The sequence below is a fragment of the Balearica regulorum genome, chromosome 23 (genome assembly GCF_011004875.1).
Source record: "Balearica regulorum gibbericeps isolate bBalReg1 chromosome 23, bBalReg1.pri, whole genome shotgun sequence".
NCBI lineage: Eukaryota > Metazoa > Chordata > Aves > Gruiformes > Gruidae > Balearica > Balearica regulorum.
The window spans coordinates 1,431,634-1,549,975 of record NC_046206.1 but is presented as its reverse complement, the minus strand read 5'-3'; the positions used below and the strand labels follow the sequence as shown (position 1 = coordinate 1,549,975).

The following is a 118,342-nucleotide window of genomic DNA, read 5'->3' as shown; positions in this document are numbered from 1 at the left end:
TGCTCTTCAAGGCATGTGATTGTAAGTCTACTAATCTCACAAGTCTCAGCTAATTCATGCTTTTCTAAAACATTGGAGAGAACTAATAGAAAAGGTTTTCTGCAGGACCCATGGGAGGCTAACCTAAAGCACCCCAAGTGATTCATGCACTGTTATCCCTCATTTCAAAGCCATCTTCCCCTTCACAAGCACTGAACAAACTCAGTTTGCCAGCCCCAATTTATTTGGAACTGCTTGGTCCGCTAATCCAAGGCTTATCCAGTCAGGTAGGTCTGGTTTAGGTGTACAGATAAAGCTTCACTTTCCTAGAGAACATACTTTAGAATAACTGCCCTAAGTGATGAATGCAAACATCAGAGTTTCTATGAAAATATAATTTTACACATAGCGTGTATGTTACATAAGCAAGTTACAAGTATAGGTATAGGAAAGTAACTTTGAGTAAACTTGAACAGAAACAGATTCAAACCAGTGAAAAATACATGTCCTGGGTATGATACCAAGAGCGCATCCCCAGAAGAAATCCACTGAAGTCAGTGTTAGAGCAGAGCCAAACTGATTTAAAAGCAACATCCTTATCAGAGAGAAACATATGGCCAACGGCTTTTCCAACTGATACCTCTTATCCCCATGCCTAATATTCCTTAATTCCTCCAGACCCCTTTCTGTCAATCATGCAAAAGGTAAAAAGTCTGAAGAAGGCCACAGTGTCAATACAGAAATAAAGCTGAACCCAAAGTGGGTATGGGATACAGCTTATCAGAGCAGCAGTGACAGCAATTCTGCCTTCGCGATCACAGAGGGGAGCTGCATATAGGAACCCAAGAACAGAGCATTGCTATCAGTTGTCTCAGGAACCCAAGAACAGAGCATTACTATCAGTTGTCTCAGGAACCCAAGAACAGAGCATTGCTATCAGTGGTCTCAGGGGTTGTCGTCTTTTGTCCTACCTTACATGTGATGTTAGCATGGATGAAAGATACATGACTGCCAGCCCCAAAAAGCAAGCCTTTTGTCCAGTCTTGCTCCTTGTCAAACATAGCCCATTGTTGCTCTGGAGAGCATGTGTTTCCATCTAGGGCTTAGTCCTTGGCACTCTGGTGGCAGTAAGCATTAAATGTAACCATGGTTAGTTATCTGAACTGATCTAAGAACAAGAACAGGCTGTGCCCTGTATCAGCTAACAACTATTTTCTTCATGGGAAAACTGGATAGCCATGGGCAAGGCTGGATTGAAGACTTATCCATTAGAAGCTCTGATCATATTAACAGCCTCCTGCCATCTTCAGTGCTCCAAAACCAAACTGCTCATCCTTGAGTAGCAGAGAGGGATATGCAACCGGCAACTACAGACCTTGAACATTGTCATAATTTTCTCCATAAAATTCTAGCCTGGGTGTGTGGCTCTTGCTGAAATAAAATTGATGAGTAAAACCTGAAGAAAGAAACACTGGAGAAAAATTTGCAAGTCAAATACAATTGATTTCAGTATAACAACCCCATGCTTTCTTTACCAACTCACTAGAGATCATGCAACAGAGAAACTATTTCCAGGGAAGCAGAAAAATCTTTGTTTCTTTTCCAAAAGAGATGTATTCCCCCCTGCAGCCCACTGATGAACGTCTTCATTGACGAACTTTCCTACTGCTGTCTGTAACCAGAAAGTCACCATAAGAAATTGTCCAGAACAGGAGGCATGTTGTATTGTGCCAATGTGGCACAGAGATACATAAAAGCCTTGAGCTACTTCCTGGACAGTGAAGCTGCGAGAAAATAAATAGTATTGTTGCTGCCTATTAAAGCTGGCAAAAACTATAAAAGCCAGTAGGAACTAGTTGATTTCCATAGTTAAATAAAGTTATGAGCCCAGTGTTGTGTTAACAGGAGATGATACAAAACATCTCAGCATCCACTAGAAAATGAGTAGAACACAGTATAATGTGTGCAGAAATATACAGAAAGCACTTGCACTAGTATAAAAATATCCACAGTCCTCAGACAAATGTAAACTGGTACAAAATAATTCCAAGAACAGGAACATGTTTACAAAAGGACATGTTAATATAAAACAGTAAAACCAGGTTCACTGTCTCCCAGCCTCATGCATAGCACAGATACACAGGTAGTCCACGGAAGGGCCACATGTACTAAGAATGAGCAAAGCCTTGACTTGCTGTTTGACCTTCTAAGTCAACAGTGTCTGCTGCACATCACAGCCAGCACTCAAAGTACAGCTGACTAGCAGCAGAGAGGCAGAGACAGGCAATTTAGAAACAAACCAACCAACTCACAAAACCAAAACCAAAAACCCACCCTGTGGGATTTTAGGGCTTGTTCTTTCCCAAACAGTCATTTATTTCCTGATCCTTCATGCATCCTAGGAGCAGGCATACCAGGCAACTGGTGGTGTGATTTATGGAGTTTATCCTCCTGGTGTGGATAAGTGTTTGGTGGCCTTAGCAACGAGTGGACAGCAGCACACAGTGATGCCTGTGCACAGAAGTGACAAACTGTCTGCCTTGCTGAGAGAGGAGAGGGCAGGAGTGCAGGGAAAGAGGCTCAGCAAGAAGAGGGGTTATAAGTACCTCAGGGAAGCAGCTGATTTCAGCTCCCCCACAAATGAAATCCTTCAGCAAATAAGCCAGCACCAAGCTCCCACAGTCTCCATGGCAACAAAGCAAACCCAGGGTGCCTCAGAAGTGAGTACAGCTTTGGAGAGCAGATGGGAAAAGCAGGGCTAGGAAATGGAAGCCTGAGTTTGGGAGAAAGGGGGCTTTGCCAAGCTGGTGATCTTTGCTTTAGACCATGCGTAAAATCTCCAGAAGACTGTTCTCCCTCCTCAGGTTAGATTTCTACACTGTCAGTCTGGAATGTCCAGAAAGGTCACTCTGCTCCTGCAGCACATGCAAGTCCAGGACCAAAGTTGGTCAAACCTTCGGCTCACGTAACCTAGCGGCTGCTTCTGACTCATGAAGGCAAAGCTGCTATCAGTGCAAACTTAGGTAATACCACATACAAGAAACCAGACTTGAAATGCACAGATCACAGTCTGCAGCACATATTGCAGGAATGGAGAAGCAGAGGAAGGGAGCAATGCATCATTAAAGCCTTCAGGATTTAGTTGACACGACAAAGCAAGGTGTTTCTTTCCCATGGTCCTGTCATTTCAGTCTCAGAACACTGTCTGCATTTGGCTATAGAAAGTCAGATGCCAGGCATCCATGCACACAACATGTATTACTCCTTGGTTGCAGAGAAGCCCTCTTTTTTTTGGCAACTTGAATTGGACTCCTTCCAGCACACATGCTTTTTGGTCATTCTTTGAGCTCAGCAGCCAGTTACAGGTTTCCATAGTGACAAGACTTAAAAGCTTGATTAATTCTCCCCATGGTCTTCTTCCACCCAGGCCACAATTTTCCCCTCCCAACCAGGAATGATGTCATCATCATGGAAGACCTACCAAAAAAAAAAAAAAAAAAAAAAGAGTCCAGTCATATCTGGAGTCTGCACACCACTTTTCTACAGTGTGAATAGCATAAGAGGCAGGCATCAAGCCAGAGATCCTAGCTCAGATTTCACTACACAGCCCACAGAACACATACCTCATCCATTGTTCACACGTCTGAGTAATCTTGTCAGGTTTTCGGTATAAAACAAACAGATTTGGCCCCTTCTTTAACGAGTAACCATCAAGATTATTATTGGCATTTTTTTTGACAGGAAAGGTAAAATAAAAGACAGGAAACATGACTTTTCTGATCCAGACCACAACCTCTAGCTGTTTCTGCAGAATGGCTACCCAGTCAGCTGACTGTTCCCAGAGAGGGTAACCCTTGGAACTTGTCTTAATCGTGAAACAGGAACTATCCCAATAAACTTTAATGAAGCCAATCCACACCAACAGCAGCCTGAGCATAAACAGGGCTGTAATGCAGTACACACAGGAAAAGATGCCACACACACAGTTACCTCTGAAAAGCCTTTAAAAATAGGAAAATGCTTTTTGAATCAACCACGTTTGCCTGAAGCATCTCTCATTGCAACAGGTTTTATAAAGCCACTTGAAGGGCTAGCAGTGTAGTTTGGGGTTTTGCCCAGCCTGCCCTGAGCAATGCTGTGTCACTGACTGTCTTTGAAAACAGCCAGCTCTTTGCCCAAGGGGCTCGGCAAGCCCCAGGCCATTGCAAGCACATTCATCTAACTACTCTGGCTGAGGATAAAAACATCCCATTTTAGCATCTTAAAAGGAGCTTAATCTACAGTTGTGAAGTTCAGGGGGAAAGTTCAAAGATTTCATTAGTTTAGAAGTGAGGTGACCACGGTCTCCAGGGTTGTGTGGTAACACCAAATGCAAAGTGGCTGACAGCTAAATTCCACACTTACCTCCTCCTTGACTGTGCCAAACTCTGGATCCAGGGCTTTGAAGTGGTACCGGTGAGTTCCTTCACGATCAATAGCTACCTTAAAATCCTTCAGAGTCACTTCCCCTAACCTGCAAGGGAAGAGTTTGGCACTATCCCATGGTACACCGTTACTAGATTTAGCTCAAGTGTTACTACATGGCACGCAGAGCCACAGCCCAAGTCTAGCTAGGCATGTGGCACCCTGGCCACAGGATTGTGAAGAGCGTGCCCTTCCAGAAACACACCTGGCAACCTCAAGGTTTTCTTCAGAGGAAGAATTACCTTCTGATTTATTAAGAGCCACCTCAAAACAGCCTGTTTCTCTTTTGCATTGACAACCATAGTTGTTTTGACAGGAGCATCCTGCACTACATGCCACAATAGCACAGTCTGGCTGCTTTCTCTTGCTCTTGGAAGTTAATAAAACACCCAGAGATTAATCTCTTGGGCCCTAAACCAACTGCATCAGCTAGAGGACTGTGCTTTAGGCAATTTTCCCCAGACAATGATATGAAATCCAGTGCCCAAGTTAATGCACAGCAAACCTGCGCTAGTTGTGACCATACTCAGAAGAGATTAAACAAATGCTTTAAAAGAAACAAGCACCTCCCACATCAGTGTCAGCAAGGCAAAGGCAGACCTCACCTCTTTGGTATGTTGACCATGAAAGGTGTGAGGGAACGGTCAGTGAAGTACAACACTTTGGTGCAGGCACTGGTGCTCATCACAGGTGTGCTGTGAGAATGAGACATTTCTGCAAAGAAAAGAGCACAATCATTAGGGAACACTGTCTCCTGCCACAACAGGAGATAAAAGGGGTGATATCAGCAAATTTGCCATCACAGCAGAGAAGCTGGTGATGGGAAGAGATTCTTAGGAGGGTAGCTAATCACCCCTATTGGAAAGGGCCAGGTATTCCCCCGCTTGCTGGAAAAGTTTGCATTTTAAGGTAGGGTCATGATCCAACTGTGTTATTAGAGTGAAAGATTTGCCTAGCACTGTCCTACAGGATTACTGTCACATCCACAGAGGTGCTCGCTGCCACCATCTACTCCACAGACATTCTATTTACTACCTCAGCACTGGCAGGGAAACCTTTCTGGAAGAGAAAAATGACTGAACAGTACCCTGTCCAGTATAGCTACATTATCACTTGCCTTCACTTGCAGATGGGTAAGGCAGGATGAAGTGACTGATCATCAAGGCAAAAGGTTATCTGTCTTCTCCCCATGTTCCCATTCTAGTTGGCCAGGATGGGTGTTTGTGCATGGGTTTGAATTTGCTCATTTGTGTTTCTCTCTTTCTCTGGCTATTGCCTTGCTTCCTGCTTCCCTGCAATGTGCTATGCCAAAAGCTGAAGCAGAGGAAGGTTCACACTGAGAGACTCTGCAGTTTTAAAAATTCCTAGCATGCAGAAAACACTATGGACACCCATTCAAAGGTTTTCTAATTTAACAAGTCTTTGGAGACACCTCTTAGAGCTCTTTACACCCAAGGCATTCTACGTCTGTGGCTGCACAACTCGGTTTTTCTCCTCCACATTTTGTACCTCCAGGCTACCCTGCTACTGGATACAATGCAGGTGAAAGGTGGGGGCCTCTGCCTTTCCCTAGGACCTACAGTCCTCTACAAACTCATACACTTTCTAGGTGTCATTTACAACCAACACTGGAAAAAATAGCCTTCATGATGAAAATCAAACGTGGAGCTGCTCCAGCTGGAGCCAGGAAACATGGTGTCAGAAAGGGCTGTGCTGTTATGCATACATGAAAGGAGCTAGACACCGAGATGGGAACAGAGGAAGAGGCAACTGTACAGTTATCCGTTTCCACTAGATGGTGCAAACCAGCAGGAAAGCTGAAATAACATCACATTTCCCACTCATCCCAAGGGCAATTGTTTGTCATAGTTATTTATACTGCAGTACTACCAAAGTGGCCCAGGCAGACTCCCACTGTGATGGTGCTTTACAAACAGATTCCCACGGGGATGCTACACCCTGGACTCTGGACAGGAAACCTGAGCAATGAATTTAGCAGTGGGAGGGCAGGAGCTGAAAGGCACTTACTGGATTTAGGAGGCCAGGAGTCTCTACACTCATTTGTTGCTCTGCTTGCTGGTGATTTCCCCGGGATCTAGGGTACAAAGCCAAAAGAGTGAGAACAAAGTATCAATTCCCAGTTGGAGCTCTCATTGCTCTGGATTGTGCAAGGGGCAAAAGTTAAGAGCTAAGTGCCCTAAGAAGCCTTTACCCTTCTCTCTTGCCTCTTCTGTGTTTCCACACGGTACAGCCGTTCCATTAGGCTGGAGATGCCCTGCTCCAGGCTGTCAATAGTGTGGTGCTGTGGATCGTGGCCACTGAAACTATTCCTGAGGCTGCGAAGGGCATCACGAACCAGCTGCAAGTCATTTGTCTGCCCAAGAGACCACAAGTCAGTCAAACTCCAGGCTGCTTTCTTCCCTTCTAAAGCCATAGGTCTTAGGGGAAATGTCTCTTAAGAATATAATTGATTCCAGGATATCTGGAGCCCTCATCTGCAGATCCCTTACGTACACTTACCACTTGGTGGGCTGTAGGAACAGCTCCTTTCCCTGCTGTCTGGAGGAAGCCATTGCTCTGAGCACTATGACCACTGTAAGCCATCACCTGTTCAGGGGAAGATGGGTATGCCACTAGAAATGTAAGGGTTAGGACCTCCCCAAAGATCCCAATTTGTGAACTTCAAAGTGATGAGAGGGCATGAAAACTTTCCACATCAGCAATATAACTACCATCTTCTAACAGGTAAATACACTCAGTAAGGAGCGTGCAGGCAGTCCTATAGCAGAAACATGATTCCTGACATACAGGTAGAGAAAAAGAGGCAGAGACAGCTGCTACACCACAGGGCTCTGCAAGCTCTAGTGAACACAATCAATGTTCAAGTGGCACTGTTCAGGGACAGATATTGGGGCTGGCACTCTTTCCACTGAGACAGTTCCAAGTGCTCAATACCAGAGTAAACAGGACAAGGAGGAGATAAGAAACTAAACCCTGCTCTAACCATTAGTCAATGTCAGAGCTGAAGCTAGAAGCCAAGATTCTCTGGCTTCCACTCACCCCTGTGCTCCCCTCACTGTTTCATCCCTTAGGATTTTGACACAAGAGGCTAGGCCAGAGTGCTCACTGCTGAGAGCTTTGGTAAGTCAAATGCTTTGGGGAGTCTGGCTGCCTTGGTTAGGGTACTGACAATGAGATTGCAGAGCCAGGCCTCTCTGGGATGAAGTGGATGATTTCTGGAGATAGGTAACTAGAGGGTGCTGGACAGAAACATCACTCCAACAGTCTGATGTTTAGACCAAGGCTTCCCATACCTCTTCAGCTTCTCTCTTCATGCAGTGAGCTAGCAGGGCTTCTTTATGCTCCAGCTCCCACTCCAAATCCACCTGTGAGGGCAGTAGAGGAGTAAGCACAAACTGAGTCACCAAGTGCCAGTTCTCAGGGCATCAGTGCAGCCCACTTGCCCCATACCTGTTGGTAGCTGGCCTCAGAAAGCTGCCTAAGCATTTCATCCAGTTTGGTCTGATGGTGCTGTAAATGCCGATCCTTCTGGCACAGTTCTTTCTGCCACACAGTAATCAAGAGAATCAACAGGACAGTAAGGCTCACAATCATCTTCCCATGACAGGGAAGTTTATGTCGTCTGCCAGGATCAGGCTGACTTACACAATGTGTGTACTTCTAGCTAGATGTTACAACTGAGTGTCAAAGTTGTTTGTTTTTTAAAAGATTGCTCAGGTTGTTGTTGCCTGGAGTCCCCTTGCCCAGCAAAGATCCACTACTGAGGCCAGGCAACTGTCCCAGAGAAAACAGATTCCTGAGAGACCAGTGGATAATCAGGTGACCCAACCTAATCCAATAGGCTTCTGCACAAGTGTTAGATACTCAGCAAGCCATCACAGAAAAACCACGACAATAAAAGATCTGCTGTAAAAAGCTATGGGCAAAACACAACATCTGATCTCTCCATCTCATTACAAACATCCATGGCTATTGCAACTTATTCACTATCCACAGTGCCATTCCCAGAGGTGACTGAGTGCCAGGGAGACAGCAGTCACATTCATAAAACTAAAGAACCACTAGATGCTGCCCCAGCAAAGCCTCCAGTGAAGAGAGGTTCCATTACTTGGTATTCTGCCAGTAGCCGGTTTCTCTCTTCAATCTTCCTCTGAAGGTCAACCTGCACAAATAACACATAGGTGTGAGGCAGGTATTCTTAGAGAGTTAATAACAACCTCTTTGCCCCTTGTGCTAAAGGGTGACCTGAGACCAAATACCCGCAGAGTTCAAGGGAGTGTGACACATCTTAGCGTCTAAGACATCTTAGACACATCCTAGTATCTAAGGATATCAACCTTTTGGAGAGGACAGTTCCTTCCTTGCCCTTCTCTCTCCAGAGAGACACTGTACATGGCAGCCTCACCTGCCAAAGAGCAACTTGCTAACCCAGGGAGCACTGCAAGGAAGGAAAAATGCAACTGTACTGAAAACATCATGGAAAGCCCTTCCCTGTTGCAGCTGAAGGTCTTGGAGGACAGGAAGTAGGAGGGAAGAACAGGAAACTCCAGTGAGTCTCACAGCTGGCTAGTAAACTTTGCAGTTTTTAATATGCACAGACTTTTCACTGGTCGTTCACTATCCCATGACCTCAAGAACTATGCTGCAACCACCAACTCCACTGCTGAAGCCCTCAGGGCCACCAACCTCCTAACATAATCTAACCTTCAGCAGCAGAGTGACTCACGTTCTGGTTGTGCAATTCCTCCTTGTCCATGTTTGCTCTCAGAAGTTCCTGCTTTAGCTGAAGAACTGAAGCATCCTGTTGAATCAGCCTTTGCTGTAAAGCATCCTAGGAGAGATGTTGTCTGTAGAAAGGTGCAAGACAGAAGCAGAAGCCCTTCCCTGGGAAGTGACTGACCTAGACTAGTGGCCATAACACAGTGGGGCCACTCACAAGGCTGAAGTGTTGCCAAGGGCCCAAACAACCAGGAGGTAGACAGACATCTGCCCAATGGGCTCTCAGCTCTTTTGCCTTTCTCTTACCGAAAAGTGATTTCCCTACCACCATTCTAGCCATATGGGACAGAGGGATTTCTGTGCTTCTACCTGAAATTCCTGCTCCAGAAGTGGCCTGACAGTTTGCTCTTAGGGAAGAAAACAGCAATGCCTTTGGAGGGTCTTTTCAGTGGCCTACAGCTAGTGTCTCCAGCCACGCATCTGCGTCATCCAGAAGGCAGAGAGGCGCCAACATCAGCCAAGGACACAAAGAAACTTAAGCTCTCAGTGTGACCTAGTCATGCAATGAAGTCCCCTCTGAAGAGGCAAAAGTCAGAACGAATTTTGCACCTTTCACTCAGCATTATCCAGAAGCCAAGAGGTCTGCCTTGGACAGCTACTGCTGTTTGCTTCCTTCCCAGAAGCCTGTCAGGCAGCTCTAAAAATACCTCTGCTCAAGAGTAGATTATTAGTGTTCAGAACTCCAGAGGGAGAAACGGAGCAAACAGGAGCCAATTTGTGCAAATGTTGCAGCTGAAGAGGACAAGGATACCCCCATGCTCTTTTTCCCCCACTGACAAGAGTGAGTTCACTGGGCCAATCCTATTGTGCGTACCCCAAGACAGAGGCGAGGTGGGGGGGAAGCCATGTGAACCAAGCAGGCATCCTATGCCTCATATTTGGTTTAGGGGAAACAGACAAAAGAGGGGACATTTGACCACAATCTTACAGACAGAAATAGAACCCAGGAGATCTAACTCCTTGTGCCTGCCTTAACTGCAGTCTCTCCCTGAAATGAGAAACAGGCCATCTCCCAGTCCCCTAATACAACTCCCTCCACAATCTGAGATTCCTCAGAGGTGTATGGTTGCTGCTGGCCCTACTCATGGGCTGCAGCAGACTCTAAAGCTTTACTATTTATATTTGATGAAGTGTCCCTTTCCTCACCTTTATTCCCTGTAGGTTTCGAGCTTCTTGTTTGTATTTCAATAGCTCCTTCTGTAAATGCAACACAATTTGATTAAATGGCATCTTGTCACCCCTTCAGGATCAACCAAAGTAAGTGTTCTCTGTCCTCAGACACCTCCTTCAGAAGAAAACACACCCCACCTTTTCCCAAAGATCAAAGAGCATTTTAATGAGTTAGTTACAAACATGACAAAACAGTTGAGCAGCTCCCTAACCCCCTGCTATTAAAGACATGAGAGAAAAAGATTGCTTAGTTCCCCAAATCTGTCCTTCAGGGAAATGTCAAGTACTTCTCTCCTAGCATCAGAACTGGTCCCAGAGCTAGCATCAGCAGAAAGCTGAACTAAGGCAGGCTTGACAGGACAGGTTCTTAGCTGCATTTATTTCCTACTTGAAAGATCATTTTATTCAGACATGGCTAGAAACTTAACAGCTGTCCTGAATAAAGTTTTGAGAAGCTAGTAAAACCTGGATCTCTCCAGCTTTAAGAACATGCAGGAAAAATCTATTTCAGGGCTAATTTAAACTCCAGTAATACACAGATATTTGTTTTACCAGCATTGGCTTGAGGCAAAGTGGGGAGGCAGCATATATTTTTCTGGTGCTATTCCAAAAACTTTTATATTAACTGCTAATATGGACACAATAAACACTTCCCAGTCAAGTGTTGTGAGTGCTCTCCAGGTCCATGAATTATGGTCTCAGGGAAGCAGATATCTGTGCTCCTGGAGGGATGGAGATCCCACACAGCAGACTATGGGAACAGAGTTGGAACCCTAACACATTATAACCCCCACGTCCTCTGTTGGGTTGTCCACCCCTCCTGTCCCTGCCCCACTCCTACACACACACACACACAAAAAAAAAAAAAAAAATCAAGTAGGACAGAGTCAGCAAAGATCTCTTTCCCCTTCACCTGTCCCCCTCTAACCTTTAGGTCTTGATTTTCTTCCACACTCTGGTCCAGGCGACTTTGGATTATGATCTGAATATAAAATACCACGGTTATTATTGTGCAAGACACCTGCCTGTGGTAGAACAGTGCAAAGGGTAGGTTAATCAGAGAACTGTAGATATAGCAATGTGCTTACCAGCTGCTCTTCGGGGCAGGCTCCACGTTCACAAAGTTCAAAGGACCCTTCCTGCTCATCCTCAGGTAAAGACCCATTGAGCAACAAAGCCTGGTTAGATGAAGGAAAAGAAACCTCCTCTTCAGGGGTTTCACAGGAAAATAGGCTAGCTGCAGCTCTGGCTAACAGTCATTCATTTTAACAGTTTCTAAACAGTTTTATTTTCCATTTCTGCTGACTTATTCCCCTCAAAAATGAGCAGAATTTTTCAGGAATGAACAAGAAGATTTATCTCCTGAAAAAGCTCTCCCAGATATCTGTCAGCCAATACTCTTCCCCATAGAAAGACACCAAAGACAACAACTCAAATTTTCAGGGAGTGAAGTCTGTCTCACGCTTCAGCTTAAGGGTAGCCTTCACTAAAATAACAGATTTGAAGTCTAAAGTGGAGACTGAACCAGGTTTATGTTGTAAGGCTTCTCTTCTGGAATAAGACTGAAGTGTCCCCTGCTGAAAGAAGCCATTCTCCTAACCACATATCTACGAAAGACTACAGAAACACAATGTTCAGGGAAGCCTAATTCTGTTCTACACTGGACAAGACCGAGACACATTCAGAACTGTTATCCAAGTGAGGGAAGAGCCCTCACCCGCAGAGACAGTGAAAATCTTAAGCTATGTCCTGTGCTTGAGGAAGGCTGCTAGGAGCACAGCATCAACCCCCTCAGCAGCTCCAAGGTAGCCCAGATGTCTGCAGGAAGATGCCAGAATTCCCACAGTAGACTGAATCCAGCCTGAAGGAAGGAAAATAGTGCACTGTAAGAGCTGGGACTAGCAGGACCGGGCCAGATCTCCAGCAGGGTATACCATACTGGTTTTCTCTAGCTGATGGCTTTTACATTGACTTTTTTAACTTCCAGGACTCAGGGGACCTGGTACATGCCAGGATGCTGCATACAACTGGACACATTGGAAAGAGTCATGCCCCTCTCAGTTAGCTTTCTAGTTTATTTCTGTTTGAACTCCATGGCTAGAAAAAAAAAAATCCTGTTTGCAGTAATACTCCAGCTCAGCCCCAAAAGTCTTCAAGGCTGACAGGTCAGGTTCTGCCTGCTGACACAATCTTCCACCAAAGAGTTGCAACTGCTCCCGAATAGCAAATAACAATCTGTATTCAGTTAATGCAAAAGCTCTTTGGAAAACTGTTTCCTGAGTGCATCCCAAAGTCTTCCCAGCAGAACACTCAAGCAGGAATCACACAGGAACATAAAAAGCTGCCATGGTTTTAGCGCCTTATGGGGTATATGTACATCAAGTCCCTGATATTTCAGCCAAACTCTCATGAACTTGAGGCTTTTAAGTATTGAGCAAGAGGGGGAAAATCAATTAATCAAATCCAATTTCTTGGCTAGCAACATCAGCTGCCTCTTCCTACTCCCAGGGGATGATGGGGCAGCAATACCAGCTGCTTACCCTCACTTCTGAAACATGGAGCCACGGTTGGAGGAATAGGACTTGCCAGTCCCTCCAGTGCCCCCTCACCCTGCTCCCAGTGGGCACATAATGCAACTGGATTTTACCAGTAAGCCATGGAAATTTTTTTTTTTTTTTTTTTTTTTTTTGAGTCTTTTGTTTCCTACCCATTGTCCACAGGGAAAGTGCACACCCCCCACCCCCACCCCTCTGCCTCCGCTGCCTATGGTTCTCACACAATCTCTGCTTTGTTTACTGGCACATAAATATTTACAATTCGAAGACAGTATGGTTCCCAGCACAAACAGAAAGGAATATTCCTGAGAGAGTTCAGGGTCTTTACCATATGGATCAGGGGCTCTATTCCCCATGTAGAGTCAAACACATTGGGCTGAGGGTCATTTGGTCAGGGAGGGACTAGAACAGGGCAGCAAGGAAAAGGTCTCGCAAATAAATAGTTGCATAGAGAGCATCCCAAATATTATAGTTCAGCCTAGCTCACTGAAAGACTGATGCAAACCTGTGTGACCCCAGATCAGCTCTGTGAATCTTGATTGATTTCCTGACATTCCTTGTCTCTCTGCATTACTTCCAATCACAAATCACAGAAAGACTGCTGTATTCTCTCAGGCTGCTAACAAAACTTGCAGGCTGTTAAATGCCCTGGTGAATAAGGGGAGTGCCAGTCGCAGCATATGGGAGAATACTGCTGCATCCTTACCATTCTGCACAGTAACATACGTGCTTTGCACAGTGACAGCACATACAGTTAACGTAGCATCACAGGATCTGGACTCCAACCAAAAGGCAACACAGACATAATCACCTTCTAAACACAAGCTTTGTTTTAGACACTCTACAGTGGTTCCATTCTTACCCGCAGTGTGCCCTTTGCCCTCTCACAGTCCACCTAAATTACTATCAGTGAATATTACTGATCTTCAGTCTCCATAGCAATATAATTTTTCTCTCCACTCCCTTCTCTCTCCCTTCTTACTGAATAAGGGCCTCAAATCATGTCAACACCAAGTTTTGGACAAGCCTGAGCTAAGAAAAAGAAAAGGTTGTGCCCAAATTGCAGACTGATGTTAGTTAAAATCTCTTCTCTGAAAACTTAGGAAATATACTAGGGCTAGGGAAGTTGCAAACATCTTTCCTCCTTCCCTAGGCTCTCTTGGTTAAGTATGCCACACAATGATGGAGGACAGGCACACCCTGCCTCAAGCAAGACCGTGGCTGGATCCAGCTGTCTTCTAAATTGCATCTGGGACATTGGAAGGGAGGGTTTTGGCATTCTCCATTCTGGAAAAAGTGATCAGCACCAAATCACAATTGCAGGAGTCAAGAGAGACTAAACATTGCAAGAAAGGAAGATGTCAGAGTGCTTAGTCAGTAGCATTCTGTTGCTGGATAAGGCCTCTGCTGGCTGCAGCCAATATACACTATCCACAATATCAGAAATAATTCCTCATTCCTGAGGAACTCTTCTGTGAAGAGATTCATCCCACAGGGTGAGACACAGGGAAGAGCCACTGTCCCTATTTAATCAAGGTGACCCAAGAGACCTCACTGTACTAGTATTCTTATTCAATTCTCTCAAGTTCCAGGCCAGCGTCTCAGCTACAAGATAACCTGTCTTCCAGCTACAGCTGGTGGGAAGAGAAATGCATGTGGAAGGGAACCAAGCTGAGAAGAAAATCTATTACCTGCAAACCTGAAATCATCTTCTTTGCTTCCTCCATTTCCTTTTCCAAATGGTCCTGTTGTTCCAAAAGCTGCTCCTCCCATGAATTCGCCAAATATGACCCAGGGTTCCCTGCTTGCCACTCAGGCTGGAAACGAGATTCTGTCTCTTCTGGAAGAGAGAGCAGCTGAATGTGGTCATGACAGACAGAGGAGTCCAGAAAAGACTTGTACCACACAATAATTGCCTGTTGTCTACACTAGCTATCACTAACAAACCAGCATGTCTTCTAGTCAGTATCAAGGAAGTTGCTACAGGTATGACACCTTGCCTAATCTCAAGTATTCATGCCTCGTTCCTTATGCAAAGGAAACTTTCCTGCATACACATATATTAAAGATAAGCATCCTTCCCCTTCATTAACTTTGCTGCATCTGATTCCTCAGTACTGGAGATTTCAAAGCACATCACAGAGGACAATCTACTGCACCGTGTGTGCTAAAAAAACACCTAAAGGGAGAAAAGCCACTGTGGGATTTGAAGAGCATGTCTTAGTGTTAGGGGATGCACCAAGGACCCACTGAAGGCAACATTAAACAGTATTTCTACTTGTCAAGTAACATGGCTTTCCCAAGGTGGACAACACACCTAATTCTGAAAAAAACTTTTCTCTTAATAGCCTTGCATGTCTTTTCTGATCCCCATAGCGTAAGTTGGATCACTGGTTAACTATCATCCACTGTCTGGCCCAGGAATATAGATCTTTTTTTTTTTTTCTTCCTTAAGAAGGGATGAGGTTTGATGAAGAATAATCATAGCAGTGACCAGAAGTGAAACTGGACAATGCAAGCTACTGTGCATCTGTAGACATGCATCTGCAATATCCTACTGTACATGCAGCAAGCAGACATAGTACTGCTAAGAATTTAAGGAAGAGCCACAGCCTGCCAGCTACTTCAGCCACTGAGACAGTCTGTCAAATACTTTCGAAGGAGCACTGAAGCAGAACTACATTGGTTGAGGCAGCAAGGCATTTCTTAGGAGAGCTTCTCTGTTGTTTGCTCTTGGGATGGATGCTAACCAGAAAGAGTTATTAGGCCACATTCCTGAGAAGGAAAAGAAAGCAACAAAAAAATAAATCACCTCAGGAACTTCTTTGAAAACCTTTCCTTCAATCTGCATGAAAATTTTAAGTGTAAACTGAACTGTTCAACTCCTTGCCAAGAGCCACTCGACCTATGTACAGATGTGCTATAAACACAGACCCTTACACAAAGTCAAGTTATGCATCATGGGCTTGACAAGCTCACGTGGACTCTTTCTTTAAGGGAATTTTAAATGGTTTTTTTTTCCAACATGGTCTAATGCGGCTGTGATGAAAGCATTCACCCTACAGTGCAAATTACATATGACCTTTAATTCTTCTCCAGAGCTTTTGATTTCCCAAGCATTATATTGCAAGCCTCACAAACGTTACCATATTATGGCATTATTGTAGTGTTAAAAGTTTTGGGATTTAGTTCTATGTGAACAGATACTTAGCATCACATTCTCTACATTCGTTTCAGTCACTGAGGAACTTTTCAGCAAAGTTTATGATATAAACAAATCCCAAAGAAAGTGTGAGCTGTAAAGCATTATCTGCAATGTACTTGGTTTAGTTTCTATTTCTTCAGTGGGGATGATCACAAGTCTTTCCTTCTCCTCTGATGGGGCTACGGTGCATTCACTCTTCGCACTATGGATAGGACTAGGCGATGTAAGACTGCAGAGGAAAGAAAAAACAGCTACTTTAGTGCGGATTGACATCCTCCTCTTCTAAGATAAAAGTAAATATGCAGAATTTTGAAAATATTTCAGAATTGTTGAAACTAAGAATTATCTGCATACTAAAGAAGCCATTAAGGAACCAAACTGGGCATGTAACTTTTCCATTACTCTACATCAGTGTCATAGCCAGCCAACCGATAAGTAGCACAATGTCTCTCCAGTTTCCTTAACAGAATGCGAGTTTCAGACTGGCAACACAGAATTCACATATACTCACACAGGGGTAAGACCACAATCTACTGAAGGTCTGCTCAGAAACAGTTTACCACGAGCTTTGTGTTCATACTGCAAGCTGAACAAAAAGCCACCCAGGCTTGCTTCATCTCTTGCTCCGGCTTTCAACAGCATCACTTCACTAACTTGAAATCCCAAAGGCAAAATATTTTTCAAGTCAGATACCACTCACTCAAGTTCTTAGGTTAAAACTTCTTGAAAGTACCCACATATTTTCATCGGAGCCGTATCAGCTGATTGTGAGGTTCATGCATATTTTTTTTTCAGAAATTCTTCCTAAATGCTTCACCCATACAACCTCAAAAGGTGGCTGAAGCTCACTGACCCATTCAATGTACCTCTAAAGTCACAGGAACTAATCCGTGCAAGCATGAACAGGAGTTAATTTTTCCATTCTCCTCAACACAGAAACAGAGGACAGAACAAAAAGAAACAGTGTGGAAATAATATAATAGGTTTAGAAAAATAAGACACTTTGACAGCTCGCCTTCCACATCTTCCCAGCACTGCTGCTACATATTCCACAGCTGTCACAGAATCAGAAAAGCCTTGCAATAGAGATGGAAATGACTTGCTAGCAGCTCCCTTCTAGTCCACTCCCACAGGCAGTAGTGGCCTACTCATTTATATTACAGACCTTCAACCCATCTACTTTTAAAGGTCCAGACTAAATGGACTTTCACCCTCTTAAAAGGAAAGATGAATGCAACTTACTAAGTGAAAGAATAACCATCTTCTAATGGGGAACTCTATGAGCTACAGTACCTGGTTTTTCCTGCTCAAACAGGGTGTGCACGATTGTTAAAGAGGCCCAGGCCACCTGGCTTTGCTCAAGGATTTACCTTCAGGAAGGCTACCTCCATTACAGCAGTCACTGATTAGGCACATTTTGTATACAACAACTGTAACCAGCCCCCTGCTCCTGCTTGTCATTGAATGGGTGCACAGCATAAAATCAAAATAATTGTTTTGGAGCCCAGAAAGTTCTATTGGGTTTGCATTATATAATAAGGGTCAGAGGAAAGCAGGAAACTTTCAAACAGCACAGGTACAAACAGGAAGCCCAGCTGATCTAACATGTCCAGTAACTCTGACAGGAATTTTACTTCCTTCTAGGAACAGATCTTGATATTCCCCCCACATATTCTCAGCTGATTCTCTGAATGTGCTGTCATCCTGATAATGCCACTGAGAATTGCATTGCCGGTTCTCATCCATGCAAAAGATGAAAGAATGATAGCCGTCCCAGAAAATCAGTATTAGCAACTGTTGGGTGAGAAGGTGCTGAAACTGAGGGATTGGCAAGAGGAGGGAACTGGAAAGAAGAATGAGCAGGCCAAAAAAAACCCCCACCACCCAGGGGATACAAAGCTTAGAAACAACATTCCCCTCTTCCAAAGTATGCTCTTCTCAGCACTGGATCCACAACCCAAAGCAAATATAAAGGATCCCATCTGGGGCAGGGGGGTGGGGTTAAATGGTAACTACAGGTCTCCAGATAGACAGTTTTATAGATAATTGCCTAGGCATTCCTATGTCCACAGTCCCCTTTACAGGCAGTTTCTCTGTTTTAAAAGGCCAGTGGGTTCACGTGGCATCAGTGACAACCTCTCAAACCATACCAAACAGTGAAAGTGTCACTGAGATGCACTCAGATGAAGCAGTAGCACAGGCCAGGTGGCCTCATATATTCTGCCATCAAGTTAATACTGGAAACATTTCTATGGTTTTTCTATCAGTCACCAAACCCGTTAGAGTATGAAATGTCCACTGATGCAATTTGTTCTTTAAAGTACATAACAATTTGTGATTAATGCATGCCAAAATAAGTGCTGGGAAATTAAAGCTATTTAAGACAGATTCACGATGCAAACTGTTCCACTTTATTCCTTCTACCAGTTGGTTTCTTAACCCATATCCTTTCTCTACCGAGTCCCAGAGTTGCCAGTGCCTGCACAGTCAAGGCTTTAGGGCAACAGCCCCAGTGATAAGTCTGAATTCTCATAATTTTAATAAACACCCCATCCCTGCTGTTTCAAATGACAATGGCAACAATCGCTCACCATTTGACCTGCTTCCCTCCCATGATCCCACTTTAACCTTTCGCCTCACAGAATCCGTTTCCCGGGAAGCCTCAGGATTCTGGCTACAGACATGCCTTGTCCCTTCACATGCTCAGAATTCAGTGCAGAAGATGCCGGCTCCTGTCAAACTACTGGAGAAATATTTGCAAGCCAGACCGCTTCACATTAGCTGAAAAATTCACAGCAGACACAGAAAAGAAAAAAAAACCAAACCAACAAATAAAAAAACCACCACAACTCAGGGTCTCGGAAGAAACCATCAGATGGCAGATCAGCAGCCCACACACACGTATTTGATTCCAGAGTCAGGGAATTCTGTCTGCAGTCTGGGTTTTTCTTTTGCTGGTTTTCCTCTCGGGTTATTTGTCTCTTGCTGCTGCATTTTGGTCAGCTGCACACCCAGTTGTTTTCATCACAAGGACTGCGATCCTGGATTGCCAGTGGTGTTTCCCATCCCATTCTGCCCTCTTTAGACTCCAAGCACCTGATGCAGATGCCAACAAACAGCCAAGAGAAGGTGCTCCTGCAAGCAGTCAGTTCCCTGCTCCTCCAGGCTTGGATGTGGTCTCGGAAGATGGCATGCAGCACTTCCCAGCCCTATGCACGGCTTCCTCTTCCTTGCTATCTCCAGCTCCCTCTCCCTCCTGCTGTCACACAGGCTGTGCAAGGCAGAGCCTTTTCTCTGAGATGCCTGGCTCTCAGTGGGGGAGGGAAGGCTGGTGGAAGGGGAGGGGAAAGGGAGATGGATGGGTGAGGGGCTCAGTGGCCTCGGAATCCATCTGATTTTGGAAAATTCTCCATGAATCATTTCAATTGCCTTTGCTTATTAGAGCTTTTGTCTCTGGGAATTCTGTTATTCAGGCTGCGAGCTCTCTTACTGAAGAGTTAATGCAGAAATAAGCTGATGCTAGGCAGGGGATGCTGCTCTGGGACAGACACAATTAGATGGAGGGGGATGGCTGCAGTTAGTAACCACATCTCTCACTAATTAAAAAAAAAAAAAAAAGTGTGGCTTGTTTCTTTAAACCAGTTCTCATAGCTAAGCTAGTACATTTCTCTCAGGAAGGAAAGAGAAACAAGCATCTTGTTTTCATCATGAAGCCTTGTGTCAGCAGAGGACATCCCCAGGAGCTGGAAGGCAGATAGTTCCCAATTTCTTTGAGTATTTGAGTAAATCACTGATCACTTACATAAAGATTCTCACCATACTATTTCCTATCAGCAATAATATCACTATTACCATATGGTAAGAGAACTCATGACATTATGGGGAAAAAAACAAAAAAATACAACACACAGTGATTCAGGATGTGCAGAGAAATTTTCACTCACCACCAAAATATATACAGCCACATATGAGCAAACAGCAGTTGTCTGACCATCCATTATAGCGTCAAGAATACTCATAAAATACCACAGCTACCTTAAACTGAAGAATGAACGGAGGGAGTAGCATGTTTCACTCACTGTCCTACTGAGATCACAGTTCAAGAGTCAACACCAAAGTCCTGTGACATTAGCCATGAAATCCTGTTGCCAAGACCAGAATTTTTACATGTTCCCTGGCATGACAACTTCAAAAGTACACTCTCTACTGACATCACGTGGAGGCAGTGGTCCAATACTGGCTCACGTGGAGTTCCCACAATCTTCCAGATGTGTATGTCTGCATTTATAAACACAACCTCACAATGATACACAGCAAATTTCGGGGATAAGTACTATTGTATTTTTTTCTCCTCTGTTGGGCCAAGCAATCTGTCCTAGGAAAATGAACCTACTCACTCCTGCAAAAATTGGGGTGGGGTGTGTGTGTGCTGGTTGAGGCACTCTCAAGGACCAGCCCAGGCAGGACAAGAAGACAACAAAGCAGAGTTGGGGCTTACACTGGGGACAGGAAAATGAATCAAAGAGAGCTGCAGCTATGCCCATGCAGCTCTGCCCTCTTAGTCCATTCTAGAAGAGATCAAATGGAGCAAAGCATCATATCCAGAGGGAGATCTAATATGTTCAGTTACACAGTCCTTTGTCTTCAAGCTAGTTTCTTGTTCTCTGAGGAAAAAGGGAAAGGCTGTCCTTTACTATGAAGCTGGATCAGCTCCCCCACCATAGTACAGTTTTTCTTCAAAAGCCCCTTCAGCTACGCTGTCTCTCCTATGTCCATGAAAACAAATAACACAGCCATGTGTCTTCCCTCTCCCCTCCACTGCTCAAGCAAATTGGGGCAAGAAGTTTGACTTCTGCCTGAAAGCAAAGGGTAGTAAGAAGAGCTTGTAAGGCACCAGTGTAACATGCTGTAACTGGCACATGCTGCTCAGGTTCACAGCCACAAGTTGTGGCACCTCCTATTGGAAATGTATTATATGCTGCCATTCTAACCAATCCTGTCTTCTACAGGTTCCGTTTCCTTAGAAAGCCTCCACTAACACCAGCTTGACCTTTCTTAACTTGTGCAGTCAAGAACCTCAGTCAAGGCTACAGGCTGTTTATAGCACGAGCACATACTTCTCAGGATCCAAGTCCTACTTCAAAGGGGAGTCACCTCCAATGGAAACCATATCGAAGTCTGATTTTCAGGCTTCGCAGCAGTACTCAGAAGATTTTTCAGTAAAATAATTAAATTCTGCACTTTAGATTTACAGTTATCTAATTTACCCTTCCATCCCCTAGACTTTCAATCTAGAGACAGTTAAAGGTGATGGATGAGGGCATGATGGCAGTGAAGACAAAGCTGCAGTTCCCTCCTGGCACCATATATCTGGATTAAAGGCTGAAGCATTCCTGTAACTGCTGTTCAAATCCACATGCCCCCCCCCGCCTTCATCTCCATCTCTCTGCAGGGCATGAGGTTTGTTGGTTTAAGTTCCTTTCCTCCACATCTTTTCCACCAGCTCTGAAATATTCATCCCTTGCACCCTAGCTACTCTGCCCCTTCCTTTCTGTGAAGTAGGACACAAACTCCATTTCAGCATCCCTCATGTCAGCACTCCCTCAAAAGGCTCCACCTGTACATCCAGGTTCTCAGTAAAATCTTTACCTGTGTCTTTCCTAATCCTATTCCCCCCCAATGTCACTGAGGGATGCTGCAGAGCTTTAGACAATTGTAACTCAGAAGTTACCAGCTCTTATCTGTGTGATCACATCATGAATGAGATCAATTTTATCTGTGGGAGTAATGGCAGTAAACCACTGCTTCATGTTGGTTCCTGAGGCTTCATTCTCCAAATCAGGCAGGAAAGTGTATGCTGGGATTCCTCTTTTCTATCAGAGCTAACCAGATCGCAGTGATAAGAAAGGGCACTTTAGGGAATGTCAAAGGACCACGAAGGGACACATCTTGGCAATAAAGTTCCTTACCTGGAAGAGTGGGACTCCAATGGCATATTCTGCTGCCCTTCATACTGCTGCACCAGTGCTCGGACACTCCAGTAAGGGTTTTCAATCTCCTCATCCATGCTACTATTTCTGGAGATAATAATCATAGAATGAAGGAAGCCTCAAGTGATAGGAGCAGAAATTCTTCTTGTCACCAAAAAGGAGGGTAGGAAAGCTAATGAAAGGAAGGTTAAGAAGGACAGGACTAGACTAATTCTGCAACTAGAAAACTACAGAAGCTCTGGGAAGACAAGGAAAAGAACAGAATTTGCAAACAGCACAAGGACTGGCTTTTCTGAAGAACTCCTGGCCCACAGCCTTTGCAAGAGAAGCCTTTAATATTTAATTTTTCAACAAATATACCATGTCAACCTCATTTCCAAACTGCTTCACGAATACTCCCTTGAGCCAATATAATATGGGCAAATGACCTTCATCTGTGTAAATTAAACCCTCAATAGACCACCATCTGGCTTGCATTTAAATGTCATTACTGTTATTATTATAATCCACATAGCACCTTCTGCAAGTGTTAAATGTGCTTTTCAGAATTACATATTCCTTCTGTACATGGATCATCTCCCTTCTTTATCACCAGAACTCCTCTGCTTACATGGCAGGCTGCATCAGCTGATTAACAGCACACAACACTTTGCATCTGCCTATATAGCAGTAAGCATATAATGGGGTGAACAACAATGCAGAAGACAGAATGGACTTGTACAACAGGCTCGATGCCTCAATTCTGGAAGCAACTGCTCCCAGATCTGTAACCAATACCTGTAGTTAAGACCTTACTTTTGTTTCACTTGAAATGAGAATGTCTCCAAGTAGACAGCAGCAAGAAAGGGTACTATGCTCAGCATGAAATGGGGAAAATGAGGCAGCAGAATTCCCCCTGACTTGGCCATAAAGAACTTCCCCCCCCCCCCCCAGTGAGATAACAGAGATCCAGCAGTTATTTTGCTGCAAAACCTGAAAAGAATCCGGGATACCTGCAGTCTTCATCATGAAGCAGCCAGACTAGGTCAGTACTCCCCTTTGTTAGGCCACTGTCTATTTAGGTTTCAGCGAGACAGCAGCAGTTTGTCTCTGTTTGCACAATAGGAGAGCTACCTTATACCAGGTATCATTAGGACAAAGAATCTATTTTAAAATATACTGTGTCCATCTGCTAATGTGACGTGACCTCACATAACCAGGGAAAACTCATTACCTCTGTCTGTGCCGGAAAACATCCCGGCCGGATTGCAAGACATCTTGACGAACATCTGCCAGAGCAGCCACCGCCCCTTGGGCCACTGCAGCAGCTGAGCGAGGCCTGTGACTAGCAGATGATGCTGACAAGCTCTTCCCCACCATGCCAGCAGGGCTATGATTCATTGCTCTCCCAGAGCCTGGTTTGAAATGAGCAGCTAAGGCCAGGATCAGCCTCATGGTAGATTTCAAGTTCCCATCAACAATATCTGCAAAATGCAAATAAAGCCAAGGAAAACGCCATTAACATGAAGTCCCACCAGAGCTGTATCTGACCAACAAGCATGAATATAATTAAACCCAATGGGACCATGCCAGTAAACGAGGACTATGCAAAAAAGGATTGCATTACAGCACTGATGCTTACCTCCGCTTGTTTTGTACAGAGCAGCAAACTGACCACCACCTACAGATCACAAGTTTAAATGTTTTGAACAGACCTGAGCCTTCCCTCTGTGACCATTTCCAGCTAACAATCCAGTAGATTACATGACAGCACATGATAATTACTGAATGCTCACTGGAAAAGTACAGCAGTTACTAAAGACTACCACTGTGGTAGCAGCCACTTCAATTAGCACATGGAATTTGCCTTTTTTTTTTTTTAAATACTAAAGACCAGAGAACAGCAATGTATTCCTTTAGCAATAGCATACCATAAATTGTTTGTAGCACCTTGCAAATGTTAATGAGCCAGTTTTAATAATATCAGACTAGGCATTTCCCCCACCATATAAACTAGCTCAAACACGTTGATCTCAAGATCACTGCAAAGATCAGTCATTCTTTCAGACTAGGATTTCTCAAAGGAATTTAGTCAAACAAGATATTCATAGTCCATTAAAACAATAGGAATAGGGTTTCTAAATATCAGAGGTAGCCTAAAACCAAAAAATCCTAGGTGCTGGAGGCATGAAGACTGGTTATGACTTGCTTTAGTATCCAAAACATTAGAAATAGCCAAAACAAGTCACAGTGACTGTTACCTCCACATCATTCACGGAAAACATGAAGCCAAAAGTTTATATGAATCATCTGAAGTCCTAGAATGAGTCAATGTCAGAACTATGACTGGAACTCTGGAACGTGTGTCCCAGAGTCTCATGTCTATCCTAGCCTATGACCACATGACATGATTTCATTGCATATCCAGGTTGATACCTTTGCTTCTGTACCAATATTGCTATCATTTCTATAGTCATGAGCTCATAAGTCAACTTGCAATATTACTGAAAGAAACAGTACAGCCTCCAATCTGCCAGTAGCAGTACTATGGGAACACTACTCGTTGCTCCATATTTAAATGGTAAGCCTCCTACCAAGGCCTATAAACCAACAGCTTGTACTCTTCTGCTAAGAAGGGTCATGCACTCTATGTAGTCCATTTCAGCATTTTCCCCCCTCTTTCTCATCTGAAGGGCCACAGACAATCAGAATTGTATCCCCTCCCAGTACAGTCAGGAAACAGTAAGGATCAGGGCCTGTCTTCTACCCCACAGATCTACACACACACCGGCAATCCTTGTGATATCCAACTAAACCATGTCATAGGCATGTGATTTTGCATATTGTGTCTCCTCCCTATTTACAAGCCATGTGAAACAGTATCATAGGCTTCCAGTGGACCAGAAATATTTTTCCCATGTTTCCTTTCACAGTAGCTGGTTTACATGTCCATTTGGTGAAAGATTCTGAGTCTGTATTCCTCATTACACCATTACTTGATCTGACTGCATAGTAGCAAGAGAAAAGGCACTTATGTTTCTGTGCACTGTGCTACCACCAAAAGCAGTCAAGAATGCAGTATCATTCAACCCAAAACCTGTTACTAAACCACAGGAGGAAGAAGAAAAAAAAAAAACCAAACTCCCCCATGAACCAATACATTATCTGTTTGATAGGAAACAAAGACAGAAACAGGCCTTTAACAAATAGAATAATCTGTGATGACTGTCAGTGGCACATACCTTTTGCTGATGTCTGATGCATGCGGATCTTTTTTGATGCCACAAACTGTAAGACTTTATCCACATTTTCCCTCATCTCCTGCTGGCTGGTGGGGTTGACCTGAATGTCATTCAGCTTCTCACCAGCTAAAGGAGTGAAAAAACTTTATTAGAGAAGAACTGAACCGCTTGGTGCTGTCGCAGGAATTGCTATAGGTGTAGGCCCTGATCTTATCTCGTTTGGGTACTGCAAGAGGCACTCATGGCTTCTTGTCCTGCTTATAAGGTATCCAGTAGCAAGAATAACTAGGTTAGAGACTATATTTGGGTTACGTGGCAAGGTTGGGTGGTGGTGGGGGAGCTACAGGGGTGGCTTCTGTGAGAAGATGCTAGAAGCTTTACCTGTGTCCAACAAAGCCAGTTCCAGCTGGCTCCAAGACAGACCAACAACTGGCCAAGGCTGAGCCAATCAGTGATGGTGGTAGTGCTTCTGTGATAACATATTTAAGAAGGGATAACAACTGCAGCCAGGTGAGATGAGTGAGACTATGCAAGAGAAACAACTCTGCAGACACCAAGGTCAGTAAAGGAGGGGGAGAAGGTGCTCCAGGCACCAGAGCAGATATTCCCTTGCAGCCTGTGGTAAAAACCATGCTGAAGCAGGTTGTCCCCCTGCAGCCCACAGATGGCCATGGTGGAGCAGATATCCACCCTGCAGCCTGTGGAGGGCCCCACGCCACAGCAGGTGGACGTGCTCCAAAGGAGGCTGTGACCCTGTGGAGACTCCACACTGGAGCAGGCTCCTGGCAGGACCCGTGGCCCTGTGGAGAGAAGCCCACACTGGAGCAGGTCTGCTAAGTGGACCTGTGACCCCGCAGGGGACCCATGCTGGAGCAGCGTGTTCCTGAAGGACTGCACCCCATGGAAAGGGCCAATGCTGGATCAGTTCGTGATGAACTGCAGCCCATGGGAGGGGCTCACATTGGAGGAGTTTGTGGAGGACTCTATCCCATGCGTGGGACCCCACTGGAGCAGGGGAAGAGTGTGAGGAGCAAGGAGCAGCAGAGACAATGTATAACGAACTGACTGCAACTCCCATACCCCATCTGCCTGCACTGCTCAGGGAGGGGAGGTAGAGAATTCAGGAGTAAAGTTGAGCCCAGGAAGAAGGAACTATCTCAGCAAGCAGGTCACTCTTCCAAAAATGCCACACGAACACCATTCCTCTACAAGGGAAATCCTTTCATAACTCCATTGTAGCCTTGTGGAAGTTAATATGGTCCCTCACAGGTTTTAGCACATCTGTTGTAACTGTCTGCTAAAACATAAGAACTGTAATAGAATTGCATTTGTGATTTGCTTTATGATTGTTTTCTTTTAAAGTCACTCCTCTCTCCCCATCCTGCAAGCTCTGACAACATCATTAACATCTGCCAGTATGCCTGGCAGATGTCAGAGCCAAGGCCAACCTCTTCTACACAAGATCAAAAACTGCAAAATGAAAAATAATGCCATATGGCATTACTGACCTACAATCTCAATGAGCAAAGCAAGAATGACTCCATCTCGGAGATCTTGTCTCAGGTCTTGGACTGGCTTTATTGTTGGCTTCTTCTTCAGCTGGGAATTCACCCAGGCCACATATGCCTGTAGCTGTTGCTGAAAATAAAAACAAAATGTTTGCACGTCATTGCCTTTCAGGGGGAAGTTGCATAGGTCTCACTTTTCTCTTTCACTTTCACAGGTCTCATTGTCTTTTGCCCTTGAAAACAAACACCAATGGTCTCATCCCAAAGCCTGCTGAGCACTAACTGACATCACTGCACCCTGTGGTGTAGCTCACTCCACACCTGGACAGGAAGAGCAAGCAGGCAGCAGGACAGGACTCATGATCTAAGTACAGCTGAGCAGAGAGCTTTACATTACAATTAATCTAGGTTGGTGCCAAATCAATGCTGTCATCCCCTCAGTTTTGGTGCCAGAATTGGTTCACTCACAGCATTTAGTGTCCCATCCACACTATTTCTCCACATATCAAGAAAGTATACAACCCACAATACAGAAGCAAGAAACCCTGTGTTATTTCCCATTACACTATGTCATCTACAGAAAGAAACAACCAGAACAGATTTCCTGGAAAAGACAACAACCTCCCTCCTTAACACTCCCAGCACAGCTCATTTGTAATAGTTCAACAGGGAAGAGACACCCTGTTGTACAGCCCCCTTCCTGCATTTCCTTGGAGCTGCATCAGCATTTCTAATGGCCCAATTTCTATTTCTGTACATGTGGAAGTCGGCTTGCCACAGCACTTAACACCTGCAAGACCTGAGAGCAAGGAGCACTGCATTTCCAGCAGGTCATACTAGATGCTGCTTCATATAGTTGTGTGTGTGTTGCCACAAGGGGAAGACCAGGGAAACTGAAACTCAGGCTTCCGGTCAGCTTGAGGACCCATCTAGATTAAGCAACTGAAAGGCAAAGAGCATGTTCACATGACCTTTCCCTTTCCATCCCCCTCTCAGTAGTGCTTCCATGGCTAGTAGGAATGCTGGTAACACTGAAATCCCTTTCAGCAGGGCTAGTGTGCTACATGGAGGGTAAACAAACTGATCCATTTATGGGATTAGCCCCCTTTTCACTAAGCTTCCCATTATTCTGCGGATCCAGCAGGTTTTAAGTCTCCATTCCATATTATCTCAGCAAGGTTAGTCAGAGTTTATGCTTTTACAGCCCATCAAAATCACAATCTGATCACAGCTTCATTCTTAATTATCCTGACATAGGAAATCCAACTGCAATCGCACCATGGTTCGGTCTGCTGGTTCAGAAAAGTGACTGGACCTGTATTCAGTCAGTTCCACTCACTCAGCAGAGAGCTGGAGAGCAGAACAGGGGAGATGAGCTTGGAGGACTGCCTGATGGATTTTGAAAGGAAGGAAGCAGAAGTGGCAGATCTGATGCATGCTTGCTGGAGCAGACTTGGCTTGTCATGTGGATTGGATCTGCATGCTCTTCTTTGGCTGTAATGGCAACTATGCATGTCAATTTTGCCCACCCAGTTTCAGAGGTCTTTATTTTCTACTTAATGCGACCAGGCACTGTGGAAAAATCAACAAGCCTTGACTTTCTCTGTCTTGCTCAAGTTGATGATCCTGTGCTAATTTTCAGAACGGCAGTGATAACTCTTGCAAGCTGCAAAAAGCACCCCCACTTCTTGCATTTGTATTTTAACTCATATGTGGGCACTGAGGTTCAGTCTCACAAGAGTCTAATGCCAGAGCCACAGAGACCACGAGCTTTATATTACACAGATTCAATAAAGTTTTAATTTATTCAAACAAGTACCAGAGAAAAGAGGTAGGTTTGTTTATAGTAATACAGCATCATTATAGAAATATCTAGATTCATAACTAAAGATGTACTGGATAGAGTTGCAGCATGAAAACTGCATCTGAAGTCTATGTAATTTAAGGAAATAATCTTATCACAGTTGCATTTACTACCTTGTTGTTAAACGGCTTGAACAATGACAAAGTTCTAAACTGTTATATTGTAGTAATTTCACAAGGGCAGAGCCCCTTCTAGCCTACACAAAATTAGCAATTTTTATAGGAGTCGATATGGCTCTCTCCTTCAGACACTTCTGTTTTCACTCACTCAAAGGAAAAATAGACCCTTTCACTAAACAGTTTGTTTCTTATTTCTTTTCTCTGAACATTCTTCACGCAGTCATAAGAAAGAGACTAAAAGTTTGCCAGAAATGCTCTCTCTTACAAGCATGAGAAGGTTGGCATTGTTAGTATTAGGGGGAAAAAAAGTCACTCCTAAATCCCAGTGCATTTACATTTTAAACAATGATTATTAAAAGTAGGATTTTGAGGCAATGGAATATGAGTGTCGCCATTAAAGTAATTTCATGCCAATAGCTGCAGTAATACCACAGACTTACATTTCATTAGCAGGCAGACTTTGTTATTTGGTTGGTTGCTTTTGCTTCCCCCACAAAGCATAAGATTCTCCTGCAGAAGTTCAGACAGTTGGACTAATCCATATTTCCTGATTTTGTATCCAAAAAACTAGAAGATCTAATGACTTTAGCAAGAGACTTGGATTGCTACAAAGCTAAGAACCCAGGGAGTAAGCTGTCACTTCTGGCAGCTGTGGTGAGCAGTTGACTGAACTTACCAAGAAAGTAACAGATACAAAAGTTCAGTGACCTAAAAATGGCAAAGTGGTGTTAAATGTATGAAGGGACAAAGCCCCCAAGCTGCTCAGCAGAAATTCCAATAGCAATTTTTAAGCTAGTGAGTCAAAAATGTTTTGCTTCACAAGTCTCTGCGGCTTCCCCATCAGCTGACATGAACTGGGCAATAACAAGGACATTGTGGGCCATAGCTTAAAGCCCTGTATCTCCAATGCAAGCACAAGATCTTGATCCACAGCCATAGATGCAGTTTAATGAATCAGACCCATAAAAAAAAAAAAAAAAAAGTAAAACACTTGTTTCACTCCTTCTGAATTCAATTTCAAAACCCAAGACACCTATCTCAATTCACAATAGAAGAGCCCCAACTACTGCCACAGCAATATAATCTGCTACTTGGATGGACATCATTCATGGCACTCGCTAGCCTGTGCTTGTCACTTGTCCACAGAAATGCTCTCACCAAAAGCACATGCTCCATCACCATTTGTGGTTGCAGGCATCCCAGTTCAAACAATACATGTGTCCCAGCCAGGCTCACATAGGTCTCACCTCCTCTTGGTCAACAAGACTCCAAGGAGGAGAAAAAGGAGGTTGGGAACAAACAAGGAGGTAGACGACACACTCTAAAGTACTCCTCCTTTCCTTCTCCAAGGCGGTACTCCCTGTGCTTTCACACCACTTCCTGACAACAGAGCGGGACATTACATTTTGTGCCTTCTAAATAATTAGCAAAAAGAGGCACTAACCCCAGAGGGAGAGCAAACAGGAGAACCCATCCCAGACTGAATAAAGGACGCAGAGCGAACCTTTGTGCCTTGGAGGCTGGACCCAGTAGCCCCCGAACCTGCTCAGGTCCCCTGCTCTGACAGCTGCTCAAATTCTTAGCGCTCCTCTTATTTAACTTTTGTCTTTGTAGTTGAGGGAAAAGATCCTGTGGGACCTATTACACCAATTGCTGTGATACTGTAATTATGCTACCACAGCTTCCTACACAACCTCCAAACTTCACAGGATTGAACAAATCCCTAGAGTTTTCCCTTGCTGTTTTATAACCTGGTATGGCTAACAGAAGGAATAGCTGTTGTTCTACCTAGCTCATTCTCTTCCTTCTTAGTAATTGAATAATTCACTGAATAATTTTTCCTTCAACCATTGGCCACTCAGGAGTTTTCAGCTTCTCCCTGCATTTTGGTTTGAGCTTCTGTTCAGCCCAATCTTAGACTTGATGGGGCTCACACTGTTCTACTCCTACACAAATATATTTCTTTCAAAACCAGGATTTTCAGAAGAAAAACATATCAGCCTAGTCTAAGGTTTACTACGCAGAGCATATGTTATTAGGATCGTGGTGGAGTTAAGCTTAATCCTATTTATGTTAACACAGCTTTGTGTTCCAAAAAAAGGTCAGGTTTACCCGTATCTTGCAATGGGAAGACTAGCTCCCTTACCTGAAGGAAGTTGGAGCCCAGATTGCTTCAGCTCCTAGGCAGATCATTGTAGGGTGTTTATATCCAAGTCATTCTGGAAGCCTTAAAAGACTTTGCAGGGCACGAAGAGATTTTTACAGCAAGGTACTAGGGGCCAGCTGCAGTTGTAAGGAATTTCCCAACTTGCAGGCACTCCTGCTGGCAAATTACAGGTTAGCACTTCAGTAAGCACAACACATCTTAGAGCAGGATTTTACTTTGGATCACTTATTCAGCACGCACCCTGAAGAAGTGCCTCAGACCTGCTGGCTATAGAAAAACAGCCGTAGAGGTCAAAAACGTGTATCTTTGTGCTTTCAACTGACAGCCAATGCTACGCAGGAGGAAATGACCTTCCAGGGTCAGCACATTTTTCTCAGCAGCTGTAATCCCTTACTGATAATTACAATTAAGTATCATTATCTAGTATTTTCCACAGGTGGAAGAAAAGGAGCAGCTCTATTGCAAATCTCCTGCCAATTTTATGTGTCCTTGCTATTGTAGTTTAACCAGTGCAATGCGCCACCTGCTACATAGGGCTCATGTTTCTCCCTTCTCAACCATCAGTCAGTCCAGTTGGCCTGGCAGTAAATATAGGTAGATCACAATGCCTCAATATACTACTCTGTCCTTTGTTATCAATGCCATCTACATTACAGTCTATAAGGTTAATTTTCACCTCCTCTTTCATAAAACTCTTACTTTCAAGCAGGAGGTGTAATTTCATTCAAAATAACTTTTGGTCTGATGCATATTTTCCAAATCTTCTATAAGCAGCCTGTCTCAAGCACAGAAGATGCCTCAATACAGTGACACAGTTTGGAAAAGGAGGCATCCATGCACTCTGGTGCACATCAGAAGACAGAAATAGTGTGTGAGCTGCAAAAGACCAGATACTCCTTAACCTCTCACCCATACTCCAGTGAAAACATGGACATTTCCAACACCCTAACATGTCTGGACAAGGATTTTTCACTGATTTGCTGAGACCCAGAAAGAAGGATTACCCTGAAGTCTCGATGAAATTCTAGGCAGCATATGTTTTCTGTAACTTCTAAGGTCAATTTCAAAGACTCAAGCAGCATAAAGCTGTGGGAGGAGCAGCCCTACGATGTCATTAACCTGTGCCTGCGGGGTATACTCAGTTGGATTTTCCTCGTCTTAATATAAGCCGTTTCTTCAGTTCAGTGAATTCACCTTCAAGCAGTAGCCTCCTGTTTCTCTAGCCCCATTCAAGAATATAAAGGCCAGTCTTCTGCTTTCTGATATTTTAGTCCAGTCAACATTTTTGCAATCACTGAGTCAGACTACCATTCATCGACTGTTCAGGTTTATGCAGAGATTTTAGAAAACAAGTGCCTGCAACTTTAGAAGGCTTTGGCCAGATCTTTAGAAATACTGTAGAGACATTCCTGTCATCCTGGGTGTTCAGAACAAACATAAAGAACTAAATCCTCATCTCTGTATGCAGGTTCCTAACGTAGATCTCGCACAGGAACTGATTCTGCCCTTCATTCAGAATGTCAGGATGGGGAAAACACTGTCTTTGTCTCCAGAGGGAGAGCAGCAGTTTTGGTCAAATCCTGGCAGTACTGCTGGGTTGAAATGACAGCTGCCTGTGGTATCCTGGCTAAATGACCACTTGTTACTGGGAGGGGAACAAGTGTCTGATCTCCTAAGAGAGCAGCTCACTGGCAGACTTTCAGATGCCAGCTCACATGCTGGAAGGTCTGTGAAGGATGAAATTTAGAGCTGTATTTCACATGTTGCCTGAATGCAAACAATAGCAAGAATTTCCAGAGTGCCCAGCTATCCAGCAGGACACGTAATTTTTGACTGCAAAATTTTCCACATCTTTCACAGTCCTTTACCCATTAACAGGGAGAGCTTAAGTGTTAAACAGCAAGGCCCAATTCCATTCAAACTCCCTAAATGGTTTCTGCCATTCTGACTTTTACTTCTTGTTGCACAGCCAAGAGCTGTCATGCTCCATTCCAGAGACGTACAACTTTCAGTACAGGATGAAGTAATTCTTACCTGTGCCTATATATACTGGCATTCTATCCATTTAGCGTTGCATTTTAGAATCCATTTGGAAGAGCTAAGTAGATGGAAATGGAAGATCTCTTTAAACAGCTCATGAAGCCAGCAGCAACACTCACATCTGAAAGACAGTTATGCTCAGTAGTTTGTTGCAGCCTAATAATAACTAAACTCGAGTCTCCTCCCAAGAAACTGGGCCTAGGTGGGCAAATGGCAAGAAATGCATGTCTGACAGCTTTTTATATCTGTAGAACCAAAGAGTTATTTAATTTGTGCAGAACAAAAGCCTGATGATTCTATTTTCCCTTTTAATATAATAAACCTTTTCCTTCTATCGATTTTTTGCCAAGACATAGCCTTGCTGTCAGACAGTGGCTACTTGGGCCACGCATCTGCCAGATAGGGGTATTTTTGTGGGTGGCATCTAAGTGTGCTTTCTTCAAACAGTAATTTTGCCTGTCACTTTCACAACACCACACACAAGGATTCTCCCTGCAATTAGTCTGTTTTCTACCTATACCTCCTTTAATTCCAATCTCCTGCTTGTAAAAATCCCAGGATTACTCACTATACCTTCCACATCCACAGTGGCAGTTCCATGCACCCTTTTTATGTTCAGAAATCTGATGATGGTATCCATTCCTTAAACATATTCACTATCATTGCAGGCAGCAACTACTCCAGAAGTCTACCAGATAGAAAGTAATATAAAATGAGTCTTGCTAGGATGTATTCCTTTGAATCAACAGTCAGACATCCATGCCCCAAGATGGCACTGCCATTCGAAGCCAGGTTGCTGCTTTAGGGATAACTTCTGGCACTTTTGCAACATGTTTTAATGCCTCTGCATGTTCCCCAATCTGGTATTTTGAGGCCCTTTTCTCACACAGGCAGTGTTTCTACACAGGCATACAGGCAAAAAGCTGAGCCATAAGAGATCTGTTACTGTAAACTGCCAGTACTTTGGAGCACGATTCACCCTTAATTATCAAATGGTTCCACTCCACCCAAAGTCTAAGGTCTGTCAAAACAAGTTGCACTGAGACATTCCGTGATGCTTCAGGAAAGAAAAGGAGCATTGTTCCTTATTTAGCAGAATGCAGTCACTAGCCCTGTACAGACAGGAAAAAGAGGCTTTGTGAAGAGACTGAGCACACAGTACTGAACGGTGCTTTTTGCAGGCAAGAATCTTTCATATGAAGAAAAGGGGAAGGGACATCCAGTAAGGTTGCCTGGTCCAGGATGAAGGGCACTACAGGCACATTTAGGACACAGACTTTGTTCTTCACTCCACCAATGACTTGCTGTGAATTTGGCAGCACATTTTACCTCTGTGTGCCTCAGTTTCTAGCTATAAAGCAGCTGTACTAATTTTTGTTCCTAGTAAAATGCCTTAATAACAATAAATCTTTTGACTGTTACTGTGCAAATGCACTGTAATACACACTGCCAAAGGACAGCCACTGCTATGCAACCAAGTAATAGCCTGGCTTAGACATACAGTAAAATTCAGGCAGGGATCAAATCCTAACTGCTCAACCCCATATCCTATGTAACAGCAAATACATCCTTCCCTTGCTGATAGTCCAATTGCTGGCCAGGCACAAGGGCTTTGAGCAAAATTGATAAGAATTCCTACCAGAGCAAGCAACTGTCTGCCCAAGTAGATCCCCATGTAAATCCAGGTGTGGGAAGCCCCAGCTGTGTCTTCTGATGTCTGTACTTGAGGCTTAGCAGAATTACAATGCAGCAGCTGCCCAGTCTTTTGCAGACCAGACAGGCAACCTGGCAAGTTTCAGGTGGTTCTTCATATGCCAGCCTTTCTTACTCTGGCCAAGCCTTAAACAAGTGTGTCTGACCATCCCGTGGCTTTAACAGTGTAGAGCGGATGAAAGAAAAAGCTGATGTTAAATGAGACTTGGCCCTACTATGTGGAAAACAGCTGCATCTCTGAAGAGCTTCATGTATTTAGTGAAACCCAGGCTCTGCGGGATTCGGTACTACAGGGAGCATTTAGTTATGGGCTGGTCCTAATGGGCTGAACTAGACAAGGGAGACAGGAGGCAAAACAGCTCTCTTCATAGTGAATCCTATTTGCTATAAATAGCACTTGTTGCAAGGAGAGGGTAAGTGCAAGCTTCTTCTGCTAAGATTGCAGTAGCAGAGACATTTTTATCACTGATTATGTGTGTTACCCCAAGGGGAACAGAATGGCTGCCAGAATAAACAGTAGCAAGCCTTACTGCCAGAAAATTACTTCAACCAGAAAAGCAAACCAAAATCAAGCCCAGGTCATTTCCCACAGCAAGGATTCAGATCTCACAGATGGCATGCCATCTAGTCACCTCAAGTCCACCAACAGATACAGCAAACCTTGAAGAGTGAGGGAGAGAGACTATATGGGTGGGAAATCCCGGAAATACCCACCACAGGTGCCACTCAGCTAAGAACCCACTACTTGAGAGAAAATACTACACAAAGCACTTGGTGAGGGGGCAGGCAATGAGCAGCCTACTAGGGAGAGAACACAGAGCCCCACCTGCACTGCACCACTTCCTGTGTGCATACCTGTGGGGAGCAGCAATTCTCACATAGCAAAATGTGTAGGTATTTCCCCATATAGACAGAGCCTTATGTGGTAACCTTGCATTTCACTTTGCTGCTGTTGGGAGGCCCTGATTTCAAAACAACCTCACTTGGGCTCTTAAAAATTCACTGCCATTTCACTCTCTGGAGAGGAGATAATCCCAGGCCTGTTGTTCAACATAATCTCAGAGAGAAAAAATAGCTATTTCAAATGACTTACTGCACACAAACAACTACGTAATTAAGACTGCCAGAGGAAATGATCTTCTAACTTGAAAAAGAGAAGGTATATTATTGTTAAAATACAGACACATTAGTGTCTTGGAGCTGTCAGGCCCATTTCTGACTCACTTCTGTGTGCCCCACCTGTTTTAAAGGACAGAAGTGTGAGCCCATATCTCAGATAAACTGCATTTCCTCAAGGAGGGAGAACAAGCTGAGGCCACGTTGACAGAGTCACCGCAGAGGAGACCCTGCTCTCTATGGTTTCCTTGCATTATAAACTACTGCTTTTAGCAGCCGTACATTCCCATGCCACCATGCAGCTGTGGGATTGAATTATTTAACTGCCTCAGAGCAGGGTAAGTCTCAATAAACAGCAAGGACACACCTTCAAGGCAGGGTAGTCCATTAATGAGAGAGGGACAGGAGCTGTGTTGATGCCCACAGGGGAGTTTACTGCATTTCAACATTAAAAAAAAGCCGTCTTGCTTTAGATGTCTGCAAGTGATGCTGTTCACAACATATTTTGGCCGGACACTCTGAAAGGGAAAGGGAAAGGGAATACACTGGGCTGAACTTGCAACTTACAGGGGCCCCTTAGTAATCTGTGCTTCAGTTCATCATGGAGAAAACATCAGTCAAACACATGATCGGTGAAGCTGAACAGGCATTAGCTGCAGAAGGGACAACTAAGCTGCATTCTCCATCCCTGCTCATGAGATAATGAGGCTCATGTGGTGGCTCTCAGCCACAGAGGGAGAAGACAGAGAGGGAAAAGAATGCAAAGGAACAAAAGAAACTTGCCTGTAGCGTATTGGCTGTGTTGGGTAACTTTCCAGGCATGGATTATTGACCAAAGGTGCAAGATAGAGATACACAAACAATATCCCTACTGGAACTATACCTGGCCTCTAGGTCCCAAGCATGTGTAGGGTTGCACGTGAGCTCTGCACATACGCCTAAGAGCTTGCTAGCAACTTACTTGTGTGTGTTAATGCACAGATTTGGAAAGTACGTCCTTGTATTTCAAGGTAGCTAGTCACCAAAAGAACCACCTGGCCGGAAAAGATGCTCTAGCAAAAGAACAGACACTGAATCAGCAACGCAATTCCTCAATACCCCACTTCACTGCTTGTGTTAAATTAAGTCTGACTTTTTATCTTGAATCTGGTTTTATACCCAAACATTAGGTTTAGTAGCCACTCACTTCCACCCTTCTAAACATCAGACTGCTGTGTTGGGATCAGATGTCTTGGGACACTCGTTCATATTCAGGGACTTCTATAAATAAGCACATAAGGTACAAAGAGATAGGGAAGTACAGTTGGTGGATCAAAAAAGAAGACACAGAATTACAGGGTTTCTTGCTCATTTCCAACTGTGTCTGATGTGATGCATGTCCTTGGCAACTCACTTAACCTCTCTATACCATAGGTTCTGCACTTGCAAAATTGATTTTAATTTTAGTTTTGTACTGTGAAGTGTGTGATGTGGCAGAGAGATCCCAAGTGGGAGACATGAGAGCGAATCTGTTTTTATGTTGGGAGAGGGACTTTTTTTCCACAGCTGAGCAGTCTGTGGGTAAAGCCAGTCAGGGTAGAGCTAGCACTGAATGTAAAACAGTTCTTTGCTCCCATTATTAATTATGTTAATAATATACAGGTTACAATTAGCTTATGCCAGAAGGATCTGCTACCCTCAAGCACAGAAGTGTAAGCCTGAGCTAAAGCAATACCTTTGCTAGCTAAAAATGAGACTGAGATACTCTGTGGAGGAGGGGATGGAGTATTTACACAGTTATGCAGAGCAATTAAAGGAGAGCTGTGACTGGCGTGAAGCTGTGCAGCTAAAGTTTCATGCCTAGTTTGTTTTCCTTGGAATGACTGGTGCTGTTAAGCCCAGGAGGGATGTTCATTTTCTGTGAAGAATGGAGTATGGGGACAGAAGAGTCAGGTGGGGGCTGAGCTTTGCAAGAATGAGGAATGACTGACACCCAAAAAAATAAGCTATACGTTCTAAGAAAGAATAAAACACACCAAGATACTATCCCTGAAAGCAAATTGCAGCCACTGCTTGGTTTCAGCATGAGACCCCACAATCTTCCCTCCTTTTCAGCTTACAGACAGGAAATCATCCTCCAGCATGGTCTGCATGATGCACAGCCAGGCAGTGGCTGCCCAGGCATTTTGTACTTAGTCCATAAAGAGTCCAATGGAACTAATTTTTTGTGCATTAATTTTTTGTGTTGGGAAGCCAACAGCAATTTGCACTCCCCATGCAGGTACAGGATTCTCATCTCTGGAATTTCTTGGTACTTCCCACTCCTTATTTTATGATTTATTAGTCTTCTGAACAGCAGAATAAGCAAATAATAAACACTTTTAAAATTATATTTTCCTGACTGAGATGAATGTTAGTCCCCTAGAGATTGATTCCACCACCAAGATGAAGAAAAACCAGCAGTCTGCTCTTTGTCAGCCTCTCCCAAGAAACGTGTGTCCATGAGGCAGGCTTTCTAACAGCCTTCAGACATAGAGACTTCATATACTCAGGAGAGGAGTCAATTCTATAAAATAAACTGTGCTCCATAACCTTGCTGCAGTTTATATTATTTACTGGTACAACAGTAAAGCGCTACGAAGAGAATAAAAACTGAGCTAAAAACACCATCTGTAAAACAGCCACAAACTCGTCAAAAAGCTATTGCACATTTGCAGACCCCAGGCTGAGCTGCCCAGTATGCCCTTCTGTTAGTAAGCAGCTCTCCTGCCCTGAAATCTTGCTAATTTTTCTCCTTCTGTGTTCCTCAAAGCACTCCAAGCACTGGGAGACATAACAGTTCCTGAGAGATGCTGCACAAAAGCATGCTGCCTTGCCCTGGAAAGGTCTGTGTGAGACTTCAGACATGCATTTACCTCCGTGAAGCCCTCCTGAAGAATATCGAGTAAATTCCCCCTGGCCAAACAAGCGAGCATTCTTCACGAGCCCACCAACGGACGAAGGTCTCAGAGCACACAGGGCAGATCCTCCAGCTCTGGGCACGACCTCTTCCTCCTCCTCCCAAAGACAAAGAGTTGGAGCTCATTAGGAACCGCATTCATGGTCCCATATGTGCAGCCCGTTACTGCACACAGTTGAGCCAGAGTCAAGGCTTGTACTGGGCATGCTCGAGAGGGAGCTGCTGGGGGAGTTGTGGGAGAGATGTCATACGGTTCCTATAGAAACGCTTCAGCTTACAAGATGCAGGCCCAGGACTGAGTTGCGGAAACATCTGAAACCTATTTCCAGCAGTCGTACTCATACAAAACCTGCTGCGTAAAAGAGATTTTCAAACCCACCAAACACAGCAAGCCCTGTATGGCGTGGGGGCAGGGCAAGAGTCAGAGAACGACAAATAGCAGATGCCTTGCTTAGCTAGAAAAGCAAAACGGAAGATTGTAAGAGCTGCCAGCTTTAACTCCCAGCAATCGTTCTGCAGCCCTGAAGAAACAGCGGCGTTGTCAGCAACCTGGTAGACACAGGAAGCTGCAAAACGCAACACAACTAGTAACATTTGCACAATACTCAGCCCTGCTCTACCTGCCCTGGCAATGAAGTCGAAAGAAGAAAAAAAGAAAACTTTCAAACTAGAATCAAATACAATCCCCGGCAAATTTTCTAAATCAGTAATAACTGCATTCATTCCAGAAACAAGTATCAAATATCTCCAGGCAATCTCTCAACTTCATCTCACTTTACAGGAAATGTCCAGGAAAGAAAAAGAAAGGAAAAAAAAAAAAGAAAAACCTCTCAGAATGGATAAAGACAGCTTCTTCCAGGGGCTCTGGCTGCCAATCCGCAGAGCAACACAGTAAAACTGCAAGTACTGCTCAGTGACATCAGACTGTACCTTCAGATTTCAAAATATCTGGCCAAGAATTTGTAGGTGAGACAACACGTTTAAAAACAAACAAGTTTTTCTGCCTATGTGTTGAAGCATCTGGAGGAAAAAGCAATTGCATAATTTTACCATTTTACCCTGTCACATATGGAGATGCAGCTAAAATACAGAAAGACAAGCAACAGGTAATTTCCCTCTGTAACCAACCCAAGCAATTCAAAAAGGAGTCAGCCCCCACGCCTCCATGACATAAGTTTTAAATTATTTATTCATGTTTGCCTTCCCTACTTTTCATAATTTAATGGGAATTGAGATTTTAATGTTTTCATTGATTAGAATATCACATCTGTTAAGCAAAACAACAGCTTACTGTGAGACTTTGCATAAAGTCTTGCAAACTGGCAATGCTGGTGGTTAGTACCTTGATCCAGTTTACTTTTAAGACTCAAAATGCCATTAAATAGATAGCAAAAAATATTTATTTTTTGTGATGAAACCAAGTAGCTTATGCCTTTACAATTTAAATAAAATTTCATAAAATAAGTGGTTTCCTCATCAGATAGAAAGTGACTTAATTTTAAAAAGCAAAACCCATCAACCACAAAACACACTCTGAGCCTTTTCTATGGACTTTACAATACTATTCTTGACTAATAATCTCAAAGAAAAAGTTATATTAATTATCTGTTTTTCAGTGCTACATAGTAAATATACATTCATAGAAGATTTCTGATATTAACAGATACGGATGCTGAGCTCATCCCTTCTCTATACCACTTCAATTTCTGGAACAAAACCGATTAACTCCCATATTTGTGTCTCACTCTTAAATTTCAAGCTTCTTGTAGCAGGAATCATATTTTTCTTTCAGTTTTATAACACCATAGTAGATGCTTTTGAATGTTATATTTGCAAGAAGCAAACAAAACAGCCTCTCATTAAAACTAATGCTTCATAATTCTCCCTGAAGATGATTCCAAAATGAAGGGCACGGGGCAATGATATCAAAAGGATGTCCACATCAGCTGTTGATGGTGTAAATGACCTTCAAAACAAACATGTAGGATGGCAGTTTGGTTGGTGGCATCGCCCCCTCCTGGCCAGTTTCAGCATAACCCTAACCCTTGTACTTGCCCCGGTTGAATTCTGGACAAGGTGCATGACAAAGGCCTGTTAACTGCTCTATTTCCTATTCTTGTGATGAGGCTGTCGTCGTGTCACAGCAGCACTACCAGTATCAACACATAAGCCTTCCTTCAAGACTTTTCATTCAAGGATTTTAAGGCACTTTATCAACATTCTTTGATTGTTTCTCTTATCAGCCCTTGAGAAAGAGTGAAAGATCAACGGCCACAGTTCAGCTCTTGCTAATATAATTTTGGTTTGGGAAATAAAAGCAAGTGAGGCTGATTCAGAAACAGAGGCTGTCAGGCTTGTGACGCCATGACTGCAGTAATAGCAAAAAAGAGCTGCCTAATGCAACTAATGCCTTTGTGTCACTGAGTGTCCCCTCCCAACCTCCCCGTCAAGCATCCAAATAGATCAGACACAAAAAGGACTCCTGGAAACTCACTGAGGTTGCAGCAGGCTGTGATGTGTGTCGGGGCACCATGTCCACCAGAGTTCCCATGCTGGATGCTACAGCTCAGCTCAGTGCCAAGGGGAACGTATCAGCACTCCTTCCCCCTTGAAGCCTGAGGGGGAGAAGCAAATGTATTAAGTACAAAGGAAAGAATTTTCTTAGAGGGAGAACAGCCTTACCAATGAAATGTCTGAATATAACCAAAACAAAGGAGAAAAGTTGCCACCTTCTTTCATTGCCTGCAGAAAATATATTTAAGGTCTACAGTCTTAGGGAAATTTACACATTTTTGTATTTTCTTCCACATGTAAAGTATGTATGATGGACAGAATTCCCCTGAAACACATGTAGATGTGTAGATTCCTGACTACATTGGCTGACACTGCACATTGGATCTAATTATCTCTTCCTATTTGTGGAGGTGGAATCCAAATTCAACAGAAGTCAAAAATGCTAGCCAAAGCTGTACTGGTGCCTAGTGTCAAATATTCAGGGTATTACTTCATTCAGTGCATTTAGTCCAGACAGCAAAGATTTTGGGAAACAATTCCACATACTGACATTTATATTTAGGAAGTTTCTGGTAATCTGTATTTTCTTTGCTTGGTCTTCCTTTTAGAAGTCCGGAGTGAAGTCTGGGGAAGGGAAGGTGGGGGAGTTTGGAAGAGTTAACAGAATGGATAATGGTAAGATTCCTTGAGAAAGACTGAATGACAGTAGGAATCACTGTTTTTAAGAATCATTAAAGGTGGGCAGAAGTGTAACCCTTAGGCAGATGGTCACTATTATCTTGTTTGTGTCCTCCTGGTACATCTCTAGGGACAAAAGGTCAGGGGTAGGACAGGATAGGTAACAGAGCCAGAGCCAAGGCAGGTTGCTGAATCTACTCAGGGCTGGAGGTATTTTGGGGCCCATTCTGCAAAGCAGGGCTGAGAGTGAATGAGCGGGGAGGCCACGAGCTGCAGGGCAAGGATCTGAGGCCTCGGAGGGGCTGTGTGGCCCCAGGTGTCTCTGGAAGCAGGGTCAATCCAGGGGGATTGGAGCACGGGGTTCCCCAGGAGCAGGGCTGGCTAGGGGGAGACCAGAGTATGGGGAATGTTAGGCCCGGGGTGGGAGACCGGGGGTATCGGGACAGGCCGCAATCCCCAGGAGCAGGGCTGTCCTGGGGGCTAAGCAGCCCCTGCGGAAGGGGTGGCACAGGGAAACCCAGGGTCCCCGTGGGGAGGGGTGCCGGGACCGCGCCGCCAGGACCCCGCGCCCTGCAGCCCTACCTGCGCCCGGCACGGGCGGGAGGATGCAGGCCCGGTGCGGGCCCGGCCGCGGCGCGTCGCCGCTTGCCATGGGGACGGGGGCGGGACGGGGCGGCCCCGCGCAGGCCCCGCCCGGCCGGATCGGGCCCGCCTGCAGCCGGGGCGGGGGCGCCGGGGCTCAGGGCCCGGGAGGGTGCGGAGGGACGCGATGCTCAGTACCTGCGGTGCCGCTCTGCTCCAACGCGTTTGTCAGCAGCGGCGGCACGTCCCTCCGCATCGGGCGGGAGAACTGCGAGGAACCCTCCGGTTGGGAGGGCCCCAGGCCCCCGCTCTGCAGGCGCTCACCCGGGGCCGCCTGTGCGCCCCCAGAGCCCCGGTGCAGCAAGCGGGCAACGGTCTCGCCAAAAAGTGCAAGTTTGTTAGTTAAAACTAAAAATTACATCTTTAATGTTCAAGGAGCATTTGATACGTTAACACTCATTTAACACCTAAACATAACAACCTTGGCAAACACAGGAGATGTGCTGTTGGAAGCTTTTAATATTCAGTGCAAAACTTTCGGAAAAATTCTTACTGCAGAACACGTGGCTTTCACGTTTTGTCTATTCAAGGCCTGGTAAACAAGCAAAATTACCATACTACTCCTGTTCCTATGCAGAGCGTTTGATTATCTCTCTAAGATACACTGTACTTCCAGAAACAACACCAAGTACTAGGTACGTATGGGAACTAGAGCTCCATAGGGAGCAGGAGATAAACTACCATTCCAGGCTTTGAGGCACTCGTTAAAAGACAGTTTCTACTGTAGCTCCTGTTCTTTAAGAATACAACTGGGCTGATCCACAGATCAACACAACTAAGTGATGTGACTATGTGAAAGCAAGTTCCTCTGAGTCCTACTCATGCCCACGGCAAAACTGGTTTAACTTGATGGATGTGCAAATTTACACCACTCTGGACCCAGGAGCTCGACCTTAGTGTCTGTGCAGCTTGCTGTCCCTGGCCCCAGCTCTCCTGCTGGGTGAGGAAAAACTTCAGTACCACATGCTGTGTGCGCCACGGCAATAACGGGCTGTTTCACTTAAATTGTTTTTAAAAATGACCTGTTGGAGTCTGCACCTTCTAGAAAACCTCCTGTCTCCTGAACTATAGTGCATACTTAATAATGTTTCTAAAAAATCCAGTTTCTTCCTATGATGCGGAGGGCTTGACTAGAACTGAAGCCAGTGTCCCTTTCTAGCACTTGTACCAGCAATTCAGTGCCCAGCAACTCCATGCCCAGCATGAACCAGATGTGGATCTGTGTCCCTGGCTGCCCCTCTGACAGCTGGGCTAGCAGGACTGAGTGCTAGAGTGTCCCATGCTCCCCTGATACACTCTCATAACTAAATCCTGTGCCCATTCAGCCTTCCTCAGTCCAAAGGACAGGTTTTCATGCTGGGCATGAAGTACACAAAGGAACTTGGAGGAGCAGAAAGAGGAATCCTTGGCATTCAGAAGAACCATCCCTTCCAGTAACATAATCCTGTATCCATTATAAATGAAAGGCCTTCTACTGCACACCTTACAATAGCCCCACTGGGGTCAGCTGGATAGCATGGGCAAAAAAAAACCTTTTCAGGTAGAAAAATATACTGTGTCCATTATAAAAAAGGGACCTTCTCCTGGAAACATTACTCTGCCCTTACAATAGCCCTGCTGAGGTCTACTGGATAGCATGGGCAAAAAGGCAGAAAAATTGTAGGACTGGTCCTCACACTTCCGTCTTAGCAAACACTGCCCATACCAGCTTTATTGTTTGTAATGAGCAGGAACTCCTTCATGCTTTTTACACTTAGGTGAGCCATAATATGCACAATTATATATGTTTATAAAACATACCAGGATGTCCAGTTTTGAACACTGGCAACAAACAGGTTGTTCCACAGTCTGTATTTAGCTATGCAGACCATTATTTAGGAACAGAATGTGCCAAGTATTGATTTAGTGCCTGAAGATAACTGCTTGGGAGCCCTGTTCAACTGCCAATGCTGCAACTGCCAGATTCAGTCCAGTGGCAGAAGCCTTTTGAATGATTGCTATACTGCATTACTAAGACTATTTTAAATCCATAAACACGTTCTCAGAGGTGTATCTGGGAGGGTTAGCAGAAAACACCACATGGTGTGTGCTCTGTGTTACTGGGTTTTATAACTAAGGCTGATGGTACGAAATAAGAAAAAATGGGGGAAAAGCCCAAAGCCCTCTCTAAAGTTGACTAGGATTCATTCCCAGTATCTCAGGCATGCAGACAGCTGCTGTACTCTAAGGACTGGATAACTGCCCTAAATATAGGCAGTGGCTTTTAAATGGCTGCCTCACAGTTAAATTGTGAATTTTCCTTGTTTCATTTCAAGGAAACTTCAGTCAGAGCCAAGAGCTCACTACTCAGTTCTGTGCACATTGGGGTAAGGATGCATATCTGTACAGCCCTTCAGCGAAATAAATGGTTCTGTACCTCTCAGTTAGTTCTGCATTTCTGGCCTTGGTTTTAGTGTGCTATGCACGGTTAAACACTGCTTTTTGAGAAAAGGGGATGAACATAATGCATGACTGCGGTTACAGAGGCAGGTGTTGGAGGAAAACATTGCAGTAGATACTGTTAAAGGTTTCATGCCATTTCTTCACAGTATCATCCACATGTCATTCTGCACATTGCAGAATTTTCTTAACATTGACATAAAATCCTATGGCAACATCTGCCTTGTCCCAGTACTGAATCTTGTGTGCCACGTTCCCAAATCCATCTGCAGAGCAGCACTCAGCTAACTGGTCCTGTGCCACAGCAGGAACTTTCTCACTGGAGCTCTGAGCTGTGGTTTTAGCCTTCATCAGCCAAGGAGCAGCTCTGTCTTCTCACAGTGCTGACAGAAGATGAGTTGCCAGCTTCAGAGGCACTCTTCCAAGGGAAAGAGGTGGTTTTTGTCAGCAGAATCAGATAGGAAACTACTCATCACGTAAGAATAAATATGGCTGTGTCCTCTGAAGAGATATGCAGGTAGAAGACACAACCTCTCTGCATTTTCTCAGGGAGACTTGATGTGTCCATGAGGTTAGCTTGCATCTACAGTATCTCTAAGTCTGTGAAATCCTTTTGCTGCTGAAGGAGGATGGGGCCATCAAGCCTTTTATACCAGGGTCCCATTCTTACTGTCATATTTCAGCCTGGGGCGGGGGAAGTTGAGGGTGGCATACTCTGTGGCATTCTGCATTTGTAAGTTCTTCACCTCTGCTGCAGAGCGCTCCCGGACCTTAGTGAACACTTGGATGTCTGCGTAATGAATGCTGTCATCCTGCTTCATACTCCTGGGTTTACTCACAGTGGCATACACAGGATACTCTGGGACATCTTCATAGGTTGGAGCCTTTGGGGAGAAAAAGCTCTGGAAGGTCAGCTCCCTGGACTGCTGCTACACCTGCCTTCCCCAGATCAGGCAGAGACACCCTGCACACTGCCCCCAGCACCATCCAGCCCTCTGACACCGCCGGCTCAGAGAGACATTTCATCCTACTGTTTCCACTGCACTTTAGGTGGAAAAAAATGGGCCCTCATCACTGTGCAGCAATGCACATTGTTCCCACAGCCATTTCAGCCTATACAGGATGAGACGACTCACATCTCTGAATAAGCTGCCCCATGTCCTCCCAACCCATCTAGTCTAGGAAGCGGTGGTCAGCTCTGTCTTCTCAATATACAGTTGGGAAAGTAATTTTGGGAAGCTGTTTACCTTCCTGCCAGGCTGATGCTGTTGGGTCTCATGTCTCACATTAGTTCCTGAAAAAGAAATACCAGCAGATCAGGTTGTTTATTGTTCCATCTTTGAATGCAGAAATGTAGCATCTGGCCGGCGGGCTCTCCCCACTGGACACAAACCAAATTTCCACCTCATCTGACACCCTCAGCCCTAACGCTGTCTCTGAGGCCAGCCTCCAAGAAGAAAGCCTGGGCTTCTTTCTTTGGAAAAAATAAGGTTTCCCAGGATGACAACATGCTGTGGACCGCAATGTTCCTGGCAGAACCTAGGAGGACAGACACAGCACAGAGGGCTTCCTTGTCAGGCCCTTTGAGAAGTCAGAGCCAGTTTTAACTTTGTTATTTCCTTTGCTGTCTGGCAAACATATTTTGCCCAGCATGGTCCAAAGGCCACAGGACAGAACTGGGCTACTCAGTGAATGTGCTTTATTCTGGGGGACTGATGTCAGACGGATGTTTGCAGCTTTTACAGGAGTTTGATGCAGCGTCTGCTATGCTGCCAGTTGAGAATACTCATGTGTGTTTTAATGTAAGACTCTGGTATTTTAAAGATACTGCTGAAGTCTCTTTCCTCCCCCTTGCCAAGTCCCATGGCACATCACATCCCTTGCTTTAAGTTTTAAAGAAATCTTGCCTCTTGATTCTACCAAACTTCTCTTTAATAAGGTTAAGTACAAAAGAGTACGAGAGGGGACCTCAGCCTCAGGGATCCAATTCACAGTCAGCACTAATGTCAGCTAACCAGGGGCTCAATCACTCCATCTCGTCTTGTCCTCTAAAGCATTTTCACAAATCCTTACCTTGCTTTTCTTTCTTTCTTTTAAAAGGCGAAGGACAGTTCCTGAAATCAGAGAGAGATGTCAGCCCTGAGAAGCCCCAGCCTTTGCTCTTATAGCATGCAAACCCAAATGCACCACCCCAGGGTACCACATCTGTGGGTATCAAGAAAGGCCCAAGAAGTGTCTCAGAGAAGAGCGATTGAGCCAAGCTAGAACCTGAGTGACTCTTGCAGGGAGAAGGTCCAAAGGGGAGATGTAGCAATGTGTTTCCTTCTTCTGTGACACATCTACCATACCCCACAGACACCCCCAAGTCTCCTTGCCTTTTAGCCCTGCCTGGCTGTTCAATATGCATATGCATCAGAGTGAATGAGAACAGATTTCACTGTAGGTTTGCACCTACATTTCCACAGCTGTATGATCAAAGATGCAGGGTACAGAGCATGTTCTCAATTGGCACAAAACCCCACTCTTGGGGCCAGATGCTCTGACAGCCCCATACTCTGCGCTTTGGCACCCTTTCCCAAGGAGCAGATGTGCACAGACCTTGCGCTAATTTAATGTTTCAGAGAGTTTTCCTGTTCTCAGTTTTTCCACTTAAAACACAACCAAACCAAACAAGCTATGCACTTAATATAAGCCAAACCAAACCCTAATCTCAGCTGTACCTGTGTGACCAGAGAGAGACAAGCCAAATAAAGCTATGTTCCAGCCATGGTATGAACAGGAGCCAAGTTCATTGCAGCTGTAACAACAGAGCCAGGAGCTGAGCTCCTGCAGGCTGGTGCTGGCAGGGAAGTGCAGGCTGTCTGGCAGAGCAGAGACGTGTCACATTCTAGGCCAGATGCATGAAGGAAATGTTATCGTTGCATCACACTCGGAGGGCTGGAGGAGAGCCCATGCCAGCCCTTGTATGACTCTCCTGTGTATGCATGTCCATCTGGTGCTGGCCGACTACCACCATAGCGTGCAGCTGAGGGTCGCACATGGGTCTGTATCTCTGCTGCAGCACAGGCGGCAGCTGAAAGTGGGCAGCTAGCGCTTTTAATGGGCTACAGAGTTATCAGATGGTTACCAAGACGCATTATATGTCCCACAGCATGTGCATTTGCCAGAGAGTCCTGCCACAGGCAGAAACAATGCAGTGCCTGAGGCAGAGCTCTGCCTTTGCCGGCTTTTAGAGGCATTTTTCAGTGGCTGGGTGAGTAGGACAGTGTATGTAGTAATGCCTTTGGCACTCCAATGGCAAAACAAAAAAAAAAAGCCTGAATGCAGGCAAAGAACTTGGAGACCTTCAAAATGGTCAGTAATGATTAACCAGACTTGCTAGATCTGGCAAGTCAAAGGCAGCTTTAGGGCCCGCAGGGTGGCCGTGCGCCTGCGCAAAAGGATCTAACACTGCTTCTCGTGTCTCTACCGTGTGCTACCCAACAGAGGCACCAACGGCCCTCCAGTCCTTGGCATACAAAATCTGGGGGGCTGCCTCCAGGAGTTAGGGGCCTAGCTCAAGGCAGCATTGCTTTATCTTGCTGTGTTTCTCACTTGGCTCTTGCAGCTCCCACCTCCACTGTCTCTATGAGCTTGCGGGGTCTCCAGGGCCCTCCTTGCCAAGGCTTGTGTGCTACAGCGCTTTGCTTCTTTACAGCATTCTGGCATGTTGCGCAAGGTAATTAAAATCGCACCATCTGAAGCAAAATAAGCAGGGTCCCTACCCGTTTTCTGGGAAGTAATTTGCAGTATCAGCTTTCCAAGCTGCTCTTGCTTGGTTTGGTTGCCTGCCTTTGCAGGGAGAGCATTTGCAGCCAGTGTGTAGGCTGAAGCTATTCTGAGGCTGTCTGCTGGCTAATCACAGCCAGGCATGAGACGGCACATCCCAGCCCCAGATCTGCGGTAATTAGAACGGATGTGGCAAGGGAAACGAGCAGGGCAAATCTCTCCCCTCTTCTCAAAACCAGGTCAAGCATACTGTAACTAATGCACAGCCTCCTAGAAGCACATGTAGTCTGCATGACAGCACACATGTCCCTGCTCCTATATTGCTTCTTCCCCTTTCCCCACGTCAATGCCAACCTGATTTCTGCCCTACACAAGCCAGCTTCACGGTGGGTCCTGAATTTTAGCATCTTTACTGTCTATGTGTGCCGGAGGCCCTGAGTACTAAATCAGGTGCTGAGAATACCTGGGGCTTGCCTTCCACAGAGCCATATTTGCAGAGGTACCCAGACCTGAGGGCACACTTTCCTTCGTCAGTAACTTTCTTCTGTGAATAAATTTGCTATAATGGCTTTTCTTTAAAGACTTCAGGAACCTCCTCAGTCTCTTGCTCTTTGCTCTGTCTCCCCTAGGGCCCATGCTTCGGTAGTGTTCATGACAAGGATCTTCCACCCGGGAGAAGGTGGGTGCCTACTTCCCCTGAGCTCTTTTGTAAGTATATCAGCTTTATTTAGGAAGCCCAGCTCTTTGCTGACACAGCTGCGGTGCTGAACAAATATCCAAACACAAAAGCGGTATAGATGCCTGGGAACACCTGAACTAAAATTAAATACCATTTATTTTCACTCTGTCATGAAGGCCAAGCTATGAATCATGCAAACTTCTGCAGAAGGACTTCAGTGCACCAGTCAACTCTTGATTGTGGTCTTCTGTAGGTGTCTTCCAAGCCCACGTTACCAACAGCACACTCCCATTTGCCTTCCTGTCTCCTTGCTTGGAGCCCATTTGAATAGCCTGTGCAGCACAAGGGCAGCCTGGGAGCCTGAGGCACTTCTTCACCTCTGTGTTTCCATGATGCTCCTGGGGAGACAGTTCTGCTTTCTCCTCCCTGCAGAGTCTATAAGGCAGATGTTAAGCACTTGAGTCCTACAGGGGTGCTGGGGTCAAAAGGGTCTTTGGCCAGAGCTTTGCCCTCTGCTGCAGGAATCTGCCAGAAGGTAGTAGCGACACCACCAGCAGAAATACCATCCCAGATTCTTACTTTCCATGCAGTCTCTGGGAAAAAACCAAGTAGGACACAGGAGTTCTGGTCCAGTAGCCTTGGGGGAACAGAATTTGGCATTGCCCCAGAGGACCCAGCCTGCCACCATGCTGCTCCCCAAATGGAACAGAAAGCTGCTGTCCTGTCTGGAGTAGGTGATGAGTGACCTTCAGATTGTGGCTTATACATCCTTTTGGAGGCAGAAGTGTTTGTGCATGGCCTGGCACTGTCTGGACGTTAAAGTATCACAGCAGCATACTCTGTAACAGTGTTATTTGTACTCCCAAGGAGTCTTTGGCTTTGCCAGTCCATGCTGTGGCATGGCTCTCCCCGCCACACAGCATTAGTAGTGTGCCTGGCAACTGCAGCTCTGCTCAGGGGAACCAGCCTGTGCCCCAAGCGTTCCCTGATCAGGCCCTTGTCCCCTGCAGTGATGAAGCCAATGCCCTGGGTGCCTCATTTACCCTCTGCCACGGGTAGAGGAAGTAGAAAATGGGATTTTTGGTGGGTGACATGTCAAGAACTAGCCTTCCACCTCCCACCTGTAGTTCCTATTCCTAAATCCCAAACTCCTCTGCCCTTCAGCTCAGGGCTCAGGTTGGAAGGACCTCGGTGTTCTGAACCTCCTCCTCTGCTCCAGCCACTAGGTGATGCTGTGCCTCTTGTAATTATTAAAAAGCACTGATGAATTTCTAATACTTTTAACAAATGCAATGTTGGAGAGGATGATATTCATGGCTCTCCCCCTTGTGCTACTCTCAGAGCTGAAAATATTTCCACTTGGCACCAAATGATGGTCCACTGTGCCCTCTTTCTGTAAGCAGGAGGTCCAGGGCACAACATGAGCCAGGAGGGATTAAACTGTCATCCTTCCTCCCAGGGAGAAAGAGCAACATCATCTGAAAAACGTGGCCAGGATCTCCCAAGCACAAATAAAGCCCAGACAGACGCAGGTGGGGAGAGCGGCTGGAGGAGCTGAGAGCAGAATGGGGTAGCTGACCCACAAGACCTTAGTGCCAGCACTGCGCTGGGGGCCCCTCCCTGCAGTGTGCCAAGGGGACACCTTACAGTGTCTACCTGGCTGGAGACCACTGGGGCAAGGACAGGGATTTTAACTAGATCCTTCCTAGAACTGTGCTATTCTCAGCAGCTGGCACGGCTGCAGGAACCCAAGCTGCGAGTCCCAGGAGGTGCCACGGACTGTCTGGGCTGAGAGATGTGAGAAACGAAGCCCCTTCGCCTCCCCCTATCCTGCCTTTGGCAGACAGGGGCTGCCCCAGCCTCCCGGCCCTGCCCTGGCACCTGCACAGCAGTGACCCAATGCCCCTGCTCCCTTGCTCTCAATTTCTGTGTGAGCTGGCAAGGTGCAGGGCTGAGAGCCAGGCAGGAGCCCTGGCAAACTCATCCCAAGGAAGCAAAGCTTGCAAAGGCCACCCAAACTTGTGCTCAGGCTGCCCAGAGCTTTGTCTGCCATCCCCATAGCTGGCGGGTGCCGTACTCACCATGGTTGCCCGCAGCTGCAGAGATTGCCCATGTTGCTCCTTCCTCCATGAAGCAGAAGCGTTTTCTGGACAGGGAGAGCTTGTATTTCCTGGTTCCTGCTCGGCCCCTGGCTATTCCAAGGGAGTGTCTGGCAGTGTCATATTTCTCTCCATCGCTGCAGCGATGCTTTGCTAGGCCCGTGCGTGCCATCTACCGGAGGGCTTGCCCTGGGCTGTCCGTGCCCCCAGGGCCTCCGCTCACCTCTTGCTACCCGGGGAGGAGAGGGCAAGGTAGCAGCATGCCTCCAGATCTCAGGCCTGGGGCTAAAATTCTGCTTTATGATTTGTACAGTGGATGTCCCTCTGCTCTCCCTCTCTCCCACCAGTGCCATCCTGCTGATGCCAGCAGTGATGCAAAAGAGGATGGAGGAGGGACTTCAAATGTTCCTGAACAAAAGGAGAAACACCAGGGTGGGAGCTCTCAGTGCTGTTCCCGCTGTTCATCATTGCATCTCAAGTAGAATGCCAGAAAAATGTGTGGCACGGACTGGCATCATCTGGGAAAGAGAGAGTATCTTCTTGGGAGGGAGATGATGCCCCAGCAAAGGTGAGAGCAGTCTTGCAGGTCTACTCTCAGCTGAGCTGTAGTGCTGCTGCTTCTGCTGCAGGCAGAAAGCCATATGCAACCTCAGGGACATTACTAGGAATCCATTTTTTTTTAAAGCTACCTAGGTGAAAGTGTACAGATTTGTGTGAGAATCACAGAATCCCATGAGGGACCTTGCATCATTAGGGACCTGCAATACAGCTCTTAGGCTCACCCCTCAGCATATCAAATAGGAACACTAACATGCATTTTACCTCTCTATCCCTGTTGAGAGCCCTTCAGACCACGGCTGGTCATTCCTGGACTGAACAACAGGTAGCTGCTCTCTGGCAACTCTAAGACAGCTGATACTCAATACTGAAAGATACCATGTTAATGTAGTCCTTGAGCAGAAACTGTGCTTCACAGCTTTGATTTGGCAGTCAGCCCCAGTTCTGTGCAGGTCTGAATGCCTCATGGGATATGCTGACAAGTGAGTAAGTTTTAATTCACCCTTCTGGTGGGCTATCTCAGGAACTGGCCCTAGTCCCCTACTCCAGCTGGACCCATGCTCTCAACCAGGCTCACAGCATCATTTATCATCTACCCAAGTGCACAGCAAAGCTTGTACCTGTCCAGAAGTGGCAGGAGGAGAAGGGTTCTGCTTTGGAAGGACCACAGGGCACAGCTGCTCTCTTAGCTGAATCCTGGATGAGCTGCATCGTGACCTCCAGAGTCTGAGTCTTGCTCTGAAACTGCTCCTCAGCATGTGGCTGGAGGAATTGCACAGCTCAGCCTGCACCACAGCGCCCTGGGGAGAATTTAGGATTGGATTTATGCAGACAGATGAGATTCAGTCCTGGTCCCAACAGGACCATGTCCTCAGGGTCCTGCAAAGACCGGGTGGTCTCAGGAGTCTGTCCCTGCTTGGGAAGATGCAGACTATGTGTCTCTGGGTTTGCCACAGACACTGTTGATTTAGTAAGCCAGTGTCTGTTTTGATTTCTAGGATAACTTGGGCTTTGTTGCTTTGTGGAGAAGAAAAAAAAAAAAAAAAAGGCTGGGAGCTTGTTCCCATCAGCCCCTTTCACAAGTACTGGAGCTGCTGGTTTGAGCTCCACCAGAGAAACAGAAAGGCATCAAAAACATTGGCAGAGCTGGAGAGCATTTGGCTGCCATTCTGCATTCCCTCCTCAGTCTGTGTCTGCAGGGATGAAAGAGAGCATGGCTTCTAGCACCCCTGCCCAGCAAACCAATCAGGCTATTTTGTGCAAAGCCTGCCAGGGAGCAGGGGAACAGCCCAGTGGCTGACACCAGGCAGTGCCAGCCCCTCTCACGGCATCACTGCTCTGGGCAGCTGTCTTCATGCATTCAGGGACATCGTCTGGGTAACAAGCTGTGTTACTGGCAACTGGCACAGGACGAGCCTGCAAGTGCCCAGCAATAGGGAATGAACTTGCTGGAGATCAAAAAGAGGACTAATAAAAGCCAGAGGGGGAACAGAACTGTGTCATGACTACTAATGCTGTGCATTTCTATTGCAATAGTGTTAAGGTACCTCAGACACTGAGGCACTGGGACCGCACTGTGATAGGTGTGGTACAGGCACACAAAAAGCAGGCATTGTCTATAAAAAATGAAGGAGAGAGAGCTCTGAACTGTTTTGGTCACTTTTGTTTTAGAATCCACTCCCTGTGCAGCCCCATCTCTGGCCACATGCTGTTTTCAGCCCCCAGTAGTTCAGCATCCCACAGCCCTTGTGTTGCAGAGTCAGAGCAGGGCCAGTTGGCATTTCATGCTCTAGTGTGTGCCATATCTGCATTGCGTGTATGTGCATTCCTTCAACCAGGCACCCTTTGCCCATCTTACAGGTTGTCTATCCTCCCTGTCCAGTGAAGATGTTTATCCTAGCGACAGGAGGCCTGCAGCGAGCAAGGGGACCATCAGTCCTTCCTATCAGCACAGAAGATCCCAGATCAGAGACAAAGAAAAACCTTTTATAGCTGCTGCTCTGAAGTGGCTGTGAGTTTCAGGAATCCTTTTGTGGCAAGGGACTAAGGAAATTATGGCCATGCCTGAGCCCACACACAGACACAGGTCTCTGCCCTTACCACAGGGATATGGGCTCCGGAGCTCAGCTCTCCTGGGACTCAGGACTCGGGTGGGTGCTGCTGCGAATAGGATGCTGTATGTATCTGGTGCAGTGCATGAGGCTGGTGGGGCATGCACTGAGGAGCAGAGAGAGGCTTGTACACAGGGGAGCAGTTAAGGACTGGGCTGTTCCTGCCCTTGCAAGCAGCTGCTTCAGGTGATTGAAAGTCACTAGCCCAGAATTATCTCTGCAATTATTATTAATGACTTGGACAAAGCCTGTTTGTAAAGGTGATTTTTATTTTGACAGTGTCTGAAATACTTACTGGCAGCAGTTTATCTGGTCCTACTTCATGAGTAAGGGCATCCCTCAGCTGTACAGACTGTGAGTGTGGGTATCTGATCTGCACCAAGGGGGGATGGAGGCTTAGCCATCCTCTCACTTGCTCTCATGAGGCTGACAGGTATGGCTGCCCTTAATTTGACTCTGATCCTCATTGCTGGCAAGGGCCCTGAAAAGTAGAAAATAGCTGCACAGTGATTCACTCTGGCCTGGATCCCACTTTGCCTGGCAGGGGTGAAAGAACAGCCTTATAACTGTTTCAGCAACCGAGGAGGTATGCTGCATGGGATAGACCCCTAGGCAGGGCATTTCTGGCCCTTTGTATGCATGGAGGCAGAGTGCAGGAGCCTGCAGGTCACATCCCAGCCGAAAGAGTGAGAAGCTCTCTCTGCAAGGGACCTTGGAACCTCCTCTCTCCTCTATGGGAGGGCTGCACTAAGTAATGCCAGGGACCCCCATATTTGGCCAGTGACACAGCATTTTGGCTGCTTTAACTGGCTCTGACAAGACAAGGATTGCAACTTGCACCTGCTGAGCCCTCAGGGCCATCTGAGGCAGCAGCTGCCACCAACAGCAGCGCACACGATCCCTGGCCCAACATCACAAGACTATGCAGACATTTCTCATGTAGCTGGTACCATCACAGTGTCTGCAAAAGGGGCCAAATTCATCCCCTCTGTGACTCTACAGAGGGTGCTGAGGTGCCAGCAAGGCGCTTAGGATCTGAGCAGAGCCTTTCCCTTCAGTGTTTTGGGGTTCACTCCCCTCACTGCCCGCTGTGGGCTCCCTACAACAGCAAGAAAGTCCAGCTGCACCTGAGCCAGGACAACCAGTCACAGAGGTCCCTCTGGCTGCTCCATGGACAGAGTCTCTCCAAGTCCCCACTGATGCCATTTCCACAGATGAGCTCAGGTGAACTCTCTGCTTCTCTGCTCCCTGCATCTGGAGCAACTAAGGCACTGTCCATCCTTCCTGCTACAGAGTAGCTTGGCCAGAAGCCAACATGAATCGAAGGCAAACAAGAGAAGATCAGAGGCAGATTTATTCCTCTTTCCTCCTGAGAGCTGCAGGCATTTTTACAGACCAACAAACACCTTCCATCTCCACAAAGGTCAGACATCAGCTCAGAAGCGAGGCACTGGGATCATCTCTTCCCTCTTCCCAGTACCCTTCTGGGCTAGAACACAGCCTCACAGTTTAGGGTAAGAGTGGCCCTTGCCATTTGGGTTGAGAGAAGATGAACACTCGACCTAGGAGAAAACTTGCATTACAGTCCCTTATACTGACACTTTAGCCCCCCTCTTTTTTCAGTTCCAAGTCCCTTTTTCCAGCCATCAGCCTGAAGAAGCAGAAGTCTGGCATATATATGGCTGCCTCACAGCCCTGCTAAACACTGATGGTGAGAAACAGAGGTCTGGCACTGTGGATTCCCCATCCCTGTCGTGTCGTTCCCCCCACACCCCCCCGCCCCCCCTGTGTAAGCCCAGGTCTGGAGCCTTTAGGATTCTTCCTTCCCTTTTCCTTCCTCAGACTGTTCTTCTTTCCCCACTGGCTCCTCCTGTTGGGTTATCTTCACCTCGTTGATTCTGGCCTTCACCTCCTTCCCTGTCCGGGGAGCCACAATGCTTAAGATGCCATCATGGGACAACGTAGCTCTCACCAGCAAGGGGTCAACATCCAGAGGAAGGATGTAGGTCCTGGTGAACTCTCGGGAGATGAAACCATGGCGGTCAGCCTTCTGTGGGTGTTGCCCCATCACCTCCAGCAGGTTGTCTACAGTGCGGACAGTGAGCTCATCTGGCAGGAAGTGACAGACATCCAGGAACACCTGGAATTTGTGCTCATTGAGGCTGATCTCAGAGGTGCCTCGATCCAGCTGCTTATTGATCCGAGGCCTGATGTAGTAGCCATGGTACAGGGCAGGGGCTAAAATCTCACATGAGGACACACCTGAAAATGAGACTCAGTGAGGAGTGTGGGTTTTCTAGGGGAAGGAGTTGGAGAAGGATGGTTAGCAGCAGATAGGGGAAGTTGACAGGAGGAGGCTGGGACCGGGCAAACACCTTGGTTTTACCACCACATCAGCACAATAGGGATGGAGTCTCTTGCGGTTCCTACCTTTGTGTCTCTAAAACACACACAGAGCCAGACACTTGGCAGCCACTGCCTCCCACCACACAGCTGGCAGCTGCCAGCAAGCCAAGGGCTGGCATCCAGCTTTTGCATGTCTGCTGGGTGGACCCAGAGGGACTGGTAGGTGCACTGAGTGCTCTGTAGTGCAAAGCCCACAGGCAGAGATGGGCATTGAAAATGCTGATGGTAAAGAAACTGCCCTGAAGAACTGAAGGCCTTTTGTGTGTCATTGTCCAGGGGGCTTTCCTTGGAGCTTTTTGCCTTTTCATGCTGTTGTGCTGGTGCTGAATGGTTCTGCTGCTGCCCACATTCCTTCCCCTCCGCCAGCCACTGCCTGGCTTTGTGCTGAACACCCCAGCTCAGCTTTTCTCCACAGCCCCCGGCTGCAAAAACTACACCACGCCCCCCCACCGAGCATTTTGCTCCATGCTTGCACAGCATATGCATGAATCCCAGACCACTGGGAGCATAGGGGAGGGACAGGAGAGACAGCAGTAGGCATGGATGGAGGAAGTGGACCTGTAGAGAGAGACCCTAGCTATACCCTGGATATCCGCCCCCCCCCCCCCCCCCCCCCCCCCCCCCCGATTTGACCTGGGTTCTTATGCTCAAAATTCCTTGGCTCCAGCTTCCCTAGCCCGCTCTGGAGCTCAGTCTCCCCAGGGGGACTCCACCAGCCATCCTGCACCAGAGGACAGAAAGGTGCCAGGGGAATCTCATCTCCTGTCTTACCTTCTCCAAAGTTCTGGTCGTAGATCTTGCTAGGGTTGGCAAACTCATACTCCGAACTCATGGGGTAGGCATGGGGGACAGTCCGTGCAGCCATGGTGTGTCTGGGAAGGGAACCTTCCAAGCACTCACTGCCTCTGAGAGTGAAGGCTGCAGATTGCAAGGTTTTAATTGGGCGAATTCCACAGGGAGGAGTGTGTGATAAAAAGATGGACCAAAATAGCCACATGCACAGGCCCCAGGATGCCTCGCCAGGGTGACGAGGGAAGCTTCTCACTGCATTCCAGCAGGGAGTGCAGGCACCGCCTGCAGTTGGGGACGCCTCAGGAAAATCCCACACCTCCTCCCAGCCTCTGAGATCCCTTCCTCGAGCAGGAGGTGCAGGAGGCAAATGGGCAGCCAAGTACAGCAGGGAGGCACAGAGGTGAACTGAGGGGGGCTGAAGTAGGAGAAAGCAGGACAGACCCCAGGCTCTGCTGCCTGTGGTGCTCCCAAAGGCAGGGGCCAGCAAGAAAGCTCATTGTAAGCAGATTCAAGAAGTCCTTGACACTGGTCCTGATGGCCCTGAAGCACCCTGTGGAGACGAGGCAGTAGCTAATGCTGGCTGGTGCTTGATCAGGTCATGCAAGGTTACGTGAAGTCACTATCACACCCACCACCCCACTGTGAGCTTAGGGCCCAAATCAGACCCTCCTGTCTGTGTGAGCAGACAGCTCAAGCCTTTTGTTCCTGTAAGTGGTGAAATGCTGCAGGTAGTTAAACAGGGCTAGACAGGATCCAGACCCACTACTGACACCTCCACATCCTGAACTGTACTGCTGCAAGATGGCTGTCCAGACTGTTCCCTGGCCAGGGCTTTGGTACAATGTAATGAGACCCAGAGAAATGCTTGTGCCAGAGATCACAAGTTAACCAGGGATCTGAAGCTGGCATAGATTCAGTTTTATTGAACTGGGGGGGGGGGGGGGGGCAGAGGGGGGAGTAGGGCCCAGTTAAGGTCCTTGTACCCTGAAACCAGAGATTTTCTTGAGTCCATGTCCCTGCAGTATGAGAGAGCAGGTGCACTGCTGTTGATGTAATGGGGAATTGGAGAAGGTATTTATGGCCTGAGCTGTTGCACAGAGCAAATTCTGCTCCCTGTTCTTGCAGGCGAGCTGAGAGGAAGAAGGTCAGACCCTTTTGCAAAGGGCTGGTGGTGCTAGCAGTAAGAATGATGTGCCTCTGAGCCAGTAATTGTATTTAAGTTGTGAGCTCTGAGGCAGAGAATAACTCTTGCCCTTTAAGGACAGTTGCTAGGCTGAACCCATTCCCATGATTTAGGTTCACAGACAAGGCAGGAATTAAAATAAATGTGTGAATTGAGATGTATTATGAGCATAATTATAGGAAATCACCTTACTGCAGGGACACAGGCAGACAGAGGTAGTTTCATCCCTGAGAAGGCATGTCACCATGCAGCACCATGGAGGCCATTGGCATGCCCTGTTTATCTCTGCTCACAGCCCTCCAGAGTACTCTGAGGTCACAGAGTGTCAGGGTCTTCTGCTCTCTCCAGCAAAGTGGTTTCAGCAGGGGGCAAAAAATGAGAGGTGTTGGGCTGAAGCGCTGCGGAGAAAGCCATCCTTCATTTGCACTCACACCAATGGGCGTGCACTAAGGCAGCAGGGCTTACTGGGCTGCAGAGAGCTACGCTGCCAGGGGTATCTCAGCAAAGACCTCCTGGGATCTTTCCTGCCCTCTGGCTAAAGCAGGACTGTGGCTTCCTCTGTCTTAAGGAGAGGCAGAGCTCTTCCTAGACTGGTGGAGGATGTGGGGAGCTGAAGTCTCAGTGCTGGCAATGGGAACAACGGCCCCTTGTCATTCTCCTTGTGAGCCAAAGATAGGAGCTGCATTGATCCTGCTGGCATCCAAAGCAGCTGGGAACATCCGCCAAGCCTGCCTGGGACTCTGCAGATAAACAGCACGTGGGGAGCGGGGCAGGCGGCTTGGCAGTTTGGCTTCTTGCTGCCCCATTAAGCTCCTTTTCTTCTTCCCCCCTTCCCCCTCCTCCTCAGCAGCGTGTTCAAATCCCCCAGACAGCTACTGGGCACCGCTGAAGGGACCAGCCCAGGAATGGGACAATAAAATCCCTGACACCACTGTTCAAGAGGCCTCGGGGAGGGGGGGAAGGCCAGGCCAGCTGCATGGGTATAAAGCTGTCCCATGCTCCTGGCACAGCACTGCAGCACAGTTGTTTGCCAGGCTCCTCCAGCATTCTCCAATGGATATCACCATTCATAACCCCCTGATCCGCAGACCCCTGTTATCTTGGTTGGCACCGAGTCGTATCTTTGACCAGATTTTCGGAGAGCACTTGCAGGAGTCAGAGCTGCTCCCTGCTTCCCCCAGCCTCAGTCCCTTCCTGATGAGATCCCCCATTCTTCGGATGCCCAGTTGGCTAGAGGCAGGACTCTCTGAGGTAATCTTCCCTTCTTAATGCTCTTTGTTATTGCTGTGTGCACATCCTGATGTGTCTGGAGCTGAAGACCCATGAGAGCTGAGAGCTTGGAAGCTGCTTGTAGGTGGTTATTAGGAAAAGGCTGGGGAAAAGGGTGCTGTGTTTGTGCTTTTCTGCATCAGGCAAGAACCTCTGCATGCTCTGCTAATAATTTGTGACTGAGATTAAGTATTGCCATAGTGTTGGGAATAGAAGCAAACTGAGCTGAGTGTGTGCGGCAAATGACGGTAAGAGCTGATGGAAGAAAGGAGGAAGCCCAATTTCCCTGTCTGCTGTGCAAAACATTAAATCTCACTCCCTCCTGAAAAGCAAACAGCACCGGGGTAGTGGGCAGGGGTAGTGGGATCCTCATGTCCGGGCAGTGTGGGACCTCATGGCTGCTGAGGAAAAAGGGGTCTATTTTAAAGAATCACTGCTGAGAAGAGCAGAATTTCAAGTAAGATACAGGACCCAAAGGATCATGAAGCAACCATCTGCTTGCTTCAGGGGCTGAGCCAAGAGGCATGCAGTTCAAACAACCTTGCCTGTTCTGCGAGTCCACTGTCTTATTTACAAGTAACTTGTAGAGCTATTCTAAGTCAAAGGAGTGAGAGGAAAGTATTTTTTTATTCTTTGCATAATGTTTCCCTTGATTTAGTGACCTGGATCTGGCTGTCCGCTGAAGCAGCCATAATAGGCACCACAGATAACAATGTCTGACTATCTCAGTGGAGAAATCTCCACAAATAATCTAGAAGGAGGAGGAAGCACTTAGGCTCCCAGGTCAAACTGTGGAGTCCAGTAAGCCTAGAGCTGGCACAGAGGCTGCCTCCACATCCCAGAGCAGAGCTCCAGGAGGCTTGCATGCTCCCTGACCAGGAATGCAGCAGGAAGGCAGAAACAGCCAGCTGATATAGCAAAGTCCCACAAATGTGTCCAAGAAAGGCAGAAAATGCAAATTCAAGCTCAGGAAGCAGCAAAAAGCATTATTTGTTAGAGGCGATAAAGTGCAAAATGGAAGGGAAGAAGGTGAGATTAGCAGCAGGTGACTCAGTGTTTCAGCAGAAGTTCTGCTGCTCAGATAACAGAGGTGAGCAGTGAGGGAGTACTGCTTGACGGTGACAATGCAGGGAAAGAGTGACGATGCAGGGATATTCTATATTCTGAGAGCCTTTTTAAGCAGAAACCCTCACCTGCTCTTCTCTGAAGTCACCTCCTTGTTTTGCAGATGCGACTGGAGAAGGACAAATTTTCTGTAAATCTTGATGTGAAGCATTTCTCCCCTGAGGAGCTAAAAGTGAAGGTGCTTGGTGACATGATAGAAATTCATGGGAAACATGAGGAGCGCCAGGTACTTCTACTTTAACTGTGCAACTGATAGAGTCAGTGTGAACTTCCTCATCTATGGTTAAACAAGGAGACTCCAAAACAATCCTCTCCTGTGCTCATCTCAAATACTTCTAATGTTTTTATCAACAAATCCTAATGGAAGATGCTCTGTGCAATCCTCCCCACGTGCCCTCCCCCCCCGCTAATCCCAGACTGGGCAGCAACAGGGTGGAGATTTATTGCTGATGTTACATGAACTGTGAACTGAAATGGAAAATCATCTTTGAAATGGCCAGGAACACAGGGAGGCATTCAATAAGCTAACAACGAACTGCAATAATTAAACCACATAATGAATCAGTGCATTGCCCTGTTCCGTTACCACAAGGCTACCTCTTCCTGAAAAAGGCCCATCTGTCAGTTTGTAAGACTTAAAGGTTGTGTTCTGCTGTCAGTCATCCCACTGCTTGCTCGGGAGACTTGTGTGGCAACTGGGCAGATAGAAGTCAAACGCCATGTCCAAAGCTGTACGTAACAGGGTTTGCCAGTCTCTATCTCCCTCTCACCCCCCATCCCCACCTGCTTGCCAGAAGGAAATGAGTACACATGATAAAGTAGCTATGTCACTGGAATTGTCAGCTCTAAGAGCTTCTGGAAGCACAGATCTGTCAGTCAGGAAATACAGCATTACTTGTAGCTGGTGAAAGCCTGTAATCCTGACACAGCTTCTGCAAATTTTTTTGGCTAAGAAAATAAGCACTATAGCAGAGATCAGCTCACTAGAAAGCTGTGTATTACGAGAGCTCTGGAGACCCTCAGGAACAGGCGTAGTTGGCACTGCATGTAGGTCTAGCTGCTGCATCTTAGGAATGACAGCACACCACTGTGAAATGAAGCCAGTCTTTGGCACAAAACTGGAACATAAAACCTCCTCTTGTAAACAGTATACCTGCAGGCACCTGCAGCCTAGGCAGGGCCATGTCTCACTTTGCCCAGTCTTCGCTCTTTAAAAAGGGCATCTCATAATAAAAACTCTTCTAACTTTCTGAAAAGTTTTCCTTTGAGAGCTGGAGCTTCCTTATCTCAGACTTTATGTAAAGGGCCCATGGTTTAGGTGGAACTGAGTGAACATTTCTAATGAGGGCTGTTCCTTCTCTTCTCCTTTTGAAGGATGAGCATGGCTTTATTGCCAGGGAGTTCAACAGGAAATACAGGATTCCAGATGATGTGGACCCTCTGACCATAACCTCGTCACTCTCTCTGGATGGTGTCCTGACTGTGAGCGCACCGAGGAAACAAAGTGATGTCCCTGAGCGCCCTATCCCTATCACCCGTGAAGAGAAGCCTGCCATTGCAGGAGCCCAAAGGAAGTAGGCTCCTATTTAAAGTCACCCCGGGGGGCCATTCAAGACCACTTTTCATCAGATGCCAACTACTCTTAGTATTTATGCTGAATAAGTTTACTAACAAATAAAACATGAATAAGCAGTTTGTATTACTTTGTTTTGAGTACCGAGGACAAGGGAAGTGTTGGGTCAAGAAAGGTTGTGTGTAAGGTTGCTGTGCAGGGAAACATACCTAACATCATTCTTCCTTACAGCCTGAGAGGCAGGTGTGTCCAGGAGAGCTTGTCTGGGTGTTCAGAAACACTTTGCTAGTTTCACTTTGTGTACTCTAATGTTTTGCAAACATCTAATTGCATGAGCCTTTTCCTTCAATGTTGCCAGAGAATTTCAGAGTGTTTCACAAGCAACAGAAAAGTTTCTCCAGCAGAGATTAGACTGGTAAAACAACTTCATGACAATCGAAACCCATTCAAAGTGTGGGTATTAGATAACAACTGAATGGAAGACAACTGTATCTTAAATCTCTAGAATGACTCATGTTATGGGGAAGCATCCAAGTGCTGCAACCAATTCAGAGAAGTTGCAGATGAAAATTGCATAGCTGCAGTAAAGACAGATATATCCAGAGAGGAGAAAAACGTCCTGCTTCCACAGTGCAAATCACATCACTTTGAAACTATGTTGTCAGTGCCCTTCAAACAATGACCAGGATCTGTTGTCTACAGTACTAATCTGATTTATGCTAACATTGTTGAGTGGTACAAAACACTACTAAGTCCTTTTCAGGTATCATCATCTGCTTAGCACCTCTCTTCAAAGGGATATGAGCTTAAAGGAAAGTCTGTATTACTGTAATTGAATTTCTAAAATACATCTCAGAAAAGGACAGAATGCCATGGATCTGTCACACAGACTTAGTTATGACCTGAGCTATTTTCTATGTTCCTTATACTTCCTAAGACAACAGTTGTATTGGAAGGAATCAGTTTAAATCTCAGATGAACTGAGAGGGGATCCTTCTTCCATGGCTTTAAGTGAGAAAAATAAAATGAGCAATGATGTGGGATCATTGTCAAATGGCCCAAATCCCACCTAATTGCCAAGATCTAGTGTTTCCTACTAGCTGGTTCTAATAAGCTTTTTGAGTTAAGGTGTTAGTTGGGCTTGACTGACAAGGTGCAGGGTGACTGGTGACTTGCAGTCACCTCTGCACACAAAATAAACAACAGAAACACACATAGGTTACAAACAATACAGCTTAGAAAGTAGGAAGAACGTTTTTCACATGATGCTACATTTAGCTTTAATGCATGACAGGTCTTTTTGCTTGAAGGATATCCTTGTAGCACTGCTAGCGGACAGGCCTCCTGTTTTTCTGAAGACGTAGCCTGCAGATTCTCTCCATCTCTGTTGCTTTTCCTGCATCCTTCTTGTTCCTTCTCTGAGTGTCGGACGCAAGCAAAGAAAATGCTGCCGTATGGAGGCCTGTAGTCTAATGTGGAGCAGAACTGAGCAGTTGGGTTGAATGAAGGAGCTTCCAACTCAGAATAGTGGCCCAGAAACCAATGAGGTTCTCATTTAAATCCTAAAAGAATAAACACAAAAAAACTTGAGGAAGTAAGTGCAAAATAGTAAGAATATATTCAGAAAGTGCAACTGAGGGAAATTTTTTCTATAGAGCAGAGTTTTGTTAGGCTCAAACTCAGGAGCAAGAAATGGGAATTTTGAGTGAAAGCTCCTTGGGGATAAATGTGATGAGGTTAGCTAGACAAGAACACTTGAAATGCAAATACCACTTCCTGAATGACTCGAAATACCTGTTCTGTGGTGGCACAGGAGCACAACTCAACATTCTGCCATCTCTAAGCACAAATGTCATTCAGAAGCTCCTCTTTAGCTACTCTACAGATCCCACAGACTATATTTCACTTCTGTGCACATACTTTTTATTCTCTGATGTATTTTTTATTCCCTTGTAATCTGAAGAATATGTTGTTTCAAAGCAGTGAGTATACTGAAAAGAAAAACTCACATTTAGCATGGCTAAACATAAGTAAAAAACTTTAATATTTTATATCTTACAGGAAGACCAAAGTATCTGCAATTGCACTACTACTTTCAAATCAGTCTAACCTAAGATCACAAAGCTTTGGTGGTAACTTTTGATTCACCATCTGAATAGCAAAGGAAAGAGAGCTGGACTGGGGCCACTGTTACAGCGAGTAAGACTGAGTTTAAACAGAAAAACATTCCTCTCATCTTTACTCCTGTAGTGGGACTGTTGTAGGGCACTCATCAGAGAAAAGGGTGCTGTTGCCTTTCTGCATTTTTAAAAAAACAATAGAAAATACTATGAGCGGGGCTGCAGAAAGGGAAGCTACTCATGGGAGGCTTACCTCTGATGTATTCGTAGCTGGGGATGGAAAGGATAATGTGACCAGTGATCATCTCAACTGAGATTTGCTATATCCACAATAAGGAAAAGCACAAGGACATAGCTGGGAAGGAAATGGCTTGGGGTGCACAATTGTCTGGATATGGTATCGTTCTTCATTCCAGCTCCCCATAAGGGTTTTCAATGAGTAATCATTTTCATTGGTGGTACACCTCCAGCCATACTGGGAAAACTCAGAAGTGCTGTTCCAGTCCATTCGCAGCTCCCCATGGTCAGTAGCATGCATTAAGGAGCCATGGAGGGAGTTGTATAAACATCTTGAACATGATCTGGCAATAGAAATCAACAACTCCCTAGGATCAGCTTGGATCTCAACAGCAGGTAACATGACATGGAATGTTGCCCCTTCTATTCCCCTGGTGACTGGAGAGGGACCTCCTATACTTTCCACGCATGACAGAGGGCATCACAGAAGAACTGTGTTCCTTCCTGATGCCAAAAAGTTTGTGTTTGTTTGGGGTTGGTTGGTTTGTTTGTTTGTTTGTTTGTTCGGGGGGGGGGGGGGGTGTATGGTATTTTCCTAAACTACGATAGTGCATTTCTCAGCTTGATGTTACTGAACTTACCCACCCTTTGAAATGGACGAAGAACTTACCGAAGGCCACAGAGACCTGAACCGGGACCGGAGCTCATAAACTGCAAGTGGTAGGTCTCTGTTGGAGCTTGCCTTTGCCCATTTTAAGCCTTCCACTGTCATTACCCATGTGACTCCTGAAACACTGTCCTTGTCCTGTGCAGCAGCTGAGAGCTGACAAATAGAACAGGTGACAGTAAAGAATGGCTATTCTCTCTCAAGCCGTAACTTGCAGTACTGGGACTGCAGCACTGCCACCGGCAGCTATTTGGGCCCTGCGCAGAGGGTCCGTGAAGGGGAGCGGCTGCCGACAAAGCACCGGGAAAGCCCGCAGGGACCCAGGGGAGAAGCCACTTCCACAGCAAGCCCCGGGGACGCGCGGAGCCCCGAGGCCGCGGCAGGGCGCAGCTCGCCGCCCCACGGCCGTCCGCCCGGGGCCTCACAGGAGGCGGGAGCAGCGTGGCCTGGCGCCACCAACAGGCGATGAGCGCACCAGCGGCCCGCCGGCCGGCAGAAACGTCATGAGGGAGCGCCGGCAGCCCGCGAGCGCCGGCCTCCGGGCTGGCTGCGGAGATGGAGGCGGTGCGGCGCGTCCTGCTGCTGGGGGAGGGCAACTTCTCCTTCGCGGCCTCCCTGTGCGGGGCCGCGGGGACCTACGTCGTGGCCACTTGCTACGAGAGCGAAGAGGAGGCGTCCGGGCGGGGGCGAGCCGCGGAGAGCATCCGGCGGCTGCGGGAGATAGGTGGGTCGGCGCCGGCGGGGCTCGGCCGTCCGGTGAGGAGGGAGGATGGTAGTGGGGGCCCTCGGGCAAAGCCACGTAGGAGGCCAGGACGGGGAGGGAAACGACGTCGCCAGTACTCGGCCGTTAGCTGTAACCGCTCTTCTCGTAGGGGTCGAAGCAAGGCTTGTCTGCCTCACATCACAGGGACCGGGCGCTGCGGTGCCCGCGTAGGAGCTGTCCGGTCACTCCGTAGCCCCTCGCCACGCCAGGCATCTCAGAAGCCCACTCTTGCCACGAGGAATTGGAATGGTCCGAGAGGCTAAATCCTAAAATCTAATCAGATTGAAATAGTACTGAAACGAGCAGCCACTTAGCGGAAGTCTCTGCAAGAGAGCAAAGGGAGCCCAGGCTTTCTGCTTTTACTAATGCACATGAGTGACAAGATACCGGGCAGCTGCTACTCTGATATGCTTAAAAATGGGCTGGAGGACTTTAACTGCTACCTTTCTTTAAAATTCTCTGTAATGATAAACATCAGAGTCTTGTTTTTTATTTACTTTTGAAGGAGCTGAAGTTATGTTTTCTGTGGACTGCACCAAGCTGAAGGACTATTTTTTACCAGGAAAAAGAGAATTTGATTGTATTTATTTCAACTTCCCTCACTGTGGGAGAAAGGCTGGGGTAGTGAAGAATAGAGAGCTGCTTGCCCACTTTTTCCGTAGGTGAGTAAACCAGAAGTAGTTCTATGCTAATTGACTGGTTTGATACAGATTTCTAGCTGTGTTACGGGTCTTTTCTCTGGCACTATAAACTTTCTGGGTGTGCTAGGAGGATTTTTCTTGTTGCCTGGCTTTTCTTTCAGCTCCGCAGAAGTGCTGACAGAGAAGGGAGAGGTCCATGTGGCCCTTTGCAATGGACAGGGTGGGACACCTGCTGATCAACCAAGGAGAGAATGGCACAACAGCTGGCAAATAGTGGCTGTGGCAGCAGGAGCTGGATTTATCTTGAGTGATGTTCATCCTTTTAAAGCAGAGACTATCCATGGATATAAGTGTACAGGCTACAGGTAACCATCTCGTGGCAAAACTGAAAAGTTGATATTTGTGCTCTTATAATGCCTAGAACTAGTATGTTCTTTTAGTGTCTTGTTTGCTGGAGAGAGGAACTCCCTTTAATTTTCCTTAAAATAGCTACGGTTCTTTTTCGCCTCTGAGCGGAATAGCCAAGATAAAAATGCAAGCTTCTTGCCAAACTACCCTCTAAAAAAATAAGATTATCTTAGGATTTTAAAGGTTAAAATGGTCTATTTCAGAACAAATATCAATCTCAGTCTAAAGACAGCAGGAGGACTGTGGTATGTGTATCTGTTCAGCAACCACAGAATCACAGCGTGGTTGACTTTGGCAGGGACCTCCAGCAATCATCTATTCCTACCCCACAGCTCAAAGCAGAGCCAGCTAGAGCAGGTCGCCCAGAGCCACATTCAGTCTCCGGGGATGGAGACTGCACAACCTTTCTTTCAACTTGTTCCAATGTTGGACCACCTGCCCAGTGAAAATATGGTAGTGTTGCATTTTTTGTCACCTTGTAACAAGACCTGGGATTCAACAAGAACTGTGTTAGTGTTCCACAAAATTACCTGTAATGCTTACTTGTGACAGATTAAATATAGCAACTGATCAATAACTTTGCTCTACTTTTGTGTATTGTCAGGAGTCAAGATAAATCTTTCTGTGTAGAGGGTGCTTTAAACCACATTTTCACACGAAGCATGCCACTTCTGTATTTCAAACCTATGATCTGCAAGATAGAACTGGAAAGCCAAGAAGTTTCTTTTCAAGTACCACAAGTACTTGCAGATAAAATTAATAGGTAAGTTGTATAATTAGTTTCTCTTTGGCAATAACGTATACTCCTGGGTTTAGTGGGAATGACCAGCATCGGTGTCAGATAAAATGGAATTGCTTCACTTTCCCTCCTTTACAGAATTTCCTGTTGAATTTCTTCTTCAAGTCTGCTTCATGTTGGCTTGTGTTTATGGCCTACTTAAAAGCAAGTCTACAGAACAAAAAGAACCTTTATGGCTGAGACCAAGCTGCTGTATACTTGAATGCACAAATAAAGACGAAAACTTTAATCTGTTTTACTTTACTGTGGAAGAAATTCAGGACCTGGCTTGGTGTCTGCTAATACCACAATACTAAGGCTAGCTAGGATAAAAAATGCTAACCTCTTAGGCGAACTGCTACATACTTCAGAGACTATCCCAGGCTAGCATAATTTGATTCATTTCCACCTGTGCTGAGTGGAAATGGTGATGCTGACTGTTAACTCTCATTCCTTTTTTACCAGCAAAAGTGCATTAATTCTTGATTGCAACCTGGAGATAGACACCACTGTCCTGAAAACATGTTAGTCATTACAGCACCTTTGATGAAAGACGGTTTGTTCAGGTAGTTACTAGAAACCAGCATAATATCTGAGATTGTTTTGGGTAATTGCTGCACTCCAATTATGATCACAGGAAGGCATTTCAAGGAAATCTGTTTAGTGGTGTCTGTAATTTGCTTTTTTATTTTTCACAGGGGTTTCCTAGAACTAAATTCAAATCACCCAGTACGGACAGTAAAGGAGACGCTCACTGCAGAGCTTAGCCAAGCCTTTCCGTTACAAAACATTGACTACTGCCTTTCTCTGCTCCACCGAGGTCACCTCAGTGGGATTTGCCACTCAAATATCTTTTGGACCATTCTGAGCCCAGAGGATGCTCCAAGCACTGAAGAAATGTCTACTGGACTAGCAAATGCAGTTTTATTTTCCCATGTTGATTTTTGCAGGGACACAGATAAGAATGGCTGCCTGAATGTGCAAGAGGGATGCCGCATGTCAAAACAGTATTATCTTAGACCTTCCCTTCTACCTTATGCTCAGGCAATGGTACAAAGAGGAACTTTTCTCCCGGGGACACTTCATATTCTTTCTGGCCCAGTTTTCAGGAAGTGTCTTATCGCTCCTTATTCCATGCCTGTTTTTCATGAGATGGTTTTTGTATGTGCAGTTAACAGAGGTACAGAAAACAGCTGTATCCAGAGGTTGGTGAATAACATTGAAAACAGCATACATTCTCTTCACCAGACTGTTTCTGGCTTTAAACTGAATATCAATCTGCAGGAAGCAACGAGCTTTGAAACAACTGAGTTAAATGACTTTGCTGCTTTTGAATCTCAGCTTAGTAAAATTCAATACTTCATCTGCATGGAGATAGATGCTTCAGGCTTCTGTGAGAAAGGCTCCTGTGTGGGAATTGTAAGGACAGCTCATTATGAACTAGTAAGCAGTGAGCTGGTTTTTGTCTTTGCTTCATTGAATCTCGACCTCCTAGCCATGCTGATGTGTGGAATACCTGACTGGCGAATGCTCTGGACATCAGACACACGATTCCTCTGTCAGTTTCCTAGAGGAGAGTTAAGGCTTTTCAAGAGTTTTTCTCTCTATCCACCGTCCTATGTGCATGATGTCAGCTTTTGGGTTCCTGATGGCGAACAATTTGATGAACTTGCTTTTCACACTATTGCTAGGTGGGTGTCAGGTGAAATGGTCGTATCCATCCAGTTAATTGACAGTTTTCAGCAGTCAGAGACTGGACGGAAGAGCCTCTGCTACAGGCTGACCTTTCAGTCCTGTGACAAGGCACTGAGCCGCCAGGATGTGGCAGAGATGCAGCTGCTCTTCCGTAAGGAAATAAAACAACGCTTGCATGTAACTCTTCGGTAGAGCATTGTATGTTGTTTTGAGGTGCTCGAGCAGCGTCTGCACTTGTTGCCAAGCTGGAAAATGTGGCCTACCTCTCGTTGGACCTAACACTGTGTGTTACCGCAGTGCCTCTTACAAACGTGGTGTGGACTTCAAGTGCCTGCACACATTCTAAATGCAGAAATCCCTGTTAATGAAGACCAAGCGCCTTCCTGTTCTGCGTCTGGGTAATGAAACCTCATTTTAAAAACTGGAGCCTCTCTTTGCTAGGGTCCTGTGAGACTGGGCTTGATCTCCTTACTGATGCCGATTCAATTTTCCTACTCTTGCTTGTCTTTGCCCAGCACCTGGTACTGGTGGCGACTGTATCAAGTACACTGGAAGAGGGAGGAACCGAACTATTTCCCAAGGGTCGTGGACAGTTTGAGCACTGAAAACCCTCTGCGCAGGTGCTCAGTCGCTATGGGAGGGTGGTGTGTGTCGGGCTGCCAGTGCCAGGGGTGCACCCGGTGGGGCCCCGGCCGTGTGTGCCAGCAGACTCTTTCCTGAGTAGCTAATACCAACAGTAATCACAAGTGGTACTTCTGTTACTAGATTCCAAAGGCCACTAACTGGTCCTAAAAGATAGCTGTGCCTCCGGTAGTGCATTAATAGCTTCAGCAGATGTAACTGCTGATGGAGAACTCCGGAAACAGACCGAGTTGCTGGAATTTGTACGATTATGCTCTGGAAAGGCATCAATAGCATGGTGGATAGTAATAGGTCTTTCTTTTAACAAATGTTAAAGACTCCCAGACCTGAGGTCATTGCTGATGCTGTAGCGACTGCCAGATTGCCCTAGGTAATTCGCGGCTGCACTCCCAGATTGCCCTAGGTAATTCACGGCTGCCGCAGACACTAAGGAGTGCCACCAGATAGTTCTGTTAGACTCTTCTACCAGGAAGTAATTCTGCAGCTGGAAAATCTGCTCCTGAATTCTCCCAATGGACCCCCCACCCCCCCGAATCTTCGGGAATGAAATGAAAACCTCCTAGCAGTAGGTGCAAGAGTCCGGTGGAGCCGAAGGAGGGTCTGTCAGCTGCGGACCCGTGCCGTGAGTTGCCGACAGACTCTGTCGCCTCTGCCACCGAGCGCTGCGTCCCCGCGGAGCCGGGTGGGCGCCGCCGCACCGCGGGGAGCGGGTCCGACGCCGGCGGGAGCCGCCGGAGCTCCGCCGCGGGCCGGCGCCGTGCAGACGGTCCCCGCTGCGGGGCGGGCAACGAGGCGCGGGGGCTGCGGCGGGCGCGGGGCGCGTGCTCCCTCCCCCGGGCGGCGCGCGGGCGGCGCGCGGGGCCCGGGGCGCGGGCGGGGGGCGGGCGGGAGCAGCCGTCGCGCGCTGGGGCGACCAACGGTCGTGCGCGTGTGTGAGGGGGAGAGCGACCGCCTGAGGGGAAGGGGAGCGGGACCCGCCTGGGGAAGGGGCGGCTGGGCGGGCGGGGGTCGGCGCCGCCTGGGGAGGGTCCGCGATCGCCTCGGGGCGGGCGGGGGTCGGCCATCGCCTTCGTGGGGAGGGTCCGCGATCGCCTTCGGGGCGGGCGGGGGTCGGCCATCGCCTTCGTGGGGAGGGTCCGCGATCGCCTTCGGGGCGGGCGGGGGTCGGCCATCGCCTTCGTGGGGAGGGTCCGCGATCGCCTTCGGGGAGGGGTCTGCGAGCGCCGTGGGGAGGGCTGGGGCTCAGGCGCCGTCCCGGAGAGGCGCGGTCAGCCGTCGCCGCAGGGGGTGCGGAGGGTCCAGCCCTCGCCGGGAGCGACCAGGAGCCCGGAGCGGCAGAGGGACCTACGCACTCGTCCCTGCAGGGAGCACCGGAGCATCAAGTCGGTGAGAAAAGCCTATTTCCAATTTTTATTTCCGGGGGGTAGGGGGTAGGGCATAGGGGGTAGGGGCGTCGGGTGGTGCTGTGGAGAGCTCCCTCCGGGGGTCGGGTGGTGCTGTGGAGAGCTCCTTCCGGGAGCCGGCGTCCCTCTCAGTCCCGACCGCGTCCTCCTGCCTTTGCAGCAGCTGGTGGAGCAGGCAGAAGAGGCATCCATCGTGTGGCACCGCGAGGCAAGAGTGAGCGAGAAGAGGAGCGGAGGAAGCCCGGGAGACTGAAGTGGAGGAAAGAGAAAGGCACTCTGGGCAAAGGGACCTCCATGTCACCGGGTTGGGCTCACACAAGGGCGTCACCAGCACCTTTGGTGCCCTGGCTGGCTTTGCCCTGGGCGACCTCCCTGTAACCAGGGCTCGGGTCTTTGCTTTTGCTGGTCTTTTGCCATGTTGCCCCATGGTTAGGCTGCCCAGAGAGAGGGACAACCTTGTGAGGAGGGTGAGAGCTGCTAGCCAGGCCGGCCAGCCCATAAATCGGGCGTAGGACAGAGCCTCAGGCTCCGTGCGGCTTGTTGGGAGTGCTGAGCCGAGGGGGGCTGCCCTGTAAGTAGGGCAGTGCGCGTCCCCTGCACTCAGTGGGAGGCGCTGGGATGGACCCCTTGTAAGCAAGTGGGTGTCACTGGTCCCAGCCAGAAAGAGAACTGCGGGGGAAGGTGGGAGGCTGGGAAGAAGGGGCCCTCTCCGGGTATTGGGTCATGCCTGCAAGCGGGGCCCAGGTCCTGCCTGGGCAGCCCTGGCATTGGGAAGCCCTTTATTAAAAGTCCTTGACCTGGGCCTCTGCCCTGGAAGCAGGGCTGGGGCCTCCGCTTTTTTGCCTCCCTCCGGGTCGCTGAGCACCATCTCAGTGGCGAGCTGAGCCCGGGGGGGTAGAGGGTAGGAGGGGGGAAGGGTAGCCAGGGGTCAGGGAGCGCTGTGGGGACCTCCCTCCAGGGGCTGGCATCCCTGCCTCTGCCTGACTGCGCCTTCCTTCCTTGGCAGCAGCTCCTGGAGAAGAAATACAAGGCATCGTATGGAACTGCGAGGCAGGAGCGAGCGAGAGGAGGAGTGGCAGGCTGAGGAGAGGGAGGTGTTCTGGGCAAAGGGGCATCCCTGTCACTGAGGCTGTTGTCACACAACAGCATTGCCAGCATTGCGCTGGGTGACCTCCCTGTAACCAGGGCTCGAGAGAGCGGCGACCCTGTAAGGAGGGTGAGAGCCGCCGTCTCCGCACCCGATGGGCGAAAGGGAGCTCTCTGGACCCCGAGCCCACCCTGTAAGCAGGGGAGGGCTGTTTCCCCGGCCCCCTCCTCTGGCCCCGGCGGCTTTCTGCCTGCCGGCGGCCTGCCCAGCGTGACCCCCTGGAGTCGGGGCGCGTCACAGTCTTTGCCCCTTGGCCACCCGTGAAGCCCCTTGGCGTGTTGAGGCCCCTGTGGCCTCCATGCAGCCCGGGGGGCGGGTCTGAGGCTCTCCTCTCCTGCTCGGCGGTAGGGTTGGCGCCCCAGACATTGGCTGCACAGGGCTCGCTCACCCTTCTGGGAAGTTCTGTTTGTCCCTGTTCGCGTGTGTCCGTGTCTGCGTCTGTGTTTGTGTGAGTGAGCAGCGAATGAGCTTCTTGTTTAGGCCCCTGTTAATATTGCTGCAGCGTACTTAGCTTGAGCTTCCCAGGAGGGAAAGAGGGGCTCTGTGCAGCAACAGGGGGGTCCCCTCTGAGCCCGCGAGCGGAGGGAGAGTCCGGGCTTGCCCCTCCTCTCTAAGGACGGAGCGAAGCCGCTTAGCGGTAGAGCGGGCAACGCGACCCGCCTGTAGTCAGGGCCCGGGTCTCCCTGCCTGCGTGGCCGCCTGTCCTGCTGGCGGCCTGCTCGGCGTGACAGCCCTGTCCTGGGGGCGCGTGTCACGAGCCGTGGAGCCCTCTTGTCCCCAGGAGCAGCCCGACCTCCCCGTAAGCGGGGCTGGGGAGGCTGCTCTAGCCAGCCCGCAGGAACGAGCCCTCCCTCGCCCTTTAGCGGGCGCAGGTCGAGGAAGCACTGTGCCGGAGGGCGCCGTCCCGCCTTTGGCGCTGCTGCTGCTTTTGGCTGGGGTGACCTCCCCGTAAGCGGTTGGGGTCGAGGTCGCTCCCTGGGCTCCTGAAGACGTGGTGTTGTGCTGCAGCCAGGCCGGCCGGCCCGTAACGCGGGCGCAGGTGGGAGCCTCGGGCTCCGCGGGGCTTGTTGGGAGTGCCGAGCCGAGGGGGGCCGCCCTGTAAGCAGGGCCGTGCGTGTCCCCCACGCTCGGCGGGAGGTGCTTGGAGGGGACCCCCTGTAATCAGGCGGGTAGCTCCTGGCCCCGGCCTTTCAGGGGCAAAAATTTGGAAGTTGTGTCTTCTTAAAACAGAATTGGAATGGCTTCTAAAAATCTAGGGAACAGCGCTGAGCCAAGTACCTCCCCTAGAGACATAAAAACCATCCAAAAAGCCCCAAGGATGTTCTTCTGTGACTACAGACCTGGTGACAGGGAGGTCCCTTTGCCCAGAGAGCCTTTCTCTTTCTCCTTCCTCAGCCTGCCACTCCTGCTCTCGCTTGCTCCTGCCTCTCAGTTCCACACATGACAGATGCCTCTTCTTGCTTGCTTGCTTTCTTCTCCAGGAGCTGCTGCCAAGGAAGGAGGGCGTGGTCAAGCACCAACTCCTCCGCTTGGAGGAGAAAGGGGTGCCGGCCCCTGGAGGGACCTCCCCACAGCGCACCCTGGTCCTCGGCTATCCTTCCCCCCTCCGCCCCCTACCCTCCCAGGCTCAGACATCTTAGACTCACTTTTTCTCACTGCCATGGTGCTCAGCAGCCTGGAGGCTTAAAGAGCAGAGGCCCCAGCTCTGCTTCCAGGGCCGTGGCCTAGGTCAAGGCAATAAAAGGGCTTCCCAGTGCCAGGGCTGCCCAGGCAGGACCTGGGCCCCGCTTGCACATCCTGGCATGTCCTCGATGCCCGGAATGGGCCCCTTCCTCCCAGCCTCCCGCATTTCCCAGAGGGAAATAGGACCAGGGCAGGGCAGGGCAGGAGATTTAAAGTGGCAAACAGCACTTGCAGGCCCCAGATAACAGCCACTTCCCAACCAGCTGCTCCGCATTGAAGCGGCAGCTTCTCCCAAGTGATGGGGAACCCACCTCAGGAAGTTCTTCTGCCCAAGCCCCCAAAACCCCCTGGGAAAAGCCCTTGCCAAAGTCACCTGCCACCGCTGCCGACTCACCTACCTCCAGGGCAGAAAGTGCTCAGCACTCTTGATAGTGCTCAGCTGGCAGCATGTGTGGGGTGACTACCCTGTTAGCGGGGTACAGGTTAGGGTGCCCCTGAATCGGAGAGAAGGAGCCTCCGTGGGCCTTTGGGACCAGGGCTGCCCTGTAAGTCAGGGCCCGGCCAGTCCCGGGCGCTTTGCGGTCCAGGCAGCGGCTCGAGCCCCCTGTAAGCAGGGATGCGGAGCCTCGTTGGCCGCTGCTTTGCATGCCCAGCTTCGTTTGCCCAGGGTGCCCGCCTCCGAGCCCGGCTCCAGCACCGGCTGGAACTCCGCAGGCGGCAGCGGAGGCGCCCGAGGGAGCACCGGAGCACCAATTCGGTGAGGAAAAGCCGATCTGCGAGGTTTTTCCGGGGGGGGTGTGGGGTGTGGGGGGGTGTGGGGTGTGTAGAGGTAGGTGTGGGAGGGGCTACGTCTGGGAAGACGGCCGGGAGTCGGGTGATGCTGTGGAGAGCTCCTTCCGGGGGCCCGCCCGGCGTCCGTCTGTCCTCCAGGCGGAGGAGGAGAGGGGGCTTCTCGGTCCGGACCGCGTCCTCCTGCCTTTGCAGCAGCTGCTGGTGGAGAAGGAAGAAGAGGCATCCATCGTGTGTGGACAAGAGTGAGCGAGAGGACGAGCGGCAGCGGGCTGAAGAAGGGGCAAGAGACAGGCCCTCCTGGGAAGGGGATCTCCCCGTCTTCGGAGCTGTGGTCTAAGGCGTCTGTGCCCCTTGGGGATGTTTTCTGTGCCTCTGGAGCAGCTACTTGGCTCATCGCAGTTCCCAAGACTTTTCAAAGCTCCTGTTCTGAACGTTTCTCTTTCAGCACTTGCACAGGGGAGGAAGCCAGTGGGCCTCAGCCTCTGGAAGAACATGTTTCTCCTCTCTGTCCTGAAACAGCTTCTGTTGCTGCCCTTTCCCCAGCTGTTCAGTGCTGGGGATACTCAATAAAATGCTTTCTCCCACGGCGTGTTCCCCATTTAGCTACTCTCCCACCCAGGTCTGCCTGCGCAGGGGCAGGGAAGGGGGCGCAGGCCGGGGAGGGAGCAACAGCCGCCGTGGGGCTGCAACGGTCACGCACGAGTATGAAGGGGAGAGCGTTCGCCTCGCGAGAAGTGCTGCCGTCGCGGGTGGGCGAGGGAACTTTGTTCTGGGCCAGGCGTCCTATGCAGCAGTGTCACTGCACAGCGCCTGCCCGTTGGCGGCGGCGCGGGACGCGCGCTTTCCTCGGGAAGAGCGCGTTTACGGCCGCACGCGCACGCGGCGCGGAGGCGCGCACCCGTGCCCACACCCGGCATGGCGGCCGGCGGCTTCGGCAGCGCTCTTGTTTCGTCCGCTGGCAGCAGCGAGCGGACGCTCGGCTTCCCGTACTCGGCATGGCCGCCAAGGGAGCCCGGCAGCGGCCGCGGGCCGGAGGTGGCGGGGAGTCGGCCCGGCCGCGGTGGGAGACGGCGGGCGCGGAGGAGCCCCGCCTGGAGTAGGTGTCGGGGCGGGCGGCGGGGTCGCGGGCAGCCGGAGCCGGGCTGCAGTGGGTGCAGGCGCGTGCCCCTTCCCCCGGGCGGCGCGCGGCCCTCTCGCGGGGGCGGGTTCCGCAGCCGTCGCTCGGGCGGGATCGCAGGAGTGTTTCGGGGCCCCGCAGCCGCAAGGCCGGCGGGACGGTGTCAGTTGCGAGCACCCGCCCGGGTATTTCCTCGGTGCTGCGGCTTACGTGTCAAACGTACCGACGGTCCCGAGCGAGCCCCGCATCGGGTGGCCGTGGCGGGTGCCCAGCCGCGTTGGCGTGCGTTGTGGCAATGGGTTTCCCCGGTCTGCCCTCGGCGGAGTTCCTCTGGGGCCTGCGGTAGCCGCTGCATGGCCTTGCTCTCTGCTGTATGGGGGGGAGGAGCGGCGGGGCCTGGGGGGCCTGTCTCGCAGCGGTAGATGAAGCGCTCGGGGCCACCGCTCCGGTATGGTGAGGGGGGCAAGATGGTGCTGCCTTGGGAGGGGACCGGCGTCCCCCGAAGAAGGCGGTGAATGAAAGATTCATCTGTATGTATGCAGCGCTTAAATGACAGAGATGCAAATGTGCTTGTCGATTCCTTGCCTAGTGTCACATTGCGAGTCTTGATCTTGTTACTGAGTCTTCTTGATGCATATTTGTATTTTTTGTTTGCGCTAGATCATCTGGGAGCAAAGCAGGACAAGTCTGGGCCCCTGAAGGATCAACAGCTTTCAAGTGTCTCGTCTCAGCCAGGTTCTGTGCAGCTCTCTTAAGCAACATCTCTGATTGTGATGAGACATTTAACTATTGGGAACCGGTAAGTGGCTTTTTCTCCTTGGAGGTAACTTGGGAATTTGTAGTTGGCTTGTGCAGATGCAGATTTATCTAGAACGTTGTGCTAATCTCTGTGTTTCAAAGAGAATTTTTATTACGCAATATTCCAGAGATGGGAGATGCAAAACTGTCTACTCTGTGTGATGCGTATTTATTTATTTATTTATTCAATCTCCATTGTAGACACACTACCTCGTTTACGGAAAGGGATTTCAGACATGGGAATACTCTCCAGCCTATGCCATCCGCTCCTATGCTTACCTGTGGCTTCATGCCTTACCAGCCTTGTTCCATGCTAGAGTTCTACAAACTAACAAGGTAAATCAGATGTGTGAAAGCTTCTTCTGTGATGAATAAACATGCCTTTAGTCGGTGTTACACAGCTGCTTTGTTTGTTGTCAGAGGTAAGAGAATTAGTGTTTACAAATAGTTTGTTTACAAACACTAACCTCCCTGTAAGGATTCCCGAGGGTTTGTGAGCTGGCTCTAGGGCATCCAAAGAAAAGTGATTGGGAAGTTGCAGGGAAAGGCACTCAGGTTCCGGTTTGATTGAGAAGCTGTCCCACAGCAGCTGGTAGCTCCTTGGCCTTGTGAGTGTGTGCAGGCCTGGGGATAGTTACCTCGCAACCACGGGCTCTCATTCACCCCTGTGAGTCTCACCCTGGTGCTTTAGAAGCCTGTATTGTTTTCTATGCCAGCTATTAATGACGGTTTTGGTGTTTTTTTTCAGTAAACTATAAAAAATAAATTAGTATTTTGCAAGGGATATTGCAAACTGAACTCACAGAAACGTAAAAGAAAGCACTGAATGTGCATTCTGCTTGGGTATCCATTGCCATACTTGGCATGTTTCTGCACAACAGAAAACAAAAGAGGGGTAGTTCTGGTAAGTTCAGTGGGTTGTGTTCGCTTTCTGTGTTATAAAGGACTTCAGTGTTAGAGGGCTAGGCCTTGAGCTGCTGGGATCTTCAGCATCTCTTGGTGTGGGGTCTGGGCCTACAAGAATAGGCTCATTCACCACTGCCAGACTTGCTCCATCCTGTTCAGAACTTTTATTCTTGGGACTGACCTGTTTGTAACAGGTGCATGAGCTTCATTGCAAACCTTGTTCAGATTCTAAGTATGTCTCCTAGGTTCTTATCTTCTATTTCCTCCGATGCTGCCTGGCCTTCCTGAGCTGCATTTGTGAACTCTACTTCTACAAGTGAGTACTAGAAGCTGCCTGCAGTGAACGTTTTGGGGCAATGTGAGTAACATTTTCAGTTATTGCCACAGGAAATAATACACTCTGAAGCTCATGTGTAGATGTGTCTGGTAAATTGGGCTACTTTACAGTGAACCTTGAAAATATGTGTTCTCATGATAACTTAATGAAATATTGTTCAGAGTTCCACTGTTAGGACAAAACTGTATTCTCAGATCTGCCACCCACACCTCCACTCCAGCATTTTGTTGACTACACTTATTTTTTTCACTGATACCAGCAAGCAAGGTGGGAATGTTGTAAAATGAACTCTGCTGGAGGAGAGACTGGTGCTGTGTTTGCTTATCATAGTGAATTTTAGTGGAATACATTGATTACTGCTGCCTGTGATGTATCTGCCAATGGTGTTTACATACACTAAAAACAGTAGCCTGGACATAGAATTATCTTGTTGAAGCTGGATTTTTATTTTTACCTGCTGCCTCTTCATTTGTGGCTTTCAAACTATTCCCTTGTATGACTTTTCTGTTGGCAATAGTCTGGTTTTAAGAATGTGAGCTGTGGCTTTTTACATGATGGGTTTTTGTGAGGGGTGAAAATCTAGATCGTTGCTACAGTGGTGGAGACTCCCTAAGTTCCTGGGATTTGCACAAGCGCAACTGACACTGGTAGAAGCCAAGTCTCTTCTAGAGTTTTGCTCTAGTGTAACTTAACGTGGGTCTGAAATCCCAGGCCAGAGGCAGTCATGCTGCTCTTCAGGTTGCCTTCAGTGACTGAGTAATGAGAATCACCCACTTTAAAGCTCTCATGATGTTCCATGGATTGTTTGCGGTTCTTCATGCATTGGGTACTGTTCCTTTATGTACTGAGGATATTTTTGTGGTCTCTTAATTCCCTTTTGCTTCCTTAGGGCTGTATGCAAGAAGTTTGGGCTACATGTGAGCCGGCTGATGTTGGCCTTCTTAGTACTCAGCACTGGGATGTTTTGCTCATCTGCAGGTAAGTTTGCTTAGCAATGACACTAACAATTACTTTGTCCATAGAAACCAAAGACAGGTCCAGAGAGAAGAAAATCCATAGCACTAAAATATCTCTCTAGCAATTACTTGTTGTATTCTGTTGCAGGTATTTCTCATGGCAGGTGTGATGACAGAAAGTGTTGATTTAAATTATGTTCCCTGCATCACTTTCTTGTATCTTTCCATTTCCAGGGCATGTTTGTTTCTGTTGCTGCCTCCAGTCTCTCTGCAATGGGGCATGCCTTTTAAACAAGGTCTTGACCTACCTTCCTTGAACATATTTTAATCCAAGGAAGGAGGGCCATATTTTGGCATTGTCATTTGCCTTTGTGTCCTGTCCCCTCTTGCCTAGGCAACTACTGTAAGACTTACAAAACACCTGCTGTAGGTATTGAGTAAAGTGCAAAGAGAGACTGAGCAAAGGTTTTCAGTGTTGTATGCATACAGAAGCTTAAAGGGAAATACCACAACTTACAAATACTGAGATTTCCTATTTCACCCTTTTTATTTTTTTGTTTCTGGTGAGTGAAGAAGGGACTTTCCTTTCATAGTTTTTGCAGTGTCATAGATCTCCTCGTTCTTCACTTCCCACCAGTCTCTTCCCAATTGATTCAGAGACTGTACCCAGTCAGCTCCCATTTTCTGCTGCCACTTGAGGAGGTTTGTTTCATTTTTTTTCAACCTAGCAGAATATAGAGGGTGCAGCAAGTATTACAAGTGGTAACTGTGGATGTGTCAACTGATTACCACTGCTGACTGCCACTGAGGAAAGAGGCCTTCATACTTAAAGGAAGTATTTCTGGTCTTGGCAGAACAAGAAAAACAATCCTCTTTTTTTTTTTTTTCTTTTTTTCTTTTTTTTTTTTTTTGCTTTCACTGAAATGAGAGTGTCCAGTATAGCATCCCAGCTCCAATGGAATGAATGAGAGATGATTAGCCTTATCTTGGCCTCATGCGGTTTTTCCACTGTGGGAACGCTGTGCTAACCCCTTTCTTTCTTTGTGTTGCAGCTTTCCTCCCAAGCAGTTTCTGCATGTATACCACCGTGATTGCCATGACTGGCTGGTATATGGACAAGACCTCTGTAGCAGTGCTGGGGGTGGCCGCTGGAGCCCTTCTGGGCTGGCCCTTCAGTGCAGCCCTTGGGTAAGGAGAGGAGGGCTCAGGAGTTTTGCACTTTGTCAAATGTTTCTTGCCTGGTTGGGGAGAATGTAGGGGCTGGAGAACTAGAGGAAGAAACTAGCAGGAACTCAGCTGCCAGCCTCGTCCAGGATCATTGCTACAGGCTTCCATAGCCTGATTTCTTTGCTTTTGAAGAACTTTGGTTGGGAAGATTTCCTGACCCTAATACACTGAGAGTAAGACCTGAGTGGGATGACTAGAACATGGAGTAGAAGCAGAGCTCAGGGAAGTGATGGTTCTCTGCCAGCTACTGCCCTGCTTGCTTTGGAGGGCAGGAAAACCTGCAGTGGGGAAAGACAAAGTCTCCAGTTGATACCTGGTCTCTTTCAGGCTTCCTATTGCCTTTGACTTGTTGATACTGAAGCAGAGGTGGAAGAGTTTCCTAAACTGGTGTGTGGTGTCATTGGTCCTGTTTTTGGTAAGTGCCTGTAAGAACACAAAGAGGGGCTTGCAATAGAAGGGGTGGGTTCCATTAAGAAAATCACACGGAGCATTTGGGCAGTCTAGCCAAAAGCTTCTGCTGCTTTAAATAATAGATGCTTTCTTCCAGGTGCCCTTGGTAGTTGTGGACAGCTATTACTATGGGAAGCTGGTAGTTGCACCTCTCAACATTGTTTTATACAATGTCTTCACCTCTCATGGACCTGATCTCTATGGTGAGTTTAAGATAACAAGACAAGGAGGGCGGTTTTCTTCTGCTGTCTTTTTACCGTGACCCAGCAGATCTTGATTGCCAGTCCTTTTTCTGACGTACTCTAAAGCAAAAGCAGTCTGCAAGCTCCAAAAGGCTGCAGTTCCTGCTTTTTGCCATATGATGTCTCTCTCCAGCTGGGAATTTGCAAGCCATTGTCGGATTTCCCCGTGCTGTTAGTTAAGCTGCTTTTGTTCACTTTGAAGTTCTGTAAACCGTCGTGAGATGACTCAGCGTCACAGAAGAGAACTGGTAATAGCAAACGTGTCTGGATGCTATGCGAGTGCAGTGGGCACAAGTGATACACGTGTACACACAAGTGATACATTGTCAGCTTTAATAGAGTTCTTGGCTGTTGTTCCTCACAGTGGGAGTGCAGAACCTTGGGAAAGTTGGTAACAGTGCAGAATCCATAGTTCTTTCAGTTCACACTGGGTCTCTGCAGTTTCTGAGTCTGTGCTGTGCCTTGAGAATCTCCTTGTTTATTGGCAGTGTATGACCTGGGCTTTGCTGGCAAGCAGAATCTGAGGTTACCATAAAAGCATCAAATCTGCAGGCAAATCATCTGCCCATGAGGGGTTCCCTGTACTGGCCATTTAGGATACTGTGTGACCCAAATCTCAGGTCTGAACCTTGATGGCAATGCTGTGTTGTTTGTTTGGGAGCTGCCACTGTACTAAGTTGTTCATGTCATGTACTTCTAGAGCTTAAGAGCAGAAAAATACTGGATTTCTAGTAGGGCTTCAGAGAGGCTGGCAGAGACTTCAGGGAGCTTAGGGTGCAGGGTCCCTGCATCTTCTCTGTCATCTGTTTAAGCCCTGTCTAGATATTCTAGGAGGGATTCAGCAGTGGTTAGCAGCAAGGCTTTCTCTGGAAGTGCCCAGCAGGCCATATTTGTTGGTTCATTTGAAGGGCTGTTTAGGGTTGTGCCGAGTGATGATTTGTTACTTGTGCTGTGGCACAGCAAGGCAACGGCTGCTTTGCCATGGTTCTTCATCTCTGCAGGAAGGCTTTGAAGTCTGTTGCTGTGAATTTTCTGTAAGGAAACTCCAGGCTCTGTCTCTGACAGGTTTTGGCATGGGCTTGTGCCTTACCTTTTCCATACTGGTGCATGAGTTGTTTCCAGAAGTCTCCAGGGACCAATCTATTCTGAAGTGGTTTATTCACAGTGACATTCATGTAACATCCTCAGGCTAGTAAAAGAGCCTGCTTGAAATTGCTCTTTAATGCAGTGTGGCCAGGACAATGCTGTGTGTTTAGAGAGCTTCAAAACACTTGGGAAAAATAACACTACCAGGGGAGATGAAAGGCTGGCCAATCCCTTTTGGCTTTGGAGCTGGGATTTTCCAACTTTCACATGATGGGAACAGCAACTGCTGGAGGTTGCAGTCATTAACACATATCATCTTCATTATAAGCACCATGGTATTTTTCCTTTTGCCTTTTGGCCTGCAGACTGGAGTTTTGGAGATGAGGTTCGAATTTTTTTTTAATTTTTTTTTTCTCTTTAGCAATACACTCCTTCTGGATAAATACAGTCTGTGCAATGAATATTTCCCTGGGGTGAATAGGTTTCTACAACCAAGGGAAAGTAGCTTCTAAGCATATATCTCTAAGCCTGATTCTGAGGCTTTGGGATTTTTTGTGTACATACATTCTAAGAATGCACAATTTGTGACAAAGGTTTTCTCCCACTTCCTGTGATCAGAGCCGTGGCTGTGACTTGCAGTGCGATGGCACTTTGTTCAGCTTTGTTCAGCTTGGGCGGAATGTGCTGGAGCTGTTTATATGACACCTTGCTCTGTTGAGTCCTGGTTCTCAAATAGAGTGAAAATAGATGAAATGCAGAAAGCAGACTGTTTATTGTACTAGCACTGAATCAGACTTGCTTAGAATGAGGGCTGTGACTCACGATCAAATTATTGTGGCTTAGTTACTGCTAGCAGCTGAGCTACAGTTCCTGTCTGCATGCAGGCTTTCAGCTTTTAACAAACATAGGGTTGGGCACCTTAGCTTAAGCCTGTTTTACAACTCCTCTGCTTTGTCCTGAGCTGCTCTCACCATTGCTGTGGTCAAGCTGCAGCATGGTAGCTTGTTAAATTCTATTAACTTGTGTGTGAGTTTGATTTCTAGAATTTCTCCCCAAGCCTGTCAAGTTCAAAAGTTCAGTTTCTGACTCATTGTCTGACAGTGCTTCCAGTTGCTTATCCCCATGGAACCATAGTGCCATGAACTACCTGGACCACAGTGTGCTTCCCACTGTTTTCATCAGTCTCTCTCCTATAGCCCACATCTGCTCAGCTCTAGCATGTGGGGTACTTCCAGGAAGTTAAATCTTCTGTCATGGTCTGAAGGTAATGCTGTGGAAGCATGTTCCCATTAGTACTGTGCATGGAGAGTTCTTTAGTGCCCCTCCCTGCTTGAAAGACATTGTTCTGGTCTAAGACTTCTTGTATGCAATGGAGTTGTTCTTTTTTTTATATTGCAGTTCTTTCTCAGATCACCTTCAGTCATTACGGATAACAAAAAGCATTTTGCCCTGGGAGGCATTGAGACTGAATGCCTCTGAATGGGTGAGTCGTCACAGTGACCAAGCCTTTTTGCTTTTTGCCTGGTGTCTGTGAATTATTTAACTTGCCTGTGTAATGCACTATTCTCCTCTCATATTTTTTTCCTTTTTTTTTCTTTTTCTCCTTACCCAGAGAAGAAAAGCCCTCACTGGAGAAGGAGGGGAGGCTCCAGTGCTTAGTTCTTAAGGGCAATTCAGTCAGACTGCAAAAAAAATCGGAGCAAGTAGCCTTTTGTTAAAGCTGTGCTTCAGACCAGCTGACCTCTTTATCAGCAGAGTCCCTCAGGACACCTTTGGGCCTTTAAGGCTGTATGTGGATTGTGAAGGAGGTGTGCTTCATGAAGAGTTCTTCATTCCTGAGTCCCAGGCTAAAAAATCAGAGACCAGAGTAGAGAGCACCATAGTTAATTTCCTTTACTTTCCGTAACAGTCAGGGCAGGTAGAAGACTGACAGTATGGTCCCTGGTACTATCCTTTAAAAATTTGGGACTTGGCTGTGCCACGCAGCTTAACTGTAGCCAGAAAACACTGGAAAGTAACAGTTTATATCAGTTTAAGAAGCTTTCTATCTCATCCTGCCACCTTCTATGATAAAATGTCTGTTGTTTATAGCAGTGGGAGTGGGGAAGCAGGCTACAGAGCCCAGTTCCAGTCCCTTTTTATATAACGGGGGCCACAGAAGTAGTTACTAGAGTGGCCTAACCAGCGTTAACCCTGCTGTAAGTCTTTAGAAACCTGTGCTATTGCCACAGAAGAGAATCTGGAGGCAGCAGGGCTAGGAAGAAACCAAAGCCCATTTTACACACACTTTTTCTAGATGTCCACTGGAAGATTTATGGTGTGATACCCCAGACTGCCACAGGTTTTCCCTCAGACATATCCCAGTCAGCAGCCCTGATTTCTAGGAAGGATAGTATGCTTCAGTCTCAAAATGATCTGTTTTCTGCACGTGTTCAAGATCTGTCACAGTGATTATTTAGCATTGCATTCCTTAAATATGGAGAGTCACCAACCGAGTCTAGAGGAGGAGAAAGGGATGTCGGCATTATTGCAATGTTGCCATACAGATAACTCTGCAATGTCCATCACTTGACATGATCTTTCAATCTACCATATCCCATATTCAGCCTTTCACAGGTTGAGGATTGTGTTCATATGGGACTTGCAAGAATTATGAGGTAGTTGAAGGGAGAGAGAAGGTGAATTTCTAATAATTCGTTCCCTTAAAGCCCCCTACTCCCTCAAATCCAAATCTGTAATTGCTATTTGTTTTCAGTGTTAACAGCTTAAGGTTTCCTAAATTAACCTCAGTTGCTTGGACTTGGCCTTAGTAACTCCAGCAACATGTTTCTGACATTACTAGTGCAGCTCCTAATCATATTTAGCTGTGGGAGCTGCAGCAGTTTCGGGTTTTCCTTGCTGTTTTTCAGTTGTCTGATTAATTTCAACATGGACCCTATTTAAGTGGCTCTGATTGCAGTAAATTGCTGCGGCATGTGACACATGTCACAACAGTGCAGTGATTAAAGCCCCCGCGTGTCATTTACTAACTGATTGAGCTAATCACACTGAGAGAGTGGCAAATGTGTGGAGAGGAACTGGCATTCCTTATTGTTCAGAATTTTAAGCATCCTGAATGAGGAGTCCAAATAAATGACAGTTGGACTGGAATTTCTTTCAATTTACATCCTTTGAAGCTTGCAACCAGTACCCAAGTATGTCATGTTAGAAGGCAGAGTTGGCTTGCTGCTGTTTGAAGCTACACTGTAAGAACAGTAGGGACATTTTAAATAGTGTTGACTCTAAGGAGGTACCAAAACTAGCATCTGGATGAACTTCAGTGTCAGAGTCTTTGTTGGGGTGAAGTATGAATGTGAACTCTTTTTCTTGTTCCTTTTTAGTACATTTTCTGTTTCTGCCAACGTGGAGTATATGTCATCGCTCCAGAATTACAATGATCTCTTCTTAACATTGTGTGTTAAGAAGAGATTAATAAGAGGAGTAACATTGTGTTACTCCTCTGTTACTTCTCTGCAATTAGAAAGAATGAATTTGGAGTAAAATAGTTTTACAAGTTTCCATCTCTACTTTCTTGCTGTGTAGGCCTTCTTAATGTAAGGGTTACTTCTGTGTCACAGAACTCTGCTGGGCAAGGCTGACAGTGAAAGGGGCCTGTGATTCATGAGCAGCAGATGTGGTATTGACTGTGACACAGAGAGAAAGGAAGAAGAAAAATAATTTCTGAAAAGGAAGACAATGAAGTTTCTTGGGCAGACATGATTGTGAGATACTCTGGTGCCTTTGTATGGCTATTGACTAACTCTCATGCCACTCTTATGGCAGTTTTATGGGTAAGGGGCAGAACCATGAGACTGCTTTGAGATGGCTCAGGCTCATTCCATGGGGCTGCATCCTCTGTCCAGCTGCAAGATCTTCTGTCCACACCCTTTCCATTCTTTGGTTCCAATATGCTTTCAATGGGGAGAATTGCTGTCTGCTGCTGATTGTCTCAGTCTGTGTCTCAGGCGGAGAAGGAACCAAGCTGCTGTTACATCTAGATCTTACACACGCTTGTATTTTAAAACTCTTGTTTCCTTTTCTTATCCTTTAGGTACGGAACCCTGGTCCTTCTATTTCATCAATGGCTTTCTGAATTTCAATGTGGCATTTATTTTGGCGCTGCTTGTGCTGCCACTGACTTATCTCATGGAGCGTCTGCTTCAGAAATTTCATGGTGAGTGCAAGGCAGCTGTGATCCTGGCAAGCACAGACAGCCAGGATCTCAAGCTTGTTACTGAAGGGAGACCTTGCCTGGTAAAGAACAGTTTTCCTTTACTGGAAGTGAAATTAGGTTCAGGGAAAGTCTTTGGAATAATAGGGAAGTTCCTAGAGCTCATTACTCAGTTCAGTATTGACCCCACAATGGAGTTGCTGTGTAGAAAGAACATGTAGTGAATGCATCTACTTAGGTGCTGTCTGCAAAAGGGCAGAACCATGTTTTTCTCTTTAAGGATGATTCCTGTGTTCCCTGCCTCCACCTCAAGAAGAGCAATGTGTTGTCAAGGTTGAGCTATCCATACCCAGAATAAGCTTAACAAGTTGTATGGTACATAACCTTCAGCCAGATATGCAAATGCATTAGAAATAGCCCCGTCAGAAATCTTAAGGGGAAAATAAAATATGTACCCATTGTTGTTTCCATCTTACCTGCAGCTGGAAGTGGTAACCTTTAGAGTTACTTGGGGAACCTTTTGCTGGCTCTTCCATTGTTACTTTGTTATACCGCTGCCAGAATGTGTTCTGTAGCAGCTTGAGAAAGCAGAGTTATTATTTCCTTTTTGATTGTTGGGGATGAGCCTACAGATAGGCATCCTCCAGTCTCTGCTGCTGCTGCCCATGTTGGGATTGAACCTGGACTCTTCTGTGCACTGTGAAAGGCACTCTTCAACTTGCAAGACTGAGCCCTGGCAGGACAGTCTTGCTACCCCATGCTTTGGGAAGTCCCCATAGGTGTGGATATACTGAGAGTAGAGAAAGGAGGAACCAGAATAGTCCCAGTTCATGTTGGACTTTCTCTTAAATAAAATGACACCAATTTAAACACGACATTTGGCAAGTGACTCTACAGAGGAAAAAGGTGTTGAGGAAGTGTGAATTCTTCTCTGCCATTTTCCTAAAGAAGATTGATTAAGTGTCAGCAGCAGCTTCCAGATTCATCAGTCCAGTTAGTGCTTCGCTTTCTGATTTTTTTACTGAATACAACAAAGAGTAACATCATAATCCTTGCTGAAAATGTATGTTAATGGGTATTTGCTTATATCTGTTCCTTGGATATGACTGACATACTGTCAGAAACCAGTAAAAGCTCAGTAGGAGATCCTGTAAATGCAAGATTTCTTGCTGTTCACTTGGTGTTCTTGTACTTAACAGCAGGACCAATTCTGCCAAGTGCTTTGTTCTTATTGTCTGTGAAATGCCGTTAGCTTAATTGCTTAACTCTGCTGTTGGGAGTGGCACGGGGCAGAAAAGGGACTGCAAATTGTCAGGCACTGTAGAACCCTCCTCACTGTGACTAAAATTCAGGGTAATTGTTGTTATTTTTGAATCAGTTATTTCCTCCATTAAGCAAAAGGTGCCTGAGAGACCTCTCATGCTGTTATTTCTGTAATTAAGCAATGAAGGTTGTGGAAACTTCAGTCGCTAAACAACCATTTGTAAGTGGAAGGGTAGGCCCAGAGGAGATCCTTTCTCATCTTTGTATCTATAGCATAATACACAGCAGGAAATCTAGTACTTCTGACTACCTGTTTAGACATGTCAATTCTTGATGGGTTTTGTCTCTTGTTTGGATTCAGTAATGCAGTCCCTTTTTTTTCTACTTTTGGTCTTCTAAAGTCTGTTGAAATTGTTAGTATTGTAGGAACCTACAAAAATTCTCCGATCAAAATTCTATAATGACTGTTTGGACACGTTACCTGGATTTTAGCAACATGGCTGCTCAGAACATGGTGTGTTTGTGTCTGCAGGCAATGGTTTAGGTCTGAAGAATGGGCTTTTGAATGTGAGAGATGATTGTGCAAGAGGGGGAACAGGATAAACCCCTCGTTCTTACATTACTGCTTTGCTGAATGTTTGTTTCTTTCAGTTCAGAATCTAGGCCGTCCCTACTGGCTGACACTAGCTCCCATGTACATTTGGATCATGATTTTCTTCAGTCAGCCCCACAAAGAAGAGAGGTTTCTCTTTCCCATTTATCCCCTCATCTGCCTCTGCAGTGCTGTGGCTCTGTCTGCTCTTCAGGTAAGTTTTAGTGAAACATGGTTTGACAATGAGCTCATATCTTTAGGAAGCATAACTGCTAGCTGACTTCTTTTACATTGCTTCCCAAATTCTGGGAACGTCTGTAGAGTATGTGTGTCTGTGAGACAACATACAGTGATTACACAGTTCAGGACTGTCCTATGTATAACTTTTGTTCATCATCTTTAATCTTAGCTGGTATGGTTTTCATTTTTGAACCATGTTTCATGGATAGGTGTTGAGACTCTGGAAGCAAAATGCACAGCCATTCTAATACTGAAGTGTGTGTCTGTTGCTAATTTTATAAGTTAAACCATAATCTTCCTGTACAGGTTGACTGAGAGTACGTGGAAAACTATTAGCCCTCTGCAGGATCAGAAAATCATAGAATCATAGACTGGTTTGGGTTGGAAGGGACCTTAAAGAGCATCTAGTTCCAACCCCCCTGCCATGGGCAGGGACACCCTCCACTAGCCCAGGTTGCCCAAAGCCCCATCCAGCCTGGCCTGGAACACTGCCAGGGAGCCAGGGGCAGCCACAGCTTCTCTGGGCATCCTGTGCCAGTACCTCACCACCCTCACAGGGAAGAATCTCCTAATATCTAATCTAAATCTCCCGTCCTTCAGCTTAAGGCCATCCCCCCTTGTCCTATCACTCCGTGTCCTTGTCACCAGTCTCTCTCCAGCTTTCCTGTAGGCCCCCTTTAGGTCTGGAAGGCTGCTATAAAGTCTCCCTGGAGCCTTCTCCAAGCAGAACAACCCCAACTCTCTCAGCCTGTCTTCATAGCAGAGGTGCTCCAGCCCTCGGATCACCTTCGTGGCCCCCTCTGGAATTGCTCCAACAGGTCTATGTCTTTCTTGTACTGGGGACCCCAGAGCTGGAGGCAGTACTGCAGGTGGGGTCTCACAAGAGTGGAGTAGAGGGGGAGAATCACCTGCCTTGACTTTCTGGTTGTGCTTCTTTTGATGCAGCCCAGGATACGGTTGGCTTTCAGGGCTGCAAGTGCACATTGCCGGGTCATGTTGAGCTTCTCGTCCACCAACACCCCCAAGCCCTTCTCCTCAGGACTGCTCTCAATCCATTCTCTGCCCAGCCTGTATTTGTGATTGGGATGTGATGTAAAAGCAAAAATATTTGGGATTTCCCTCCTGAGTGTCGTACAGAATGAGCTCATCTAACAATCTTGGACTTCAGTGCAGACTACTTAACAGCCCAGCAAAAAAAAAGATCAAATTTCATGGCTTTATAACATTAGGAGCTTGTCTGGGATTGTGCGAAGTGATAAATGGTTGAGAATATTTCCTTGCCACTAATTATTTCATGATGACTTTGAGTTGCTCTCCCATCCCAAGTGGGAATTTCTGGTGAGGAGCAGTTGTGATATTGTAGTGCCAATACAACGCAACATCCAAGAGATGTCATGAGGATTAGTAATGTGCTCATAGCATTGTGCCTCCTTTGTCTGCTGTTAAGCAATCTTTAAGGCACAGGAATGTGTGTGTGTAGGAAATGCACTTTGTTGTATCCTAGTAGGAATCCTTCACTAATTGAAATAGGAAAAGTGATCTTGGTTAGGCATTGGGAAATTGCATTGGACATTTGGAAGAGCCAAAAATTGGATGTTTAGTAAATATCACTTGATATTTGAAATATTTCTTAAAGCACTAATATAGGTTGATATAAATCTTCCCAAAGCTCAGAATGATTCATCTTTCCTCTGTTAAAGAGGCGCAGGAATGCAGTCACTAGTCCCTGTTGGAGCCTGTTCCAGCTGTTTAGCCTCATTCTGCTATTACTCCTCTGTCCTCTATGCACCACTGCTGGCTGTTCCTGTCCTGGGCTCCCCACCAGCATTGCCTGCACCCCCAAATCACTCTCACTCGTCCCCTGGTCAGTTGCTGTTCTCACTGTTGATCTCCCATCACTGCTGATGTTTTGCAGTGCTAAGCCCTTGCATTCATACAGGATCAAGCTCTGTAATGTCAGCGGTTTTATGGCTCTGACTGAGAATTGCTATGTGCTGTCAGAACATTCATCAGAGGGCAATGGTTTAGGACCTTTGCCAAATATGGCTTTAGGAAAATCTAGTGTATATTTCTGTCCTGCATATTTTAAACACTGTTTGATGACATTTTGTCCAGTATTCAGTATCCAGCTGAGAATTTAGAACTGATTGCCCACTAGTAGTACAAGCTTGTCAGAGTCTACTCCTCCAAACCACGTGGATCTGGCTGTTACAAGAAAAATGCAAACAAGACAAGAGGAGCAGAAACCAGATTAGGATAGGAAGTGAATAATCACTCCTGCAGAAAGGCGAAGCAGGAGGGAGGGACTGAGCCAAGTACTGGATGTAGTTCCTCCTGGGTATTCCCAGAAAAACTTTTAAACTAGAAAAACCTAAAGGGCTTTTCTTCTAACAATTTCAGAGTGGCTTTTGTTTGAAAGTGGATGCAGAATGTGCTGGGTGTTCTTTTATCCACTTCAAAGCTGTAGTTTGTGCAGACCAGGTAAACAACCACAGGTCACTCAGTAAATCCGGGGTGTGGAACTTCTGTTAGAGAGGAAGTCAGTCCAGCATTGATGAGGTCTGTCTGTGTAGGGAAGTTCTACAGAAGCATCTGAAAGGGCCACTTGCTGCTGGTTCACCTGGGAACAACCAAGCTGGAGACCTGGCAGAGAGCACTTTACAGCTTGACTAGAGGCCTTCCTAGGCAAAAGAGCTGAAAATGTCTTCAAATACCCTAGATGATCAATTAAGAAATGTCACTGAACCATGTAAGTTTCTGTGCAGTTTTTATGGATCTGAATGAAAAATTAAGACAAAAGATCTAGTGGGAGATGCAGGCACTGCTGTAAGGTCCTTATGAAAAATAGAATTTTGCTAAACATATCAGAACTTGACTAATTTTATATATATATATATATTTTAATCTTTCCTTAGAAATGTTACCACTTCATATTCCAGCGCTACCGCCTCGAACACTACACAGTCTCCTCCAACTGGCTGGCGCTGGGGACTGTCTTTCTCTTTGGCCTTTTGTCATTGTCACGCTCTGTTGCCTTATTCAGAGGTTGGTATTTTGGACTTGTTCTGTGCTTTCCTGGGTATTGATCTTGGCAAGTCTTAAGGCCTGTTGAAGTTATGCTGCTTTGACTATACCAGCACAGTAGGAATAAAGAACCTTAGAAGATTGGATGTCGTTGTTGCAGGGAAAGGAATAAATTCTAGTGGTCACCATTAATGAAAGATTATATGTGTATGTATATGCATGCTCATATATGTATGTATGAACATATGTATGTATAAATGTATCACTAGAACTGTATCAGTTAAAAATCTGCTGCCCTTCACCTTCAGCCAGTACAACTACACTGATATAAAACCTGTACCCAGACTAGTATTAAGCAGATACTTTTCAAACATATGATCCCACTTGAAAAAGCATTTTCCCATGTAAAACTTGTAATTAGGTGCATGTGTCCTTAATGAAGATGGATTAGATACGGTCCTTAAGGACTTTCTTGAATCCAAGCCATGCAGTGGACCTTCCCACCTCATCTATATTTTTTTGCTTGATGGTGGCCATTGACAGTCAGGACAGGAGAATGTGAATGAAGGTGGTAGGTAGGGTACAAGCACTTCTAAAAGGAGGAGGAGCTTTGGAATCCAGCCACTTTAGCAATTCATTTATTCAAGAAGTTATCAGTTAAAAACTTATGTATGAACAATTTTTTGTAGTCTTTCAAAAGTAGCCATGTAAATATCACCTATTTCTTTAGCCTTACTTACAACTTTGTGCCTTCCATAGGCTACCATGGGCCCCTGGACCTGTACCCAGAATTTCACAGGATTGCTACTGACCCAAGTATTCATACTGTGCCAGAGGGGAGACCAGTTAATGTCTGTGTGGGAAAGGAGTGGCACAGATTTCCAAGCAGCTTTCTCCTGCCAGATAAGTAAGTTGTTTAATGTAAAAGGTATAATTTGGTGAGATTCATAAGGAGGGGCACTTCTCATAAGAAGTGTTTATGAGAGTAACCTTCAAGACCTTGTGTCTGTGTTGACACCAGCATATCCAAAACAAAGGATGCTGAAGTTTGTTGTTAGTAGATTATGTTGGCCACAAGCTACTGAAAATTTGTAGTGTGACTGCTTCTCTAGCAGGGCTATCTACCCTCAGGAATGAAATGTCCTCGGTTATGCTTTTGGTTTTCTCCACACAAAATGTTACTAGGTCGTGCATTTTCCTGCTGGGCTTTCTAACGCTGTTCTCTGCAGTTGGCAGCTCCAGTTCATCCTGTCAGAATTCAGGGGCCAGTTACCAAAACCATTTGCCAAGGGACCAATGGCCACACGGATCATTCCCACTGACATGAACGATCAAAACAAGGAAGAGCCATCTCGATATGTAAGGATTATGTTCCTGCTTTCTTTTCCTTACCTTACTGTATAATTTGTATTAATATAATGCCTATGATTGGGTCTCCCCGTTTTGTTCCCTGGGGACCACGCAAGTTGCAGAACAAAAATGGGGTCTCTGCAGCACTTGGAAATTTCACCATTTATGTGACTGGTTTCTGTTTGCATTTCATCTGCCTATTTTTCATTTAAAGACATAGTAATAATGAAACAGAAGAAGTAATAATTCCTAGTTATTGCAATTTTGGGTTTAGTATAATGTGTTACTGTGATCACAGGAAAGTGAACTGAATGAGTAGTTTGAAATCCCCCACAGAAAATGTTTGTCACTGAGCAAAGATTTAAATTTTCCTTTGTACTTCCTTTTATTTTTAAATATAAATGTATTCATCATATTTGCAACTGAGAAGGAGGAACTTAATTTGGAACTTCACTGAAACAATTGCATCAGTGATTTCAGTGGGAATCTGTGAAGATAATGTAGACTGGTATTATTAATTTGTTACTTTTCCTGGTTGCATTGTGTTAGCTAAGCAAAAATAGTGCACGCATATGAATATTTAAAATTATTGTCAGCTAACTTTTCATAGAATCATAGAATGGTTTGGGTTGGAAGGGACCTTAAATATCGTCTAGTTCCAACCCCCCTGCCATGGGCAGGGACACCCTCCACTAGCCCAGGTTGCCCAAAGCCCCATCCAGCCTGGCCTGGAACACTGCCAGGGAGCCAGGGGCAGCCACAGCTTCTCTGGGCAACCTCTGCCAGGGCCTCACCACTGTAACAGTAAAGAATTTCTTTCTAACATCTAATCTAAACTGACCCTCCTTCAGCTTGAACCCCTTACCCCTTGTCCTGTCACTACACTCCCTGATAAGCGGTCCCTCACCAGCTTTCCTGTAGGCCCCTTCAGGTACTGGTAAGCTCCAATTAGATCTCCCCGGAGCCTGCTTTTCTCCAGGCTGAACAACCCCAACACTCTCAGCCTGTCCTCATAGGAGAGGTGCTCCATCCAAAATTATTTAAAATTTTTAAATATAAATTTTTAAATTATTTTAAAAAAACACTTAGCAGGTTAAATCTTAGCAGTGCACTAAATATTCTTTGCAGTGCACTAGATATTTAGTCATCCTTTCTTTTTTGTCCTAAGGATTGAATGAGAGGAACTGCCAAGAATGCAGAGTCTTTTCTTCATTCTCTCTTAGCACCTTGGAGGATACTTTGGTATGTCCATCAGTATATAGGAAGCACTCACATGTAATGCACCAGGTCTCTGGTTTACATGCATGGGTCTATCCTGGCTGAAGACAGTAGACATATGCTCGTTTATGTGGCTCATGCATTAGGCCCGTTAGACATTGTACAAGCACTTGCGATCTGCTCACAGAAGTGGATGGAAGGCTATACTACAACACAGGAGCCAACTGTGTGGAAAAAAGCAGGGATCAGTCTTCTGGATTAAAGCTTTCTTGTTTTGAGCCTCATTATGTAGTTACTGGAAATGGGAAGGAGGCATGTTCCCACCTGAGAGAAGCTGTCTGCTGCAGTGCATTTAATTTACGAAATCTTTAACTGTGGCATATTTTTAGCACAGACAGCTGGCTGGTGCACAGCCTGTGACTAATGGAGCAAAACACACTTCTGTTTCATGGTTGTTTCTTAGTGTCACCCGACAATTTTTTATTTCTCATACAAGCAAAAGGACCTAGGATATTAGAAATTAGATACTAAATGTGAATTTTAAATGGAGTTTTAAAACTTCTGACGTGCTAATAACACCAAGAGAACAAGATCTTTTCTCAAATTTGGTGAGCTTACGAGTGCAAGCATATCCAGATTTAAAAAAAAAAAAAAGTTAGCAAGCACTGTAAAGGACCATCATAGCAAAGAAATCTAAATAGCATGAGTCTGTTGCTCATTTAAAGGGGAGAAAGCAAATGGTTCAAAAGGATTATCTGAGCCATGGACAGCTTAAAACCAATTAATGGCTGCAGAAATAGGACTGATCTCTCTGTTTCAAATGTAAGTATCTATTACTGCTGTGCTTGAAAATTGAAGAGTAAATCTCAGTGTTTCTGTTGCTATGAGACACTGGGGAAAAGAGTGATTTGATCTTCTTGTTTTGCAATTCTTCCTTCCTTAATCATGTTGAACAGCACTTAACTTGTACTTACCCTACTGGGGAGATGCATTCGTCTCTGAAACTGTTAAGAAGGAGATAAGGAGTATTATCTCTTACAAAGATGTATCTGAGCAGGAATAGTCGATTAGGCCTAAAAGCTGAAACTGTTAAAAACTACTGACTTCAGAGGAAGGTTTTTTTTAACCACTTTATTTTCACCACTTTTCCAATTCCCTTTAGCTCTGTTTTGAACCATAGGAACCACCTGAAGCTTGGTCTCATTTTTGAAATATGTGTTTGAGTGATCAGTAAGACATCTCTGGTTTTGCTCAAAACAGTTGAACTTTGTCTGTGGTAAACCAGACAAGCCCCTGTTGTGCTCTGTGTGGCCAGGCTAACATCCATCCAGACACCAGCGAGAGACACGTGGCTGCAGCAGTACAGCAGAAGGTTGTGCCCTTAGCTCCATCTCTGTACTATACCATGCCCACTCCTATTATTCAGGACGTGATCACATGTAGTTCTCCACCACTTAGCATAACAGTTGCATCAAATGAAAAAGAAGAGTGGGAGGAAGAAAAAGAAAGGAGAACAGAAGAGGATAGGATGTAATTTAGAAATTCCTTGCAGCTCTGTTCACTGAGACCCACTTCTTTCTACAAAGAAACATTTCAAAATCTGTACACAAGCAAAGTCTTGTGTAAATCCCCAAATAAATGCATAGGTGCCGCGTTAGCCCTCTGACCAGGATAAATATTATCCTTGGCTTCAGTGTAACTTGAAAGAATGCACTGTGCTCTACTTGGAATGGTAGAAGGGAAATCTGTCTTTCACCTGGCAGATAATTCATGTGCATTGGAAGTGCCAGTCCTTTTAGGGGAGCATTTAGAATGAGAGAAGTGAGATCAGTCTTAGTGCTTGAGGCAGTAACTTGTCTTTCTGTGAATGATTGTACATCACTTACAGAAAAACTTGGTTAGTGGTTTGGGAGTCTTTTTGCTAATGAGCCAGAACCTCTCTCAGGGCCTGGAATGTTCTTCTCATACAGTGCAAGAAGTAGATTCAACATTCTCCTCAGCTGAGTTTCCCATGGTGTAATTTCATTTGCCACTCAGTTGTGATGCCACGGAGCCATCTGGTATCCACCTAATTAAATTGTTTTCAGCCTAAATTGTTACAATAAACCCCAAAGGTGCTTCAGAAAAGTGAATTCAAGCACATCCAGGGAAGTTTACAATGCAATTTTGTGGGAGAGCAAACTGAAATGTGGGATACCTCAAGGAAGAGTTTGAGGGAGTAAGAATAAAACATAGTCATCCTGGAGAATCTCAGCTCCCTGCATTTAAGATAACATGGGTAGAGGCCTTTGCAAACCTGGCTTAAGGGGCCTTAGCTTTTCATTTGACTAATCCAGCTATAGTGCCCTGCCTTTTTCTTCACCTTTTCAATGTGGCAAACTTAGGCATTGACTCTAAGGAAATTTGTTTCTTCATTGAAACATCCAGTCATCACACATTACCTTTTTTTCCTGACTTGATAAGTACACACTGTTGTGCAATCAACAAGATATGGCTGTGTATGTTGTGTTCTGCTATTGTTAATTAAAGGGAAAACCGCCACTTGGGAGAGCTGGCCTCCTAAGCAGTGCATATAGATCTCTCATGAAGGTCACAGGCCCTCTGTGTAAAAGTCAGTGAAACCAAGTGGACCAGGACTTGTGGCTCCCCAAACTTGATCATGTTTCTTCCACCAGGCACATAACTTACTAATGTGAGTCCTCTTCCTGATAGGGTCCTTAGTCTTTCCCTTCCAGCCTCTGTTGCCCTGATTGCAAAAAAACCCCAACAAAAGAAACAAAAAAAACCCCCAAAAAACCTGGGAGGATCTGTCATTTTACAAACGTCAGTGATGATCTGACCTTGCAAGAACTCCCCAGTAGCCTGTGCATTGAAAAACTTACGCATGAAAATGATGAGATTGCAATCTACATTCTGTTCAGAGCCCCTGAGGGATGAACAAGGACCAAGAGTTTGTCACCAGCTGAGAGACCATTTTTTTGTATGTGTACTGTTGACAGGATCTGATTATGATGCTGTGTGATGCTGTGGCCGTGGAGCCTGTGTCCAGACAATAATTTAGCACAATGATTTGTTTTTGTTACTGTCTTCAGAAAAAAACTTGTAACCAGTTTACACCGAGATGCATGATGGAAGTTCTTAGCCTAGCACAAAAATTTCCTTACAGGTCACTTAGCCTCCTCATGAATTTCTTTCCTGACAGTGCATTGGATTGCTCAGTGGAAGGTGTCCTTGTTTATACCTGAGAGTGGGAGGGAAGCATGTTGGAAACATGCACCTGTCTTCCTGTTCATGCAGTTGGGAGTTCAAACACAGGCTTGGCAGTGACAGGATGTTTGCTGGACCTTTTATTTCCTTGCCAGTTTCCTTGGTGTTTACTGATCTAATAGGGCTGGGATTAGATGACACAAAGCAGCCTGCACTTTGATAACCCTGTCCTGCAGGATGCAGGGATTGGTGGCAGCTGTAAACTGAGATATCACAGTTGAAAACTGGGTATTTTTCCTAAATTCCCATGTTAAGTCTCTTTCCTTTCTCACTTTCACTTGTGTGAAACATCTGCACAACTAATGAGACTTGTTACAATTTGCAAATATTTATCGATCAGAAGTTATGCCCTGTCTTCTGTTCCACTTAACCCGAGGAAAGACTCTGGTGATGTAATTTTTTTATGTCTAAATACAGGTATTCTAGTTCCCTTATGTCTCCCAGATCAAAATATCTAGATTATTGAAAGAAACCACTGATAATTACTAGGTTGTGCTGTACTTCACTGGCGTCTTTTCTCAGAAATTTCAAAATACTGTACTACATTTTAATGTACAATGCTTAATAACATATCAGAGGCAGAAGTGGAAATCGTTAGTCCCCTTCGGCAGTTGGAACTACTGGAGTGCCACAAGGATGGCTTGTGGACCAACAGAGCCAGAAAAAGCATCCAAGAATTCTGTGCATTCTGAGTTCACAGAAAGAAATACTGGAGATAGAACTTTCAGATTAATCTGATTGGAAGTGGCACAAGAGCATAAGAATGTGGCAAGCATCAGTCCTGCTGACTTCTAGTGCCTCCCAGGTCACTACTGCAAGCTTTTGCCAGAAAACTCAGCCAATGCCAGATGTGAGAAAGTGTGGCCCCTGGCTGACAAAACCTACTGTCAGCAAAACACCGAAGTACAGAGGCAATAACTGGTAGAATTTGTTTGGCTCCAGTGGGTGAAAATCATTATGCCAGCAAAAGCTCAGCGTTGGTGCTGTACACTGCATCTGTGAGGGGCTTATTTTTCTGGTGTATTGTAATGATATGGCTACCCTAGTACAATTGAAACATGGCCTTAGGCTTGGGATTATTGCACTTTTGAAAATGTGACAGATCACTTAAAGCCAATTAGATCTTCGACCGGAGGACATCAGACCTTATTAGGAACCTGTCCTCTCCTCTAGATCTCTTACGCTCAACGCAGAGGTTTCTACAAAATGTAGCATCTTGTTGGGCTACCTTCTGTGAAGCTTATCTCACATCTGATGGTTATTATTAAAAGGAAATTTGTCCTGGCAGGAACTGAAGTTGTCTTTGTAGCTGACAGTTCACATTTGTCTTGGCAGAGGTTTTATTCCTTAGCAGCTCAGGTGCACATCTGTAGGGGTACCTGTGAGGAGTGGGGGGAAGAGGGCAGGAGCTGGGGGCTGTTAATCAGAAAGGACACAGGGTATTCGTATAAATGAATAGAACAGCCTGTTCGTATCCCAGAGTACTCTCCCCAGCAGGAAGGAGAAGATTGCGTAATATGAGTCTCCTGAGGACATTGCCTGCAGCTCGCTTAACTGGGAGGTCACACACATAATTCATTTCTGTGATGTTGCTTCCTCAAATACATTTTCATAATTTGGCAGGGTGTCGCCAAACATTTTGGTCAGGGCAGAGCAGTTACTTGCGTCATAGGCAGCTGATAAAGGCATGACTGTGCTGATACCAAGTCCACATGGTCTGAGAGGTGCAATGTGATGTCCGTCTGCTGCAGGTGAGGCAGCGAGGGTCATCTGTGCTACAGGACAGGATATTCATGCACAAACCCACCATAATTTGTGCCAGAAAACAAGCTTACTTTACTGGAACTACTAACGGTTTTCCATTATTCTGCTTAAGCCCTGCCATAAGATGACAAGACCAGGGCCATGAGGCTTGCAGAGTTAACAGGTTGTGGAGCTTGTGTGATTGTTGTAGGTAACCCCTATTGGTCTGTATGTGTTCCGAGCCAAATGTGCTGGAATTGTGTGCATCTGATTGTAAAAGCGCTTCCAAAGAAGGCCTGAACAGTTAGGTGAGTGAGGGGATTTCTTTTGCAGAAAGTTGGCAGATATACACTGTTTCTTACAGGAGGATAAAGAGGGAAGCGCGAGGCGTTGGCTCCCCTCAGCCTGACCTAGCACATTGCCTTTCTTGGGCAGTGGGTCAAGCGTTTATTGTATGAACTTGACTGTTACCTTCTTTAGGGCCAGGCCAGGACCTATACAAGGTGATAACTGGCAGTGTCTTTAGATGTTTATACATTACAAACAGGTCATGATCGTGACAAATGAGTTCTGAGTGGGTACACTTCCCAGCATCCGTGTTTAGCATTCCTCTGGTCTACAGAAATATTCCTCTGGATGTGTCTTGACATAAGGTGCCCTGCTTACTGTTGTGCATCCATTTTGGAGCTAAATTCATGAATTGCTGTTACAGTAGTGGTAGGAGTAGTTATCCATAGATCACTCAAAATGAGAGAATGTACTGGAAACTGCAAAGGTCTATCTGAGTATAGAGTAAAATAGGGTTGTAGAGAAAACAAGAGCCATCTTCAGATAACAGAACTGTAGTATGTAAAAACTATCACAAAGAAAATGATGCTTTCTTTGTTCATGATGTAAAACAAGTAGGAACAGGCATGAACTGAGACAGATAAAGATTCAGTGTAGACATCAGGAAACCTTTCAGACAATAAAGGTAGCGAAGTCTTTTTCCTGGGGAGCTCGTCAGCATTGTAAGAAGTCTTTAATAGCTAGTTAGCCACCATGAAAAACACCAACAGAATTGGTTCTGCCACCTCAGTTTCCCCTTGGTGGCTTGACAATTCCTCAGTAAGAGAGCTGACAGTGGTACGTCCTCAGAGAGAGACCCTAGGACTCTCCTCCTATGACCAGAGCTACCCGTAGTGGTAGCTTGTATTCCCCCATCAAGGTTTTACCTGAAAACATTCAAATTATTTTACCATGTATCCTGCATGAAGCATTTCACCTGTTGCTGGAAATTTAACCCTCTTCTCATTGATAAGTAACAGCCTGTATAAATGAACACGTACAACCAGAAGCCTACAGGAAATAAACCACGAGAATGTCTGTCTTTCTGCAGATTGACATTTCCAAATGCCACTATCTGGTGGACTTGGATACAGCAGCTGAAAGCCCAAGGGAGCCAAGGTATTCCTCCAACAAAGAAGAGTGGGTAACCATTGCCTACAAGCCATTCCTAGATGCTTCCAGGTATGCTTTATACATTTGAGAGGGAGGAAGAAAGGCTGGCAGGCCTGTGAACTAATTCTGTTCCACTTGCAAAAGTAGCTCTATACCGGGAGGAAAAATATATTGGCAAATGCCAGCTTGAAATCCAGTTTCCAGTGAAGGCAGCTTGCTGGCTATGGTGGAACCTTTGTCCAATTTGCAATATTTATGACCTAGGTTGCTTTAGAGGGTGAAGCTAGCTGAGAAGGGTGGTAAGAAGGATTATTTTAAAAAAGAATCTTCCCTGTGCACTTCTTGCTGAAGTAATGTTTTTTGTTTTGCTTTCTAAAGAAATGAGGTGTATGTCATCTCCTCCCAACAGACTTTCAGATCTGCTGTCTTGTTTCAGCCAAATTCAAGACAGGTGTAAGTCAGTCTCAAAGAGCATGAGCTCCTAGAAATTTTATGACAGCTGGCAGACAGAGGGAGGAGGCAGTCTCATCAAGTGAAAAGTCAGCAAGGTCACACCTTTATTAGGCATCAGAGGATCCATGGAAGAGACCTCTGTTACAATCCATTCTTCATTAGTTCTGCTGCTCACTGAACAACTTGCTTGTGTGTCTGAACAGGAATTTCTGTGAAATGCAGATATTGAAATTGCTGTCCTCTAGGCTAACAGGGGGTGGAATCGGAGTTGTCAAACTTGGAATGTTGTTAATACATTCCTGCAAATACAGAAACCCTCAGCTGTAAGGGGATGGTTATTTAGGCATTTAAAGCTCTGGTCATGTAGCTGTCATAACAGGATGGAGAGGCTGACTGGAAAAATCTCTGTAAAACACTAACACAGAGTTCAGTGCCCTCCTGTTTTCTGTGTGAGACCTTATTACTTCCTAGTAATAGGACCCTCCAGGGAGGGGGGCTGGTAAAGCAGTTGAACAGTGAGAAAGAGTGATAATGTTAGAGCAACTCACAGGGGTGCTCTAATGTTCCCAGCTTGCTGACACAAACAAGTTTTCTGGGCAAGATTTTTCATGAACTGTTTTCTGAGAGACCTGCTGTTACATTCGGGGAGGACTTCAGGAAGGGAGAATGAGATGGCCAGTGAGTCTTACTAATGAGGCAATAGAAGCATCTGCATAACAGTTTTGAAAAGAACTCCTTGTGCAGAGCATATACCCCTGAATGTGCATTTCTGCTTTGAAGACACATTCATGTATTTTTAAAGCTGGTTTATCTTGATATCCTCTGCTGAACAGCCAAGCTTTGACTATTTGGACCTGATCTAAAGTCCTTTGAAGTCAATCAGAGGCACTGAGTCAGGTCCAAGTGAGCCTTTAAGACACCTTGGCCTAACCATGGGGATGTAATTTGCTGGGGGTGCTTTCAGAGGTACCGGCTGTCTGCCACAGAGATGGTAGCCTGCCTAATGAAAGCAAAGTAAAGTAATTCTGGTATGGCTGTACCTCTCACAGACTTCTCCAGAAAGTCCTGGATTCTTTGTGGTTTCTTTCCACTTCAGCTCATTTGCCCTGTACCTAGCTGATGTTTGGTAGAGAAGGTCTGTCTCACGGGTTTTTTTGGATTATTGCACTTTCAGCCCCCACCCATAGCCTCTGAGCTTCTGATTAAAGCTCATGAGAGACATACTACTGCTCTCTCTTCTGAACCCATTTCATATCCCCTTAGAGGCTGTGCCAGGCTGAATACAAAACAGCATCTGTCTGAAAGCAACAGCACAGTGTATCTGCTCCTTCTGTGGGGAGAGAGTTGAGTCTGCAACTGTAGGCCTTACCACAGGATGGACACAAGTGTTTCAAAACCTCTGCTTTCACTCAGGCTTTTTTGTTCATTCCTAACTTGGCTGGGGATTTTTCCTGCAAGGTGCATGTACATCTGATACTATCTCAATCCTGACCCTACTGCAGCCTGCGATGCTGGCTGGAATCAGTGCAAGGAGTTAAGCTAGAGCCAAATGCATAACTGAGTTGAGTCCTTGTCACTCTCTTCACTGCTTTAACGCTGTTTACGTATGAGTCACTCTATGACATTTTTCTTTCTTTTTTCCTCTCACCCTTATTAGGGGAAATTGATAGCATTAAGGAATTTCCCTATTTACAGCTAAACCCTTGCCAACCATAAATATCCGGCTGGCATCTCAGGAATTTGGCTGAATACATAGGTAGATGTGGTGTTGCAGCTCTGTGCTTCTAGGGGAAATGCTGTCAAAGTACTTCCTGCCAGACTGAGGCTGGTAACTTATTCCAACGTTTGGCAGTGAAAACCTGGGCAATTATTTTTATTTGATATATGATACTGTGTGTTGCATTTAGGTCATATCAACTCCAGCTAGATTCCCAAGCTGTATGATTCTTGTTGGCAGCGCATCTCTGCAAGCCTGCAGCCAAACTCCAGTAACCCACTCAGGACAGGGATGTTGATTTCTGTGTGTGGTCCTTCATGTCTGGCTTGTGAAGGGAAGTGCATGTGGCTGTTAGCACTGGAACTAATGGCTTGGCTTGGTGTAGCAAAGGTAGCATCCTTCCATGGAGCAGCAGCTTGTTGTGAGAAGCTGGGAGTCACAGAGAGATCCTTCAGAGCTTACTAACCCTGGTAATGATGAGATGTAAAGGCAGAATACTGCAAGTGGGGAAAGGGGAGCATACTCTGTGGCTAAGCAGTCACTAAGACCTTAGAACGGATCATCTAAAGGTAGCGGGGAGGGAAGAGGATCTTTCTGTCTGCTGTGTCCTCCTTAACAAAAGATGCTGTTGCATTAGTGGGAGACTGGAATAGAAGAGGGTTTGCAGAGCATGTCCCAAGAGGAGATTAGGCAGTCAAATCCTTAGCCCTGCTGGTGTCGCCCGTCAGCCTCCTCTGCTCCTGTTCTTGTGCTGCACGGAAATTCTCCATGCTGTTCCTTATAAGCGCCTCACAGCTGGAGCAGCGGGGAGGTGTGGTGCCTTCACCAGTGGAGGAGGCCAGGTTGCCATAGCAGCAGGTCTGATTTCCATCCCTGCTGTTAGTATCTCCAGAGCTCCCGCAGCTTGGAGCGCAGGATTTTGTCCCTTCAGCAGACCTTCAGCAATCAGCAGGTGGGGCAGCTTGAGTGCACAGTGCTGGTGAAGGACTAGGAGGGCATGTGCTCACTTGGGGGGTATCACTGATGCTGAGGGATGAGAGAGAACCAGCAGTCCTGCTTGTCTGACAGATTCTCTGTTCCCCCTAAGAGCAATAAGCCAGGAACCACGGCCTGCCCAGGAGGGCAAATGTGTAGCAGTGGGCACAGCTTCCCAAGACAACTCATGGTACAATGAAAAGCAGAAAGAAAGGTCTGATCTGCCCTGTTGATAGCCAGTGTCTCATTTAAAGGTATCGCATTTAAAATTGTATACTACAGGCAAGGTCAAGGCCCCTTTTGCCAGCCTATCCACAACAGCATAAGCAACAGAAATTTCAGAAAGGCTCTTTTTTGATTGCCTGCTTCATAATTTTTTGTCCTATATTTTTAATTTCTTTCTGTAATTTGGCTCTTGAAGAAAAGGCAGGGTGGATAAGTGATTAAGGGACTCAGCTGGAACCTGGTACTCCCATGACTCTTGTTCAGGTCTCTTAAACCCTCCCTGTGTTGCAGTTTCCAATTTGGACCAAAAGTTTGTTAGCTCCTCACTTATCTCCAGGAGTTTGTTGGCAATGAATGAAAGAGTGAGGAGCTTCAACCTCAATAGAGGTTGCATTGTTTTGAATCCGAGTATTGGAATTTTGCTGCAATGTCCATATAAAGGTTTCCCATGGCAAATGTTCCTAATTGGTCTGTTGAGCTCCTTGCTCTGAATGCGTCATAGCATTTCTAAAATAAGACAGCGTTGTTTGCCGTGGTTTTTTTCCCTGAGTGTGATTGAGTTGTAACTTACATAAAATAATGGGGCTCAAGCAATTCTCAAAAGGGGACATGACACAAATTCTGGAGTAGATTGGCAGATGAGTTAGCTAGTGGCAATTGCAGACCTGCCTAGCAATTGAATGAGATGTGAGGGTCTGTCTCAGCCTGCAGACTCAGGCATTAGCTGCTGTCCTTTTACTGAGATTGGAAAACCTCATTTGCAAAGCAAGCACTACATCTTTCTGTCTGTGACTGCAGCAGTCTCCCTTGCTGCTAGTCAGTTGTTGCTTTGCTTGCTTCTGTCCTTATCCCAGTCTGTAGGGTACCAAGCCTCCTAGAGTGGGCACTGCAGAGCCTCAGAGCTCTCAGGACACTGAGAGTTGCCACTCCATCCAGCTGGAAGGTTCTCTGAGGGCATCAGTGATGCCCTCAAACTGTTCCAGGGATGCAACAAGTATTTCTGTAGTCCAGAACATTGTTGGCTGGCCTGATAGCAGAGAAGGTATGGAAATCCCAGTGAAAACACTTCTGTGTTTTTGTTTCATTTTAATTTGAGACAACAATCTAGACAGTGCTGTCTCTCTTAGAGTTGAGAAATTTATTATTCTGGGGAGTTTAGCTGCAGGGGAGCAGCAGTAACACAGCTGTAACATGTTAGGTGCTAGAAACTGGTAAGCTGAAAGGATCCCAGAGTTAGTAGGTCTGCGGGGAGAGTCCTTTCCAGGGTCAGACACACAGGTCTATGGGTAGAGTCAGTGAAGATGCATTAAGAATTCCTATAATGATCCAGGCTGCTGGCATTCCTGAGCATGTACCTTCCCCCCTTCCCAGCTCATCGCAACAGCGCATCTCTCAAATCCGGCACCTACTTCCACACAATGATTTGGAAATGTCCCCTGCTACCTATAAAGTAAGTGTAAAAACAGTGTGAAAATGCAGCTTTTTTTACAAAAGGGGAGGAGGAACAGAAGTGTCACTTTGAACTAAGCTGTGAGGGAAGCTGCCAGTGTAGATTTCAGGTCTGCAGCTCTGGCTGCAGAGCAAGGAGCATTTGAGGAAAAAAAACATAAAACACCTCCCCACCCAAAACCAAACTCCAGCTCTTGTTCTTTGAAAATAAATGACCCCAGCAGTTCAATTCACTCCTGCTGAACTGGAGGCTTCTGGGACTCACTGCAAGTCTCACATTGACGTCAGCAAGTGCAAATGTAAATCTCAGCTGGCTCTGATAAATGGTTCTGCTAATTGAATTAGAGAGTACTCCAAGCCACCAGCTAATTATGCTCCTCATGAAGCTGCTTTGTCCAGGTCCATTTAATTCTATATTGGCTGAGCATTCCGAATCTGGCACAGAAAAGGGGAAATATATTACAGCTCCCCACTGAGGAGCACATATTTTCCAGCTCTTTAGGCTGAGCTGTCTGCTTGCTCCAAATGATTGGGTTTTCCATTAAAAAAAAAAAAAATTCTTAGGGCAAAATTAATGATTTGGTCACCTTGTTCTAGCGTATCATTACTCTGGTTTGATAAGAGACTGTCTCATTCTCTTTAATGGTGCTTTCCTCCGTGTTACATGAAATGTTTTCTGTGCTTTTGTTTTACAAGTAGCTAAATAACTACTTAGGTGAATGCTTGGTACAAAATTTAACACCTAGAGGAAGTGCAAATGTTAATGGCTTTTCAGAGAGCTTTGATCATGAGCTCCTGTGTATGCCCGTAGCTAGAAGGTACTAGGTTCTGCCCATGTGGCAGAGATTCAACTTCTTCCTGCCTCTTCTTTCCTTCCTCCTTCTCTTCTTCCTTCTCATGCTTCTTTCTGAATTCTTCTGTCACTGGGGTAGGAAAGTCAGGTTACAAGATGCAGTTAGGAAGAATCACCTACCACAACATGTATCTAACTGCTTCCATTCCATGTCAGTCTATGAGACTGGGAGGGGGGACTTGAACATCTTCACTTAGCAGTCCTTGCTTCCATTTCAGAAGAGCCTCCACTGGCATTAGTAGAACAGGACTGTTGAGTTGCTTTCTCCTGAAGTCCAATAGGTAATTTACAGAAATATGCTTAGCACCAAACAGCACTGTAGTTCCAACTTTGCTGGGCCTACTGGTAACTGTGTACCTCTGTGCTAACTGGGAGCTGCTCTGGGTGCTGCAGCAGTCACTCCCCTAGAAAACAAAAAGTCTGGAAAGGAATTCAGACCCCTCCCTAGAATGTGGGTTTCACGGTTTAACCCCAGCCAACAACTAAGCCCCACACAGCCACTCATTCACTCCCCCCAGGGGGATGGGGGAGAGAATCAGAAGAGTAAAAATGAAAAAAGTTGTGGGTTGAGATAAACCAGTTTAATAAATAAAGCAAAAGCCGCGCACGCAAGCAAAGCCAACAAAGGAATTCATTCACCGCTTCCCATCGCAGGCAGGTGTTCAGCCGTCTCCAGGAAAGCAGGGCTCCGTCACGAGTAACGGTTACTTGGGAAGACAAACATCATCACTCCAAATGTCCCCCTCTTCCTTCTTCTTTCCCCAAGCCCCTTATATGCTGAGCATGACATCATATGGTGGTATGGGATATCCCTTTGGTCAGTTGGGGTCAGCTGTCCCGGCTGTGTCTCCTCCCAGTTCCTTGTGCACCCCCAGCCTCCTCGCTGGTGGGGTGAGAAGCAGAAAAGGCCTTGATGCTGTGTAAGCACTGCTCAGGAGTAACTAAAACACCCCTGTGTTATCAACACTGTTCTCAGCACAAATCCAAAACATAGCCCCATACTAGCTACTATGAAGAAAATTAACTCTTCCTCAGCCAAAACTAGCACGATGGAATACCTCCCATGTCTGGAGCATAGCAAGAGCTGGTCAGAATTTGCCTGTTGCCTGGCTCAGTGTTCCAGTAGCATTGCACTGGACCCTTGGCTACCCAGCTTGAAGTGATTATGGCCTTGATCTTGTTACCAACATGCTGCTTGGGAGCTCTATGCTGATTAAGGCTATATACACTCACAGTCTCTGGGGACAATTTTAGAAGCAAATGCAAATAGAACATTATATATATTCGCTGTCATCTGCCATCCCAACCCCTTCCATGTACCATCTGTTGTCTGAGGTTGCTGAGCCTGACGAAGCGAGGTGACAGGAGGTAAAGGATCCCTGTTTGAATTTAAAGTGCTGTCCTGACTTCCTGATAGGAGAACTTCCATGGTTCTCTTATGGCTGCTGCTGAGAGCAGACATCCAGGGATTTGCTGCTGTGTAGTTACCAGCAGCAGAGAGAGCAGCCTTGTCCTCGTGTCCAGTCTGAGTCTCTCTTCGGTGAGAAAGTTGCTGCTGAACAAATACAAAGGCTGATCTTATAGCTTTGGAGCAGATATGTTGGTGCTACCATTTACCATGCCATATTCAGGGGTTGATGTTTTTCTATCTGAGATGTGATGCACTGAGCACATGAACATTATTATTTTTAAGATGCCTCTTTTATTTTCTGTTGCCTTTTTTTAACCTGTGTCCTTAGACTGGGTAATTGGAACCAATGTAAACTGTTCCCTTTTCACCTTTGTAAGTCTCATTAGTGAAGAGTCATTTTGCTATGGCCCCAGCAGCCTGACCAGCTAACATATGGTGGAAACCAAGGACTCCTTATGGACTTGACAGTTTGAATAATACATCATTTCACCCTGAAGAACAGGGTGAACTTCACTTTTGAGGGTCTAATGAGATGGCTAAATGAGATTTACAGCTCTCTGTTCTCAGAGGACATACGTCTTGTTTTAGGGGAGGAGTACAGGAATGTAGATCAGCTGTGGCCTTTATACACCAATTCACTGTATTGTTGTCATGAGTGCCTTGGCATTATGTATGACATCTACTGGTGGGAAGAGTAGCTATCTTCCTGCTCTGCATTTCTCATCATTTTCCACCCTCAGTATTTTTTCCATCAGTCATTCCTGCCTCCCCTTTTTTGATCTTCTTTTTTACCAACAGTATTTTCTCCTGTTTCGGTGCTGATATAAACTGTGAAACAGTGAACACTGACATTTAAACTGCTGCTAATAAGGGCTGAGTTGCCCGCAAAGTTAAGAACATGTGGAGAGCTTTCGTTGCTCAGAGTTGTTGCTTCAGGCTGTCTGCAAACTCAGGATGGTTACACTGAGCTGGCTTATTTGGGAGGAGAGTTTTGCTATGACCAGCCCCTGGAATATCCTTTTGTTCTAGAAAGCAAAGCTGAATCCTGCACATTCTGAACGTATGCTATATAGACCACGTGAGCACTCCCATGTGAGCTGCATTGGGCCTATATTTCATAATACGAACAAGTAAAAGGTATGGGGAGTGTTTCTCAAAAGCTATAAAGAAGAGGAAGTACAGACAGGATTGTAGTGTTTCTGCAGAGCTGTGAGAGGCACCAGCAGTGAGGGTAAACACAGGCGCTTAGTTCTGTTGCACCAGCAATCAGACCCACCATTACTGCGTCCCCTCTGTGTCAAACAGCGCTGGCCTGGGCAGGCTGTCAGCATGCAGATGCATCCAGGTCAAGGGGAGGATGCGAAGTGGATACTGTTGTCTGATTGTTGTCAGCTCTACGTCTGGACTGAGTGACTGAAAGCGTTTTCAGTGCTACAGACTGTATACTCAGGACCTCAGCCATCAGCCGAAGGTGCTGCCTTCCTCTCTGTCCCTGAGCTAAACTGCACAAGGCTAATTCAACAAATTACTTCATCTTAACCTAAGCACACACCCTGAGCTCTGGGGCATCATGCTAGTTTCTGTCCCTTTCTTACAACGTAGCAGCAAGCTGGTACTCTACCTTTATTTCATTTTCTTTGTTTTAAACAGCATCCCAAGCAGCTTGAACACAGTTGCTTTTTCTTATTTTTCTTTCTTTGTCTTTGATAAAGGGAATTGAAGTGAAACCACACCATTCACAGAGAGTAGCCATGGTAGCAACGGTGGGTTGTCAGGCTCAGAGGAGTAGATGCCAGAGTAAGTTCAGCAATGACATGATGTTCATTAGCCACAAGAGATCGAGAAGGAAAATCAAGCGCTTGTTTTCAATGCGATGCTTTTGCTTCCAGTGACTAGAGGGAGGGCTGACCTCCAATTTTCAGGCGCAAGGAAATGACAGCTGCAAAAAATGTTACTTGTTCAGAATACACCAAAATTACCCTCTTTTGCCTAGTTATTTGCTACTAAGAGATTCTGCTTTGAACATGTTCCCTATTCCAGCACCTCAGGAATTCACAAAGAGCAACCATTTCCACTGATGCTTTTATTTAGGAACTTTGCTGGGTGCTTTACAATTTGTAAAGGGCCTAAGTATTATCACTGAGCTTTTTGTTCTTAGAAGGAAAGCAATCAGCATTTTTACATCCTAAAGCACAAGCTGAGCGGTTGGCAAAAAGCAGGCTTACGAGATGCTGGATGTTGAAAGGAGGTAGAGTCTCACAGTTAGAAGTGGGACTTGCAAATTTTAGACTTGCTTAGTCTCTCTGAGGGTAGACAATACTTTGTGCCTCAGTTTCCTCTCTCTGGTGTGGGAAGAATACTGCTTTGTCTGTCACTTTGTCTAAAGAGGGATCATTTCAAGTGAAAAATGTCTTGCTGTGTGCTTGTATGGCCTCTTATGTAACAGGACCCTGCTGCTGAGTGGTGCTATGCCAATGCAAGTAGATATCACCAGTCTTTTCCTGGACGGTCTTTTACTCCAAGTTGCAGGAGATCAGGAGCTGCTTGTTCTCAGATGAATTACCGTAAGGCTGTCTAAGAACCCTGGGAGCCTCCAGGGAGAGGTAGTTCACAGTGGCAGTTCCTGCCATTGTTTTTCAGACTGCATTTTTGAAAGATATCCAGTGCTGCTTTACAGTAAGCAAACAAAACACAATTCATCTTTCTTCTGAAAAAGTGACTTGAATTGGATGTCCAGAACCTTGGCTGTGTTATCAGCAAAGCTGTATGAATTGCGACGACCAGCAAGTACATGCTGTATCCGTGTATCATACCTGACCACTTAGCATGCTGCCAATCAAATTTGAGTGCTGCTGCTGCTTTTTCAAGCTTTATGTTGATGGAGTTAGACTTATGCCTGTCAAAGGTTGGTAGTTTACCAACAAGTTGATCTTAAAGAGATAAGCTTCAACACTGAGGAAGCAAGACTCTGCCCCAGCCCTGATTTCAGCAAGTTGCTCAAATTTTTGAAGCTTCTGGCAAGGTTCAGTGCTGCTGCTGAAGGACATTGTATTTGTCCGCTTCACATTTAAACCTGGATTTTAATATTAGTTTGCTCAGTAAGAGAATACATGCATTTAAAATGTACTCAGCTGGCACAGCTCCAGCAATTAGCAACCCACAAAAGGTCCTAATTTGATGCATCCATTAAACCCTCCATGCTTGAGTACTCCATTGGTCCAAATGTTGCAAAGTGCTGTGAAATGCCAGCTCCCAGCACTAGCAGGGCATGGAGTGAATGCTGGCAGCCTGCAGCAACCTGCCTTGTAGGCTTTAGAGCAGTCCATCCCTCTTTAATTCGATACCCTCAACAGAAGATCAGTACAAGAGGAAAATTTCAAAATGCTAGTGCCCATCAAAGCTTTTGTCTGCCCTTCAGACATGTGTGGAGGAACAGGCAGCCACAAAGATTGGATTAAAAAGAGGAGATGCCAGGAGGTAAATACAGCCTTGCTATCTTTCACCTTCATAGCATGCCCTGAGGAACGGGAGGCCTGCCTGTCTGTATGATACCAAAGGCTCACAGGACTGTACTGTCTGCTTTTTGGGCAGTAACAGCCAGGATCTAAGTTTCTTTCAGTAATTACACCACCTTCCTGCCCTCTCTCCCCCTTAATCCTACTGGAATGGATAGTAGGCATGCTGAAGAACTGAGCAGGGTGCTGCCCTTAAACTGATGATGCTGGCACAAACCAGCTTTGGTTCCACTGACAAGGAGAAAATTGGACTGGGCTTCATATGCCTGAACCACTAGCATTCCTCATGTCACTGACTCACCAGCCCAAATCTTTTGTGAAGCCTCATTTGTGTCGTTTTGAACATACTGGCTAATGAGTGCTTTAAAGATGATTTGTTTTTCCTTTCTGGTTTCAGGTCCTCAAAGCTGCTGCGTGCATTCTACATCCCTCTCCTCTCAGAACAGTACACGTGGTATGCAAACTATACTATTTTGAAATCCCGGAGGTTGAAGCAAACCAGGAAAAAAATGGGAGCCTAGCAACACACCTGGGCAACAAAACCAAAAGCATCTGCTGACACTCTTGGACAGCTGCCTAAGCCATCTTCAGTTCCCTTTTTGAAAGATTGCGCTTGTAAGATTCACTAATAAAGATTTCCCATGAAGTGATTTTGCTCTGCAGGCTTCCAGCTGTAAAAAGGGTGCATCATCTGCTTTCAGTTCTCAGTGTCAGGTCTCTACTCTGCCTACACAGAACATATTGGTAAGAAACCATTTGAAAATCCAGCATCCACCTACGAACGTATTATCCCTGCTGTTCCCTGTGTTATTATCTATTACACCAGCAAAGAGAAAAATGGAAAATAAAAAAGAATGACAGTATGAGGTTCTGCTCCAGGTTGCAATCTGGCACTAGGAAAATCCAGCTCAGCCTCTCTCTCTCTCCCCCCTCCCCTCTCCACTGTCCTCATCTGCTTAAGTAGTGCTCACCTTCTCCTAGGAAATTTTTTCAGGTAACAATGTTTAGAAAATGTTTGTTTTAAAGAAAAAGGAAGGGGAAAAGAGGAAAACACTTGAGAGACAATTAACTGAAATACACTGAATCTCAAGGAATGAAGTTGCTCGCAGCACAGAGAAACAGCCTAAAGTTGCTCTGTCCAGGAGACACTTTCAAGGATAAACCTGTGCTTTGGGGAGAAAAAACCCCAAACTTAGGAGTTGAGCCAATTATCTGCTTTATTTGGATCAGAGTGTTTTTGTTATCAATGAAACCAAGGGTTTGTTTGCTATTTATAATAATTTTTTAAAGAAGATACCTATAACATCCTTTGAATGCTAGACTACAGCATCTTAAAATTTCTGGAAACACCCAGAGAGGAGAAGAAGTAATTTTTTTTTTTTGCAGTTCTGTTTCCCAGAAGAGACAGTATGTGTTACATTTGTCCGATATGCTTCAGAGCAATGCTGTATTTATTACAGCTCCATTTATGCAGTATCACAAGCTAGATGAAGGGAGTTGTTTTCACTCACATCCTTGGAACTCTGTGGGGATGGGATGGGATGGCATGAGATAGAGCAGAGAAGTTGTTCCTTTTGCAAAAAGGTTGCACAAACTCTATCCCCCACTGTGGCTGTGATTACATTGGTCTGTGTGTGCAGTGATGGAGTGCCAGAGCAGGTGGATCAGGAAGCAGATTTGTATGTTTGGAAGCTGTTGGGATCCAAACAGAAAAGCACATGCCTCTGGAGACACATATGTTGGTCCGGGTGCAGAATGCAGTGCTACGTAGGTCTCTTGGCCAGTCTGCAGGTTAAGAGCTGAGCAGGATGGGAAGGGCAGGCTGTACCAATGGGTCTGTGATCTAACATGATACTACTGGGACAAAGCAGGAGGAGCTGGATGAGGAGCAAGGCATGGGCTGAATCATAAGAGCAACTTTAGAAACATAGGGAGAGGTGCTCTGTATTCCCTGCATTTCATTAAGGAAGAGATTTTTTAACGGCATTGTGCTCTATTGGAAACACAGCTTATAAAGTGCAAAACATGTTAAGAGTAAACAGTGTGCTGCTTTGTTGTCTGGATGGTTACAGCATGGAGAATGCAGTTCTCTTCCATTGCACCCCCACTGTATGGAGGAGCAGTTTGAAGCTGAGACTCTAAATTCAAACTTTGAAGGCTTAGGGAACCATCTGTGGTGTCTGAGTCTTGGCTCTCTTCAGAGAGATGGATTTCACCCTGTGCAAATATCACCCTTCGTAAGAGTCAAATACGTAGCTTCAAGGTTTTCAGCCAAGCAACTGATATCTTGGGTGAGTTGGTCTGGAAGTTCAGAGTCACATTGCAGATGAACATTGTGGTGTCTGTGTTCATAGTATTCCCCTGCCTACCTCCAGCCGGCTCTGTCCCTCATAAAAGTTTACATGTGTTGAACAGGGCTCTACTGTGCCAGTAAATCTAAACCAAAACTCTTGCCCTGCTTGTTGCCTCTCCCTTTGCTAATCCCTGACCTTAAATCAAATAAAGAAACAAATGAGTTAAAGAACCAATTGCACCTCTCTCTGGTGCTGTTTGTGCGACTGTTCCATGTTGTTGTAGCCCATAACCTCATGTTTAATGTGAAAACACAATACAGTAAATATCCATTTTAAGTGACTGTGGCTGCTCCACCTTCCTCTTCAATTCTTGTTTTGGGGGGGGTGGCATGGTGGTGGGAGACTGATAACTTGACAATAAGTAGGAGTTATCAATGTTTTCTAGAGGAATGCGGCAAATGTTTGGTTCCTGGTAGTAAATGTGGGTGTTGCTACAGGTAGTGGACAGCTGGACGGCTTTGCATTCCAGAGTTTCAAATCAAGGCAGGGACTCCATTTTGCTGCTTACCATGCAAACAGGTGGAGTCAGCCCTGCCACATGGAGAGTTTGCTGGCTTAAGAGACAAGGCAGAGAAAGGGAGGGTTGTTACTTTCATCAATGACACGAGTAGATCACATTTTAATGCTGATTTCAGGGAGAAGTTTGGAGTCTCATTGCTGCAAAGGTCTTGACCCAACTACTCCTTTAAGGTCGTCACACATGGAGTCTGCCTACAAGTTGTGTTTCATCTAGTGTCTTTGGCACAGAACCAGCCTTCCTGGCAGCAGGTAAAGGAGCCAGAGTCTCTCTTCCTTTAGTCCCTGCTAATGCATAATTATTGTCATGGGTAGTGCTACTGGGCAGCTGGAATGTAGCGTACAGGCAATCTATCGATCCCATCTGAGTCCACTGAGAATGAGAAGGTGGGGTTGCTGCTAATGGTGTTTCCATCATAAAGACTGAGATGTAAGTGAGATTTTGGTAAGAAACGCTAAGGACCCCTCATCTTTTCATAATTCACAACTCAGGACTGTCGCACTCTGTGCAGTACTGAGATTAAGCAAAAAGCCATCAATAACAAGACGATTACTAGTAAATAAACAGACTCGATGGAGTGAGCAGTACAAGTCCAAGGAGTATGTGCATTGGGGCCTGAGGAAGAGAATGCAAGAATTGCCTACCTGGCTCAGGTTTAGCTGGATGAAGGATCTTGCTTTTTGAATGCAGATGTGGATGCAAAGATGTTTGCACCAAAAGGTGGAGCTGCATCCAAACCAAAATATTTTTAAAGGCATTTTGTAGTTTGCTTTTCTGGTTTTGTTAGCAAGCTTGAGGGAGGGGCTTCTGATTTTTTTTTCTTTTCTTTTTGCTTTGACCCTAATTAAAGCAAATGTATGATCTCATTGAGAGGAGACAGATTTGGGACAGCTAATTCATGATCTCTATTAAAAAATAAATAAAGGCTTGTGGTTTGCGAGCTCGTGGGTAAAGGGTCAAACCACAAATTAATCTGCCTCAGCTGGATTCCCTGCCTTGAGTTGCCTCCAGCAGAGAGGGGTGTTGTGACCAAACCTGTTGGGTAGCACATCAGGATTGTGTAGGCAATCCACCTTTGTCTCCTTTCTGTCTTTGGAGAAAGGGCTCTTCGTATTACTCTGCCTGGTTCTGGAAAAGAAGGTATCTAGGTGGCTTTCTACAGTGTCTGACCTGACACATTGACAGAAGCCGGTTTCTTGACAGAACCATAGATGGGCACAACCTTGTGGTCACGACTGTGGCTAGATCAGGTGTCTTGCATGAAGCTGAGAGATGGCGTGAAACGCTCGCAGTTGGTTGGAGAATGCACAGAGATTACAGTATTCCTAACCTCCTCTTTGCTGGCAGCATTTCTCCACCTTTAAACTGAGGCTGAGAACAATGCAGGTTGGTCAAATGCTGCTGTGAAATACTGGGACCCAGTAAATTTCATCTTGTCTGAAGCTCATCAAGGCTTTGCAACAAGGAGCACTAAGGTGGAGAATCCCTGAGGAAGTGCCAGCAATGAGACAGATTGACATTCTGTCGTGGTTTTACCCCAGCCGGTAAACCAGCTGAAACCAGGACACATTCTCAGAAATAGGCTGAGGGAAGTCACGATTTCCACAGAACTATTTTCCCCTGCTTGTCTGCTGCAGCAGGATTTAAGGTCCATTTCAGTTTTGCTCCTGCTTTTTCTGCCTGTTCCTGGGGTTCAGCTGCAACCTGCTCCAAAGGCAGGTGTATATGTAAGCTGGTTGTCTCCACCTAGGGTGCTCCTGGACTTGAGTACGTTTCCAAGGATGTTCAATGCAAATTTGCTCTTTTTTGAAAGGAAAACAAAAAGGACACTGCATCTCCACAGAGGTGATACTTAAGCTTTCCTTGACTCAAGGTTTTTTTCCTGTTCAAAGTTTTTTTGTTTTCTTTTGTAGGAAACTTATCTGAAATAATGTACTCTCTTAGAAGCCAGGAGCTGAGTGTGTGTGTGAAGTAGGGGCAAAGGAGTTGAGGTGTGTGGAGCAGATACCTTGGACATGAATAACAGTGAATAAAATGTTGAGGGCTGCATGTAGGCTGGGAAGGCTTCAGGCTGGCTTAGCTGGGAATGCCACAGGCCATCTTTCAGGTGTGACTGGCAGCTCTGCACGGGACTTGGTTGTTCTAGGACAGATTTATGGTGTGTTGGCAGCTGATCTGTCATATCAGAGCGCAGCTGCTGTTTGACAACTCTTCTCTCCATAGGAATGGGGAAGCACTTTCACTTGCCATGTTGCATTGCCAACATACAGGAGATTTCTGTAAAGCTTGGTGGGGGGACGTTATTTCCAAAGCAGACTGTGCATCCTCTGAGTAATACTTAAGGGACTGGACCAAAGTTTGGTACCTGGGACACTGATGGTCAGTGTCAAATAACAGTTGCTGTTTCCTCTCCCCTATTTCCCTGCCTTGTCTCTAGTAAGCCTAATTCTTAGACTGTTCTTAGTTGTGGCCTTGCTGGTAACAGGTCTTTCCTTGCTACTTGTACTAACCTCAGAAGCAGGGACTGTCTTAATATTTCAGTCCACCTCACATCCCACAAAAGGTATGGAGTTAGAAGGTTGTGTGTTTATTTTGTTCCCGTAAGAAGGGCTCCAAGTAGCAGTGCAGAGAAGCCCTGGTAATGCAATTCTGTGGTTTTGAGTTCCTAGCTCTCCAGGCACTGCTGGAGGAAAGAGCTGTGAATTCTTTCTCATCCAGCATCTGTCAGAACCTGAGCATTATCTCAGCCCTGCTGAGATTCAGCGCATGTCCCCATGTCTCTATCCGCTTACCTGGAGAGGTACTAATGAGGCCCCATCTGTCTGCTTTGCAAACTCCAGCTGTGTCTGCTGAGCAGCAAAAAAAGGTCAGGATGGATGTGCAGGGTGAGAGCGTATTGTAGCCTAGCAGGACTCTCGATTAGTGCAGTCCTCTGCTGCCTTCCTGCCCAGTTCTTCATCCAGAGGGTAACTGCTGTGGCAAGACTGGAGAACCACAACCAGGACTGGACAGAGGTGTGTTTTGTTGTAGGATCAGTGAAGAGGCAGGGTCTGAGGCTGGATGCAGTGGCAGAGACTCCCTGGTCTCCTCCAAACGAGTGCATGTGACTGGATGCCTGACTGGAAGCCAGGAGCCTGGGTTCTCAGGCAATACTGTCACTCGCTTCTCTTGTAACTGCATGAATCCTGTTTGGGAGGTGAATTACTGGGTAAGCGTTTAAACATGATTGACAAAAGAGCCTTCAAACAACTTTTTCTAGAAAAGGGCAAGCTTCTCTGTGTTCTACCCAGCACAGAGAAGGCTGCTCCGGCCTTCTCTGGTTTCTAATAGTCCGCAGGACATTGTTGTAGCACTTGTCCTGCCTGGAGTGAGCAAAGAGGCATTCTCTGGGAAGTTTCCTCAGTTCTGTGTTGAAATGGGCTGGTTGGAAAGACTCTATAGTGAAGAGCAGGGTGGAGAGCTGATCGCTGCAATTATTCTGCCTCAGAACATGCTGTCCAGGTGCTGCCCCATGCTGCAGAGCCCAGCCCTGTTTTCTCCCTCATACAAAAAGGAGGCTGCTTTGACCTTTCCTGTTTTTAATCCTCCCCTCCTACTTGGCTGGGGAAGCTGCACTTTCAACACATTATATCTGAGTCAGCAAGAAACAACAACAGGGCCACTGGATGTGGTTTTTGTGGTGAATTGATAAGCAGTTAGTTGCCCATGCTACCAGGTCTGGTTTGAGACCAGCCCAGTGGTCAAGG

At 46.3% G+C, this 118,342-nt stretch overlaps 6 protein-coding genes and 1 long non-coding RNA gene across 10 annotated transcripts; 4 read left to right on the top strand and 3 right to left on the bottom strand.

Moving 5' to 3' along the window:
• Positions 1 to 359: 359 nt before the first annotated feature.
• Positions 360 to 51,681, bottom strand: DIXDC1 (DIX domain containing 1). Of its 3 annotated transcripts, XM_075774352.1 has the most exons (24): positions 51,651 to 51,681; positions 47,196 to 47,236; positions 46,370 to 46,416; positions 41,344 to 41,464; positions 26,893 to 27,022; positions 25,385 to 25,510; positions 23,377 to 23,626; positions 22,143 to 22,250; positions 16,290 to 16,402; positions 14,660 to 14,808; positions 11,502 to 11,591; positions 11,342 to 11,395; positions 10,390 to 10,440; positions 9,191 to 9,295; positions 8,573 to 8,626; positions 7,915 to 8,007; positions 7,758 to 7,829; positions 6,964 to 7,050; positions 6,656 to 6,817; positions 6,472 to 6,538; positions 5,049 to 5,157; positions 4,384 to 4,492; positions 914 to 3,456; positions 360 to 838 (listed from the first exon to the last, which is right to left on the bottom strand). In XM_075774352.1, exons 4-23 carry the CDS (start codon positions 41,398 to 41,400, stop codon positions 3,376 to 3,378), a joined length of 2,067 nt encoding a protein of 688 aa, XP_075630467.1. In that variant the 5' UTR covers positions 41,401 to 41,464; positions 46,370 to 46,416; positions 47,196 to 47,236; positions 51,651 to 51,681; the 3' UTR covers positions 360 to 838; positions 914 to 3,375. The 3 variants fall into 3 exon arrangements, with proteins under 3 accessions (XP_075630467.1, XP_075630468.1, XP_075630469.1); XM_075774353.1 differs by lacking the exons at positions 46,370 to 46,416; positions 47,196 to 47,236; positions 51,651 to 51,681 and adding an exon at positions 42,624 to 42,705; XM_075774354.1 differs by lacking the exons at positions 360 to 838; positions 914 to 3,456; positions 4,384 to 4,492; ... (15 more) ...; positions 47,196 to 47,236; positions 51,651 to 51,681 and adding an exon at positions 38,806 to 39,009 and having other exon boundaries at positions 22,139 to 22,250.
• Positions 51,682 to 56,126: 4,445 nt separating this feature from the next.
• Positions 56,127 to 57,647, bottom strand: HSPB2 (heat shock protein family B (small) member 2). The gene is made up of 2 exons (XM_010298662.2): positions 57,515 to 57,647; positions 56,127 to 56,599 (listed from the first exon to the last, which is right to left on the bottom strand). The coding sequence occupies exons 1-2, from the start codon at positions 57,606 to 57,608 to the stop codon at positions 56,148 to 56,150; spliced, it is 546 nt and encodes a 181-aa protein (XP_010296964.1). The 5' UTR covers positions 57,609 to 57,647; the 3' UTR covers positions 56,127 to 56,147.
• Positions 57,648 to 59,565: 1,918 nt separating this feature from the next.
• On the top strand, positions 59,566 to 62,798 carry CRYAB (crystallin alpha B). The gene is made up of 3 exons (XM_010298661.2): positions 59,566 to 59,969; positions 61,216 to 61,338; positions 62,487 to 62,798. Exons 1-3 carry the CDS (start codon positions 59,772 to 59,774, stop codon positions 62,688 to 62,690), a joined length of 525 nt encoding a protein of 174 aa, XP_010296963.2. The 5' UTR covers positions 59,566 to 59,771; the 3' UTR covers positions 62,691 to 62,798.
• A 13-nt stretch (positions 62,799 to 62,811) lies between these two features.
• Positions 62,812 to 65,445, bottom strand: CFAP68 (cilia and flagella associated protein 68). Its single transcript, XM_075774336.1, is given in 3 exon segments — positions 62,812 to 64,247; positions 64,643 to 64,689; positions 65,162 to 65,445. Coding segments are annotated over 3 exon segments (762 nt in total). The 3' UTR covers positions 62,812 to 63,816.
• Positions 65,446 to 66,212: 767 nt separating this feature from the next.
• Positions 66,213 to 71,202, top strand: FDXACB1 (ferredoxin-fold anticodon binding domain containing 1). Its single transcript, XM_075774535.1, has 5 exons — positions 66,213 to 66,433; positions 66,978 to 67,134; positions 67,275 to 67,478; positions 68,126 to 68,284; positions 68,998 to 71,202. The coding sequence occupies exons 1-5, from the start codon at positions 66,265 to 66,267 to the stop codon at positions 70,184 to 70,186; spliced, it is 1,878 nt and encodes a 625-aa protein (XP_075630650.1). The 5' UTR covers positions 66,213 to 66,264; the 3' UTR covers positions 70,187 to 71,202.
• A 4,235-nt stretch (positions 71,203 to 75,437) lies between these two features.
• Positions 75,438 to 76,241, top strand: LOC142604918 (uncharacterized). Its single transcript, XR_012838770.1, has 2 exons — positions 75,438 to 75,626; positions 75,854 to 76,241. It is a non-coding gene; the product is annotated as an uncharacterized LOC142604918 (long non-coding RNA).
• A 300-nt stretch (positions 76,242 to 76,541) lies between these two features.
• ALG9 (ALG9 alpha-1,2-mannosyltransferase) lies at positions 76,542 to 112,375 on the top strand. 2 transcript variants are annotated; one of them, XM_075774642.1, is made up of 15 exons: positions 76,542 to 76,757; positions 77,439 to 77,577; positions 77,778 to 77,912; positions 78,728 to 78,798; positions 79,709 to 79,797; positions 80,828 to 80,963; positions 81,330 to 81,417; positions 81,550 to 81,655; positions 86,871 to 86,993; positions 88,905 to 89,059; positions 92,001 to 92,130; positions 92,869 to 93,016; positions 93,339 to 93,468; positions 101,066 to 101,196; positions 112,123 to 112,375. In XM_075774642.1, exons 1-15 carry the CDS (start codon positions 76,657 to 76,659, stop codon positions 112,244 to 112,246), a joined length of 1,806 nt encoding a protein of 601 aa, XP_075630757.1. In that variant the 5' UTR covers positions 76,542 to 76,656; the 3' UTR covers positions 112,247 to 112,375. The 2 variants fall into 2 exon arrangements, with proteins under 2 accessions (XP_075630757.1, XP_075630758.1); XM_075774643.1 differs by lacking the exon at positions 101,066 to 101,196 and having other exon boundaries at positions 76,545 to 76,757.
• The last annotated feature ends 5,967 nt before the right edge of the window (positions 112,376 to 118,342 follow it).

Excerpts from the sequence above, each read along its gene's own strand:
- DIXDC1 (XM_075774352.1), bottom strand. The coding sequence starts at position 41,400 with ATGGGAACTCTGGTGGACATGGTGCCCCGACACACATCACAGCCTGCT. Across the intron at positions 22,251-23,376 it reads GTTTTCCGGCACAGACAGAG|AAATAGTAGCATGGATGAGG; the intron begins GTAATGAGTTTT and ends TATTATCTCCAG. Across the intron at positions 14,809-16,289 it reads AGAAATAGAAACTAAACCAA|AAGAGACAGAATCTCGTTTC; the intron begins GTACATTGCAGA and ends TCTCTCTTCCAG.
- HSPB2 (XM_010298662.2), bottom strand. The coding sequence starts at position 57,608 with ATGGCTGCACGGACTGTCCCCCATGCCTACCCCATGAGTTCGGAGTAT. Across the intron at positions 56,600-57,514 it reads CGACCAGAACTTTGGAGAAG|GTGTGTCCTCATGTGAGATT; the intron begins GTAAGACAGGAG and ends TCTCATTTTCAG.
- CRYAB (XM_010298661.2), top strand. The coding sequence starts at position 59,772 with ATGGATATCACCATTCATAACCCCCTGATCCGCAGACCCCTGTTATCT. Across the intron at positions 59,970-61,215 it reads TAGAGGCAGGACTCTCTGAG|ATGCGACTGGAGAAGGACAA; the intron begins GTAATCTTCCCT and ends CTTGTTTTGCAG. Across the intron at positions 61,339-62,486 it reads GGAAACATGAGGAGCGCCAG|GATGAGCATGGCTTTATTGC; the intron begins GTACTTCTACTT and ends CTCCTTTTGAAG.
- FDXACB1 (XM_075774535.1), top strand. The coding sequence starts at position 66,265 with ATGGAGGCGGTGCGGCGCGTCCTGCTGCTGGGGGAGGGCAACTTCTCC. Across the intron at positions 66,434-66,977 it reads CCGGCGGCTGCGGGAGATAG|GAGCTGAAGTTATGTTTTCT; the intron begins GTGGGTCGGCGC and ends TTACTTTTGAAG. Across the intron at positions 68,285-68,997 it reads CTTGCAGATAAAATTAATAG|GGGTTTCCTAGAACTAAATT; the intron begins GTAAGTTGTATA and ends TATTTTTCACAG.
- ALG9 (XM_075774642.1), top strand. The coding sequence starts at position 76,657 with ATGGCCGCCAAGGGAGCCCGGCAGCGGCCGCGGGCCGGAGGTGGCGGG. Across the intron at positions 76,758-77,438 it reads GCGGAGGAGCCCCGCCTGGA|ATCATCTGGGAGCAAAGCAG; the intron begins GTAGGTGTCGGG and ends TGTTTGCGCTAG. Across the intron at positions 101,197-112,122 it reads CCATTCCTAGATGCTTCCAG|GTCCTCAAAGCTGCTGCGTG; the intron begins GTATGCTTTATA and ends TTCTGGTTTCAG.